The sequence below is a fragment of the Trachemys scripta genome, chromosome 6 (genome assembly GCF_013100865.1).
Source record: "Trachemys scripta elegans isolate TJP31775 chromosome 6, CAS_Tse_1.0, whole genome shotgun sequence".
Classification (NCBI taxonomy): Eukaryota; Metazoa; Chordata; order Testudines; family Emydidae; genus Trachemys; species Trachemys scripta.
In genome coordinates this window covers 110341941-110483177 of record NC_048303.1, presented here as the reverse complement: position 1 = coordinate 110483177, position 141237 = coordinate 110341941, and the positions used below count along the sequence as shown (strand labels likewise).

Sequence of the window (141237 nt, the reverse complement as noted above, 5' to 3'; positions counted from 1 at the left end):
CCAGTGTTTCTTTGAAAATCAATTTAGATTAGCTTTTCCATCAGTTTAAGAGATTACACAGATGACCAATAAAATAGACTAAAGTATATAGGAAGCCAAGGGATTGATTCTCCTCTTATGTCAGTTTTATACCACAATAATAACTGGATTAGCTCTATGGTAGCTACTCCTGAATTACACCAGAGCAAATGAGATGAGAATCAGACCCACTATGAACAAGTGACACATCATTCACCTTAACTTGCTTCATCGCTGGTTTCAAAATGAGACTGTCAGCAAAGGCAAAAAGAAGAACAGGAGTACTTGTGGCACCTTAGAGACTAACAAATTTATTAGAGCATAAGCTTTCGTGGACTACAGCCCACTTCTTCGGATGCATCCGAAGAAGTGGGCTGTAGTCCACGAAAGCTTATGCTCTAATAAATTTGTTAGTCTCTAAGGTGCCACAAGTACTCCTGTTCTTCTTTTTGCCTTTGCTGACAGTCTCATTTTGAAACCAGCGATGAAGCAAGTTAAGGTGAATGATGTGTCACTTGTTCATAGTGGGTCTGATTCTCATCTCATTTGCTCTGGTGTAATTCAGGAGTAGCTACCATAGAGCTAATCCAGTTATTATTGTGGTATAAAACTGACATAAGAGGAGAATCAATCCCTTGGCTTCCTATATACTTTAGTCTATTTTATTGGTCATCTGTGTAATCTCTTAAACTGATGGAAAAGCTAATCTAAATTGATTTTCAAAGAAACACTGGTATAAATTGAGATTCAGGTCCCACATTTCAGTTTTCTAAAAATAAAGGGTGGGAGTACAAAACCTAGAGAGAATACAAATGTTTTCACAATACGAAAAGAGAAAAGCCTAGGAAAACAGTTGTTTCAGATGCAAACACTGTTTTGCATTGTCAGAAAGGCAAACACAATAGCATTGTGCTGGCACATGAGAACCAGAGAGAGACACTTGCTGGAAACTGAAAGTGAAATTGACCCAGTGTAATTTCACCCTCCAGGCTGAATAAAATGCAAAAAGTAAACAAACAGCATAAATGGTGAAAAGGAAAACCCATGCTTGAAATTATTTCAGATTTAAAAATGTACGGTTTTGTCATTAACTAGAGCTGACTGGATAATGAAAAAACAGATTTGCAAATACGTTGGTGAATTATACAGCCCTTTGCGGTGAGCTGGCTCTTTTCTCTGTATTTGACCCTTATCTTGCAAATGTTAATGTATTTGCTGAGTTTGGGACAGATTTATCAGACTTAACTGGAGGATGGATATCATACATGTATATTTTAAAAGTTACATGTGTTTTAACTGCTTCATCACAGATCCTGCACTCCAGCCTGTCACTTTCGAGTGAGCTTCACTGTAATCACAATGAAATTCTTTTGTGTGTGGTTAGGGCACTGGCTTGGGAGACCCAAATTCAAGGCGCTGTTCTACTTGATTCAGAGCAGAGTTTTTCATCACTATGAATCAGAGGAGGAACTTGAGTATTCCACATCCCAGTCCGAGGCCCTAACCAGGAAGCTATAGTCAGTCTCTCTCTCTCTTTCTTTGGCCCAAAACTTTCCTGATGAAAGTTTCATGGCAACTAATACATCCCTGCAGAACATTTCAGCTTTGATGAATCAGTATTTTTTTTACCAAAATGTAATTTCAGTGACAGTGTTCTGACTAGCTCTACTCATGACACAATATGTCTATCTCATTCGGATTATCATGGGATTTCACTTCACTCTTATGAATTTGATGGGTTCAGGCCTGGCCCAAGGCCTCCATGCTCTAGCTATTCCCAGCTGCTGGAACTCCTCTTATTAGAATAGCCCTACTCTAACTTACACCAACCGCAGACACATAGCAGCACTGTATAGCTACCAAGGTGACACAGAGCGACCTTTGCAACCCCTTAGGTTGTGCATTACATCACATTTGCAAGGTTTTCTTTGCACACATATACCTAGAAAGTTAATAAAAAACCCAAACCCATAGATTTTACAGCCAGAAGAGACCATTATGATCATCTAGATTGACCTACTATATAAAATTACTGCTTTCCAGGTGGTCAGAGCATTTCACCCCATGACTTCTGCATCAAGCCCATAACTTCTGGATTAGCTTTGACAAAGAGTTTAAATTTTGCAGAAACTGCTGGAGCCACTAGAAAAATACCAGGACACTGTGCCACCACCTGCTGTAACTAATCCAAGTGCTGCAGACAGAAAGAATTGTTAGACACCATAACTCACCCACTCCCGGGGAGGAGGGACCAGAAACCCTGGCCCTGTTTCTCCTTTAGCAGATATTCCAGGTTAGAACTTTTTTCAAAATTTAGAGGTGCAACTAAAAAAATGTGATGAGAAAGAGCACTCATTTGTCTTTAATTTCATTATGCCTCATTCTGAAGAACCTCTGGTACAGTATGGTTTGTAATATAGTTTTGATGTTTTGATTATAGTTGTTTAGCTTTACACACACACATACACACACACACACTGAATCATAGTTATGCTGTAAAGATGCTTTTGCTGCAAGTCTTTGAAGGTCAACTTTCACCATATATGGATTGAAATAAAATAAGAAAAAATAACTCTAGTAGTTCTAGGAACCCACTGGGTTCTCCCATCCCTAAGTTTTAGGAACCCTCTGGATTGTCTCATGCTTGGTAGGAAGCAAAACTTCACCAATGTTGCTCATCCTAGTAGTCTGAAAATTCATAAGCTTCCCACCTGCAATAGTTGGCAAAATGTATTAGAACATGTTTTTAATTGCTGTTGACTTTTCCAGGCTCACGGCTGTTAAAATGAGGCGCAGACACTAACATTGCTGAAGCCCAATGTGAGAGACTATAAATTGGTTCCTAGTCTAGTTCAGAATCCTACTAACAGGCCAAGGACAAGTTATAATGTTTATTCCTAATAACATCCCTGCTTGGGCCTTTAAAGTGAATATGAGAGCACTGAAAACTGTTTCCATTCTGAATGAAACGGAGAGGGGCTCAAGCCATGAAGTTGGGAATTGAATCCAAACTTCCATAAATGTCGGGGAATGGGGGGGGGGGGGGCGGAATCCAGGGCTTTGGTTCAGCCCATCATGATGCTAAGGGCCACATGCAAAGTGTAGAACAGAACCTCCACAGAAGGTAAGAGTGTTCACATTCCTGGTTTTGTTTCAGGTTTATCACTAGCATTAAACCTGTCCCTTTTGTCAGTACAATGGAGATGTACTTTGGATTGTGTACTGTTGGAGAGAGGCCTTAATTATATTATATCTCACTTCAACAGCATCTTTGGGAATCAAGTCTTTTGGCTGTGGATGATGATGAAGTAAAGGAAATTACAGGGCATTTAATGTAACCAGGAGTCAAGCCCAGAGGGATGGTCCCCACCTTGGAACAAGGGTGGAGTACATTTTTGCCTACCCAGCAGCACGCCCTCAAAAGCCCAAAACTATCTGGGACAAGGTTAAGTCAGTTCACCGTCTGCCAATTGCATTGACTTTAATGTCTCCCCTGCTCAGGGAATGTCAATACTGCTTTCCTGAACTCCGCCTGTTATATCTAGAGGAAAGGGGGTTAGCATTGTCTTCCACCGCTCGCCCCAGGAAACATGATATCACACTTGAACAAAAGCGGGAAAGCTGACAGATCTATTGAGATGGGTGTGACTACAATACACACCTAACTGGTCAAGTCCTGTGGAAAGGGCTGTGACTGGCAGTTCTTCAATGCCGAACTCAAACGAGCACACTGTCTATGTTTATTGCTAAGCTGTGAAGCTTGCTTTTGTTTCTCACACATTCAAATGACTTCATGGATTTTACTTGCTTCCTGTAGCAATCAGGTATACACGACGAGCTGGCTTTAAGGAAGCGAGACCCAGGGGAGATTTGACTCTGAGAAAGGGGTGTAGTGTTGTCCCATTCAGTTCAAGTTAACAAAGCTCTCTTTTTTTATCTTCTGAATGTAACACTCAGCGCATAGCCTATCTGCCTCTAAAGTGAAAAGTCAGTACTGATCTGAGAGTTAACTAGGATGCATTGCTATACATCTACAACAAGTAAGCAACCCACACCACAAAAGAGGAATACACACTATACAACCTAATGCAGCAATAATTATATAACAATACACACACACTCACCACATTTTATGTAAACTTTTTGGCCTGCATATAGCCACAGACCTTTCCAGATACTAAAAAAACCCTCAAACCCCCAAACCTTTTTGTTGACCATTCATCGTACTTCTTAACATTTTTGTGACCCATAAAGATCAAGAGATTGTAGAACAAGTTATACTGCAGTGAAAAATTCTGTTTTCTTTTGTTACTACCGTCTGTCTCTTACTGTACAGTCTGCAGCTATGTAGCAGATTACATTTTATCTAGAGATGGCCTGGAGCCAGAAAAATTAGATCTGAAGCTACACTTTCAGGGATGAATAAAAATCTGGGGTGCTGGTTGGAGGCCCATCTCTAGGTTTATCAGGTTTATGCTTTGTATTTTACACTGAGGAGATTGCCTAGAAACAGGTCAGATGGAGACACTCGTGGTGTGAGCATATACGTCAATGCTGAGAGAGAACCACATGGAAAGAAGATAATACTCAGAACAATGAGTATTTGAGTAAAGCATCTCTGACCCTTAAGGCTCTTAATGCTATGAAATAAACTTTGCATGAATAAAATCATAAATATACATTTGCCAGTTATGGGAAATCCGTACCTTAGAATTAGTACTATTTAGACAAGCAAATGATGTCTGGTAATAATATTGCTGATTCAGACTTGTTTTTAAACAGTATTTGCAATGAACCAATCCGTTGTATTTAATGCATATTATTCAAGGTTCAATGTCCAATAATTAGTGTCTAGACTCAGCAGCTGAAAGAGACTAGCTAAAAATAAATACTAGATAGAACACATATCAGATTTTTATCGGTTAGCTTGTGTTTCACCTCTGTCTTTGTGAAGTGGACAGTAAGAGTCAACATTCACAACACATTTTACAAAAAAACATGTGGTGATCATTTCCGAACGACTGGCTCAGAGAAAAAGTGAACTGGCTCAGCAGAGAAATCCACACTGTAGCGTTTGTAAGTGTGAACAAACAGCAGCTAGATTAAAAATGATTTAGCTACAGATCTCAAATACATTCAGCAAGCCTCTGACAAAGAATCACCCAACGGGAGAGATCCTTGTTTATGCAAATAATCCCACTGAAGTCAATGTGAGAATTATGCTAGTAGGGATACCTCAGCGGAGTTTGGATTTTAGGATCAGATCCTTTTATCTGTACACTGCATGAGAAACAGTAAAGCCACGGCACCTCGACAATGCTAGCTCAGTAACTAACGCAAAGTCTTACCTGAAATCATCAGGCTGAATCCACAGAGAATTAAATGTGCTAAAGAGTCCATGCTTTCCAAAATACCTCCATCCAGTTTCCACAGCAGCTCATGGGGTTAGGATTATCCTTTCAATGGGGTAGACCTTGGTTACTCTTCCCTTGCATGGTACGAGGACTCTTGTTTACAAGTCAGAGGCAAGAAATTTCAGTGCTGGAGTGGGCTATAACAGTCTCATTGCTGTCTGAGTACAGGGAGTTTAAGTTCCTTTTTCCTGTTTCCTTTGTAGATTAGGATGGGAAAGGCAGGATCTTAAAGGCATTTTGTATCAACAGGACCATGAGGCACTGCAAACCCTGTTCATCTAGCAATACATCATAACACTTATCTGGGGCTGTTGGAGAGGCAGGGGATTGCTCTCAGAGAACCGGCAACAGGTCATGGTCAGCAATGTCAGGAACAATAGTGGCATCCTCCAATAGGCGGAATAGTGCAAATAACAAGCTCTCCATCTATGTACAGCATGTGGAAATTGTCATCCCATCCTCTGCTCAAACTACAGGTCTGCTAATTGCTCCAGTGGTCACTTTACGCTTCAGCACTTCAGTGAAGGGCTTTCAGGAGGCAATAATCTTTTCATTTATTTATTTAATCCACTCAGAAGGTGCTTACTGCAAGGCATCTACAATACAAACATTAAGGAGAACCCTAACAAAACAACATGGCAAATCTGATAAAGACCAAAGCCTAGAGCTCTCCAGCAAACCACTTCATGTATTTTACTGGAAATTATTATTTTTTCATTCCAAGACTGGAAACAGGCTCAGAAATTTGATGTCATAATAAATCACAACAAGATTTGTTTTGACTTCAGTGGAACCTAAATGCCACAGCACTCGAGGGGCCTGGGAGCAAAGTTAACAGCACAAAAATAAACAAGATAAAAACCTAGAAAGTAAAACCACATGAATAGAGGAAAATTAATCATACAAGTGGAGAGGTAGCACTCAGACAAATCAATAGAATTGCAAATAAAGGGCAATCCTATTTACAACCTCTTGACTAAAAATAAACCCAGACTATTGTATTAGAAGACACTGTAGTCTTGCTAAGATGCCAACACCCAGAATGACACTTCAAGGAGAACAGAGAAATCAGTTCTCAGTCTCCTCTGGAAAGTGAGTTACATGGCTGTCTGGCTATGGTGAAAGAATGACAGGAGACATTAAGTTTAATCAGGCCACAACTTTATTATTAGATAGATGTCTGGGACTAACCTGGCAGATAAAATGTGCAGTGCAGATGCAAAATTTATGTCCCTCCAGCAGATCCACTGCCGGGACCCTCCAATTCCAGACAATTTTTTTTGGGGGGGGAGAGGGGCTTCCACAGCTGCCCCCCCATTTATCCAGGTCCCTCTAGCAATTACCTGGCCGGGAACTTAATGACCACGCCCCCTGGTAGGAGGGGTTAAGGTGGACTATAATGATGGGGGGGAGGTTGGCTCCTTGCTGTACCAATCATAGGAGTCCCCAACTGTCCCCAGCTCGCTCAGTTACCAAGCACCTCTCCTTAATTCCTTTTCCAAGCCATTTTTTCGTTCTTTTGTGCCTTAATTTATGGAGTACCTGCACGGAACATCCGCCACAAGGAGGCACCAGCCATTAGCTTGGCTGCCTCCTCCCCACACCCAGCCGGGTTCTCAAACATCTCCCAATGCCCTCTTTTATATCAGCCAAAAATATGGCAGCATCTGAGTCTGACAGGTGCATGCCATCCTCCTGAAATAACTCCGGTGTCCCATAGAATATGCTAGGATGTGAAATTACTGTCCTCCCCAAGGGCAACAAGAATTTGGCAATTTCCCTGTTCACATACTTCCTGGTTTTGTCCACCCTAGCCGGGTTCATGGCTCCCCGCCAGACCCTGCCTGAAGCATATCCGACCACACAATGTTAATGCCCGGAAAAATTGCCAGGATCCCCATCAGATCCCTCCTAGTTCGAAGCATTAACTCCACCCCTTTAAGTGTTCCCAGATCATTTTCTTCCAGGTGTATCACCAATATATCTGGTGGCTGCTGACGGGCCCGCACAGCATACAACAGCGGTATCAGTTGATCCCGTAACATGCCCCTCCGTGCATGCCAACTGAGTAATGCTTTGCCACCGAATCCCATCTGGGAGCCCTCGGGCAACCTGGATGCATGCCTATGCACCCAAAACACAATAATGTGCCCACAGATCCACACCCTCGTGTGCGTAGCTGGCTGTCCCATATCTGAAATGAGAACACAACCAATTAATGTTGATTTTCCACCTGTGGTCTCACATACGTTCGGTATGCATTAGACTGCCAGCGCCCGATTGCCTGAATAGCCTCTGCTTCCATACCTATCTGCACTGCTGCCATAGCCGCTCCTATTCTGAATGAGTGGGAACCAAATTCATGGGCTGGCAGCCCCAACCTCGTTAGCACCCATCTCAACATGGTAATCAATTGATATGCCGTGAGGGGCCTCCAGTCTCCATGTACAAAAAGGGGGGCTTCTCCCTTCCACCATATTGCCATGTAGGCCCTCAACGCCCAAACGGGGCAGCCCCCAGGCTTGCCACCCTCCCATAGGGTAATGAATGCACCCTGGCCGACTTGATCAGTCTTTAACCTTTGCAAGTGTAATATCACTGCATGCTTGTGGCAGCTTATGAAATTCCAAAGCTTTTCCCGAAGAATCCCTGATGGACCAGGCACTAGCTCACTGATCCTGAAAGCACCAAAAAATGCTGTCAAGAATCCTGCCCTGAATAGGGACACCTCCTGTGCACTATGACACATGACACCAAGGATGTGAAGGAGGTCCCTAAGCGCGGAAACCCTGATGGGACGACGGGAATCCTCCCTGGGTCCAGAGCTACATGACCATCCCGCCAAAAAACTTCCAACTAAGAAACCTCCGCACGGATCTGGGTAGCCATTGAGCCTACTGACAAATGTAATGGCCGAAAGGTGATTGCAGATTGTGGAGGACGCCAGTTGATGGGTTGCCAATGACAGCATTTACTGCAGCACCTGTTCCTCTGTAATGGACCACATTGCCAACTGGCCTTCCTGCTCCTGAACTTGTATGAATTCGTGAAAACTTTTCTCATAGCTGTGCCACATGTGTGGTGCCACTGATCTCTGGACCACACTGACTACGCCAAGGTTCCCTACCATGAACAGAATTTGTCTGGGTTCGTGGATGGCGATCCCTGCCCCGTGCGTCTACTGTTGCTCCTGAAATTACCTGAGATCTGCATGACCTGTTCCGCGTTGTACAGCCTCTAGTGCTGTGGAAACAACCTCATACGCAATACATTTAATTAATCGTATCAGCTCCGTGCTAACCGGCCCCCGATCAGACGCCACTAGCTCAGTTGGGTGAGTGTGAGCTGCACCCAGAGCCCCCACTTCTCCAAGCCTGATAGGCTGTCTGTGACAATCCAATGCACTCGCACACTGTAGTCTTGCCAAGATGCCAACACCCAGAATGACACTTCAAGGAGAACAGAGAAATCAGTTCTCAGTCTCCTCTGGGAAGTTAGTTATGGGGCTGATTCTGCTTCCATCTGAAGACATTAGGAAAATTCCCATTGATTTCAATGGGAGAAGGATTGGGTCCCAGGATGTGCGCTGCAAAAGGTTCCCAGATGTTTAGCAATGTAGGCAGAATTTGCGCACGTCACAGGTTTAGCTTGCAGCGGGCTGGCTCAGCCGTTGTTCCCCTAGAATCATTTACGTTCCCCCATCAAAACAATAAATACAGACCTAGGTGCAACTCCCTGTGTGCAGCGACCCAGAACGAGGCTTGTGTGCCATGAAAGTCCATCTTTGAGGGTCCTTCAGTGCTGCATGGGCACAGAGGTACATTGCATCATTCCCTTTACTCACAAACCTGAAGCGCATCCCTTTTGTTCACACACAGACTCCAATTGTTTGTCAGACTTTGCGGAAGTACCAAGTAACCAGCAAACACTCCCCAATCTTTGAATTCCTGGTTTCAATATTCTCAGTATAAGGAAGTTATTTGTTTAATTATTTATTTTCTTTTGCTTTAGAATAATAAAAAGTGCACAGGCCAGGCTCTGAGCACCTGCCGATTATTTAACATTACAAAATGCAATAGAATCAGCTCACTTCCTTCACCGACCGGTAGTTCGTAATCTAATACTAACAGCCCCTTACACTGGCCTATACCTCAGTCCCCAAATCCCTTATACAGCTGATTATGTTTGGCTTATGCTGCATTAAAATTCATTCTGCTATCTCAGCATAAAGTTCCTTATTAAAGAGGAAAAAATCAAAGATGGGCTCGCACCAAAACCCAAACCCACCAAACTCTGTGAATGTTTGAAGTCCGAATCCAGATCCACTATTTACGAAAGGCCTTTCTGTTTATAATAAGCTGAACCAAAATCCCAACTCTAAACACCCTCGAACTCAGGTTTTTGAAGTCTGGCTGCAAGTCAAAATGTTGTGCATTGAACTCATCACTAGCAGGAACTCTGCCTAATTTATTGTCTCACTGTTTCCTTGTATTCCCCTGTCTGTCATCTGTTATCTGTTGGCTCATACTTACATTGTAAACTCTTTGGGGCATGGACCATGTTTTGTTCTTTGTATGTACAGCATCTAGCACGGCAGAGTCATGGTCCATAACTATGGCTACAAGGAGATATGGTAATATGGTAATGATATAAAAATAATAATATATGGAGATTTACCTATCTCATAGAGCTGGAAGGGACCCTGAAAAGTCATGGAGTCGAGCCCCCTGCCTTCACTAGCAGGACCAAGTACTGATTTTGCCCCAGATCCTGAAGTGGCCCCCTCAAGGATTGAACTCACAACCCTGGCTTTAGCAGGCCAATGCTCATCAATTTGCTCAGTGTTTTAACCCATTTAACCCAGGTCCTGACTCCTGACTCAAGTTACCATTGGTCTGTAGCTTATTTCAAGGTAAGATAACCAAATCTCATTCTTCAGGACATAAACTGATCACTGGAGAGATCAGGAGGGAATTCCATCCTCTCCCCATTTGTAAGGCACTTAGTAGATATAAAGTACTACATAAGGGCTAAGTAGGATGATCACGATTATAATACAGCATGCATAATTGGATAGGTCCATTATGAGGGTAATTCACTTTCCTCTGAAGCATTAGGTAATGCCCACTGATCATTCTGTCACTGAAATGTAACTATCTCTGGGGTGAAGCATGTCAATTACTTAACAGCATACAGCAACACTATGCGGTAGTTTAAAACAACAAGTGAAGGATATTGCATCCAACAGAAACTGCCAGGAAAGAATGTAACTAGCCAAGTTAGAATCTAACCAACATACTGGTGCTAACATTCTGAGCTGTAAATCTGGCATATTTCAGTTTAAGTTTTTTAAATACAAGAACAGTTATTCTTTGAAATAACTGCAGATATCAGTCCTGATTCAGCAGAGTACTTATGCACGTGCTTGAGTTCATGTTTAAGTCCATCCCTGTTCAGAGAAGCACGTAAACATCCTGTCTGTTGATGTGCTTAAGTTCCACTGAAATCAAAGTTAAGCAAGTGCTTAAGTGGTTTGCTGAATCAGGGCATTAACGACAATGCATTATACATGTCGCCCCATTGTTTATCGCCATGGATGCATCAAAATAACTTTTGCATGTTTTTTTATCCCCAAATTTCATTTTTTACTCACATTAGCTTTCAAAAATGTCTACATAGGTAAAAGTAGGTTACCTCATCCCTCATTTTTAACTGATGTAACAAAGATCTCAGTCTGAGTGGGATGACTATGTCCTTCCAGTTGAAAGCTGTTTTCACTAAGCAGTCTTCCACCTAAAACCTAAAAGAAATTGCTTTGGTGCTAGTCGGTACTTTCCCCCTTATACCAGCATAACATATAGGGTCAGATCCTGAGCTGGTGCAAGTCAAGGTAGTTCTGTTGGCTTCAAGATCTGGCTTATATGGCCTATGAATTGTTTCCCAGTCCAGATGGAGTAAAATCCTTCTCTCTCTTCTGTGGTGTGACAAGCTATCTTGCAGCAGAATCAGTGTGGCTTGTCTGTGCAGGGGCAGCAGGGTGTGTGTGGGGGTGAAGTTTCTATAGGATTCTCCGTCTGCTGATGTGCTGGGGGTGGACATTGTTTACTGACAAGATCGGAGATCTGCCACTATATGAATATGCTTGTTCTTACTGTGACGGTGTACTCCATAAGGCTTCATGGGAATATGCTTATGAATGTATATCTGACATAACTGGAATATGTTTTATGCTACATATGCCATGTAACATACCTCTGTAAAGGTTATGATCTATTGAATCTATTAATCTTATTTGTCTGCATGTATCATTTTTGTATTCGACGTTATGAATATTGGCTGGGCACTGGCTTGATTTGCACTTAAGGAACAATGGATCTTGGGAGGCTCCAATCAACATAAGACGTCTACATGAGGATGTTCAAGGTAGCAGGTAAGCCATGGCTGCTGCCTGTAAAAACTGAGTCATGCATGGACATGTGACTTGCCCATGTGGCTCCAAAACTCCATCTTGGAGTTGGACTTTGCATAGGAAAGAGGAGGGGGTCTCCACCCACAAGAGAAAGACTATCCAAGCCTGTGGGAGACCCCTCCATTTTGTCTTCAGCTGGCTCAGGAAATAGCCTCTCCACCCCCAAGGATACCTGAAAGAGACCGGAACAAAGGACAGTAACCACAGGGAGTGTGAGTGATTGCTGGACCCAGACTAGAAGGAGACTAGTCTGTAAAAGGAAGCTTACTGGAACTGGTGAGGTTTTATCTGTTTTCAGTTTTCTTAGACATAGACTGGCGTGTTCTATTTTATTTTACTTAGTAATTCACTTTGTTCTGTCTGCTGTTACTTGGAACCACTTAAATCCTACTTTCTGTATTTACTTATTACTTATTAATTTACTTATTTATTTATTAATTAACCGAGAGTATGTATTAATACCTGGCAAACTGCTGTGCATATCTCTCTATCAATGTTATAGAGAGCGAACAATTTATGAGTTTATCCTGAATAAGCTTTATACAGGGTAAAACAGATTTATTTGGGGTTTGGACCCCATTGGGAGTTGGGCATCTGAGTGTTAAAGACAGGACCACTTCTGTGAGCTGCTCTCAGCTAAGTCTGCAGCTTTGGGGCATGTGGTTCAGACCCGGGGTCTGTGTTGGAGCAGACTGGCGTGTCTGGCTCAACAAGACGGGGTGCTAGAGTCTCAAGCTGGCAGGGAAAGCAGGAGCAGAAGTCGTCTTGGCACATCAGTTGGCACTTCCCAAAGTGGTTTCTGTGCTCCAACCCGTCACACTTACCCATTGCAAAGGGCAGCTTAGGGGCCATTGGGCTGCGATAGTAGCCATTGCCCAGCTATGCTGCCAGGGCTGGAACACCAACGAAAAAAATTAGCTGGTGTTTAGTATCCACCAGCAGCCAAGCTCCCTCTCTCCCCCCAGCGTCCCTCGCTCACCGGCGACCCCGCTGATCAACTCACCAGGAGCGGCACCAGGGGTTTTGCCGTCCTAGGCGGCAGCGCTCCTCCTCAGAGCATTCGGTGCCGGGGAGTCCTTCTGCTCTGCATCTTCGGGGCGCTTCAGCGGCGGGTCCCGGAGCGAGTGAAGGACCCGCCGCCGAAGCGCCCCGAAGATGCGGAGTGGAAGGATCTCCGCCGCTGAATTGCTGCCGGGGATGGCAAAATGCCGGCCCCCCCAAATCCTGCTGCCCTATGCGACTGCCTCGGGTCGCCTAGTGGAAGTGCCAACCCTGCAACTCGCCCTCCCTCCCAGCACCTCCTGTGTGCTGCAATCAGCTGCTCTACTGCAAGGTGGGAGGGATAGCTCAGTGGTTTGAGCATTGGCCTACTAAACCCAGGGTTGTGAGTTCAATTCTTGAGGGGGGTCTGGGGCAAAATCAGTACTTGGTCCTGCTAGTGAAGGCAGGGGGCTGGACTTGATGACCTTTCAGGGTCCCTTCTAGCTCTATGAGATAGGTATAGCTCCATATATTATATTATTATGCAGGAGGTGCTGGGAGGAAGGGGGAAGGGAAGGGGCAGGAAGAGGTGGGGTTGGGATGGTGGCTTGGGTGGAGTGGGTGTGGGGCCTGGCATGGAGGGCAGGGTCGAGCACCCCCTGGGTAGAGAGGAAGTCTGCGCCTATGCTGGGGAGTAGGGAGAAGATTTTGCCTTACTCCTCAGCCTGAGGAGGGAACACCTTCTTTTAAAATGGGTTTACAACCAAATGCTTACTTGTTTTGAGACTTTACAAAGCTTTCTTCTGCCACAAATTGTCTGTCTGCTCCCAAACATTTCACAGGTAAAACTGCCACCTCAGTAAAAGAAGAATTCTGCTTCTCTAATTGATCCATGAATGGTGTCTATTGCCTTGAAATTAGAGCCCCATTCCTCAATGTACAGATGTGATATGTTTGTTAACAAGAGAACGAAAACCCAACGGTTAAGAACTGATGTAAAGAGCAACCAGAGGAAGTCATTTGCACTGCACCCATTTTATTGGCCCTCTGCAATCCAGGAACATATTCTTTAGTACCATCTACTGGCACTTTAGCTATTAAGTATTTACGTATTTACATGGAGCACTCGTGTAACACCAACCACATAAATAGTGCATTTGCCCTTGAAATGGTCGAATTATGTAAGACACACATAAGCCCCAAAATTGGCCCCTCTCTAATTTTGAGTCCTTTTGTTTTGGTTAGTGAACCTTAGAAAAGGGTGTCAAGTTAGGGACAATTTTTCACCTAGCTTTAACCAAGCTTCCAGTTTTGCATCCACAGTTAATTGAATCTAAGTAATTTAGACATCTATGGCAATCACCTGGTTCACAGCCAGAAGAACTCTGTACTGTATTTTGAACCTAGATAAACACAATCCTGCACAGTGCAGAAGGGAACAAAGACTATGGGAAAAACATATTGCCGAGCCCACATGTTCAAGAGTCAGGAATCAGGCCTGAAAAAATACGAGATGAATTTAAAAATCGTGAGATTTTTAAACTAATAAATGTAGGGTTCTTTCAATTTGCCTAATGATTTTCCAGCCTTTAGGGGTCACGTTTTTAATCTTTTCTCCACATAGCTGGGCAATGGCTGGAACAGCGACCCCTATACTGCCCTTTGCAATGGGTAAGGACAGGCATATTCATATAGTGGCAGATCTCTGATTTTGCCAGTAAAAAAATCTCCAGCCCCAGCACATCATCAGACAGAGAATCTTACAGAAGCTTCACCCTGCCCCTTGCACAGACAAGGGCTAGAAACTTATTTTAAACCCCCACACCTCTACCCCCACATACTAAGATTCACATTTACTCACAAGATTCCAAGAGTTGTGACTTTAAGAAAACATCACAAATATTGTAAGACTCATGATAAAATCCTGAAATTTGGCAACACTGAGAATGGTACATGACATTCCCCCAACTAGCAGCCTCCTCAGTCCCTGGCTAAGCTGCTTTGTATTGCAAACAGAGCAGAGAAGAGAGGTCCATCTATGCTGTTGGTTGAGCTCCAGGAGATTAGGACTTTTGGTTTCTCCAGGCCTTCTGTTACTTTTCTTGGACCATCCTTCTGCTCCTCCACCCCAGTAGTCCAGCAGATCAGGGGGAGAATGTGTCTGAATCACATTTTTGTATTATTTTTTCTCCTGCATATGTTTTTATGACAGAGGAATATCTAGGATTCAGAATCCTTCCCCACCTTCTAAAACCTGTGTATTTAACAAATGTCTGACTAACTTTTGTGCCCTTGTGTTTTTGGAGGGATGTTTTGAAGGACAGGAGTATGAGCTTTGAACTCAGATTCAAACCTGAAATTGCTGTTTTGATTTGGGGCATTTTTTTATTTGGTATTTTCTTTTACTTTTAAAAAAAGTTCCAGACATCACTTTCCTGTATAAACTCTAACATCTAGAGTCAGTGATATGTTCTAGTGATGCAGAGAAGCCATAAACCTATCTAGCGAGGAAGTTGAACTGACTTACAGATGCTGTGTGTCACTAGAGTGGCACAAAGCAGCAAGAATGTTTCAGTGAATCTGTTGTTGAGTGTGCAAACTGGTGGACTTGGAGGGAACAGAGCCAAACTGAATAGTGCACTGATCTATGCTATAGCTGTTGCACATGCTGATAGATTTCAGTTGGTCTCAGGTCCTGTTAAGATCAAGAGAGAATGAAATAAAGTAAAATAACTCTGTTACTCGTGCAAGATTATTTTATCTTCGATAGCACCGTCTCACCTTACATGATAAATAGGTATTTCTTCACTACAGTTGAGTGACTGGCACCCGAGTTAGTTTAGCCTGAGCGTGGACAACCAAACTGCAAAGACTTATCTGAACTGCCAAGTCCTCACTGTTGTTGCCGCACTTCTCCATGTGAGTCAATAGGACTTCTGGGGCTATGTCCCATGGCCCTTTGTGCTGCAGTAAGGTGAGCTGCTCTATGACTCTTTTCTATTGTATTTTGGTAGAACTTGTCTGTCCTTCTGGGCACATGGGAGAATTGTGGGAAGGCGCTGGAGGACTATCAGCACTAGAGTTATTTGACCTGTGTCCTGATTTCAAAGTGGGCAGGTTACCAGCCCGAATGAAAGCGGCACCTACATATTAACCTATAACCCCCATTCAGGCTAGCTAGCTTGGGTAGCAAGCACTACCAAACTTGGGTGAGCAGCTTTTGTGTGTGGACAGAAGGAGGGGATTGGGGTAAGAGAGCAAGTTAACTCTGTACTAACGACATACCATGTGTTAAACAGATCATTAGGTCTGGCTGATAAAAGGGATTGGGAGGGAGGGATCACATTTTACCCCACAATTCCTTTGAAATTTTTAATTTCAAAATATTGACAAAATTTCTAAACATGAAAATTGTAAACCGGGCTCTACTGGGGATTGCTATTGATTTACATGTAATTTGTGTCTAATTTATTAACCAGCAAGCACCATACATGTGTGTGTAAAGTGAGGCTGTAAAATTAGTTTAAAATCAGTGAACAACTTAATCTTTCATGACGTGTGTTAATACAACCCTCATATGAACAGGTGTTGACATAACACTACTCATTGAAGGCCTGATCTGGCACTGTGCTGAGTACCTTGTAGACCTGTCACTGCACCTGTTCTCTGGATAACACAGCACTTGTCTCCAGGACAGTCCTTTCATAAGTCCCAAATCCACATACAAACCTAAATGGGGAAAGAAAGAGAAAGGAAGCTATTTCAGAGAACGTACATCTCTGTATCTAGGGAGAAGTGCCTGCAGAAGGCTAGTATCGTCTTTAGACTGCATTGTATTAAGTCCATTCTGATTTGTTGATTTCTGAATCCAACTTTTTCTACCCATTGCAACATCCACCCTCCTACTGATAGCTTATCAGTGAGAAGCAGACATATTTCCAAGGAATCCACTCACAGCAGATTCTTATAAAGGGATTTCCAATTATGTGTGTGTGGCTTTGTTGCTGTTGTTGCTAGTTTGTTGTTTTAAAGTGGCCACCTTGATGTCCTCCCCACACGAACTACTAAGGGCTGGTCCACACTAACCCCCCAGTTTGAACTAAGATACGCAACTTCAGCTACGTGAATAACGTAGCTGAAGTCGAAGTATCTTAGTTCGAACCACAAGGTACTTACCGCGGGTCCACACGCGGCAGGCAGGTTCCCCCATCGACTCCGCATACTCCTCTTGCGGAGCAGGAGTACCGGTGTCGATGGTGAGCACTTCCGGGATCGATTTATCGCGTCTAGACACGACGCGATAAATCGATCCCAGAAGATCGACTGCTTACCGCCGAACCCGGAGGTAAGTATAGACGTACCCTAAGAGATTATTTTTCTTTCTCCATCTCCCTCATCTAGACCTCTCTCTTAAAATTAAGATCTAATTACTTGGACTTTTTATTCTTAGGCATCTTACCACAGAAGTTTATTAAAAGGGATTTTACCCTAGAAATTAACCATCTCATTGACCTTAAAACAAAGCATGCCAACATTAAAAAACATGAGTTGAGAAGCTATTAGATTATTTAATAATCACTGGCAGGTAGAATAGGGAGAAATGAGAAGGAATCCGTATTCTGACCGGAATGATTGTTACACGTGACTAGAACTAAACAAAAGACTCACACAAAGATAGCATCCTGTTGGGGCAGATGGGTAACAGTATGAGGCCTTTTATGTTTTTGCCACTTGTCCAAACCCAGACAGATTGGGTAAGTAGGGAGGAAAATATATTCCTGAACAATGTGCAACTTTTAGCATGCATTTTGATTCAGCCCTGTTTGCACCCTTTTTTGTTCACTGCTCTGCAAACATTTGTATAAGCAGTTTTTGTTTGCAGGAACGTTCAGAAAGGAACTCGTTTTGTGCAGATGTACTTGGTCTCCCAAGATGACATGTTTATGTTGGTAGTGCTCATCCGGCCAACATGTATTGTCTTCCTGAGCTTGGGGGAGCCAGGAGAGAAAGTAGCTGATTTAAAACAAAACCATGTGCTTACCATGAGCAGCAGCGAGGGGGAGCAGGCCAATAAGACCTTACTCCAGCAGCAGAAATATTGCTTCCCTGGAGACAATATTACAGCCCAAGACCAAGGGGCATGCAGCATTGGACAGATACTGAGGAATGAACGGGGCAAGACCTTCTGGACCCATCTCTATGCATGGTACAGGCACAGAATAGTTGTCAAAGGGAGGACCATCAGCTTCACTGCTAAGCAGCGTCAATCAGGAGGGGAACAGGCCAGAATCACAGCTCTAATACCACAGCAGTGGTGAAGTCTTCAAAGCCCATGTTGCCTTTAAGCAGCCAGTATTTTTACATCTGAGATACCCATACTTCTCCAGAATGTAATGGCCTGTCTTTTGGAAAAGCAGAAAAGGTTTAAAATGTCAGTTCCATTGCCTGGTTATCTGCTGCTTCCTAATGTGCTCTCACTGTGAAAGCCATGCATGAAGGTAGATTTGAATTTAGTACCAGACCTTTCCGGACAGGCCCAGTGAGAGCCCTGTCCTGCTGAAATTACATGTTGATGGTTTAAACGGGATTGTTTTGGTGTGCTGTTTGCTCACTGCTTCTGCATTTGATACTTTATCTAAAAATCTCACTTGGGAAAAATAAAAAGAATTGAGAAGTCGTGACCTAATGGTTAGTGCTCTGCCCCTGCATGCGGGAGCCAACAGGTTCAATTCTTTTCTTCTTCAGTCATCAGGGGTTAGTTATGGAAGCAATATGCCAAAAATAAGGAGGCCAGGGCCTTGAGGATAAAGTGTTAAAAGAAGGCATGAAGGGGCGGTCCTCAGGAGATGACAATTAATCAGAAGAGCTTCATGGAAAACAAAGTAAGAATATAGTGCTAGAGCCAGCGTTTGTTTTTGATAGAAGTCATGTGAAGGACAAAACAAAGGCCTGGGAACTTTCCCACCCTATTTAACAAAATAAGTGCCATGGTATAACAAGGATCCCCGGGCACAGAGTGAAAGGGAATGTCAGGGCGTATGTTTATTCCGTTTGTGGCTTCTTTCCATTGTTAATTAAAATGTGTTGTAGCCTGAGAGGAATTCAGCAGGCAATGTGACTGGCTAAGGAAGATCTGACCTGGGAGGATATTTGACTCCAACTTTATCTCAGCAAATAATGGACTCTCACTGGAATAGCTGAAACTCTGAGAGGAAGGAAGAGACATTAGTGGAAATTTCCCCTAGATAACAGATTTTGGTTTATAGAAATCCTGTTCCGTCATGTTGTCTAAATATTATATATAATAAATACAGAGAGTGGGAGGATTTACTGAGCTGAGTTTGGAAACCATGGTCCTTCCAAGAATCTTTTCATGTAACTTTCCTTCGTGCTAGATGACATGCTTAGTCACAGATTCAGAGACATTAAGAAATGGAAAAGACCTAATTAGATCATGCCATGCCCCTGGCATATTTCCTAATTCTCTGTCCAGGCTAGTTTTATAAGGTGCAAGTGACAGGGTCTTTATCTCTTCCTTTGTAAGACTATTTTGTGATAGTAGAATAACTACCAACCCCGCCTCTGCTGTTTTTGATAAAATATCAGCCGAGTCTGGCTGGGAGCCCTGTCTACATTTAGCTGTCTGCAGGCTACAGTACCTGCTTTTGGCTGGCCAGGAAACGGCATTACTAACTTGACCTCCCAGGTGGAGGAAAGGTAATAGGAAGTAGATAATTACACTGTAGGTAGGAAAGGAAGAAAATGACTAAGGGGAAGTAACAACAGCAATTTAGCTGTTATTTTAAGGGATCCTGGAATGCCTTTGGTCCCAACCATACAGAATAAATAATTTAACAGTAAAAATAGGATTCAAAAAGTACTGCCAGATCTAGCCACGTAGAATTCTCTATTTCTCACATTCTTCTGATCACATTGGAGCTGATTGTTGCTGTGACATGACACGGGGGCATGAAACCTGAGACAGAGAATCCTACAAGACAATATCTTCAAAAAAAGAAGAATTATGAATTACTTTTTTTAATTTCTTTATTGGTGAAAAACATAAAACTACACAAAGTCAGCATGGAGAAAAAAAAAACCTTTCCTTAGCTAAGTTTTTATTAGAATCTCCACTGTACATTTCTCCTTATATAATAACCTTACCAAATATCACATTTAATAATGAGATGCTCCAGTAATTATTATATTGTCCTTTAAAGAAATGAAAATACAATGAAAGAGCCTTAAAATGCATTAATCCTACACTTTGTTTCCCTCTGTGAACGTTTATATATAAAGAGCTTCTGATCAGAAGGGAGACGGGGCTGTATCCTCTGCTGGTATGAGAGAGCTATGCTGATTCACACCAGCTGAGGACCTGGTTTGATATCTTAATAAGGTTTAAGACAATTGTTTACCAACAACAAAGGGCCAGATGTTGAGTCCTGCCTGAGGCAAAGTTCCCATTCTCTTCTATGTGTGGTTTGCCTGAGTAAGGATTACAGTACTGATCCCCAACGGTTTTGGCTTGAGTAAGGATTGCAGGGTTGGGCCCCAAATAGTTAACTATGTAGAGCAAACTATATTTTCATATCCAGAGTGTGTATCCAGTGGGCTCACTTTAAATGTCTTCTCTGGCTTCAAAGCTTTCAGAGATAGTCGCTATATTTAAAATGAAGAAAACTGCTGAAACCGCGAATCTCTCAGGAACTTGAAGGCATTTTTTGAATGCACCTACTGTGCTGCTGTTGAGTTTTCAGCTCAGCAGTTCAGAGTCCTACAGTGCTTGTGGACATCTCCTATTGTTGGTCCACTGGAGCAGGAAGGAAGCGCCTGGGTTCAGTTCCTGGTGTTCTGTAAAGCCTCTATGAGAGTTTTGTTATACTCTGCAATCTGCTTACTCACATTCTTCATTACTGGCTGGTAGTCACTCTCCTGACTTTTTGTTGCTATGACTGATTAAAAGAGTTAAGGACAGTAACTGGCAAGAAAAATACTAACCTAATTAGAGATCATAAGGGAATTATACTACAAGAAATCTCCTTCTAGAAAAATTGTCAAGGCTTGCAGATAATGGAAAAGCACTAATTGTATCTAAAGAACTACACCACTTTAACAGGTTAGCCATTGTATTACACTAAGGGCTTGTCTATGAGGTGTGTTGGCCCACGCCAGAGGAGTATAAATTCTAGTGCCCACTAGTGTATTGAGCATTAAGGGTACATTACACAGTGAGCAGCAGCCTCTAGGCTCTAGTGTTCCAAACAGTACTTCATTAATGCGCACTAGGGAACTTTCAGTGTATGCCAGCGGGGTCCACACAACCCACTTAGGGTGCATCTACACGGTGAGCGGCAGCAAGTCTCAGAGGCCAGGCCAACAGACTTGGGCTCATGCTGTGGTGCTAAAAACAGCTGTGTAGATATTGCAGCTCAGGTTGAAGCTCAGACTCTGAAGCCCATCTCCCTCCATCCTGGACATCTACATAGCTTTTTGAGCACTGTTTAGACAAATCCGAAATGTGCTGGAAAAGTTACTGATGTATCTTTTGTTCTCTATATGTATTGCTTCTGCAGGTCCACGTTGGGAGACCGTACTCACTGCCACATGGCGAATGAATCCGTTTCAAAGGAGTTACCTGTTGGGGGAGGGTGTGCATGTCCCCGCGTTCCAGCATTCTAGAACCAAGGATATAAAAGCCCCTATCCTGACAACTGTTCCTTCTCTTTCTGCCAGGCCAAGCAGACGTGAAACTCAACCCCTCTTTGTTTTGGGATCTGTGCTTGGACACTTGGTATACTGTCTGACTTAGAAGTAGTTTCTAGCGTAAGGTTATAGTTAGAGATTTGGGTGTGTTTTTTTTAATTTTGTGTTTGGACTTTTCCTGATAGTTAGCTTCTTTCTTCCATGGCAGATGGTTAAAGATGTCAGGGTCTAAGATCTCTTGTCTTGACAAAATATCCCTGTGGAGGAAAGGATCCCAAACCCTATCATGTAATGCCAGGAGGCTCTTCTGGATCTTAGCCAAAGAAGTCCCAGGATCTGATCAGGGAATGACCAGTCATGTGGTGCTGGGAGGCTCTTCTGGGTCTAAGCCCACCAGCAGAAGTTCTCTCACCTGTCAGTACAGGAGGTCATAAGATCCTTTGCCCAGGAGCAGAGCAGACACTCCGCTATGAGTTTGGGGGTTTCTTGGTTATACCTGATTCTACTCCTAAGAATAACAGGAAGCACAGGGGCAAACAAAAATAGGACCCATTGCCACGTGGTAGGGTACTGAATCTCACAGTAGGCATCTGCAGCGGTAATAGATCTTATATATGAAAGAGAATCAGATTTTATTTTAAACTAATCCTTCATCGATTGTATTCAAGCACAGAAAGCAAGCACATGGTTCACTGAGGGATCATATTTTACTGCATGTCAGGTTTTAAAAAAATAATAGAGTTTAATGGTAGTCACAATTTTTCTCCGCACAATAATTTGAAACTGATAGCAAGGACTTTTAAAAAAATAAAACACGACAATCAGTTTGTGGAATTCATTGCCCCCAAGTATAATTGTGATCAAGGAGGAGGATTTAAATAAAAGGACTAGACACTTAGCTGACTAAAGAGAACTATTACAATAGATAGGATACATTTTTTTTTTAAATGGAATATAAACTTTCATGAAATGGGGCATAAGTCAACTACAAAGGACTGGTCTACTCTACAAAGTTAGGTTGACTTAAATTAACTATGTTGTTCAGGACTGTGAAAAATTTCATGCCTTGTGCAATGTAATTAAGCCAGCTTAAGTGTAGACACCATTAGGTCGACAGAAGAATTCTTTGTGGAGCTACTACCACCTCTCAGAGAGGTGAATTTACTACAGCAATGGAAAACCCCCTTCCATCGCTGTAGTATTAAGTGTCTACAGTACAGCGCTACAGCAGCGCAGCCTCAGTTGTAGCATTTCTAGTGTAGACATGTCCTAACTGACATGGGTTAGGGAGGAATTTCTCCCGTGGGCAGGTTATTACATAATTGTCCATTACAGGTTTTCTTGTACTTTCTTCTGAAACATCTAATGTTGTCCACCATCTGAGACAGGACAATGGACTAGACCACTGGTCTGATCGGGTATTGAAGTTTCTATGTACCTACAGTATTTTGAGCTGTAATGGTATAACAGTGATCTCACTGTGTCTCTAATTCTTCAGTGCTACTGTTTTTAGGTCATTTTGTAAGAAGGGAATTTACTTTAGTAACTTTTTAGTCCCTGGATAATAAAATTAATATACGATTATGCACTATTCATCTCTCTGCAATAACTAGGGACAGTAATGCAAGTTAAGGACAAAATGTCCGCTCTCATTTAGAATGGCTATGCTTTTGTTAGTTTAAAAACCCATTTAAAACTATTTTATGGCAGTCCTTTGCAATGAATGTTCTTTGAAAGTGTCATTACCACTAGCTTTTGGAAAGTTTTATCTCAATATGTGTGGGTCTAATTCTGCTGTCACATAAGCAACTCTCATTGCATTTCATGAGAAAAAACACCTGAAAGCAGTATTTGGCCCTTTGTGGGGTTTGTTTGCTGTATTTTACATACTGTAAAATGTCATGCATAGTTATGGAGCTATGTACATTTAAAAAAATCATTGCCTTTGCTGGAAAGCTAAGTATAAGAATCGGCTAGTGTAAGAATAAGAATAATCACTGAAGAAAACCAATGGGTGATAAACGCAAGAGCACAGGAGAAAGCATATGCAGTGTACAGCTGGTCTTTTAGTGATCAAAGAAAAATACTGGAAGCTTGGAATACTATAAGGAGTCATTTAATGCTGCAGGTTGCCTAATGAGTTTCAGGTTTCATTGTATATAAAGGTCTATCCATCAAACAAACATTTGCAAGACCCATTATCCCCCTCCTTCACCCTGCTGTAAAACTGTCCTGATTGACTTTGCTTTTGGGAGGAAAAGGCTCTCTCAGTCAATTACTATATTGTATTAATTGTCAGCATTTTTTTAAAAAAAGGATACATTCTTTCATCACAAAGTTATTTTGCTCGTGGTGCTGCCACTTCCTTTCCAAATTTGTAAGCTGAAAACATAAAAAGAAAATGTTAAGAACCGCCACAAATGAAAACAGACGCACAACCATTTATATGAAAAAAGCCCCCCAACTTGTCTTATTGATACCTCACATTCTATCAAAACTGTAAGACCATGGTTACAACACAAGAAAACTAGAAGATAAACAATTGGGAAGGATTTTTTAAATATCCCATAATATATATGTATGTAAATGTAGCCCTCACATAGCTACGCTCTGCTGTTTGCACAAAAATGAAAATACTGAATATAACCGGTATGGAACATGAAAAACTGGATGATTATTTGAGATTTCTGTCATCTCTGAACAATCATAACAGCATCACAGAAAAGATGAACATGGGAGGAAGATATAAATTCTTATCTTTTCATATCACTGAAAGATGATCTGTTTGCAAAATCACCACTGATAAAATATATCCTGACACTGTCTTGGACCCAACAGCAGTACAGAAAAAACTTCCTTATTTCCATAGCTGAATTTCCTGTCTGATGCCAGAAACTGTGATAAGAGCAGAGCTGTAGTGAGAAGATTGTAAGACTGTGGGTTATATGTTGGCACTTCTTCAATTCTTTCAGCATCAACAGGAAGCTAATGTGGATATTATATTATATTTCTCACAATACATTTTATAATATTAAATTGTTTTTCTGATGCTACTATTCAAGGTTTTTTATTTCAAGGTATGTAGACCCCTTTAAAGGTATTTTTAAAAATAAAGGTTGAAAATCATCATTCTAAAACCAAATGGTAAAGGAAAGCCACCAATATTGATACGTTGGAGGATGAAAATCAGTTCTTAAGTTGAATGATTGAGAATAGATGCTGTGTTACAGCTTTCCCTACCCTGTACCAAAATTATCTTTATAATGAAAAATCTGTCCATATACCCCCATCCTTTTTTTATCCCTAGTTCAAAGCAAACATGAATTCTGCTGTTTGTGTAAGTTATAACACAAGATATTTGTGATCAATTACATACTACATCCACTACGGGTGCTGCCAAATGCAATAAACATAGTAAAGGCAACTGAATTTGAAATATTGTATATAATATAATATAATTATAATAGAGATTGAAGAAAATTATCAGCACTTTTTTATATAGCTTCTTGTATGATGCACTCTACATAGTAAAATACTTTTAAGGCCACTGTTTTCAATCTTATCAAGGGTAAACTCTCAAATCATATAAAGCCTGTCTACATTTCCGTATGATTGATATATAAAAAGGATGTACGCTGTACATCAATAGCTATGCAGACTGGCAAAATGGCTAATCAGTCATCTTGGGATCTTACTTTCCTTCAAGCGAAGTTCTTTTTAGAATATGATAATTACGTTGAAGGAGAAATTCTTATTTATGGAAGAGAACATAAGCATTCTTATATACAGTGCTGAAACAGAAGAGTTGCAGCTAATCAAAGTGAGGGGATGCTGTACAGTTACTGATGGCTGCACATTTTTATCCCAGTTAAACAGCTGTCTGAACCCTGACTGGCTGTCAGTGGGCAAATTACATAATCAATATGGACAAGATCTGATAGCTTTGCTCAACAGCACCCAGGAGTAGTCCTATTAAAGTGGCTCAGTTTGAATACTGCCCAGTGCTCTGACTAGTTGGCAGACACTACTCAGAGTTTGTAGATTTGCATAATCACTGGTTCTTTCTACTTTATATATTCAACCATCTCTGTTCTGATTAGTTCATGTATTCAGAATTTAAATTGTTTCCCAACAATAAAGATGACATGTCAGCTTCTTACTCCCTGAAGCTGAAGTAGAAAAAAATCCAAAATTTACATGAAAGTGGAAAAAAAAAAAAAAACAACCAACAACCCCAAAACACAATAAGAATGTGGTTGGAAGAGAAATCAGTTCCCATCCTCTCTCTGTCTCTCTCTCTTTTTCTTAAAGCCAATCTGTTTTCCTCCTTCCTCCCATCTCTACAGTCAGTAAAGCGCTTGTTGCCAAAATGACAGTAATCTATTTGTATATAATAAGTATATTGGAAGACTCCAAGGTGGTGGAGAGTTTAAAAGCCTCTTCCCTTCTGATTCACTTTTGAAACACAATGTAAATAAAAATGTATATGAAAGTTAATGTGGAGGAAAGAAGCCTTGCTGGCCTGTAGGAAGGGGAATGAAAAGCAAAAAGAGAAAGAAAAGTGTTAGGGGAGGAGGGGAAGGAAGGGCTTATAAACTGCATTTAAAAGCAAAAAATTACCTTTTGCCAGTTTGGTTTCTGTAGTTTCTCCACTTTCATTTAAAAAACATTGTTTCATAAAAAAATTCTGAATGGTTATGCTGATGATTGTTTAAAAGGTCCTTCTGAACATAGTAATCACCTTATTCTATTCTCAACATCTGAGCTCATTCAGCCTAGGATACAACTATTAAATGGGAATGACCCTCTAGTGATAATGTTATGCCTTTGTTTATTAGGCTTTAAATCAACTAGATAGCTACAGATACAATATTGCACTGAAATACAGGTCAGAAGAATCACAGGACTTTAAATAAACTAACATTGTATGTCTCTATTCTTCAGATTCCTCTGAAAAGGCAGATCAAGCCAAATAATACAAGAACACACTCCAAAAAGAAAAAGATGGGAAAATTTAAGAAATTCAAACTATTTTAATGCACTACTTTTTTGTGTTTATAATCCTGGGTTCAAATTTGGTTTTAATTACAATATTTTTAATCCTAAAATCTTTACTTGGGCAAGACTATAATCTGAGTAAGAACCATAGGATTTGACCCAATATTTGTGCCAAATAAAAATTTCTCTTTGGAATGCAGGTGGAGGAGAATCTAGATCATTCTGCCGTTTCTGTGTTGGCTCTACAATGCTAACAGAAGAAAAAAGTAATAATAAACTATGAGTCTGACTACAGGTGAGGAGAACATCTATTGAGTAAAAAGGTGCTTTTTTTTTTTTTTAACATAATTATGTTTCTGATTATCAGCACATTTTAAATGTTGCCAACATACAACACATAGAAAACATATTCTCTGCCCCAAGAGCTTACATTCTAATTAGGCAGCCCACACAGTACAAATACATAAATGCAAAAGATGACCGGATGACGGTCTAGACTGTCCAAAGTACAGTTGTTTTATAGTATGAAGTACATGCTTCTTTCTCTGGTGGTTTATCAATGAAAGACTACACAGGAGTAGTTAGTCGTAAGAGGGATTTTACTAAAGAAAGGCATAAACTGGTGGAGTTTCAATTCAGGTCCAAACACAAGCTACGTACACATTACAAAATCAAAAATTCATCCTTCCTGGAGTCTATTTTTATTAATTAAAAGATACTACATAAAACTGAGCCTTTGCCCTCTCCCTAGGCTTGAATGCTCCTAGGATACTTGCTCTCAGAAACAGCATGTCCCATGATGTCTGATGGAGTTCATCCTTGGTACTGCTAAACAATTACAGTGTTTATCCTAGGATCCTAAAAACATTTCTTAAGTGTGATTTAGTGTTTTTGCCTTTGGAGTGCAATAAATTGTTCCAAAAGGTTGGTTATTTTCTATAAGTTAAATAGGAGACGATGCCCCTTATAAGAACTTTTATCGCCCCTCTCCAAATTGCTCAGTATTTTATAGGCTGGAGAAAACATATTGCCGTGGCCTCTTTGCACCTGCCAGTCAGCCCTGAGAAAAGCTAAGCCTGATCCCGAGCTCCTGCAGCAGCACCAGCACGGCTGGAGAGGAAAAATGAGGACTTTGAACAAAACTAAAATGAGTATTTAACAAGGGACTTGCAAATTTTTGACATAAGACTGGTCTCAACAACCTTGAAATCGTTGGCTTTCAATACACTGATCAGGGAGGGGGGGGTTTGTTAACATTCAGTTGAACAAACTAGAGGATTTGGGCATGGAATTCCGATACACAGCTTTGAAAACTTACTCCAGAGTCTATGCATTCCTCTAAAAAACCCTAACTGATTCATTCAAATATAGTTTCATGTATTTGAGAAACACAAGACCTGGAATGAAATCAAAGAAACACCTATTTTGAACTATACCTGGGAATGTGTCTCATTTTCCTCAAGTTGTGTCTTTAGTGTTTCATACTCTGCGTTCAGTTGTTCCATTATTTTCTTGAAGGCATCTCTATGTTTTATCAACCTTTCTTTCTCCTCATGGAGTTTCTAGAGGAAGAAAAGCAAAATGGATCAAACTGGCCTTTAGGTACTGCGCTTCCATTAAACTTGCCAATTCCTTTGAATCTAAGAATTTCTAATATACTTGTCACCATAGTGATCTCCTACTCTCCCACAGGAATTCATTCAAATTTACTATGGACTGGTGGTCCCAACTGTTCGATTGTTTTCAATTTAACTTTCCAGGAGCTACTTTCTTTTTAAACAAGAAGGAATACAGAAAGAATTCAGAACTTGTTCTACAAATATCACAAAAACTACACCAATATTTAGCATGAGAAGTTGCATTTAGTACCTGTGAACAAAATGTAGCCGTTAAAATGCACACTTGGTGATGTGAAATGAGGCACAAATGTCCACAGTCTCTTTCATGTCATGACAGCATGCAGTTATACTGAGCAGAGCACTGAAGCTCAGGAGACCTGGGCTCTATTCTTGATTCTGCCAATGGCCTGTTAAGTGAGTTTGGACTAGTCACTTCAACTCTCTGTGCCACAATTTCCCCATCTGTAAATTGGGGATAACGATACTAACCTCTTTGGTAAAGCAATTTGAGATCTATTGATGAAAAGAGCTACGTAAAAGCTAGGTGTTGTTATTGTTATTACTATGTCAAATATAATGGAGGTGAATTTGGTGTCATTTGCTTCAAGCCTTCAAACAAATTACTTCCCAACATTGTTTTGAAAACAAAGATATAAACCAGACTCTGTCTGAACATAGCATGACAAATATCAGTCTCAAATATTAATGGCTGAGCTCACAGGCAATGTTGTTGTTATTTGTATTGTATTGAGCCTCAGGCATGACGTAGGATCCCATTGTGCTAGGTGCTGTACAAACACGGAACAGAAAGGTGTTCTCTGCCCAAAGAACTTACAATGTAAGTATTATATGGAGATATACCTATCTCATAGAACTGGAAGGGGCCTTGAAAGGTCATCAAGTCCAGTCCCCTGCCTTCACAGCAGGACCAAGTACTGTTCCTATCTAGGTAGTGCTAACAGATACTGCTGTTATTACCTTTTTCTTCTCTTCTCCTGATGCTTTCAGAGCTGGCAAATTATTGTACATCTCCAAGTCCTTTGTCATCTGTTCAATTTTTTCTTTGAGAGAAGCCTGTTCATCGACCATCTTACCCTCCAACAATTCCATTTTCTGCAGGTCCATTCGCAGTCTTTGACTATCTGGAACACAGGGAACAAATGTTATAAGCAACAGTAACTTTTCTTCATGATAGTATTAGCCAATGCACAAAGATTTAACTCCCAATTTTCCACTACACAATGCACCAGCCAAATCCTGCTTGCCTTATTCACATTGACACCAATGGGACTATTCATGAGAATAACGTAAGCAGGATTTGGCCCAACGTACAGTGCCATTTGTCAAAAGATATTATACAATTATTACAGATACTGAAGACTAGAGAGTCTAAGTCTAAGGAAATGCAGTGGTGATCTGAGATACTACAGGGCGGTAATACCATTCTGCTATTGTTAATATTTACTTCCTTGTCCATTTCAGGTTTTACTGTACCAGCACATTAGTACAAAATGTTGGTTGCAAACTATACAGGTGCCTATCTGCTTATTTTTAAACTGTTTCCATTCAATTTTTTAAATCATATAAATATTTCTGTTTTCATTTTTAAAAGAGTCTTGTTTTTATACTACTAAATTTAGGGTCAAATTTGCCCTGGACACTGGCTTTATAAATGAGGAACCATTCCAAAGCCTTAGATTAATGAGAATTGGTATATGTCCCAACTGAAAAGATCATAATGCACTGGAATACTGTGTTCAATTCTGATCACCACACCTCAAAAACAATAAAACAGAATTAGAGGGGATTCAAATATGGATGATCAGAAGGATCAAAGCCATGGAAAAAGTCTTAAATGAAGAGAGATGTAAGGGACTGTTTACTTTAGAGAGGAGATGAATAAGAGAGGACATGACAATGGTATACAAAATAATGAATGGTGTAGAGAAGGTAGATTGGGAACTTGCCTAATCACATACTTAGCACTAAATGATATAAATGATGATAAAAAAAAACCTTTAAAATGTGAACTGCTTACAATAATTAGATGAAAATATCTGTAGAAGTAGTTTTGCATTTTCTCAAAATTGAAATGCATATGTCAGATTTTTGCTTTTAATTAAAAATAAAACAGATACAGGACCAACTAAAATTCATTTTTGGTGGATAAAAGTAATCAAAAAATCCTAAAAATGTTAGAAAAAGATTCCAGTAATGCAATATCAGTATGCTGATAATGCTGGAGTAGACAGCTAAGGAATATTCCTATCCAAGCACACTTTCTAGAGAAAAAGGAAGAAGCTGTTTGGAGAAGGTAAAATTTATGCTCATATATATATAAAATATATATAAAAGAAACTAAAAACTTCTCTAGGGGAAAAGACAGGAAGAGGATGCAGCCCAGTTCCTTCTGATATGCCATTAAGTTGCAGAGTTTAGCAGGCAGTGTGTACACAGTAGCAAAGTCTGAGACCAAACTGCTTTGACCCAGGAAAATGTTTCTGGGAAACTATGCCATCAGCACATTTGTTTACTCTCTGTAGTTTCCTTTTTTGTTTTTAAAAAAAGGACTCTGCTGATGGCCTTTTATATCTTTGAGGTGGCAAGAAAATCTGGAAATCCACGTTTTAATCCCAATGGAAGAATTTTGCAGATTAGTGTACTATAATTCAAGGTTTGGGAAGCACTCCAACTGGGAGGGAATTGTACAATCATTTTACTTTAAAAGAGCCCCTATTTTGTTTATTATGGAACCTTTAATGTCGTTCCCAGTTCCAGGAATTTTCTTTATAAATGGTTTAAATTATCTGATTAAATTGTAGACTCTAAACTTTTTCAAGAAAGAAACTTTGTTTTCATACAATGTCCCTACAACATCTAGCACTGTTAGGGGATTACTGTAATGTAAAATAAAAATAATAAATATGCTTAGTTAAAATGCTCATAAGAAAAATAGATTTCATATCTTGCCCTATAGTGCAAGGGTTAATTTTTCAAAATAGACAGCTATGTTGTGACTGCAAAATCTGTATTTGCAAATAAATTTGTTACAAAATATCCAGAGGCACATGGAAAACAGGCAATTAACATCATATTTTGTGCACAGCAATTACTTCTTTGCAGATACATATTTTGCAGTCACAACACAGAAGACTATTTTGAAAACTGGTAGCAAGTACAGGCTGTGGTAGTCACCAAACAAAATGATTTATGATTATTGCAGCTTCCTTTCAGTAAGCAAACAAGGAAAACTTTGCTCAATCAGTAATGATACTGGCAAAGGTTTAGATTATGACAATAACATCATAAACAGCACAAATAAAGAATTAAATAGAGATCTCTATCACTAAACCACAAGAAAAAAAAATCTCTGCTTTTAGAAAATATAGGCCTGATTCCCAAACTTTTACTCACATATCTAATGTGAATGCAGTCTTAACTTTATGCATATGAGTAGTCCCACTGATGTCAACAGGAATATTTTTGTGTTTTAAGCTAAGAATGTCCATGCCTGAGAATTTGATCTTGATGATTTACAAGGCAAGGTTGGGCCATCCACATTATAGGTGCCAGGAATCCTCTTTGGGATATGTCTACACAGCAGCTAGAGCAGGGATCGGCAGCCTTTGGCCTGCAGCCCGCCAGGGTAAGCCCCCTGGCGGGCTGGACTGGTTTGTTTACCTGCTGCATCCGCAGCTTCAGCCGATTCGCTGCTCCAGGCCAATGGGGGTGGAGGGAGCGGCAGCCAGAACATCCCTCGGCCTGCGCCACGTCCCGCCGTCCCCATTGGCTTGGGACGGTGAACCGTAGCCAGTGGGAGCCGCGATCGGCCGAACCTGCGGATGTGGCAGGTAAACAAACCAGCCTGGCCTGCCAGGGTGCTTACCCTGGCGGGCCGTGGGCCAGAGGTTGCCCATCCCTGAGCTAGAGCCTGAGCCCCGCGAGTCCATGGGGCTGCTTCATTGCTGTGTAGACTTTTGTGCTTGGGCGGCAGCCTGGGCTCTAGGACCCTTGCAGGGTATGAGGGTCCCAGAGCTCAGGTTCCAGCCCAAGCCTGAAGTCTACACAGCAATGAAACATTCCCATGAGCCCGAGTCAGCTAGCACAGGCCAGCCGCAGGTTTTTCTTTGCTCCATAGACATACCCTTAGAAAAGCACTAACAAAGTGTAAGTATAAGTAACATTATGGGGTCCATTTTCAAACTGATACATGGTTATTTCACTGCACGGCTCTCTACTACTTTCTATTAAATGTTATTTTAAAATTTATGAAGAGCCTAGAGTTTGAGTCAGTTGCTAATACATCAAAATAAATAAATAAAGCAAACGCCTACTAATGAAATGGGAAGTGCAATACACGATATTAAAATGCACTCTTAATATGTCCTAAACCAAGTAAGCAAGAAAATCAGTTATTGCTAATAGTCAGAGAAATAGTCTTCTTATGATGAATTATAAATCATTTGTGTTAGCACTAATAGGAGTTAGCCCAGGGAGCAAAGCCCTGATGGGCCATAGTTTGCCCACCCCTGCCCTAGCTACAGTGTTTTAACATACATAGTATGCAAGATCACCAACCCTGTACTCTGTCGTGTATTCTATGACTCTCATGTTATTTTATTTTTAAAAAGGAAGGAATTTGCAAATTCATACATTATATGCCTCACCTGTACTCAAATAATATAATAGGAGTTATATAAAGGCACCAAAAGAAGATACATCCCTCAGTATTTGCATTGCCTCACACCCTAGCTCAGGGGTGGGCAAACTTTTTGGCCCGAGGGCCATGAGAGGTTCGGGGTGTGGGCTCTGGCCTGGTGCCGCTTCCCTGGAGCAGCTCCAGGGTGGCAGCGGCGCGCACCAGGGCCAGGGCAGGCTCCCTGCCTGCCCTAGCCCCGCGCTGCTCTGACACCACGTCCCTGCAGCCTCTAGGGGATGGGGGGCGGAGGGCTCCATGCGCTGCAATCCCCTGCGGGTACCTCCTCTAAAGCTTCCATTGGCCGTGGTTCCCTGCTCCCAGCCAACGGGAGCTGCGGGGGGAGGTATCCGCAGGCGAGGGCAGCCCTCTATCCCTCCTCCCCCAGGGGCCGCAGGGACGTGGTGCTGGCCGCTTCCAGCAGCGGTGCGGGGCCCGTGGCGCCACAGGGGTGGCAATCCCATGGGCCAGATCCAAAGCCCTGATGGGCCATAGTTTGCCCACCCCTGCCCTAGCTACAGTGTTTTAACATACATGGTATGCAAGATCACCAACCCTGTACTCTGTCGTGTATTCTATGACTCTCATGTTATTTTATTTTTAAAAAGGAAGGAATTCGCAAATTCATACATTATATGCCTCACCTGTACTCAAATTTTTAGCGGTGCTCTGTGATTTTTGCATTTCATTTGATTTGAAAGTGAGGTCTTCCTGCATGATCTTCAGCTCTTGATTGGTAACAGAGGAGATTTGTTTCATACGATTGACATTCTGTTCATTTACAGAAATAAGAACAGTAAATTAGAACATTTGATATCTTTGCAGCTATGAGTGTTCACCGGAAAGCAAGAAAAAAGCTCTGCTAATAAATCACTTATGACTTAACTCCTTTACAACACTCTTGGACAAAATATTTTTAAATAGTTTGAGACCATTTAAATATAATGATTTTCTATTTCAGGTCTGCCAGCCTGAACTGTGTCCCTTTTATAACTGATGTAGTGATATACCATTGAGGATGAAGTAGGGATGTTTAAATGACATTGCCTTAGATATTTCACTTGTGGTAGAGTCATTGTACTATAAAGTAAAGCCCTACTTCATTTGTGATATTGCAGAAATTGTGGATCACGCAATATTAGGCTTCCCCCACAATTTTGATTTTAATTAGCTTACTTTAATTAGCAGTCCACAGTTTTACATACATTCTGAGTATGCAATTAGTACCACACTAACATTCAATGCCTGTAAAATGTAAAAGGCTAAAATGACTTAACTCGATTTCTACAGCAGTTGTGTTAGGACTTTTAGCCTTCTGAATTTTATATTGTACCGGTCACTTTTTTTTAAGGGAATGTAATATAGTTGCAGCAAAATGTCTGGTTATCAAAAAAATTAGCAGGCATAACATAATATTGTTCCAGCAAATTTTTCTTAAACAAATACCTTTACTCTGCTTTTCCAAATTACGGCTATTAATAAAGGTCAATTATTACTTTTCTGCTATTTTCCAGCCACAATTATTTGACGATCATCCCGTGATTCAAGTAGGGTCTTAACTATGTGGGGGGGGGGAAATGGTCAGGGCCTAAACTTTGGTTAAGCAGTCTGTATAGTATGGCCTGAACGCAGAAAAGGGGCGGGGGGAGGTAGAAAAAGAAAGGAAAAGAGAAATCATAAAAGCAGAACTAACTGTAGAAACTATAAAAGCAGAACTAACCATTTGTAATAACTTATGATTAATAGCTGCCAGGTGACAGAGCAAGAAACCGCAAAAGGCAAAGGTAAGGTAAAACAGAAAAGGCTTGCTTTGCTTTATTCCTTATATGGATGTAAACTTTTAAGGAAGCGTATGTAATTTTTGTGGTTTTATCCTATATAAGCTCTCGCATTTTATCTGTCGGGAGGGTTCGGCTGCCTTCGCTGACTCCCCCATGCATGCATGTTTGATTGATCAATAAAGGAGCCTCAGGCTGTCTGATCCAAAATCAACCGTGTGGTCAATTTTCCACAACAACTACAAGGAAAATTTAATTCCCCTGTGCCATGGGTCTTGCAGCACATCAACTCTTAAGCAACCTTCCTAGTAAAATAATTTGAAGTCATGGGGCATCATGTTGAAGAACAGTATCAAGGAGCTGGTAAAACACTATTTATTCAAAATAATACTTGGCTAAAAGATGCCTATGACAATCCTCCAGAAATAGTTCAAAGGAATCAAAATCAAAGAAATGGAAGAGTTGTTTTGCGGAGAACTGGAAAAAAATATAGTATGATATTGATAGTGGGAAAATTCTAGCTGGACACCAGGAGCATATATAATTTAGAAACTATACAGAAGGGAACTCCAGAAATACTTTTAATAGGTTAGGTAGAAGAAATTTCCTAAAAATAACATAAATTGGAATATGGAAAATAATCTAAGGGAGATGACTGAATCCTCCCTTTCATTTATGATGTTCAGACTTGGTCTGGATCAGGGGTGGGCAAACTACGGCCCGAGGGCTGCATCCGGCCCTGCAGATGTTTTAATCCGGCCTCCAAGCTCCCACCGGGGAGTGGGGTCTGGGGCTTGCCCCACTCCGACGCTACAGCCAGGGAATGGGGTCAGGGGCTTGCCCTGCTCCGCACGGCTCTCGGAAGCAGCGGCATGTCCCCCCTCCGGCTCCTACAGGTAGGGGCAGCCAGGGGGTTCTGCACGCTGCCCCCGCAGTTCCCATTGGCCAGGAACTGTGGGGGGCGGCGACTGTGGACAGGGCAGCGTGCAGAGCCATCTGGCCACGCCTCTGCAAAAGGAAATTTTTTTTTTCTCTTACTGAATTGGCCTCTCAGAGTTGGTAAGACAACTCCCACCTGTTCATGCTCTCTGTATGTGTATATATATATATATATCCTCAATATATGTTCCACTCTATATGCATCCGAAGAAGTGGGCTGTAGTCCACGAAAGCTTATGCGCTAATAAATTTGTTAGTCTCTAAGGTGCCACAAGTACTTCTGTTCTTTTTGCGGATACAGACTAACACAGCTGTTACTCTGAAACAGTAATGAAATACATTTTACTTTTTTACAATAACATGGTATCAGTTTATTGTTTGGAAGATAATTACACTAATTGGGCTGAATAGTATTTAATCACCATTGTTCTATTTAATCTCCTCAATGTCTTTTATGAGGCTCCCATTTATGACTGCCTAATTTATCAGAGACAGAGAAAGGCACTTACCCTACTAGAGTGCTCTAACAGTGCAACAATGTTGGCCTCTATCTGTGCCTTCCGTTCCAGTTCCTGGGTCTTCAACTCTTCAAAAGTCTCAAGAAAGTCTATGGATCAAAAAACAAGATAAGGGAGGCTGCTGTTTACTTTAACATTTTGTGTTCTCCATTATGACTGTACTTACTCTGAATTCAACAGCAAATATAAAAATACCTCACTGTAGTTTTACAAAATTGTATCTTATAACACCTAAGATTTAAATATACTTCAATTTAAATAAAATACTCTATCAAGTAATTTCATGCTTAATAAATGCTGGGGTCTGAGAAGCTTTGCAGTTTTATTTTTTTAATCTGTATTTTACTATTTACCATTTTGTTAAAATTTTAAAGATGGGAACAAGTGAGAAATAATCACATTTTTAAAATAAAATCAATTACAGCTTGCTTATTTAAGACATTTCTTTGCTGAGTTAAGTGGAAGAGATTTTCCCCCCAGTTTTCCAGTTCCATTTTTTTAGAATGATGCCATATCAATGCATGTTTTTGGCATTTTTGGTACTTATACAATTGTTCACTCAAGATGTATGCTTCTGGCTAACAGTCTATAAAATTGAAGAGGAACAACATAAGGATGACAACAGACGGGTGGAGACTGAGACAACACAAATAACTTTAGAGAGTCTCCATTTTACTATTTACCATCCGTCTCTATGCATCCGAAGAAGTGAGGTTTTTACTCACGAAAGCTTATGCCCAAATGGATCTGTTAGTCTTTAAGGTGCCACCAGACTCCTTGTTGTTTTCATCCATCTAAAACTATTTCTGCAAAGTAAACTCATTAGCTTTATAGTCAACATATTACAAGTCTAGCACTTAGACAATGCAGTGAAAGCTCACTAGAAAATCCTTAAGGAGAGGCAAAGAGAAAAGGCTTTTAATACTCTAAGTCTCCTCAATTGCCATTTAACTCCCCTACAGATATTTCAGAACACAGGAGCAAAATTCTTCCTTGCCCACTGCTTAGACCACGTTGTGCCCCTCCTCAAGCCCCGTCTGTGCCTCTCTTATGCCTTTCCCATCAAATTTAATTTAATAAAATTAAAGTCTACGGATCAAAAAACAAGATAAGGGAGGCTGCTGATTGAGATTGAGTCGGTCAGATAGACAAAGGAAGCTTGAGGCAGAAGAGAGGAACAAAGAGGCATGCTTTTGTAGTAGAGGGAATCTTTTTCCACTGTGATCCAGCCAGGATTTGGAGCTAAAGGACAGTGACTGCAGGGGTCAGCCTTCATGTTTTGAAGGAGAAGCCATAAATTGCAGGAGGGGAACCCTTGACACCCTAGAGGACTCTGAAAAAATCCCAAAGAATGCTCAAGAGAGGTGAGGAAACTGAGGCAGGGAATGATGTATAGCTGTTTGATTGATTTTTGTGCTGTCTAAAGTAAAGAGTAATTATTTTGGATCCCTTTGCAAAGCCTGTGTCCATTTGCTTGAACTATCATTGGTCCCTGAAAAGGTAAAACGTAGCCCAGAGTATCTGCAAGTTTGGAGCTCCAGGAAAGTGATAGCTGATAGTTTCATGGCCTAGGCAGCTGGACCGGGGGGCCTCAACCATCAGAAGGGGGTGTTAGAAAGGGAATCTGAAACCTGCAAGTGTGCGTAGAAACCCAGAGACAGTGCCTGGACTCTGCTTAGACTCAGGAAAGCTTATAATATGCATGTTACATATCAGAGAAAAGAAGACTGAAGTATTACTTGCTAGATTTGGAGCCACAAATTTGTTTCCAAAGAAGATGTGTAAATGTCATTCAGGATATCAGACAGGAATCTCTTCTGCCCCACAAAAGCCTCACAAATATTTTCTCTCCACAATTTTGGAAAGAGAGTTGAAACTTAAATATTGAGTTGGTTCAAAGCAGAGGGAATGGAAAAATGGGACTTATGAAATAAACTTACCTTTAGAAATAAACATTTTAAATGGGTTCCTAGAGGTCATTACAACACAAAGATGTATACAGTAAAGCTTTTCTGTACTAATTCTATAAAGGAACAAAATCCAGGGCATCAATGGATGTCCATATATGTATGATATAAATATTTTACAATATTTTGACTCAAGTTGTGGATTTAGAGAATTATTACCCAAAACCTAACAGTGATTCACAAGATGACCACTTTTTCAACCTAACAGACAGTGCTTTCTCCTAAAAGTTAAAAAATCTATTCTACTCTTCCTGTGTACCACGGACCCTCGCTCTTCTCATTCTAAACGCTCCCTAAACAATTTTTTCTTTTGGCAAAGTCTATATCAGGGGTCGGCAACCTTTCAGGAGTGGTGTGCCGAGTCTTCATTTATTCACTCTAATTTAAATTTTCGCGTGCCAGTAATACATTTTAACCTTTTTAGAAGGTCTCTTTCTATAAGTCTATAATATATAACGAACCTATTGTTGTATGTAAAGTAAATAAGGTTTATAAAATGTTTAAGAAGCTTCATTTTAAATTAAATTAAAATGCAGAGCCCCTGGACCGGTGGCCAGGACCCAGGCAGTGTGAGTGCCACTGAAAATCAGCTCGCGTGCCGCCTTCGGCACTCGTACCATAGGTTGCCTACCCCTGGTCTATATATACAATGATCTCACCAACAGTGCCTTCTTTCTTGCAAACTGGTTTTCTACATAGCACATGTCTAAATCTGCTGGTAAGCTCTTGGAAGTTCCTGGTTTGGCTTTGTAATGCTCTATAAACATTCTAATAATAGGATACCTTTTAAAATATATTTTTGCCCTAAATGTTTTGCACCCTCACTCCGCCTCTGCTGAGGCTTCTATGTCATGAGACCTCATTGGAAAGTCAGAAAGCTTTACTCATAGACTCATAGACTTTAAGGTCAGAAGGGACCATTATGATCATCTGGTCTGACCCCCTGCATGCTGCAGGCCATAAAACCGTCCCTACCCCTTCCCTGGACTCTGCTGTTGAAGTCCCCAATCCTGTTTTAGGTGACTTCAATCGGCAGAAACCCTCCTGCTAGAGATCCCTGCCCCATGCTGCGGAGGAAGGCAAAAAACCTCCAGAGGCTCAGCCAATCTGCCCTGGAGGAAAATTCCTTCCCGACCCCAAATATGGCGATCAGTAAGACCCCGAGCATATAGGCAAGAGTCTCCAGCCTGACCCCTGTCAGCCATTATACAATTTGCCTACCATTGCTTGGTTTTCCTTGACTACTATGTTTTACCATTAAACCATTCCCTCCATAAATTTATCTAACTTAATCTTAAAACCAGACAGGTCCGTCGCCCCCACCGTTTCCCTCGGAAGGCCGTTCCAATATTTCACCCCTCTGACGGTCAGAAACCTTCGTCTAATTTAGTAGTACTCATCTTAGAAAAATAAGTAAAAATGTACTAAAGTTGTAGTTTCTGATTCTCAGAGCAACTTCAAAGTTTTGCTCTTATTCAGAACACCAGTGGGCACTCCATGACATTTTTATTTAACTTTCATTTTAGCATATTTTTAAAAATTCTTTTTTATTCTAGCTTTTACCTCGTAAAAACGTGTTCCTGAAATCTTAAACGCGAGATGATGAGCCAGGAAAAGTGCTCCAATCATCTGTAAATGTGCAGTATCAGTTACCTTGTGCTGAGGCATCTCTGAATCAGGTAACAGGGTCTTAAGACAAGTGGTCAGCAGGTCAACAGTTTTGGGGTTCAAATAAATTGTGCTTTGACAATCCAAAAAGCCTTGTGCTTTGGCAGTCCAGGAGTCTAATCTGTATTAAACAACTTACTGTCCATGCTTTCCTCTCTCTTCTTCAGCTCCTTGTATTTCAGATTTTTCTCCCCTACAAGAGACGTAACATTGATTTAACTTCAAAACATCAACTGCTCCGAACTCTACATTGTGTTTTTTATAGGTCTTTTTTTATTAACTCAATCCTGTAGCAGGTATAGGTAGGCAAAACTTCAATTATCTAAAACGTGAATTTGGCATACTTAAGCACAAAAAGATTGAACTGTATGTTATTTACATGTCTCACTATAATCATTGTCAATCAACAGCAAATTATACACATTTCAAAAAAAGGGTATCAGTATAACGATACGTCATCAGTGTAATTTTCAGGGTTTTTTTTAAATATACTTAGTGGGATAGAGGTCACGTGCCTCAGAATTTGACTGTGCCCCAAATATTTTTTTTAAATTGTATTAGTTGGCAGATTTTTTTTAAATTAAGGGCAAGTACATTTTAGAATATTAGTCTGTTTCACTTTCTAGTGTTGGAAAATCACATTTGTGCAATTGGGCCATGTCGACTGGCAAACTAAGTCATTCTGCAATTCTTTTTAAGATTTGGGAAGTGATGCCAGTTTCTCTGGCTTTCAAGCAGTCAAGATTACTTTGTGATGTGCTTTCTGGATATTAATAAGGTAGCAATCTCAATTAAATAAGATAAAACAAAAAATCCCACATCATCTATATTGTCATGCATTACGATGGTCTTAAATAACGAACTCATGGTTCTGCTTCATCCCTAATTTGGATTTCAACTGCGTTAGTCACAGGGAAGAAAATGAATATCTAGTAGAAAGCATAATATATACATTTAGCTTTCTACAGTGTAGCAATTTACTGGTGGTGGTTGGGAAAGCTATGTTAGGAAAGGATTAAGCTGAGAATTTGAATGCATAAGTTAGGAAATGTATCCTTCCTGACAACTTTGTGTACATTAATTAAACTTTATTTTTTTAAAATATTTTTAACACGCTCTAGACTATATAAATGTTTATTCAGAGCGTCAAATTCATTGTGTACACCTCTTATTTAAACCATTTAGATCAGATTGTAACTTTCACTGTTAACCTGTGCCGGGGTGCAAGAAAGCATGCCTTGCATTCACTACTCATATAGCAAGTAGCCACACGGGGGGAAAAGCAGCTTTTACGGGGCTGACTTCTCTTGCTCAAGTAGGCTGAGTAAACAAGCAATTAGTGGGGAGCTTTGGCTCCACACTCAATGTGCCAGCCACAATAGCTGTGCTGGCAATAATTCAAATAAATAATAATAATAACAGCAGAGTTTAGGGCTGGTGCAGATTACTCACCCTGCTGGAGGAAGGGGAAATTGGAGATCAGATTGTGATTCTGAATCACAGCCTAGTTACTAGTCTGCTCTTAAAGTAGTTCAGCTATGCGCTTCCCTTCATTCAGGGCTTGTGGCAAGCCATAATTTAGTCCAACGTGAACAGGGTTTAGGTACCACAATTCACTTCAGCATGGGAACAAAATGAAAAAAAAAAAAAGTGTTTAAAATAATGCTAAGGTAAGACCGTTAGAATGTTTTTAACAGTGACAGTATCAGTACATATACCATGATGGCCTTAGCTCAAGCCACCTTTGTACCTAAATACTGGGTTACAAGAAGTCTTCAATTAAGGAGTCTCAGAACGGGGGCAGACTCTTACTATGTATGCTGCAAAATTTCAAGAAGATGGCGCAAGTTCATCATGTTGTGGCAGCCTTAACTTAATAAGTGCCTGGTTTGAAATTCAGTCTTATCACTAATTTCAACATATGTCGGAGCATTTAAAAAGCACAGAAGGAAAGGAAAAGCTGGATATAGATTTAACTGAGCAAGCACATTTCCCCCCAAGTCTTTTACATCTACATCCTCTCTGCTTTCCTTTTTATCTAGTGCATATAAACAATACGCATAACCAGTGGCCTCTGAGGACAGTGATTTTGCTTGAGTTTCCTTGCAGCTGTGGCCTTGTTTCTTGCTGACTCTCCCTTTCATGATACGGGGTAAATTAGCAACATGAAGTCCATTCCACTTGCAAGAAGACTGCATCACTCTACATGGTTAGCATGTTAAGGCTCACTGTAAGCAATCTAAAAGGGTTTAAAGAATTATAGCACTAGTTTTAAAATGTCCATAGTGTATAAATAAGTTTAGCTCAAAAGTTTGAATTATTTTACCAATAACATACTTTAAACTTCAGTTGCAGACTACATTCCAGAAATCTGATTTATTAGGAGCTTGTGACTGGTCCCTTAAATGTCATTGCCAACTTACAAGTCACATATTGTAAGTGGACTTTTTTTTTTTAAACCTATATTATTTTAGATGATTAAAAGTAAAAATTTTAAAAATCCTAATTACTTGCTTTTCTGCTTGGACAATAAAAATCAATGAAGTCAGTTTTACTTTTGTTTATAACAGTCACTTTTACTTTCATGTTTTTAGCCGTGAAATATTTGGATTTCAAATGCTGCAAAGGAATTTTTAGATGTATAAAATCAACTGTTTTCACTTGACATTTTCATTTTTTGAAATGTTGCTATTGAACTGAGGTGTTATAAAAAGCTTATTTATATAAAATTTAAATTTGGGGCCAAATATAAGTTAACATAGTCCCAGTTGCACTGATAGTTTGCGTACTGAGCGCCAATAACAGAAGTACATTGAAAAAATTACATCCTAACCATTAATAATATTAGTGGCTCTAATTTCTTCCTATTGTGTTTGAATCAGTTTGCCAAGTGCTCTAATTCACTACTGAGCAATTCTCCCATAAACTTGACCACCTCTGGACAGCACTGCTTTACTTTTCAAATCCATTGTAGGTTCCACTAAAAACCTCTAATCAGAGGCTTTTGCAAGAAGCACCTTGGCTCTCGACATTCACACAAGAAATGGGCAGAAGAAGTCAGCAGCAGTCCAGAGCACAATGAGAGAGAATGGCTATTTCAGCTACTGTTTCGGAAATTTCTTTTTATGCTATCCAGCTGCTGTTCCTGTTAACAATAATTAGAAAGTTGGCACTGATTCACCAAAGAATTTAAGCACATGTGTAAATTCATGTGTATTCAGCAAAGCACATATGCACGTGCTTAACTTCAAGTGCTATAAGCCTCTAGTCTACCTTGTAAAAGTGTGGGTGACAAAAGTTTCAAATGAGTACAACTTATGGACAAGGACCAGGTTAAGCACAGTTTGTGAGGACAAGTTATGTAATCATTACTTTCCCAGTCAAAAATACAGTAGTCATGCAGTGATGTTTTAAACAGATAAAAAGCTGATGAAGGAAAAATATGGTAAATAAATTTCATGGGGCAGATTCTCAGCTGGTGTAAACTGTTGTCTGTCCATGGAGCTATGACAATTTAGATCAGGTGGGCTCTGTCCCCACAGTGCACCAACAAGGTCAGTGCCCAATACATTCCTATGCAATATAGATTATAGGAAACATTATTGGCTATCAGATAAATATATAAGGTAGTCTCATTCAGCATGTAATACTTATCTTCTACTGACCATTCCAGGTATCAAGGTGTCAGCCGTTCTACTAAATGTACTTCATACACTTCTTTTAAACAAAGGCCTTTAGAAGACAAATGATGGCAGCAGAGCAAGTGCAATGGAGGACCAGCAACTAAAGGACTGGTTGCTATGCAGTTGTTGCTAAACTATAAACTAAGAAGCAATTCACTCCTTACCTTCTATACTCATCCAAGGATACAAAGATAACAGTGTTGGAAACCAAATGAAAAGAAAAATAAAAGCAAAATAGTAAAGCTCTTACTGCTATCTGGAAAAGGGAAATTAATAATAAATAAATGTTTTCAATAACAAGCTATTTCTCTGGGAAACAATGAAAATGCTACATTTCAGTAACAGGAAATGAAATGTCATACAAGAGATCGAAAAGAGAAACAACAAATATTATGCAATTGTTTAAGCTAAGCTCAATCACAGTATAATTATTGTCGTTTCGAAGAAAGTAGAGGTCAGATTGTGTGCTGAGCCTCCTCTCAAGAGGAAAAAATACTCAGGAGAGTTGAAAATATATTATATTTATTTACACACACATTTTAATTTAAAGGTCTCATAGGAAACAAAATAACTTCTGTTACAGAGACTCCTGCAGCAGCATCGTAATAATGCAGCTCCCAGTCAAAGTAAGAGCCACCAGAATTAGAACAAGGCTTTCCCTGGGCTGAGTTTCCAGGGTGAACAGAATTGGGCATCTGCCTAAACTAAGCTTCCCCAGCTGGACTAAGCTACACAAGCCTTGATTAGACTCCTAGGCTAAACTGAATCTCTCATAATTGGAACAGGCCTCTGCCCAAGCCAGGCTCTCAAGCCAATTTCAGTCCTACACTAAGTCTTCCAATGCCGGAGTACGACTCGTTCTAAATCAGGCTAGAAAGACCCTTTTTAAACTGGGGTGAGTTTAGTAACTCATTAAGCCCACTAGCACTAAGCTCCAGTCAATAAGCAATCACTCAAAGATGGACCACTGTTAGCTCAAAGTCAAACTGCCTCCAGTTGCTATGGAACAGGGAATGAGCTACTGTGTAGACTGTCAGGGACAGAAAATGTATGATCTGACATACTTGATCAAAGCATTGGTCAATCAAGTTGTTATTCTGCTATTTGGCCAGGGCTAAAACATCTGACGCTTCAAAGGAAGAATTCAGCTCCATTTTCATGTTTCACATTACACACTGTTCATTACAAGCAATAAACATTCCAAAATCCAAATTAACTGACAATATTTCGGAGATCAAAGACAACAAAAAAATACAGTATTTTGTTTTTCTGGTGATATACTACTTTTACAGTGGTGCCAGTAATAAAGGCTTGCTTTTTCTCAAGAAGCCATGCAGACATGATTGGGGCAACACAGAAGAAACAGACAGGTACACTAAGTGCTATTTTTATACAGTTATTTTACTGACCAGAACCACACTTCCGGCCTCAAGCCAATTTAAGGAACTCACCATTTTGAATATCTACAAACTGGAGTTTGTGCCCTTCCAGATCAGGCTACGCAAATGCAGATGCAAATCAGAGTTTTAGGGCACCCCAAATTGCAAACCACATGCAAACTTAAAGACAACTTTTGTAAATTTGGCTCTTTAGATTCTATTTTGAATTTGGTGCTATTACCTTGATGCTCCTCCAGATCCATGTCAAGTCGTCGAATGACATCATTAAAATGGTTGATTTTTTCTTTTATTTCTGTCAGCCTAATAATAAATAATACAATTTGTAGCTAAAACTGCGCTATTAAATGGTTAGCTTTTAAGAGGCACTATGAAGGATCAGAATACAAATAGTAAACAGACTGTATTGGTCATTGTCATTATAACAAGCATTTGTATGGCACCCCTCACCATGGTCTCTCAATGTACTAAACACATTGTTTCTGCCTCATTTTGGACTAAAAACCTTTTGTCTTTGTGAAACAAACAGAATCACTACAATTATTCAGTTCTTATTCAGTTTGTGTTACTATATGGGTCCCTCTGTTGGTTGTTACACAGCTTTACAGAGAGACAACAAATGGCATAACGCAGCAGGAAATAGTGATTTTTATTTAAATAAAATTCTCTGTATAACTATTAATTAAGAAATGTAAAACACTGCAGACTATAATCAAATGGATTAAGTAATTACATTACATTCAGAAATTCTTCTGTAAATCTTCAGCTATAATTCTTTATCAATTATAATTTTTTTTAGTTACCAAGAATTCTGTTTAAGCAACTTACTAGCCAATCAAATGTTGGTTACCCGGTTTAAAAAGAAATCCACAAAATGCCTGTGACTGTGAATATTTAAATAAAATTGTATACCATAGTTTCTAGGAGATTTAAAGAAAAAAAGCTTACTAACCTCTCTAACTGTTGTTCTTTGAGATGTGTTGCACATGTCCTTTCCTCTCTTGGTGTGTGTGTACCCCACGCCGAGTCTCCAGAAACTTGTTCCCTCAGTGGTACCTGCCGGAATGGCTTGAGCACCCTCTGCTGATGGGCCCAGCTGACCTTGAGCCCCTCAGTTCCTTCCTTCCAGAAACTCCAATGCAGAGTGGTAGAAGGGTGGGTCGTGGAAAGGACACGTGCAACACATCTTGAAGAACAATAGCTATGAAAAGTTAGTAACCATTTCTTCTTCAAGTGACTGCACATGTGCATTCTGCTCTTGGTGATTCCCACGCAGTTAAATAGGCAGACGGATCAGAGTTTATGTATGCACAGACAATACAAAGCGACCAAATCTGGCATCATCTTTTGAATACTGAGTGATGGTAGAGAAGGGGAGAAGAAAGTGTGTACCAATGACCAGATTGGTGCTATGCAAATGTCCAGGATAGGCATCTGCAACAGGAATGCTGTTGAGGATATTTGCAATCTTGTAGAGTGGGCAGTCAGCTTGTCTGGAGGAGAGATGCCTGCCAGATCATAACATGTGCAGATACAAGAAGTCATGCAAGATGAAATTCTCTGAGCGGAGATCGAAAGACCTTTCATTCTGTCCGCTATGGCCACGAACAGTTAGGTTGATTGCCAGAATGGTTTGGTCCTATGTAGAATGCCAGTGCTTGTCTAATGTCTAATGTGTGTAGCCATTGCTCATCCCTATTTGCATGTGGTTCGCAGTAAAATGCAGGCAAATAAATTGACTGATATGAAAATTTGAAACTACGTTAGACAAAAACCTTAGATGAAGGCGTAAGTACACCTTATCTTTAAAGAAGACTGTGTATGGTGGTTTGGATGTGAGGGTGCATAGTTTGGAGACCCCTCTGGCAGAAGTGATAGCAATTCGGAAGATCACCTTCCAGGAAAGGAGTAGTATAAGCAGCACATATAACCTCTAGGAAGAGGCTCAATGGCGGTCTCATGAATTTAGCCAAAACTAAGTTCACTTCCCAAGGGGAAATTGGCTCCCTTAGTTGAGAGTACAATCTTTCCAAGCCTTTAAGGAATCTAACTGTCATGTCATTAGAAAAAAAACAGAACAGTTATCTATGTGAGGGTGGAAAGCTGATACTGCTGCCAGGTGAACACAGGAAATCGCTAAGCCTTGCTGTTTCAGGTGCAGAAGATAGGCAAGTATTGGATGGATGGATGAATGAATCGGTGAAACTCTGGTTTGACAAGCCCAGATAGAGAAAAATCCATTTTGACAAACAAGTGGCTCTGGTGGAGAGCTTTCTGCTACCTGGCGAACTTGCTGCAAGCAAGCCTGCTCTTTGGGATTTAACCATGGAGCTTTCAAGGCTTCACAGGTTTGGGAGAAGCAGCCAACTGGGTGTAACGGGAGCGAGATTGGAGGTCCAGTAGAGTGGAGAACCAGGGTTGGTGGGGCCATGCTGGGGCTATTAATATAACCCAGGTGTGACTCTGCTTGCTCTTTAGTGGCACTCTGCATAGGAGTGGGACTGGGGGAAAAGCATAAGAAAGCTTTCCTATCCAGGATAGCAGGAAGATGTCTGTGATGGAACCTGGACTGTGGCTTTGTAGAGTGCAGAATTGGTGACATTTTCTGTTGTTTGCAAATAGGTCTATTTGGGGAGTCCCCTACTACTGGAAAATGCCTCTGGCTACGTCGAGTGAAGAGACCATTCATGGTGACTGGAGAAAGACTTGCTCAGGAGATCTTTTAGCTTATTCTACACCCCTGGAAGACAGGTGGCCTTGAAGTTGATTGGATGGGCTATGCAAAATATCCATAGGTGAACTGCTTCCTGACATAGGAGGGACAAATGAGCACCTCCCTATCTGTTCAGGTAAAACATTGCTGCAATGTTGTCCGGAAGGACAAGCAGGTTTCTTCCCCTGATATGAGGTAGGAAAGCCTGACAGGCAAGACGAATTGCCCTGATCTCGCTGACATTTATATGAAGAGCGAGCTCTATCAAGGACCAAAGACCCTGAGTTCAGAGCTCCAGGTGAGCTCCCCATCCTAGAGCCATCCTAGATCCTGAGACCAGAGTCATTGATAGTTGAGGGCGCAGGAAGCATCCACGCAAATGTTGATAGGAGTCAACCACCAATTCAACAAAATTAGAACCTGTGAAGGTACCATGAGCACAGTGTCCAAATGCAGATGGTTTGGCAAGTACACTGGGGCCAGCCATGTTTGAAGGGATTTGAAGTGCAGCCTGGCATGTTGTACTACATATGTGCATCAGGCCATGTGCTCTAGGAGTCTCATACAGTTTTGGACTGTTGTAATTGGATGAATCTTGAGTACTGCCACGAGAGATCAAATAGATTGGATTCTCGACTCTGGGAGGACAGCTCTGGCCTGGGTAGAGTCCAACAAAGCCCCCATAAACCCTATCCTCTGATTCGTCTGCATTGATCAGTAGTCCTAAGGCCTTGAAGGCTGACTGAATAAGATGAACGCTGGATATAACCAGCAGTACAAGTAGGCTGTTATGCTCCGGTATGCCATACTAGCAAGCTATTTATAGCTGGTACAGCGTACCGGAAAGACACAGAAGCAGGAGGGCTGGGGGTTCTGCTCCTTTCCTAGGGTGACCAGATAGCAAGTGTGAAAAATCGGGACAGGTGGTGGGGGGTAATAGGCCTCTATATAAGAAAAAGCCCCAAATATCGGGACTGTCCCTGTAAAATCGGGACATCTGGTCACCCTATCCTTTCCCCACTGGGAGAGGCAGCGGGGAAAGGAGCAGACTGCTGACAGCTCCACCGGCGGCTGTACCACCCCTAACCCTGCCCCCCAGCCCAGTCTCCAGCAGGGCTGTTGCTGTAGTACAAGGAAGGATGGAGACAGCTCCATGCCTGGAAGGGCAGGGGGCGGGGCTGGGAGTTCTGCTCCTTTCCCTGCTGGGAGACGCAGCAGCAGGGAAAGAAGCAGAATGCCGGCAGCTCCTCCGGTGGCTGTACCGCCGGCCCCCAGCCTTGCCCCTGCCAGCCCTGTCTCCGGCGCATCAGGAGGAGGATAGAGCTGCCCGCCCCCCCTGCCCCGGGAAACATGGGATAGATGTGGGGAGGGGACGCGGAGAGCGTGGGGACCCCAGGAGTGGTGAAGATTCACATGGAGGGTCACATGGAGGGTCACATGACCCCCTTAGCTAGTGGGGGCCCCCCCACACTGGTAAGACATGGATTTTACTTGCACCACTGGATATCACCTAAGCTTGGGACTGGCCCTTGATTAGCCAGTCATCCAGGTAAGGGTAGACCTGTACTCCTAATCTTCTGAGGAACGCTGCTACCACAGCCAGACACCCAAGTAGCTGCAGATAGAAGCACCATGAACTGGTAATATGAGTACTCCATTACGAGTCTGAGAAACTTTCTGTGCCCTTGGTATATCGACACATGAAAGTAGGCATCTCTTAAATCGAGGGTAGCATATCAGTCTCTTGGATCCAGAGAGGGAATTATAGATGCCAGGGTGACCATTCAAAACGTAACCTTCTTGAGATAGTTATTGAGCTGATGCAGGCCTAAAATAGGCCTGAGATTTCCCCTGGCTTTCAGGATTAGAAAATAATGGGAGTAGAAATCTTTCCTTCTTAAATTCTGTGGAACTTCCTTTATGGCTCCTACCTGAAGAAGAGATTGAACCTCCTGGACCAGAAGTTCTTTGTGAGAGGAGTCCCTGCAGAGGGATGGAGAGTGAAGGTGGGAAGGAAATACATTGGAAGATATATCCCACCTCTACAGTGCTCAGCACCCACAGGTCATAGTGCTATGAGACCAAGAGCTGATGAAATGGGCAATGCAGTTTGCAAACAAATGAAAAATTGTGTCTGGCATCCTGGGAACTGGTACGATGTCTTCGAGCTTCCCATCAAAATTCCTGCTTACAACTCCCTGGATGTCTAGCTGGGACTGGCATTGAAGCGGAGGTAGAAAGAGGAGGTGGTCTACACCTATAGCCTTTAGTCTTCAGTCTCTGCAGGTCCTGTTGGACAGCCGAAGCAGAATATTGGAGGGGCTGCTGAGGCATGAAGTGCTTCCTGAAAAGGGCTAGGGTGTACAACCTCAGGGACTTTAATGTTGCCCTCAAGTCTTTTTACCCACGGGCTTAGTGTGTCTGCTCCTAAAAGAGCAAGGATCCTTCAAAGGGAAGTTCCTGCACAATCTGTTAGACCTCCTGTGGGAGCCCAGAGGACTGCTATCAGGAGCTCCTATGCACGTTTGCGGCTGCCAGGGACCTCCTGACCTTGTTGGTGCCAGTATCGCTGACACTGCAAGAGTCGATGTTGTTGGTGCCAGCAGACATGGTGCCATCTTCTGTGGTACCAAAGCAGAGGAGCCTACAAGTCAGTGGTCCTGACTTCTTGTTCAGCCAATCGCTAAGACAGACAAGTGTGTCTACATTTGCAGGCGATAATGCTGCCCAGTGCCTATTAATCGTGATTATTTTTTTTAATCTCTTGACAGCCCTACTTTAAACAGTTTACCTACTGCATAAATATGGATTAGACAATATTTAACTTGTGTTGTAGGGCTTAATTGTATCAATAAATATTTGTATTCAAACAAGTTATGATATCAGTTTTAAATTATGGAAGCAAGCATATAAATTATTTTTTTAGTCTCATAGACATTTGATTTATACAGCACATATCAACACAGCAGCAAGCCAGTCAAATGTCTTAAACTTTGGGAAAACTTTTAAAAATAATTTTAAACAATTTTTAAACGGTCTCCAGGTTGAGATTGCTAGCTAAATTTAAACTCAGACTTTTTTTAAAAACAGCTGAGTTTCTAAAGTAAACACCAAGAGATCCTCAAATACAGTAGTTTTAGTGAGTATAAGCATAATACGTATAGAATGCTTTAGTAACTTAATTTAATTAAAATTTACTGTAGATTATTAATAACAACAGCTACAAGCAACACTTATCTATTACTTTTTAAATATTAACTAATTCTCACAGCAGGATAACAAACAGGATAAATGACTTGCTCAACTTCACAGAGGAAGTTTGTGTGAGAACAAAAAGTAACGCTTGGCTCCTAATCCTGTGATCAGACACTTCTCTTATAACGTGCGGACCCACTGGCAGGAGCGGGGCTTATAAGAGCAATATAACATAAGTACTCACTGTCTTTCCATACTTGCTATTTCCTGATTATCTTCTTTAACCTATAAAAAATGAACAACAAATGTTTCAATATGGGGAATAAATTCAAAGACAAAAAAGAGAGAGACAATCTAAAAGATGCACAAAACCAAATGATTAACTCAGTTATGAAGGCTCAGCCTGCCAAAGATCTGCTTGGAAATCATTTTCCTACAATGGTTGCTTTGCTGAATAAAAGATGCAATATTATCATTTAGTGGTGTCATCATTTCAGCTACCTCCCCGTGCTTCTCTTCTTTCCCAATTTTAAACTTTAATGCTCTGCAACACTTACTCACATGAATACTTCTTACGCATGCAAACAGTTTCATTTAAATTAATCAGACTACTTATGTTAGTAGGAATTACTCACACCAGAAAAGGCTGCAAGACCGGGTCCTTAATGAATAAGACAGCTCATCTTTCCCAAACTTTTTAGTCTTGAGTTAGAAAGATGTTAAAGAAAATGAATCCAATTTTTCCACCCGAGTGCTCTCTTTCCATCCTGAAAACCTGGTGTGAAAGTGACTGGAACAGGAGCTGCCTCTGACAGTTTTACATTAGCTGAGAGCTCCACCCCACCAGATAATTCTTAATCCAGGTTCCAGCCCCTTTGTGTTGCTCAAAGAGCAAAAAGGGCCAGAATCATGGCAGAGAATCCAGCCCAGTATTTTAACATTTTCATTCTTTAAAAAACACTGAATTAAAAAAGCCTTGTAAACAAAAGATGTAATAATCATTTTGTTTTCCTGCCTGTTTCAGTAATCTCTCTCTTTCTTCCTGTGGAGATCCCATACTCCTGTCCTCAGCGATCATTTGATCCCGATGTTCCTCGAGCCCATGAAGTTTTTCATACAGCTGCACTGCCTCTTGTTTTACCTGGGAATGTGCTATTTCCTGAATATAACAAACAAACAAACACACAAACACACACTTACTGGTTAGACGCATTTCTAGTAGGTAAGGAATTGTTGCAGTGCTTGTATTTTTATTTAGCAAAGTTCACATATTTAATAAAACAAGTTTATTTGGCAACTGTACAGTGAAGTCTGTACAAAGGACCACCCATATAATCTGGCTGTCTAGGATCTTGCCCTTAAGCACAGTTTCTGAGCATCTCAGTGCTATCTGGGTGCTTTATTAGGCTATGTCTTGCTATGAGGGTCTACCCAAACGGAGCTCCGAATTTACCAAGTACATTTCTGCTCCTTCTTTGCTGGAAGATAATCTCTGTTAAGGAACTTTTATGGGGGAAGGGGCAGAAAGGCCTTGCATGGCCAAGACATTTTCACTATGATATCAAGGCACATGCACACATCAAAAGATCTAATATTTGAAGGGGTTGTCAAAATATCTATGCCACTGACCTGTGAAAGTAAGAGAAGAGGAAATTACTTCACTGTAACTGTTGTTTTCTGAGGATATACACTACATCTTATCCACACTTTTGGGCGCATGTTCCTCTGTGATACCATTGCAGGCAATCTTCAACTTCAGTGGATTAAACCTATTGGTTTGTATGTGTGTAGCACAACCCCTGCTATGGAATTTAGGCCAGTTCTTTCAAAGTGGGAGATGAAGTCACTCACGTACATATTAAAGAAGACTGAGTCGTACGGAGAAATTGCAAACCTCTCAACTGTCCGGGGAGAAGAGTTTGTGAGTGATCTGATGTATATATTCAGAGAAAAATTAAAAGTAATTCTCTGATTTCTAATGTCACAAAAGAATACATCTGACACTGTTAAGGGTAACTGAAAAATAGAGTTTAGAAAGGAAACTTCACCATAGCTATATGAGTTTGCTATCCTGAATGCTAGAGTGGTAAAATATGTTCTATTTTCTTTCTGAGGAGCAAATCCAAGGCAGTGGAAAACATGGAGGAAAGCCACAGGCCTACTACACACTTAAGTGACAGCACAGTATATATTCACCAGGGGCAAAATTTAGCTCAGGCTAGGGAGTACAAGCAAGTCCCTGCATGCTACTTAAGCACTATGTTGCTTCTGCAAGGATGGGAGTGGGAGAAATTACCATGCAAGATGACCTTCAGTGGAGCACCGATACTAGATCAAAATAAGTGACTGTGGAGGGGACCACTGATTTGGGCTCATACACATATGTACAATAACAAGGAGCCCCTATGTTGGGGTTTGGAAGGACTGCATCTGGTGTTCCAGCACATAGGCTAGAAAAGTGGCCACAGAAGGACAGTGTTACAGCCCTGATCTTGCTTGTTGATGGAATTCTATTCTCCCGGACATTTGCTTAGATCCACACAAAAAAACAATTACTCTATTAGCATAAAAAAAGAATGATTTTCTTAATACTTCCAAAAGTGCTAGTTTACATCTATGATGTAATCACTGAGCTATAGTTCACATGTATGATATACTAGCTGTGAAATACAGTTATCTGATTACCTGACACCTAGCAAAAATAAGTTATAAATTGTAATTGGTGGGGTTTTGGCCCTATCTGATAAAAATAAAATTATACAAATTTATGGGCTGAGTCCACACCACTAAAATAGAGGCGAGCTTTGCCCTTATCTTCAGTGGGTGCAGGATTAAGCCGTTAAAGAGTTACAGACAAAAATATACTGTGATTACTTTATTGACGTAAGAATTTTTTTTTTTGCATTTACTAACATAAATAGATCAGTTATTTATCTTCATACATACAGCTCCTAGAGTGTCTTCCTTTATATTTAGTCCATCCAACTCCTGCTGTTGAGCATCTAATTCCTAAAGAAAACAAGCATGAATAGTTTAGGTAACAATTACCACTGGAGGAGGATTTAATTCCCTATTCTACACATTTTATACTTGCAAATGCTGTAGAACATTTAGTTGATTTGTTAGGTATATATGCGAATAGGTTAAGACCCCTTCCTCTAAACAGCTCCAGGCAGAGCTTCACTGACTTCGCAGTACTGGAGTCTTTGTGAATAAGATTCATATCATGGTTACTTGTATTTTGGCTATAATTATGAACCATTGTCCTCTTTCATCAATTTTTTTTTGAAAGGAAAGTGTCTGTTGAAAAAATAGTATATATATTAAAAATATCCTCATCTCTTTTGTTAAACTTTAGATAACTGAAACTGAAAGAATTTTAAAAATCTAAGTTTAATTTTTGCAGTCATTTTCATTTATGTGAATGTCAGGCAGTTACTGTAGTGGATAAGGAATTAGAAATCTTGGGTTTTGCTCCCAGCTCTATCACTGACTTGCAATGTGACCTTGGATAGGTCATTTAGGTCTGGATCCTGCCTAGTTTATAATAGTTCTTAATTTTACTCATGTGTTTAAAGTTAAGCATCTAACTGTTTGCAGGATCAGGGCCTTAACCTCTACACCTTTATTTCCCCCATCTGTAAAATGAGAATAATGATGGAGGAGAAAGAGGATGATTTATCCTTTGTACACCACATTGATATCTACAGGTGGAAAGTCCTAAGTATTATTTTGTTTCTAGTCAATTTCATTTTCTGATTTTCATGGATTAGCACAAAGTTGAAATGTTGGTGATAATGCTACCTGAAAGTTTCCTTTTAAATTAATCAGATCTTAAATTCTTCAGTATTCCAAACTATACAGTAGAAATCATGGAGCTAATTTCACATACATCTTAGACAAACAATATGACAAAACCCACCTGCAACAGTTTTTCATTTGTAGCCTTCATCTCCATGTATTTAGCTTGATTTTCCTGAGACATATTTTTTATTATGTCATCAGCTACTTGTTTTTCACGCTCAATATCTTCTTCCACTGCTTGAATTAACTTTTCTTTGCTGTAATAACAGAGAAAAGTAAGAGTATTTTTGTAACTTTTACTAGGTACTACTTATACTTTTTATTTATTTATTTAAGAGATGCTCATTCCATGCTTTGTACCCTTTGAAACAATCTAATTTCACACACAAAATATACAACTAACTTCTTTCCCCAGAATAAAATAAATATATTCCAGCTGATAAAATAAGTGCACCATTACCATAGATTTTTTGCTTGAAATATATATGATACACATTGTATAACACTGGACTTGATTCTTCTGTCCTTACACAAGTTTAACTCACTGAAATCAATGTGAATTTTGAACACAAAACAACTTTAGGGTCAAACCTATCATAAAGTAATTTTTTGAATGTTGACATACCAGGCAATGTTCCCCCTAAATAAAGAGGGATTATGTGACAGATTTAAGATACTACTAGAGATAGTTGCTTCAATTACATCACCATTATATACAAATTAGCAAACTAAAAAGATGAGGCTTGCAAACCATGAATTTTCATTTAAAAATGTGCACATCTGTAAAGATCTGAAGGTTTTACTTATCTGGTGACTAGATTCCACTTACAAAATAAACCTCTTCTCTTAGAAGTATCTTTAATTGACCACAACTCATCCTTTGTGTAAACTCCTGCAATATTTTAACTTGATTTCTACTATGTGATCAGAAATTATGAGGCCTAAACATATCATTACCAGACTTCCTTATTGGCTGTACATCCAAATAAATCTAAGTGACTATAAGAAATTGCGCAACCTAGTCAATCTTTTACTAAGGAAGTTCTAGTCTTTTATTTTTTTATTTTTAGCTACCTGCCCGTTCACGGAGTACAAAGGTTGAAAACAAAGTAAAGTGCTGTTGCAACACATCACTTCTTTTTAATGCCCAGGAAACACACAACTATACATATGCTCTCTCAGAAAAAATAGAAAGGTAAGATACTTTATAGAATTTTTTTACGAAACCAACTTAATATCTTAAGTGTGTGGGAAAATACTTTGTTTATATAATTTGGCTGTCAAATTGGAAATAGATCATACATTAAAGACGCTTTGGGTTCCTCGATCAATATGAACCTTCACAAGCCAAGCTACTGCGTTATGCTTTGTTAGAAGATTAGAAAACAACCGTAGTCTTTTGGAAAGGAAAGATTTTCTGATTTTACAAACTACATTTCTTCCCAATTTATTCTTGAAAACTGCATATTTTATTGTTTTTAACTAATATAGGAAGTGTAAAAGAACACATCCCTGTGAAATGAAAAATCCTAAAAAGCCATTTATGAAACATTTTCAAAGAAAGCACCTATGGGCTCAGATCATAGGAGAATGTCAAGATATTAATGATGTGCTGCCAGCCTGAGTTTTTTGCAAAATGACTAATTTTAAAAAAATCTATTTTCCAATAGATCATCCTTCAAATAGTATATGTTGAATTTTTTATAATCCTTTATCTTTCTGCTCTTACGTTGATGCTTATATGGGTTTTTTCATTGCAAAAGAAACTGACTGACAATAAAAGGAAAATTTTTTAGACAAAATGGATTTATTGAGTTTACAGTGTCCCTTTAATTCAGATGTACTGAACAACGTTGATAATTTTCACCATTTAGCAACTTGTAAAGATTTGTTTCTCCTTTTCAAATTGCAATAATTTTCTGAGTCAGGATTGCTTTAATAGCCTGCCCTCCCTAGGTGTGCAGAGAAACCCACAAATCTCAGGTATGCTGCAGTGATGGGCGACAGGGGATGGATCACCTGATGATTACTTGTTCTGTTCAGACCCTCTGAAGCACCTGGCATTGACCACTGTCGGAAGACAGGATACTGGGCTAGATGGACCTTGCGTATGACCTAGTATGCCGTTCTTATATTCTTATGATAACTGAAAGTTTCTGTACAGCAGTGGTTCTCAACCAGGAAGTCCAAGGCCTCCTGCAGGGTTGTGAGCAGGTTTTAGGGGATCCACCAAGTATGACCAACATTAGACTCGTTAGGGCAGAAAGCCAAAACCCTGCTGCACAAGATGTAGCCCAGGGCCCCGAGCCCTGCCACCTGGGGCTGAAGCTGAAGCCTAAGCAACTTAGCTTTGCGGGGGCTCCCTGTTGTGTGCGGCCCCAGGCAACTGCCCTGCTTGCTACCCCCTAACGCCGGCCCTGGCTTTTATATGCAGAAAAACAGTTGTGGCATAGTTGGGACATGGAGTTTTTCTAGCATGTTGGGGCAGCCTCAGAAAGAAAATGGTTGAGAACCCTTTCTATAGAGCCTGTGGAGTGAATCTAGCAGATGTACATTTCCAACAACAGTGGAGATACACAACAGGCTAGAGCAATCCCCATCTTCCTAAGGGGGCAGACAAGCAACTAGCTAGGTTGGGTCAGCAGCCCACACCTGTAAAAGAGATCATAAGTACTATTTGAGAAAAGAGCTATAAGCCAATGTGCCCAGCAAACAAGTTTGCCAATGGCTAGGCCTGCTATCATGGTACGAGATTGGCAAAGGCTTCCTTTAACTAGCTTTGAGAAGAATTGAGACCTAGCTTTTAAGAAATAATTTTGATGCTGGAAAGTCTCTTTATTCATCCTAATATTTCGTTTGCTTTTTTGATCGCAGCTGCACATTGACCAGACGTCTTCACTGAGCCATCCACAGTTGAGTCTAGGTCCTTTTTCAGGGTTTATACAGTTAACATGGAAGAACCCTGTAAGGTGTCTGAGTTTTTAACTTTTTCTCCTCCACCGTGCATTACCTTACACTTACCAACATTAAAATTCAAGTGCAATTGTGTTGCCCATTCACCTAGCTTGGTTAAGTCTCTCTGAAGGTAGTCATACAGTCATCTTTGGTCTTGATTAACCTAAATAACTTTATGTCATCTGCAGACTTTGCTACCTTGCCTCTCACTCCCCTTTTCCAGCCCATTTATAAATATATTAAACAGAGGATCTGCTGTGAATCTTTAACCATGATGGATACTGGCCATTTAATCCTGCTCTTTGTTTTCTGTCTCCTAGCTAGCTTTTGACCCACGATTACTTAGGGTTTTTTATCAGCCTCTTGTGTGGGACCATGTCAAAGACCTTTTGAAAGTCTAAATAAATTATCTCATATCATTCTCCTTTATCCATAACTTTACTAACAAGTTTGAAGACTGTGAATAGTTAGTGAGACACATTTTCCTTTTGCAGAAACCATGCTGGTTACACCCCATTATATCATGATCTTCCAGATGTTTTATTATTCTATTTTTAATTATTGTTTTAATCAGTTTGCCAGGTAGAGATGTAAGGTTTACTGGTCTGCAATTAACCTGATCACTCCTAGTGCCTATTTAGAATACAGTCCCTAAATTTGCACTGCATATGTCTGAAGGAGCCTAGATTCAACTTCCTTAAGGGGCGATAAAGTAAATTTTTCCAAACTCTGGTTTTCCTGCCAAATCCTATTTCTCCATCTCTGGTGATTTTGCCTCACAGGATTTTTGCTTTTCTTGAAAATCCAAAGATGCTGCATGCATGTATCCTTTAATACAGCTTACATGGTTTGCATTCACTTTTACTTTATTACTTGATGGGTTTATCTTGCCAATAAACCCTGATTCAAAGGAGCAGATGGACCAGGTATCATTTGCACAATTTCTGAGGTAGGTTAATCTTAAAATGAATAGCCTCTGTAAGGAAAGCACTCATGATTTCCAATAGATAGGGTGTATCCCTGTTCAAAGACCCCAGCACAGCATTTTGAGCGCCATGGTTACCTAGCTCCAAAGCATAGATGAATAGGTCGGTGCATAGGGGGCTATCCTATGACACGAATAATAGACAGCTTATGAGTTCCATTGACTGTGCTCGTCACCACATATACTGATCGATTGCACAAAAGCTGCCTGGTTGGTTTCATATTTGGCTCAGTTCAATAAAGGCTGCAGTTATTTTGGCTAAAACACATCTCTCTCTCCAATTAGTGTCTTATTTAGGCTCTTGGCAATATTTACGTAAGACAAAAACACAGTAAGTTATGATGAATCATTTGTTTCAACTATAAATCAACACTTCTGTTTACATTACTAAAACCATCTTCACCAGGAGCATGCCTTTAAACTACTAATACAGCAACTTACATTTTGGCCCTAACATGCAAAAATATTTTCTCTTCTAGATTTTGAACATGAAAATCCCTTGGCTAATGATCTGGATTGGAGCACTATTTTCCAATCCAGTCAAGACTGACTGTAATATTACTTCTCTTTCTGTAAGTTTTATAACCATATAAACTAATCTGTTTAATTTTTGCTCATTTTTGTAGACGTTCCATCGAAATTACAGGAGAATTTGTAGATCAAAGACATTATGTATTTTAACAATAGTCCCATCTACAACCACCTCAATACCTTATGGTGTGTATATATGCAAAGCCTACATAAAGCTATAGCTGGAGGGAGGGAGGGAGAGATATATATATTCAACAACCTGATGGTGCAAGCATGTAGAAATGGAACAAACAACATGGCTTTCTTTTAATTGCACAATAAACGAATGCAAATCATTATGACAAGGCTGCACTTGGTAATTTATTGAATTGCAAACATGTTTGATATGTTTATGTTTTCAGATCTTGATCCAAAACCCACTGATGTCAACGGTCTTTTCCCTGACTTCATTCAGTTTTGGAGCAAGCTCAAAAAACTGCAAGCTGCTGGGCACCCTCAGCCAAGAGTGCTGACGGAGTTCAGCCCCACAGCTTTTGAAAACAATACTAGTAATAAGAGAATGGAATTTAATTTTTCACCTCACTCTTTCCAAAGAGAATTTTAATTGAATCGCATCCTCCTTCTTGTACTTATATTTTGGGTGTCATGATGGACAGTCAGGTGATTAAACTGCTGTTATATTGATTACTCTGCTTACATTAAGGAAGTGACTCACTGCCTACATGTCTAGAACTAACTTTGCTATTTATCTTTTGCACTAACCTGTGGGAGAGGAAATTACACATACACACACACACGAGAAATCCACCATCTTGTAAAAATAAAACAGGTCTCAGTGTACTCATTGGTAGGCAGAATAAAATCAGTACAGTAGGCTCTCCGATCTGAGATGACTGCAGGTAGGTTAGTTTCAACCCAGAAAATCAAATTAGTGTCTTGGTTGCAATAAAGATTTACTCTTTAGTGAACTCAATCCTTCTCCAAAAGGTCTACCTGAAAATCTTATTAAAATAAATATCTTTACAGAGGGAACAAAAAATAAAGAGAAAACAAAAAATGAGTTCATTCTCAAACTCTTGCCCCCTTCCTGTCATTCAGTCACTACACCTTTCTTCAGGGATCTTCTGGTTATGTAGGAAGGCAGTTCTTTTTATACTCAGCCCCCTTCCCATCAGGCCTGGCCAAAACTTCACATTACATTCCTAATTGCTCTTGGTCATTAATTCCCAGCTTTACCCCCTCACCACAGAGGGGAGTTTCACCTCTCTGTCTTGGAATTCCACACTCCAAAACTGCTTCACTAAGGGCTTGTCTAGACTTACAGGGGGATTGATGCGTGGTGATCAATGCATCGTCGGTCGATTTAGCGGGTCTAGTGAAGATCCGCTAAATCGACCGCAGATCGCTCTCCTGTCGACTCCTGTACTCCATCGGATCGAGAAGAGTAAGGGGAGCCGACGGGATAGCATCTCCCATCGACATCACGTAGTGTGGACCCCACGGTAAGTAGATCTAAGCTACATCGACTTGAGTTATGCTATTCACGTAACTCAAGTTGCATAGCTTAGATGGACTTTTCCCTGTAGTGTAGACGAGGCTTGAGATGATTTCCACCACCTCAGTATATCCCACAAGTATATTTTTAAGAAAATCAGGAATAGGATAGTACAGGCCCAGGACGGCTTTCCTTTTGGACCTCAAAGAGTTGGTACACTTGGTTACAAGGGTTTTTTGCACTGCAGGTGCTTGTCACTGTTTCTCTCTCCTTCACCATCAACCCTCCCTACTAGAAAATAATTTGTAATTTTCTATGTTTATATTGTTTTTCTCTCTCCCTTCAACAGGTCACTTGTGAGGAATCTGCAAAGAATTACTCTTCTATCCCTACCTCCCTAAGTAAAAATGTTACTAAACTGTATCTTAGCAATAACAACATTACTTTAAACGATACCGACAAAAAGGTTCTGCAGCTATTTATTAACTTGACTGAACTCTATCTGAATGAAAATGCCATTACTGTGCTACATAATAATACCTTCTGCAATCTGTCAAAACTCACAGTTCTAGATATTAGTAGTAATTATATCAGTACAATTGAACAGGCTGCATTTAAAGGCCTAAATCAACTATCCATATTGTATCTAAATCATAACAAAATATCCCAGTTGGATTCTGACACAACTGCATCGCTAAAAAACCTGATGATTTTGAGTCTACAGGACAATTTGTTGAAGAACTTTGATGTAAAAGCATCATTTAAATGGATTACCTTAAATGGAAATCCATGGAATTGTTCCTGTGGCCTGCTCAGTTTACAGAAATGGTTGAATACCTCAAATGTGACAATGGGTAAGTTTGACAACAGCAGCATTCAGGACATTACAATATTTACAAACGTAATCCCTCTGCAGTGTTTGTTTCTCTCCAATCAACCAGCATTATCTTGGTCTTACCTGGTTGCGCCTCATCCAGCTTGCCCTCATGTATAAAATATGATTTAATACTGTTAATTAATAATGAACCTCACTTATATATCACAATATCTCACTTACACTGCAGCACAGACCCTATAAATATAATCTTTCATTACCTTTTTATTATTCATACTTTCAGAACATGAAAATGATACTCTGTGTGCATATCCAGAGGTCTGGAACAAATCGTCTATCAAGACAGCACCTATCCAAAAATCTGATTGTGACTCAAGAAGAGGTTCTATAGCAATCACTACACCTTCCACATCTGCCATCAGTCCTAAAATCATTTCCATTTTAACATCCTCTCTCAATTCTTCAAACAACAATATTAGGAGCAATGCATCATATCCAGGTGATGTATTGATGTTTTATTTTAATACTTCATAATAGCACTGTCCAATACTAGTGCTATGGGACATTTCTCCAAATAAGTTATGGATATGGGGATTGCTGTGCTCCTAGGCACAGAAATATTGAGTTCACATTATGTGGAATTTATGTTATGTTTAACTTTATCAGGAGCTCAAAATTGACCTGAATTAGAACTCCATTATGGAATATTGTAAAATAATATCTATAAACTAATGATGTGAGAAGCAGATTTGAGGTTCAAATAACGATCCAAGTGTTTGTATTTTAAATGAACTACAATCAAGCCACCCAGTTAAACCGCCCACAATCTTCTATGCCTGAAATAGGCTCCTTCCTATTTTTAGTTTTCTTCTTGGTTTACTTACCCATATCCTTATCCCTAACCTCTGGTGTATTCAGTGGGAGGGCACCATGACTGTTCCCACACTACCCCTATTGGAAACACGAAGGAGCACTTACACCACTTTCTCCACCACTGGTGTCCCATTTTGAACCACCTCCACCCCCCAACTTGATACCCTTTCTCTCCCTTTTGACCCACAATTTATTCTCTATTTCATCCTCCAGCCAAATGATTCTGGTCCCCTGCCTTTTCCCACTCAGAGTAGCAACTCCACTTCCTGCTCCTGAGACTCTCTCTCCTCTGCACAAAGAGACCAATAGGACCGATGAGTGACTGAAGTGGGAGAAAGGGATGGCAATCTCTGGATTGTTTTATACCTAGGAGGCCAGCACAGCCACAAAATCCCTTAGGATGCAGCAGCTGCCATAATTCCCTGGACACTAGCCAGCACTGTGAACACACAGGGTAGATTTCCAAATAAAGATTCTTGGCAGCTATGATCTGTTGGGATTTTCATAATAAAGGAAATATATCTGGAGAGGTGCAAAATGAAAGAAAATTAAAAAGTGACTATCTGGATGTAGATGTTCTAGAGGGCAATCATGTCAGCTTGAAGCTTGAAAATGAAAATGAAAGTCAATTATACGTTCTATTGTCCTATTCCAGGGATGAATCTAAAGTTCACTTAAAAGCTGAATAATGATTCGAGGAATGTGCCCAGAACATTTCAACAGACCTTCAGCCATGAAAAGAAGTTACTTATTTAAACTTGGCCACACAGCACATTCTGAGTATCTAGAGGGTGAAAATATGGACTTAGGTACCCGCACGTAAAAAATTTGTTCTCCGTGCAGAGATATTGGTTGCCCAAACATTAGTATTCTATTAATGTTGTACAAAGAGTCTCAAGAATTCTTCTCTCTATCACTTTGTTTCCATTAATCCCTTATTGGGCCATGAAGCAATTAATATCAGGTTTTTTGGGTATTATGCAAGGAGCTGGTTATTTTGGTTTAAGATATTTAATTTAATGTGATTTTACTTTCTTTTGTATTCCTTAAGGTTCTCCACCTCTTGGCAAAAGTTGGGTCTTTCTGCTTGGTGTTCTGGTGTTTGTCCTAAGCTCTTCACTACTGATTTTTATTGCCATAAAATTCCCACTGTGGTACCTCTACTTGATCAGCTACAATCACCGTCGTCTGAAAGAATATGAACCAGAAATGTTTGATAAGGAGTTCACAACTGATCTGAGCACTTCTCCATCAATATCAAATACCAATGAGCAAGATTCCATTGTAGTATTTGAACAAACTCATACATTTGTACTTGACGAGGATGGATTTATTGAGGACAAATATATAGACGACCCTGGATTAACTGAAGAGGTCTAAATTCTTATATAATGGATGATAATTTGGCTTTTCAATAGCTGATTATATAGGATCAATCCATTCAAAATCTTGTATATAAATATTTCTAGTATATATCACAGATAGAACTCAAAGCCCTCAATCTCTCTCTTTTGGACAAATGTGTGGCACATGTTGTATTAACTGTAGAAGTAAGAAATCTGGTGATGTGCATGTATTACCACAGTAACAAATATTTCAAAAAACATAAGCATATACTCCATATGTCTGACACTAAAATCTCACTGTTTGATTATAATGGGGGGAAATAACACCTACTTCTTATATAGTATTTTCATCAGTAGATCTCAAAACACTTTACAAAGGTAGCATCGTTACCTCTGTTTTACAGCCAGGAACTGAGGAACAGAGTGGGGAAGTGACATGCCAATGTCACCCAGGAGGCCACTGGCAGAAGTGGGAATTGAACCTAGGTCTCCTGAGTCTCAATTCAACGCTCTATCCGCTAGGCAAAACTAAAAACATTGATTAGAGCACTTGGGATTTTCCAGCTAAGCCAAACTCAGTTTTCTTTATTCATAAACAAAAAGTATTTGTTTGAGTAAGCAAAATAAAAATGCTGTCTCACCTCCACCACTTAAATGCATCCAAGGACAAACTATCATTATTATATACCAGCCACCTTTTTATCTTCTGCCACTGTTGCCTGATGTCTTTTTTGTTAACATGTTATGAATATTTGAAAACTGCCAATGCAGTACATATTTTTAATAACTTAAAGAAAACACTGAGACAGGTAATTTTTAAATTGCAGGTAGATGAATCTCTTCAAGATTTTCAAATATGTTGTTGAGATATAGGAAAACATTTTATTTAAGGAATAATTTATGGTAAATGAGAAAATAGACATTTGTTTTTAATATTAGAAGAAAAATGTATTTTGCATTATTTCACAAAAGTGTTTATAAAATACAGTGGATAGCAAAATGCTCCACATTTTTCATCATTTTTGATTAAACTTTTAAAGTCACAAGATCTTTACATTGTATAAAAAACAAGATTTGAAACATTAATGGCCCAAATCTATCCTCAAATAGACCCACTGGAATAAACGCCAATATTTAAAAAGGGCTCTAGAGGTGATCCCGGCAATTACAGACTGGTAAGTCTAACGTCTGTACCGGGCAAATTAGTCGAAACAATAGTTAAGAATAAAATTGTCAGACACATAGAAAAACAAACTGTTGAGCAATAGTCAACATGGTTTCTGTAAAGGGAAATCGTGTCTTACTAATCTATTAGAATTTTTTGAAGGGGTCAACAAACATGTGGACAAGGGGGATCCAGTGGACATAGTGTATTTAGATTTCCAGAAAGCCTTTGACAAGGTCCCTCACCAAAGGCTCTTATGTAAATTAAGCTGCCATGGGATAAAAGGGAAGGTCCTTTCATGGATTGAGAACTGGTTAAAAGACAGGGAACAAAGGGTAGGAATAAATGGTAAATTCTCAGAATGGAGAGGGGTAACTAGTGATGTTCCCCAAAGGTCAGTCCTCGGACCGATCCTATTCAACTTATTCATAAATGATCTGGAGAAAGGGGTAAACAGTGAGGTGGCAAAGTTTGCAGATGATACTAAACTGCTAAAGATAGTTAAGTCCAAAGCAGACTGTGAAGATCAAAAAGATCTCACAAAACTAAGTGATTGGGCAACAAAATGGCACATGAAATTTAATGTGGATAAATGTAAAGTAATGCACATTGGAAAAAATAACCCCAACTATACATACAATATGATGGGGGCTAATTTAGCTACAAGTCAGGAAAAAGATCTTGGAGTCATAGTGGATAGTTCTCTGAAAATGTCCACGCAGTGTGCAGAGGCGGTCAAAAAAGCAAACAGGATGTTAGGAATCATTAAAAAGGCGATAGAGAATAAGACTGAGAATATATTATTGCCCTTATATAAATCGATGGTACGCCCTCATCTCGAATACGGCGTACAGATGTGGTCTCCTCATCTCAAAAAAGATATACTGGCACTAGAAAAGGTTCAGAAAAGGGCAACTAAAATGATTAAGGGTTTGGAATGGGTCCCATATGAGGAGAGATTAAAGAGGCTAGGACTCTTCAGCTTGGAAAAGAGGAGACTAAGGGGGGATATGATAGAGGTATATAAAAATCATGAGTGATGTGGAGAAAGTGGATAAGAAAAAGTTATTTACTTATTCCCATAATACAAGAACTAGGGGTCATCAAATGAAATTAATAGGCAGCAGGTTTAAAACAAATAAAAGGAAGTTCTTCTTCACGCAGCGCAGTCAACTTGTGGAACTCCTTACCTGAGAAGGGTGTGAAGGCTAGGACTATAACATAGTTTAAAAGAGAACTGGATAAATTCATGGTGGTTAAGTCCATTAATGGCTATTAGCCAGGACGGGTAAGGAATGGTGTCCCTAGCCTCCGTCTGACAGAGGATGGAGATGTATGGCAGGAGAGAGATCACTTGATCATTGCCTGTTAGGTTCACTCCCTCTGGGGCACCTGGCATTGGCCACAGTCGGTAGACATGATACTGGTCTAGATGGACCTTTGGTCTGACCCGGTACGGCCTTTCTTATGTTCTTATGTGTTTCATCTAATTAAAAATCAACTTCTTTATTAAAATGCATTGAAACAATATTTAAAATGTACTTTAAGACTATGCTATACTTTAAAAAGTTGACTGAATGACTGAAGTTTTATTTCTTACAAACTTTATTCAGTAACGCTTGTAGAGCATACATTCAACTCTCAGGCAATATTTTTCTGAGTTAAAAATCCCCTGATCAATCACATCACTTCTTCAGTCTTACCCCTTTTAATAAGCTACTTTATGCTAAAATTCAGTTTTCTGATATTTGTGGTACTTACGCTTGTCTCTCTGTAAAAATTATATCAATACTCTGAGCTTCCCGGTCATTTTGAGTTTTTAGCTGTTAAAAAAAGAAATCAATAATCAGTAACAGTTTTTTGCATGAAAAGATACTTGCCACTAATGAAAATATAAACACTATCCATTCATCCAAGGTTATACACACATTTGAATGAACGAGAGGAATGGAAGACCAGAATGGAGACGGGAAGGAATAGCAGTGGCTTCCTACCCAAAGACCTATCTGATGCTGCAGAGATGGATTCTGTAACTGTAATTCCCATTGGAAGCCTGCATTTGAATGGGAGCTGTAATCACAGAAACTGCCTATCAGTGTTTTTATTAATAATCAGGTTGGATCACTTGGGGTAAAAATAGCTTCACTGGCTTCTCAGGCTGCTGGAAGCCTCTTTTCAAAGAAAAGTTCCTTCTGACTATGAACACAGTGAGCACTGGTGCAGTCTTGGTGCCTAGAGGCACCCTCCAGCAAACTTATGAAATTAAGAAAGAACTTCAAGGGAAAACACAGCTGATATGTATTTGCTTTGAACACACCATAGGCCCATTAATGCACTATTGCTTTGGAGTCACTTGAAGGGCAGAGCGTGGAGGAGAGTGAAGAAAAACTCAAGAGCCTGGGGAATTTTACAAGGAAGACTGGTGAATGTGGTCAGCCTCTCAGCTGATTAGTTTTCTGCGCCTTCCACCCAAATAATGTGTGATATATATAAATATTGGTACATTGGGTTGGGAGACATACCACTCTTATCTTAAATAAAGAAATATCATGGGCTTTGAGGATGATTTTAAGAGTAACTGTGTCACTGACCAACACAGATACCCCAGCATTTGGGTCAAAATAGCTGGATGAAAAGGTTTAGTCAGTCTTTCAATAACTGTAGCTCTACAGATGTTGATTTAGGATGTCAACCATAGTATTTTAACACAATTAATCTGGGATGCCAGGATACTACATTTAACATCCCATGCAGTGTTTTCAGGGTATATTCAAGATCTAAATTTTAGACACGGACTTCCTTGGGAAGCAAGAAAAAGAACTGGATTCACTGAAAACATATAAGAAGTATCTCAATGAGTTTTTTATAACAGAAACTTTTCATCTATTTAATTTTTTTAAAACTATCAATCCTGTTTCTGGAAAACAATTATAAAGTGTTTGTTAAACTTTGAGACAAAAGAGAGTTTTGTGCTGTCACAATCCTATAACTAAGGCCTCAGTCCTCCAAACACGTACACGTGTGCTTAACACAACACACACAGGCAGCTCCACTGAAGTGATGTGGGTCTCAACCCTGCAAACTCTTACATATTTGCCTAGTATTACTCACCTGAATAATCCCATTACAGTCATTAGACTGTTTAGGGAAACAAAACCATGCATATGCATAAACATTTGAAGTACTGAAGTTGTAATGTATATATATATATTTATCGTAAATGCTATATTAACATGGCAAATCCTCAAACTCTTACCATATTATAATCGCTCATCACTTCTTCCATATCTGTATTGGTGTTAAGTTTATCCACTAACTGAAACAAGAAAGAAGCTCAAACAGTTAATGCTCTGTTCTTTTTAATCACATTTAAGAAACATACAAGAAGTTAGAAAACTCTTAAATCACTCTTTGAAAATGTTACAAAAGAGATGACTGATATGGTATTGCAAACAAAAATCTGAAATTAGAAATTTTAATATACTACATGTAAGCTTCATATTTCATAATTCTTACAAGTTCTGTATAACTGTACACAATAACATTAATATTACAGAAGCAGTATTGATTTCTCACATCCAAAGCAAAGTTGATAACTTATAATATCAGTACATTTTCTTTTTTTTTAAATACTCTCCTTGGTTTCCCTCTCCTTCTTACAAGCCTCAAAATATTTTTTCTCTCTACTGATTTTGTCCTTTCCTATGGACATAGAGAAAGAAAGGCTAATTTTCAACTCTACTTCAAATTTGAAACAAAATGTATCTGTCCAATTAGCTTAGATCTCTTAAAAACGTAACTATGGCTATGAACACACTTCAAAATAGTGCCTGTTAGTTAGACAACTACTACTGCACAACCAATAGAAAACACTGATTCTATGCAACCATAGGTTATTCTTTGGGATTTTTTAAAACAGTAAACTGGAGCCTTAAACAGTATAAAATTCCTCAAAACACATCCTCTTTGCCCACACAGATCAGCTTTAAAGGACTGCAGTCTTAGAACATAGAAGGCATTCTACATCACATTGGAATGATTTTAAAGTAACTAACATTTCAGGTCTAGGTAACTTGACAGAATCCTTTTAAAGTCACAATATTGTGATGTACATGTACAATAAAGTTGTAGACTATCGCTAAAAATGTCTAGATATATAAAGGTTTCAGAGTAGCAGCCGTGTTAGTCTATATCCGCAAAAAGAACAGGAGTACTTGAGGCACCTAAGAGACTAACAAATTTATTTGAGCATAAGATGCATCCAATGAAGTAGGCTGTAGCCAATGAACGCTTATGCTCAAATAAATTTGTTAGTACTCCTGTTTTTTTGTGTAGATATATAAAGATACTGAAAGAGATAACACTGTAACATTTAGTAGTGGAGGTATCAGTGTAGAGGTGATCAGATGTAAGGAACCAGACCGTTGACATGTAAAATTCGACAGGTTTAACATTTTGTTTTTAAATAACGGCTGGAGGAAAGCTGACAGATGCAGAGGAACATAGTTTGGGTAGAGACATCCCTTAGGGATGAATTTATTAAAGGGGGAACTCCCCATCCAAGTAAAGAGGATAGAAAAGAAGTTGGTAAAGTACAGGTAGAAGCTAGTCAGGAACAGTAAAGCATAAGAGACCCCATTTAAATATAACACATAAAAGCAAGCAACTGAATATTGACAAAAATGTACAAGTGCTTATATACAAATGTGAGAAGTCTAAATACTAAGATGGGTGAACTAGAGTGCCTGGCATTAAATGAGGCTATTAATATAATAGGCATCACAAGAACTTGGTGGAATGAAGAAAATCTATGGGACCCTAAAAATCAGGGTACAAAATGTATAGGAATGACAAAACAGGTAGTGGGGGAACTAGCCCATATTCACTGGGTACATGTCCTCTCAGGAAGGGATGCAGAGAGAAAATTTCTAGACACCATAAATTACTGCTTCTTGGAGCAACTTGTCCTGGATCCCACAAGGGGAGAGGCAATTCGTGATTTAGTCTTAAGCAGTGTACAGGATCTGGTGCAACAGGGGAATATAGCTGAACTGCTTGGTAATATGACCATAATGTAATGAAATTTAACATCCTTGTTGGGCAAAAAAGACAAAGAAACGCACTACAGTAGCATGTAACTTAATAAAAGGGAACTAAACAAAAATGAGGGAAATTAAAAGGAACAGTCACAAGAGTGAAATGCCTGCAAACTGCAGAGACTATTTAAAAACACCATAATAAAGGCTTGAACTAAATATATACTCCAAATAAAAAAAACTGTCAGAGGACCAAAAAAATGCCACCATGGTTAAACAGCAGAATAAAAGGGGAATTTAGAGGCAAAAAGGCATCATTTAAAAATTGGAAGTCGAATCCTAGTGAGGAAAATAGAAAGGAGCATAAATTCTGGCAAGTCAAGTGTAAAAGTATAAGCCAGGCCAAGAAAGAATTTGAAGAGACACTAGCTAAAGACAAAAAAACCCCAGCAATTAAAAAAACAAAACAAAACATCAGAAGCAGGAAGCTTCAATCAACCAGTGGGGCCACTGGACAACTGAAGTGCTGAAGGAGCTCTCAAGGAAAACACAGCCATTGACGAGACGGTAAATGAATTCTTTGCATCAGTCTTCACTGCAGAGGATGTGAGGGAGAGTCCCACAACTGAGCTATTCCTTTCAAGTGACAAATATGAGGAACTGTCCCAGACTGAGGTGTCAACAGAGAAAGTGTTGGAACAAACTGATAAATTAAACAGTAATAAGTCACCAGACTCAGATGGAATTCATCCAAGAATTCCTAAGGAACTCAAATATATAACTGTAGAACTACTAACTGTGGTATGTAACCTATCACTTAAATCAGTCTCTGAATCAGATGACTGGAGAATAGCTAACGTAATGCCAATTTTTTAAAAAGGCTCCAGAGGTGATCCTGACAATTACAGGCCAGTAAACCTAACTGCAGCACCAGGCAAATTGGTTGAAACTACATGAAAGTTCAGAATTCTCAGACGAAAAAGAAGCATGATATGTTGGGGAAGAACCAACATGGCTTTTGGAAAGGGAAATCATGTCTCACAAATCTAATAGAACTCTTAAGGGTGTCAACAAGAATGTGGACAAGGGTGTAATAGGACTTTCCGAAAGTCTTTAACGAGGTTCCTCACCAAAGGCTCTTAAGCAAAATAAGCAAGCATAGGATAAGAAAGGTCTACTTGTGGATCAGTAACTAATTAAAAGTCAGGAAACAACGGGTCAAATAAATGGTTAGTTATCACAATGGAAAGAGGTAAACAGCGGGGTCCCCTAATGATCTGTATCAGGACCAGTGCTGTTCAACATATTCATAAATAATCTGGAGAAGGGGGTGAACAATGAGATGGCATAATATACAGACGATACAAAATTACTCAAGATAGTAAAATCCAAATCAGACTGTGAAGATTTACAAAGGGATCTTACAAAACTGAATGACTGGGCAACAAAATGGCAGATCAAATTCAATGTTGATAAATGCAAAGTAATGGACATTGGAAAACATAATCCCAACTATACATACAAAATTAGGGGATCTAAAGTAGCTGTTACCGCTCAGGAAAGAGATCTTGGGTCATCATGAACAGTTCTCTGAAAAAATGTGCTTAATGTGAAGCAGCAGTCAAAAAAAGCTAACAGAATGTTAGGAACCATTAGGAAAGGGATAGATAATAAAACAGAAAATATCATAATGACATTATATAAATCCATGGTACTCCTGCACATTAAATATTGTGTGTAGTTCTGGTCACTCCATCTCATAAAAAAAGATATTAAAATTTGAAAAGGACACAGAAGTTCAACAAAAATGATGAGAGGTATAGAACAGCTTCCATATGAGGAGAAATTAAAAAGACTGGGACTATTAAACTTAGAAAAGAGATGACTAAGGGGGAGATATGAGAGAGATCTATAAAATCATGAATAGTGTGGAGAAAGTGAATAGGGAAGTGTTATTTACCCCTTCACATTACACAAGAACTAGGGGTCACCCGATACAATTAATAGGCAGCAGGTTTAAAACCAACAAAAGGAAGTATTTCTTCAAACAACACAGTCGACCTGTGAAACTTGTTGCCAGGAGATATTGTGAAGACTTCTGGGTTCAAAAAGAATAGATAATGGAGGATAGGTCCATCAATGGCTATTAGCCAAGATAGTGATGGAAAGAACCCCATGTTCCAGGTGTCCATAAATCTCCAAATGCCAGAAGCTGGGACTAGATGACAGGGAACGGATCACTCAAAATTGCCCTGTTCTGCTAATTCCTTCTGAAGCATCTGGCACTGGCCACTGTCTGAAGACAGGATACTGGGCTAGATGGATAATTGGTCTGATTCAGTATGGCTGTACTTATGATGATATATTAACAACTCCCAAATTATCATTGAGGTCATTGATCAAGTAATCAGAAACTTCCTTGAAAAGAGAAGGGAAATGATTTTTTCCAATGACATACTGTAATAACCATCAAATCCTGATATTATAAGAGGAAGTTGCGTCTAACCATAAAAACACTAAAATGTAGGTGTGGGCGTAAATATCCTTATGAGAAACTAGGCAAGCATTTGTTTCCTTTTTAATAAGTGAATTAAAGCAGTAAATCTTTCTAATGGAGAAATGTCATACAAAAAAAAATACTGAAGGTTAAAACCAGTATGTTCACCATGCAAAAGCAATGGGGGGGGGGAAATCCAGTGTGAAACAGCATACCATATTGTAGTCCGCTAGTTGACCTTGAAATTCTTTGATTTCACCAGCTAAAGTCTCTGCCCTAGATAAAGAACAAAAATTCAAGTTTATGAGATTAAGTGTTTTATACAACAAAACCAAATCAGAACAAGTATCCATTTTTATAGTTCTGTAGGTTGCACAGTATAGATATTCAAGTCTGATATAACAAAAGACAAGGTCCTGACAAGGCATTTGGCTATGCTAATGTTGCATTAACTGCAAAATGACTCACCTCTTTTCATATGACAGATAGACAGAATTCTCCTGGTTATACATTTCTATTTCTTTCTGAAGCTTATTTATTTCTGTTGTGAGTTCACTTATTTTGCTTCTATAGAAAAGAAATACAAAAAGTTACTTGTATGTTTAAAATGTACAACTAAAATACTGTAGGATAAAACTAATACTATACTAGGATCAGCTAAAGAAATAAAAAAGGGGGTTCTATCTTCGATAAACTCTTAAACCGTTATAAAGCACAAGGATAGCATAAAAAGTTCATTTTATTTAAATTAAGAGTATTTTCTCCCCTTTGGTGTAACTGTAAAATAGAATTGTTCAGTTGTTCCAGTAGAACAATCCCACATAGGGTGACCAGACAGCAAATGTGAAAAATTGGGACGGGGGTAGGGGGTAATAAGAGCCTATATAAGAAAAATACCCAAAAATTGGGACTGTCCCTATAAAATTGGGACATCTGGTCACCCTATCCCACAACAGTTTCACAACATGGGTACTCTCTCTATGTAAGAGGATATGATTTAGGAGTGCCCATCCAACACAGAAATTTGACTGAACATGACAAAGTGTTTTATAAGATACTTAGGGCAATAATGAAAAATTATGTTAATTTAACAAATTTATTCTTGGAATTAAGGGTGAAAAGTACCCCAATATAGAGGATCTACAAAGGCCCTCCTCATCCCGGAAAGCCTTATAACGGGGAGAATTTCATCATAAGTGAACAGCCAGCCTAATCCATTTATGCTGCTGTATTTTATTCCTTGATATGGGTAGAGGGAGGGAGAAGACATCAACTATGCTACAGCTTGAAAGTGTTGTCACTAACATACCTAAGCAGTCCAAGATAATAGGATTTATCCATAATCTGTCTCTGCGGACCTAACAAAGGAGAACAAGAAACATTTTATTAGAAAAGAATGAGTTTTAATGAGACACAAATTAAGTTCACAAAGGACGAATTGAAGTTATACTCCAAACAGAGAACCAGCCCCTTCAGAATGTCCTCATACAGCCTTTATTCAATCAATACTAGATGAAATCAGAGATGCATGTTAGGCTTTGGTGAGGATTTAGATTACTTAAGCAACTGAAAATTTCTGAGATGAACCTTGCATGAGGATGACTTCATCCTAAAAAAATATGGAGGATTTAAGGAAAACTTGCTATAACTTGCCCTAATATGTGTGTTCTCTACAAAAAAACAAGCACATATTAAAAATAAAGACATACAAGTTAAAAAGCATCATAGGAACACTTAATTCAGGGATAGAGTTTCAACCCCACTTTGATTTCTTACACTCTCCACCTCAGCTAAGCTTAGAATTTCACATTCAGCTCCAATGCTGTTCTGGTCTCCTCTATCCTTTAGATTTGGTTCCTCTATGCTGCTCCGGCCTCCCAAGCTCTGACTGACTTTTCTTGTAGTTTGTACCGGCCCAGCCATGCCATCAGGCTGAATGAGTCCTTTAAAAACACAGGTTCTCCCTGCCCTGAGCTGTATCTCTTTTCACTCTTTGTATAAAGCTGAAATCACCTTGAGGTGCATCACATGCTCTCTCCCAGTTCTACAGGCTAAACATCACAGCACATAAAGAAACAGATTCTCCGCACAGCATAAAGAGGTGACATATGAATCAGCGGGCTCTCTCTGGGTAATCGTTTACTGTAAGTCTAGCTGCTATTTACCTGCCCTTTCTTTTTCACCTGCTCAGTGGTGATTCTAGGATAGATTCTCTTCTACAATATGGCCCCTTGTGCCATTCCAACAGCAAATGGACTGTAAAGACAGCTGATCCAGCCAATGGGGCTTTCACCAACTCTAAGCCACCTACAACATAGGGGATATTTTGGTAACATAGTCAGAGCACTGCTGTGCCCCAGAAATCTGTGACGTTGTGCAGTTTATATGGTTTTATAAAAACTTGATAATTCAATATAATGTAACTGAGATAGTTTTAGAGAAAATACGGTAATAAGTGAATGTAACGTAACTGGGATATGCTTCATGCAAAAGGTCTCTTGTAAGGTATCATTACAAAGCTTATAATCTACTGAGTATGATCGTCTGATTTGTATAAATGTACCACTCTTGTATCTAAAACTAGAAATATAAAATGTAACTCTGAGGGCCTATTGTAATTGTGTAAAGTGTGGACCATTAATGATGGTTTGGAATCTTGATGACTCCCATTGTCTGCAGATGGCTGTATTTACCTGTGAGTCTTCCTGTATATGTGTGTGCTGGCAAGTGAGTAATGAAGTCTTGCGGTGACATGTGATCATGTCACCTGAACTGGAATCCATCTTTAACCTAGTGCTTTTCCAGTGAGGGGGGGTGGAAACCCAGAGGGACAAAGGGTTCCCGCCTTATGCAAAAGATATATAAAGGGGTGGAAGAGAACAAAGGGGAGAGAGGAGCCATCATGAAGAATCCCCTAGCTACCACCTGAGCTGCAACAAGAGCTGTACCAGGGGAAAGAATTGTGCCCAGGCCTGGAAGGTGTCCAGTCTGAGAAAAACTTACTGAAGCATCTCTGAGGGTGAGATTATCTGTATTCAGTTTGATTAGGCATAGATTTGCGCATTTTATTTTATTTTGCTTGGTGACTTACTTTGTTCTGTCTGTTACTACTTTGAACCACTTAAATCCTACTGTCTGTATTTAATAAAATCACTTTTTATTTAGTAATTTACTCAGAGTATGTATTAATACCTGGGGGAGCAAACAACTGTGCATATCTCTCTATCAGTGTTATAGAGGGCGAACAATTTATGAGTTTGCCCTGCATAAGCTTTATGCAGGGTAAAACGGATTTATCTGGGTTTAGACCCCATTGGGAGTTGGGCATCTGAGTGCTAAAGACAAGCACACTACTGTGAGCTGTTTTCAGGTAAACTTGCAGCTTTGGGACAAGTGATTCAGACCCCGGGTCTGTGTTGGAGCCAGACGGGAGTATCTGGCTCAGCAAGACAGGGTGCTGGAGTCCTGAGCTGGCAGGGAAAACAGAAGCAGGGGTAGTCTTTGCACATCTGGTGGCAGCTCCCAAGGGGGTTTCTGTGATCTAACCCGTCACAAAATCATTGGTTGATGTGCCAACCTCCTTGAAGCAATAGCCACACAACATAGTATAAAGGACCTCTAAACAATGCTGGGGTCTGGGCTGGTATAGAACCAGCCTTAGGTATGATGAGTTGCAAATAGTTCCTATTCATCCCCATCTTGTCCCTCAACTGGTCCCAATGCTTAGTGGGCATAGCTAAATCGGAGTCTGTGAGAGGACAGTCGTGATAGGAATTTTGGGACCTAAACTGAACACTCTGGAATTAAAAGCAACAGTTCTAGTTGTAACCCACTACCTCGAAGGAGGACATCTAAAATCCCCTCACCCTGGAGCTGTATTTCTTATATCAAACCATAGTCCAATTGTGGGTGAGATCAATGTGATTACAACTGTATACACATTTGTTGTAAGTAAAGTATTTAAATATTGTTCTGCAGTTCTGGAAGGAGACTCAATCTATGCCTTCTTCTTTAATATTAATTTTTTCAAATGTTGCCCTAGAGATGTGAATACTGTAAGCAGTGTTCAGGCATAGAGAAGTCTGCTATCTCTGAGATTTCTAAAAGCAAAGCAAAGCAAAGTAGAAGGATGGACTCATTAATCTGCTTCTTCCCTCCCTAATCCCTATTAGCTGTAAGTCCTTACATCACAATTTGTTCAGCGGAGATGAAAAAAATCTCCCTATTACTCTTCCTTGAAAAAGATTTCAGATACCTCACTAACTTCCACACTTTCTGTGATCCATGTCCTCGAGTCAAAATGTGACTTATTTGAGGCTAGTGGTGATTTAGTGCATTCTAAAATCAGAAAAGAGGGTAAATAATGTAGAACAGTCTACAAAATAACTGGAGAATAAAATTAACATTAAGATCAGGGTGAAAGTATAAAGTCTCTTACTGGAGTTCTTTTTTATACATAACAATCTGGAAACTATAGAGAATAATATGAAATCCTGAAATTTTAGAATGTTAAAACTAACAGAAAACATTGAAGATGCCAAATCATTTAATGAATTTGCGTTAGTCTTACACAAATATTGACTCACTTCTGTATGTTTTGAAATGCTTTAGAATTCCCATTTAAATTGTTACCCTGTGTCCCTTATTATGACGCTTCACAAATTTGGGGAACTCTTATTGTTATGATTCATAAAGAGTCATAAGAATAACCTGAAGGTATAAAAGAGATCTTAAAGATTGTTTTAAAGATACGTATTTTCTCTGACCTTGTAAAATCTACTTATACACAGATAAGAAACTTTTGACTTTGCAATCAGAATTTTTTCTTTGGAGTTAAAGGTGTTAGGATCTTTATCAACTAAATCTTTCTCCGGTTGTAAATAAGGAAATATAATCAAACTCAAGATACAATATATTTTCTAAGTCCTCAGTCCAGGGCCATAATTACTATATGCCATTTATCCTGTACCCTGAGGGCCAAAATTTGTTCTCAATTACAGCAATGTAAATTTAGAGTATGACCACTTAATGAATCACTCTGAATTTTCACTGTGGTAACTGAAAAAAGAATTTCTCCTAAAAAGAGAGATGGAATCACATGATGACCCATTCATTCACTATGTAACCCTGCCTCATTCAATACACAAAATACACGTTTGCATAATTAAAGCATATCATAAAGCACTAGCACAAGAAGCAGACTTTTGAGTACTTCACTTTGCAACCTTAATTTTCTTTCTAAAAACTTACAGATATTCCACATGGAAACTATGCTAAGAGAAAAACTGATAAAACATAGACATTCAATAACATGGAACTATTTTCTAGACATTTGTAAGACCCTCTGTCTTGCACAAGAGGTGTACGCAGGAGGCTGGTTCATTTGCCCCCTTGCCTCATTCAATACGCACATTAGTACATCACATAGATAAGGCAAAGCTCCAAATTCCACATGAACATCAAACTTTCTATGGAAGGAGACAAGGCTAAGATTCCATACACACCCACCCTGACAGAAAATTATATTCAACTAATTCACTTATGTTTGAATGATATGAACAGAATATAGTAAAGCCGTTATTCTAATATGTGCAAGCCATATTTTTAAATCCCTATACATTCTGCCAAATCTGCCCAAGGACCTCTAAAAGGCACATGTCTGACCTAGTGACTATCTCAGTGCCAAATGTCAAGTTTCTGTCCCAAACTAGAGGCACTAGAGCCATAAAAGATCCTCTGCCGTCCAGTTTCCCCTAATTGTATTGATTCATTAATAGTGTTAAAAACACTTTCCTGTATTAAGATGAGAATTCTTCATATATTAAAATACCTTTCACTCCAGTTTTCATTCCACTTAACCCTTGTTGTGTCACTGGACGGTCTGCGACTTTAATTTGAGATGACAACACCCCTCCAGTACCTAGGAGACCACCACGAGTACCAGGCCTTGATGTACCAGGGGGCATCTAGACAAAGGCAACAGAATAATAAACCAGTTGTTATATTTATGTAGTTGTTAAGAGGAATATTTAAAAGCTTGTCTGGATTGTTCTAAAAATTAGAAACTAACATATGTATTTTACTTAGTACATTAGATCTTTAGCAGTATTTTTCTTGCAGATGATAATTTATACCAAACATTTTAGAAGTAAATCTAAATACTATACTATCAAATCAAAACCTCTAGTACAGACATCTCTTTATATTTGTTTTTGAGACTCAAGGCTATTTTATTTGCATGCTTGATGTTCTTTTTCTCCCTCAGGTTTGACCTCTGCCCAAATGGTAGTGTAAACTGAATTCCCACTGTTCTGTTAATCATGTTGTGTGGTTATCTTTTAGCAGTTAGTTCCAATAACACCTCTCCCTGCTCTCCTTCGTCCTCCCACCCCTGTATTAGATTTTAAAAATCCATTCAGTGAAACTATTATTTTAATTGTCAGGTAAAGTAACTCCTCACTTAACATTGTAGTTATGTTCCTGAAAAATGTGACTTTAAGCGAAATGATGTTAAGCTAATTCAATTTCCCCATAAGAATTAATGTAAATGAGGGGGTTAGGTTCCAGGGAAATTTTTTTCACCAGACAAAAGACTATACACACACACACACAGTATAAGTTTTAAACAAACAATTTAATACTGGTACACAGTGATGATGATTGTGAAGCTTGATTGAGGTGGAGGAGTCAGAGGGTGGGATATTTCCCTTACTGCTAAATGATGAACTAGCAATTGGCTGAGCCCTCAAGGGTTAACCCTCTCACTCTGCAAGGCAGCAGGAATGGAGGGAGAGATGCACATTTCCCTTAAGTACACTGCCTTGTTAATCAGATCAGCTTGCTGAGACTGCAGCCCTGGCGTGTCCCCCCTGTTCTATGGAAGATGGGGTAAGCGGGGTGCAGAAGCAGAGGGGAGGGGGACACCCTGACATTATCCCCCTCTTCCTTCCCTCCCCCCCGACACAGCAAGCAGGAGTCTCGGGGAGCAGCTCCAAGGCAGAGGGCAGGAGCAGCACATGGGAGTGGGGGGAGGGACACAGTTGAACTGCAGGCAGCTGCTGCACAGGGAACTAAGGGGAGCGGGGAGCTGATAGGGGGCTGCCGGTCCATCCTGGTTCCAAGCCCCCACCAGCTACCTGCAAGGGGCAAGCAGTAGACAAAGCAGGCAGCTGTCAAACGATATTAGACAGGAGCATTACACAACTTTAAACGAGCATGTTCCCTAATTGATCAGCAACGTAACAATGAAACAATATTAACTGGGATGACTTTAAGTGAGGAGTTACTGTATAGCAAGATTGATTTTCCTGTCCAAAATCTCCATAAAGCTCAGGTTTCTACTTATGTGTGGAGAAAAACATACAAGTCTCATGCTCAGGCCTCACATATAATGCTTCTCTTTACTGAAATTGCCTACTCTTTATTAAAATCTCCTACTTCAACAGAGGTGTAGGCTAAAACTAGCCTGCTGGCTACCGAAAAGTGCATAAATTAAGGAAGAACAATTTGTTGCTCTTCCAAACAAATGTCTCTAGTTTGGTTGGAGAGGACAAACTGTTAGGGAAGAGCCAAGTCTTTCTAACCTTGGATTGTACTGTGAAAGCGAAAGTCCAACCCTGTTTATTCTAGTCCCAAAGTGCAGCAGCAGATGCCTTAGGACTTCTGCAAAATGCATTTTGCTCCTTTGAGGATACCAGGTGTGGGATGCACTAAGCTTGTAGACCCAGTAATCTTTTAAGTACTGTGGATTTGACCTTTACTTGGCCTTTGCATGCCATACCAGAATAAAAGGACCAGAGGCAATCTGAAGACCCAGTGTAAATTACTTCCATGACATGAACAAAATCATAGGGGAAGGCAACTGAGAAAGGGTGACTTGACACCTCTCTAACAAACCAGATCTTTTTGCTTTTTCTACTTGTGACTCTAAAAGATATATTTCATCCAATATATGGCAATAACAGTTTCCAACCCACCTCCTTTTAACATAAAATAGACAAATCTTCTAGGAATAAAGAAAGAAATATGAAATACCAAAAAAAAAATACAAACTGCTATTTTCAATTACAATTACTGCTGGCACCCAATTCTTCAGGAGAGAAAAATCAAGATAAAATCTAAACATTCAAAACAAACATATTAAATCACTTTAACACACCCCTGTTCCCATTCTGGCTGCTGATGGAGTCCGTAACAAGGATGAAGAAGGCCTGGCTGTGAGCCCAACTCCTCCTCTTGAAGCAGGACGAGCTGTAGGTGGCTTGTGATTGCTTGCCATTTTCTATTTATTTTAAACTTCTCTCTGGAAAGAAACATATGATGCTCATGTCCTTTAATTAGAACTGATCCTTTATTAGTACTGATCCTTTACATTACTAAGGGAGCCTGTTGTGTGTTGGACAGTTGAGGGGTGTGAGGAACGTGTAAGGTGGTACTAGAGTATATAGGGAGTATAAATAATGGGTGATGCTGGGGGGAGTACTGGGTATATAGGGAGTACTGTGGGAATACTAGAATTACTTGAGTGGATGGGGAGTATAAGGTGCAGTACAGGGAATGTGGGGGGAATACAGGGAGCAGAAGGAAGTATAAGCGGTGGCACTAGGTTGTGCGGCTATTAGGAGGATGGATAGGTAGCCTGGGTAGCACAGGGAGGATGGGGATATTGGGTGCTAGTGTTGTGGGGGGATTTACAGGTGGCACTGCGGTATGTGGGGGAATACAGGGTAGCACTGGGGGCTGTGGGGCTATGGGATGGGCTATAGCAGGGATTAGCAACCTTTGGCATGGGGCCTGCCAGGGTTTCTTTACCTGCCGTGTCTGCAAGTTCGGCCGATTGCAGCTCCCACTTGCCACAGTTCGCAGACGCAGGCCATTGGGGGCTGCAGGAAGCAGCACGGGCCGAGGGATGTGCAGGCCACCGCCTCCTGCCACCTACGTTGGCCTGAAGTGGCGAACTGCGGCGTGATCATCCAAACCTGCGGATGCAGCAGGTAAACAAACCAGCCCAGCCCGCCAGGGTGCTCCCCCTGGTGGGCTGCGTGCCAAAGGTTGCCGATCCCTGGGTTATGGGAACAGACCCGCACTGGGGGCGTCGCACTGGGCACTAGAGGCTGCGCAGGTGGGGGATGCGGGCACTAGGGGGCGGCGCAGGGGGGGGGGCGGGCACTAGGGGGCGGCGCAGGGGGGGGTGGGGGCACGGGGGGGGGGGGGGGGGGGGGGGTGGCTCCCTCCCGGGAGGGTCAGAGGAAGAGTCGGATCCGGCCCCCGCTTCTCCCCAGAGCGGTTGAGCGCCAGGCAGGAGCGCGGGGTCTCGCCCTACCGAGAGGCGGGCCCCCAACGCGGGCAGCGGTTGGAATCCCGGCCCCGCGGTCTCACCCGAGCCGGCCGCTCTCCGGGGCCAGTTGGAGACGATTTACTTCCTAGCCGACCCGTCCCCACGCGACGCCAGTATCACAGCAACCGACCAACCCCGCCCCACCGGCCCCAGCAGCCAATCATCGACCGCGCTCCTTCCGCTCTCGCGAGATTCTGAACTCCCGCCCCCTGCAACAGCCAGGAGGGAGAACGAGTGCCCCGCCCGCTGAGAACGCACAGTTTACCCCACTAAAGGGAGAGGGGGAAAGGCCCACAGGAACCTCAGCACGGATAGGTGCTGGGAAAGGACATTGCAATTTGCAAGTCCCAACCTGGGAAGCTTTCCGCGCTGGCTGTATAAGGGCCTACCAATCCCAGCATGCTATGCGCCAGCTCTAACTTCCGTGGTGTACTGAGACTACAGCTCCCAGCACACATCGCGCCATCTCCGACCTGGTCTTTCCTCTCTATCTGGCGCTCCGCATGCTGGGATATGCAGTCTCCACTCCTTCACTGTTCCCCATGGCTCTGGGGGCGGAGGCCCGGCACTTGTTGATGACGGTTTCCGGCGGAGGGGAGGGCTGTTGTTGCTGTGTCAGGGTCTCTCTTTACGGTACCTCCGCTGCCCGCCGGCGTTCCCGGGCTGAGGCGAGGTTTCCAGCTGCAGGGAGGGCCGCGGCCATGGCGAGCGCGGGCGGCACTTACCGGCTCCGCTGCTCCGTGGTGGGGCACGAGCTGGACGTGCGGGGCTTGAGTCAGGGCCTGTTCCCGCCGGGAGGCTTCGTGTCTGTGTCCCGCGACCGAACCGCCCGGCTGTGGGCCTCCGACGGGTGAGTGCTGGGGGGGGACCGGGCTCTTCGGGGGCATGTGGGGTGACCGGGCCCCACACTGTTATGCTCCGCGCTCCGCTTTCCCCTAGAAGCAGAAGCAGCAGCCGCTTGGGCTCCCTGTGGCCTGCGCCCCCAGTCCTGTGCTGCGCCCACAGCAGGCCTGCGGGACCCAGCCTCCCCCTGTAATAGGGGCACTTGTGCCTCCGCCAGCCCCGGGACTTGCTCTGATATTTCCTCCTCGGCTCTAAGAGCCACGCTCTTCCCTGGCGCCTCGCTTCGGGAGTTGGGGGGACGTGTCTCGCACCTGAATTTGGCCATAAGCGTTCAGACTCTGAGTGCAAAGGAGCAGAATCTCTCTGTTCTGACTGTGGCTCTGCTACTTCTATGTCTGTGTCTGTTTAAAAGTAGATTGCAGCCTTAATGGCTTGCACTGTGCTTTTTCTAACCACCTTGTGACTCTCTCAATTGAATAACGACACTGTGGCGTGAGAAGACTTGGGGTTGCTCTTTATCAGGGCTTTTTGTGCGGGTCTGTTCCAGTTGGAGAGCGGGCTGCTCTGTGAGTGATCATAAAGTGTAGTCCTTGTGCCTACTTTCTGGGGAATTCAGGGAATGATGCTCTTATAGGTCATTTTATCTCAATAGCTCAGAGTGCTTTACAGATGCTACATTTTTCCATCGCTCCCATAAATGTGTGAATCCTGTTTATAGAGGGGATTACTGAAGCAATAAGAGATAAATGTGATACTGTAAACTTAGTTTTTAAAGGTAAAGTCATTTAAGTTTTTGACAGGTCAAAGAGTGTTCTAAAATTTTTAAATTATTTTCACAGATCTTTTAAAAGGGTATTTGTGTTTTGTTTAATGTTTACAATGGTCTCTTCAGCAAGTTAGAAACTGAATATACAGATATTGTATGCACTGACACTACTTGTACACAAAGTACAGTCCAATGCGCAAAACAAACTGAAAAATAAAGATAAACCTTTTTGTTGACTGCTTTCACTTATAAAAATCTTAGGTGTTACAAACAACTGTACAGTTTTGTTTCTAAGTAGACTTGCCAGGGTCACACTGTGAGTCATTGAATTGAAACTAAGAGAGCAAGTCAAGAATTGAAACTGAGAGCTGATTCCCAGTCTTTTGTTATAATCAGTAGATGTACTGCTATGTAGTATTGTAGTATATACTTGGGGCAGCAGCAAAACATATTTCCTGCTATGTGTATAGTTTAAAATTATGAACCATATCCTTGATTTAGTGAGTATGCACTTTTTCTAACAGAGAGTGGAAAGAGAAGCGACAAGTTTGTCTGAATATTTTGCCAGGAGGCTGTCATATAAAACTGTGATTTGGGTGAGGGAAAGGATAGAGAGCCTGTATCACTGGAGGGATAGACTCTTAACATTTCCTAACAACTTTATCACAAAGGAGGGATTTGTCCTGTCTTCCAAATGAATGTAACAGCTCTTTCTAGTTCTCCACCACTATGTTAGTGATCACAATGTGGGTAATAGCAATATGTCCACTTTAGGAAATTATAGGGATACAGCGGAAAGGGATCAATGCGTAAGCTGTCATATACAAATGTTTGGCTGCACCTAGGGTTGCTGCAGCCCTTTGTTCTACTTTTTGCTGGAGGAGAGGTTTTAGCTGACTATTGTGACTTCCACTATTGTGCGTATTGTGACTTCCACCTACATGTAGCATTTGAGAAGCTGAATGAAGGGTGGGGGAAGATCATGATTTTTACAAGAAAGCCTTTGGAGTGTGGGGTTAAATAACATTTTCACTGATTCCTGTGCATCTGAGACATTCAAGGAAGTAGAGAGACAGCTGCATGCAATACCTGGAAAGTTGAGTTTAAAGTTGTTTCAGGTTCAGTACCTGCCAACATTTGTAGTTTGCCAGATTTTTATATTTTTAATTACTGTTTTTCTCAACTAGACTGACTGTTCAGAGGAAGCCTTGAAACTGTGTACAGAGAGTGGTCAAGTATTGTGTAAACAAACCTAAAATAGAAATATTATTGTCCTCTAATCTCTAATTTATTTTAATATTAGGTGTGTTTTATAGGTTAAAAAAGAAAAACAAAAAACCTTTAGATACAAGTGTGAATTTTTAGTTGACATTCCTTTTAAAATATGAATATTTCAAGTAAATGTTTTTGTCCAATTATGATGTAGCTGTGAAAAACCCCAAATCAGAATGTGGGGAAAAAAAACAGTATTACAGCAGGCACTTTGTAGGTTGAGATGCTTACAGTTGTCACCCTGTAATTGTTCAAAACTTCAAAAATCTGTTCTTTAGCTCTTCAGGTTATAGAATCATAGACTTTAAGGCCAGAAGGGACCATTATGATTGTCTAGTCTGACCTCCTGCACAGCACATGCCACAGAATCTCACCCACCCACTCCTGTATTAAACCCTAACCTATGTCTGAGCTATTGAAGTCCTCAAATCGTGGTTTAAAGACTTCAAGGTGAAGAGAATCCTCCAGCAAGTGACCCGTTCCCCATGCTGCAGAGGAAGGCAAAAAAACACCAGGTCCTCTGCCAATCTGTCCTGACGCCAAATATGGCGATCAGCTAAACTCTGACCATGCGGGCAAGACTCACCAGCCAGACATCCAGGAAAGAATTCTCTGTAGTAACTCAGATCCCACCCCATCTAACATCTCATCACAGGCCATTGGGCATATTTACTGCTAATAGTCAAAGATCAATTAATTGCCAAAATCAGGCTATCCCATCATACCATCCCCTCCATAAACTTATCAAGCTTAGTCTTGAAGCCAGATATGTCTTTTGCCCCCACTGCTCCCCTTGGAAGGCTGTTTCCTAACTTCACTCCTCTGGTGGTTAGAAACCTTTGTCTAATTTCTGATAAAGTCTGAACTTCCTGATGGCCAGCTTATATCCATTTGTTCTTGTGTCCACTTTGGTACTGAACTTAAATAATTCCTCTCTCTCCCTGGTATTCATTCCTCTGATATATTTGTAGAGAGCAATCGTATCTCCCCTCAGCCTTCTATTGGTTAGGCTAAACAAGCCAAGCTCTTTGAGTCTCCTTTCATAAGACAGGTTTTCCATTCCTCGGATTATCCTAGTAGCCTTTCTCTGTACCTGTTCCAGTTTGAATTCATCCTTCCTAAACATGGGAGACCAGAACTGCACATAGTATTCCAGATGAGGTCTCACCAGTGCCTTGTATAACGGTACTAACACCTCCTTATCTCTACTGGAAATACCTCGCCTGATGCATCCCAAGACCACATTAGCTTTTTTCACGGCCATATAACGTTGGCGGCTCATAGTCATCCTATGATCAACCAATGCTCCGAGGTCCTTCTCCTCCTCCTCCTCCATTAATTGCAACTGATGCGTCCCCAACTTATAACAAACATTCTTGTTATTAATCCCTAAATGCATGACCTTGCACTTTTCACTATTAAATTTCATCCTATTACTATTACTCCAGTTTACAAGGTCATACAGATCTTCTCTGTATTGGCAATATCTTCCAGCTTTGTGTCATTCACAAACTTTATTAGTACTTCCCACTTTTTGTGCCAAGGTCAGTAATAAAAAGATTAAATAAGATTGGTCCCAAAACTGATCCCAGAGGAACTCCACTAGTAACCTCCCTCCAGCCTGATAGTTCACCTTTTAGTACGACCCGTTGTAGTCTCCCTTTAACCAGTTCCTTATCCATCTTTCAATTTTCATATTGATCCCCATATTTTCCAATTTAGCTAATAATTCCCCATGTGGAACCATATCAAATGCCTTACTGACATCGAGGTAAATTAGATCCACTGCGTTTCCTTTGTCTAAAAAACCTGTTACCTTCTTTGAGAAGGTGATCAGGTTGGTTTGGCACGATCTACCTTTTGTAAAACCATGTTGTATTTTGTTCCAATTACCACTGACCTCAATGTCCTTAACTACTTTCTCCTTCAAATTTTTTTCTAAGACCTTGCATACAACAGATGTCAAACTAACAGGCCTGTAGTTAGCCGGATCACTTTTTTTCCCTTTCTTAAAAATAGGAACTATGTTAGCAATTCTCCAATCATACGGTACAACGCCCAAGTTTACAGATTCATTAAAAATTCTTGCAGTCCTCAAGCCCTCACCTTTGCTCATACACACTGTTTATAAAGGTATATACCTAATCATGCTTAAACATGAGTATAAAAGTGCATACTTAGGCCTTGATCCAGCAAAAGACTTCGTGCAGGCAGTCCCCCATTGAAGCCACTTGTACTTCACATTGGGGAGGGGGGAAGGAACAAGAAAGGGGGGGCGGTTTGTTGCCCATGCACAGGCAAATACAGGATTGGGGCCTTAGTCTGCAGTAGTAACAGACAGCCTTTCACCACCTGGCACAAGTCTTCTAATGACACAAACATAAATAATTTGCTGATTGGTGTCTTATTAGTTATAGAGAATGATCTTTTTTCTTAAAAAAATAAGACTTGAAAATTCAAAACCGAGAACTATTAATGCAACATAAAAGTTGTATGATGCATTACAGAAACCTTGTAATCACAAGTCAAGATATCTTAGATACTAGATTAAAATATTATATTGTATTATTTGATAGATTATATTATTACATCAAAGATTTGCTGTTCTTAGGCTTGTTTCAGGAAGCCTATATTATTGTTAAACATAACCAGATGGGTTATGGGAACAATTTCAAGCCACACTCTGACTATAATAAGGGAAACTGATGTAAAAAAAAATAAGGGGATATTACAAAGTGAATATTTAAAAAGCTAATTGCATGTGTAGGAAGGGAAATGCAAATTATTGGAAAGTAGTAAAATTCCCATTTGCAGCATGGGCCTTAAGTATTAAATAGAATGGTAGAAAAAATCTGCTGATTTTGGAGGGAACTTGTAAACATTTGTCAGTCTTAAGTGGCAATCAGTAAGATTTTAAGAAATATGATTATCAAGATAACTTTATTTCTGAATTTATTAATCTCAATTTCTGTAGCTATTTAAATCATTTAGTATTTTATCTTCTGCTTGTGCAAATGCTTCTCAGTACTTTTTAAAAATATAAATGGGATTCAGTAAAATACTTGACATTCAAAAATCTTTATCAAGAAAAATCCTTCTATCCTACGTGTAATATTATAGAAGTAGTGGCTTTACTTCTTGACTCCTTTAGGTTATTTGTAAATAAATGGCCAGGCTTAAATATAGATATATAGTAAGCAATATTTAATACATATATATAAAATCAGTCCAAGTTCTGAATATAAATTGCATTCTGTAGCTTAAATTAATGTATGTTTTCTTCTATGATTCTGTAAATGTAAATTTATTAATCTGTATATCTGTTTAGCCCTAACAGGGGGTTTACTGAAATGCATTGCATGAGTGGCCACTCCAATTTTGTATCTTGTGTATGCATCATACCTTCAAATGACATCTATCCTCGTGGGCTAATTGCAACAGGTGGAAATGACCATAATATTTGCATCTTCACACTGGACAACACAGCTCCACTCTATGTCCTTAAGAGTCACAAAAACACTGGTAAGTATAGGTCTTGTTTTGTAATTCCCCTTGCAAAAACTGGAACTAATTCAAATTGTCTTTAACTTGGTTAAAATAAAATATGGCTCATAAAATGTGGCTTTTCTAAGACTTAGAATTCTTTAGTATTTTTCCATGATGAATTACTTCCAAATATGGCTATCAGCCGGTTTTGTATAATCCAGATTCTCTGTAAACTAGTCACAGGCCTTGTCTACACTACGAGAGTAGTTCGATTTTACTTAAATCGAATATTTGGAATCGATATTGCAAAGTCGAACGTGTGTGTCCACACTAAGGACAGTAATTCGACTTTGTGAGTCCACACTAACGGGGAAAGCGTCGACATTGGAAGCGGTGCACTGTGGGCAGCTATCCCACAGTTCCCGCAGTCCCCGCTGCCCATTGGAATTCTGGGTCGAGCCACCAATGCCTTCTGGGTAAAAAAATGTGTCGAGGGTGCTTTTGGGTAACTGTCGTCATCCATCCATCACTCACTCCCGCCCTCCCTCCCTCCCTGAAAGCGCCGGCGGGAAATCATTTCGCGCACTTTTCAAGTCATTGACAGCGCGGACGCCACAGCACTGTGAGCATGGAGCCCGCTGCAACCATCGCTGCAGTTGTGGCCGCTCTCAACGCCTCGCAGCTTATCATACAGGTTGCCCTGAGGCAGATGCAGAAAAGTCAGGCGAGGAGGCTACGTCAACGCGGTGATGGCCTGAAGTGTGAGAGTAGCACAGACCTCTCAGAAAGCAGGGGACCCAGCGCCGAGGACATCACGGTGGCAATGGGTCATGTTGATGCCGTGGAACGGCGATTCTGGGCACGGGAAACAAGCACTGAGTGGTGGGACCGCATAGTGCTGCAGGTCTGGGATGAATCACAGTGGCTGCGAAACTTCCGCATGCGGAAGGGAACTTTCCTTGAACTTTGTGAGTTGCTGTCCCCTGCCCTGAAGCGCAATGACACCCGGATGCGACCAGCCCTGACTGTCCATAAGCGAGTGGCCATAGCCCTCTGGAAGCTTGCAACGCCTGACAGCTACCGGTCAGTCGCGAGCCAGTTTGGGGTGGGCAAATCTACCGTGGGGGTTGTTGTGATGCAAGTAGCCAAGGCAATCGTTGATGTACTGCTGCCAAAGGTAGTGACCCTGGGAAACGTGGAGGCGATCATAGATGGCTTCGCAGCGATGGGATTCCCAAACTGCGGTGGGGCCATAGATGGAACTCACATCCCTATCCTGGCACCGGACCACCAGGCCAGCCAGTACATTAACAGAAAGGGCTACTTTTCCATGGTGCTGCAAGCACTGGTGGACCACAGGGGACGTTTTACCAACATCTACGTGGGATGGCCGGGCAAGGTTCATGACGCTCGTGTTTTCAGGAACTCTGGTCTGTTTAGACGGCTGCAGCAAGGTATTTACTTCCCGGACCACAAAATAACTGTTGGGGATGTGCAGATGCCTATAGTCATCCTCGGGGACCCAGCCTACCCGCTAATGCCCTGGCTCATGAAGCCCTATACAGGTGCCCTGGACACTGAAAAAGAACTCTTCAACTACCGGCTGAGCAAGTGCAGAATGGTGGTGGAGTGTGCTTTTGGACGTCTCAAGGGGAGATGGAGAAGCTTGATGACTCGCTGTGATCTCAGCGAAACCAATATCCCCATTGTTATAGCAGCTTGCTGTGTGCTCCACAATCTCTGTGAGAGCAAGGGGGAGACCTTTATGGCGGGGTGGGAGGTTGAGGAAATTAGCCTGGCTGCTGATTACTCACAGCCAGACAGCCGGGCGATTAGAAGAGACCAGCGGGAAGCGCTGTGCATCCGGGAGGCTTTGAAAGCAAAGTTCCTGAGTGAGCAGGGTAACCTGTGACTTTCTAATTTTGTGTACAGAGAAGCCTTCACCCCACTTCCAACACACGTTTCAAAATAAAAATAGTTCTACTTTGTTAAAGCACACCGTTTTCTGTAATACTGTTTTCGCGGGAATTTTTTAAAACTGGGACGCAGACTGTGGTGCGGAGCGGGTGTAGTGTAGTCGCGCGAATGCAGCTTCTAAACTGAAGGACTGACAGGCTCCGGTGCGGTGGGATGGTTCTTTCAACGGAGCCTGTCACCCCTCCTGATAGGGACTGTGTGTATGGGGGTACTATGTGACTTTGTGGCGGGGGGGGACGCTTACAGATCCCCTGCTGTGTGGCTCTGTGATCCTGCCTAAGGACCGCCGCTTCAGATCTCTAACTGCCCTCCCGTGCCACAAAGTCACAGAGCAACCCACCTCCCACCACATAACATGAAAAGAACCTCCCAGACTAACCAGGGTAAGTAGTCACTGCATCACTGCACTATGTATGTGCCCTGCTGCTGTGCCTGCCCCCGACTATGTACCCTGCCAAAGGTGACTGTCCTGTCCAATTACCAACCCCCTTTCCCCCCCTCCTCCAAAAGAACATGATGGAAACAGTAGTTAACAGAAACATATTTTTTATTAACAACTACACAGGGGACTGGGAAGTGAAACTTGGACGGGGGCTTGTGTCAGGCGGGAAGGAAAGAACTTGTCAAACTTTGGGGACTGAGAGCCTTCTGCTGCTCGAGCTCTCTGCAGGGGTGCAGTGAGAGTTAGCAGGGACTCTGCCGCCTCTCCTTCTGTGCACTTTGGGTGAAGGGAGTATGGGACTTGGTGGCGGGGGAGGGCGGTTAGAGATGGACTGCAGCGGGGCTCTGTCCTCCTGCCTCCGTTCCTGCAGAACATCCACAAGGCGCCGGAGCGTGTCCGTTTGCTCCCTCAGTAGTCCAAGCAGGGTTTGAGTCGCCTGCTGGTCTTCCTGACGCCACCTCTCCTCCCGATCCATGTTGGCTTGGTGCATTTGGGACAAGTTCTCCCGCCACTGGGTCTGCTGTGCTGCCTGTGCTCTGGAGCAGGCTATAAGCTCGGAGAACATGTCCTCCCGTGTCCTCTTCTTCTTATGCCTAATCCTCCCTAGCCTCTGGGAGTGTGATGACAGGCTAGGTTGTGAGACAGTCGCAGATGGGGCTGTGGGAATGGGAAAAAGGGAGTGAATTCCTCAGAAACATAAATGTAGTTGTGAACAAAGAACATAGTCTTTCTCTGTGAACAGGACCATGCACAGCACCTATCACATGCGCACTCAGCACAAGGTCGAATTCTCGGCCTTCGCATTCACTGTCTGTGGTTTTGCAGAGCACTTTTGAGAACCCTGTCAGGACAACGGAATTTCTGTTGCAGGCAGACATGGTAAGCCGTAGATTCGTGGCAGCTTAAAACTTTAATATTAGCAATGGCCTCATTTCACATTGAAATCAATGTCGGTCCCTGCTGCCAGCAATCCGGCAAGCAGGAAGTTTGCTCCTGTCCCACACCCTCGCGGCTGTCCCCGGGAACGATCCCTTTCGGCTGACCCTTTCCCGCCTCCACCGCGTGGCTGCAAACCAGCCAACACTAATAACATTCCCCTACCTCATTCAAAGCAGGTCTTCATGAGCGACATCACCCTCATGAGGATCTCTGAGAGCGACAGACAGAGAATGCTCCGGGAAAGCCTCCAAAGACCAGGGCCGTATGCCGCCATGCTGTGCCAAGCAATGATTCCGGAGTACTTGCTAGTCTCGTGGCGCGGCAACGTGTCCTACTACGGAGGACCCAATAAGGCCGCTCTCCCCAAGAACCTAATGCAGCGGATTTCAAATTACCTGCAGGAGAGCTTCCTTGAGATGTCCCAGGAGGATTTCTGCTCCATCCCCGGACATATAGACCGCATCTTACTGTAGCTGCAGTAGCAGGGACTACACAGTAGAGCGGCTTGGGCAGGACAATCATGCAAAACCGGACATTGCTAGATTTTTTTGAAATACTTGCACTGCCCATGACTGAACCGTTAAGTTATTCAAAGTAATCATGAGAAACCCATTTTTTACATTGTTAATAATCATGTTCTGTTACAAATAAATGTTTAGATGTTTACAACACTTACTGGATGATCCTTCACCAGATTCTGTGTCCGGGGTAACGGCTGGGGAGGGTTGGTAGGGGATCTCTGTAAGGGTGATGAAGAGATCCTGGCTGTCGGGGAAATCAGCGTTGTGAGCGCTGTCGACTGCCTCGTCCTCCTCATCTCCTTCCTCATCTTCCCCGTCCGCTAACATGTCCGAGGATCCGGCCGTGGACACTATCCCATCCTCAGAGTCCACAGTCAGTGGTGGGGTAGTGGTGGCGGCCGCACCGAGGATGGAATGCAGTGCCTCATAGAAACGGGATGTCTGGGGATGGGATCCGGAGCGTCCGTTTGCCTCTTTGGTCTTCTGGTAGCCTTGTCTCAGCTCCTTGATTTTCACGCGGCACTGCGTTACATCCCGGCTGTATCCTCTCTCTGACATGTCTTTAGAGATCTTCTCATAGATCTTTGCATTCCGTTTCTTGGAGCGCAGCTCAGAAAGCACGGACTCATCGCCCCACACAGCGATGAGATCCAATACTTCCCGATCAGTCCATGCTGGGGCCCTCTTTCTATTCACAGACTGCACGGCCATCACTGCTGGAGAGCTCTGCATCGTTGCCAGTGCTGCTGTGATCGCCACGATGTCCAGACAGGAAATGAGATTCAAACTGGCCAGACAGGAAAAGGAATTCAAATTCAAATTTTCCCGGGGCTTTTCCTGTGTGGCTGGTCAGAGCATCCGAGCTCGTACTGCTGTCCAGAGCGTCAACAGAGTGGTGCACTGTGGGATAGCTCCCGGAGCTATTAACGTCGATTTCCATCCACACCTAGCCTAATTCGACATGGCCATGTCGAATTTAGCGCTACTCCCCTCGTCGGGGAGGAGTACAGAAGTCGAATTAAAGAGACCTCTATGTCGAACTAAATACCTTCGCGGTGTGGACGGGTGCAGGGTTAATTCGATGTAACGGCGCTAACTTCGACATAAACGCCTAGTGTAGACCAGGCCACAGTAACTCTCATGTTTTCAACAGAGCAAGGCATAGCTATCATAATGTACAATTATTTATGTGGATTAATAATATTTGTGTTGTGGTATCACCTAGGAGCCTCAATGCTGAAGTAGGGCCCCACTTGGTACTTTACGAGCTGTTAAAAAACCATGAGCCCTGCTCCAAACTTGACTGTCCTAGGGACAAAGAAAGTTGGCCCTTGGATTGTGGAATACTTTTGAGACTCCCAGAGCACGAGCCAAATGGGGTTGCGTCTACATTGCAAAGCATTAGGGCTTGATTTCTGGGTCCAAGCCCTGGCTTAGAGCAATTTGTGTGTAGATGGAAGGGGGTTGGTCTTGAGCCTATGTTCAAACCCTGGACTTACATTGCAGTGTAGATATATCCTCATGTCCGTGGCTGACCTGTGTCAGCTGATTTGGGCTTGAAGGGTTCGGGCTGCAGGGCTATAAAATTTCAGTGTAGATGCTTGGGGACCCACCCCTCGCAGTGCCAGCCAGGCATGTTTTGCTGCAGTGTAGACATACACCGAGAGACACCTTGTTATCCTCCCTGACTCCAGTGTGAAAGAGACTTGTTTGTGCTTAATTGGGAGTCAGCTCCCTGATACCTCCAGTCTGTTAGCTACCCAATCAATCTCTGGGCTATACAAACCCTTATGTTGCCTTGGAGGTTAACAGTAGGTATACCCCACACCAGATGTAGGCAAACTACAGCCCTGCGGGCCACATCCAGCCCGCGGGACCGTCCTGCCTGGCCCCTTCTCTGCTGTCCCCCCTCCCCCGCAGCCACACAGGCCACACTTTTGCTTGCCGCTCCCGCTGGGCAGCGTGGGGAGCGCAGCTGGCTCTGGACGGGTGTCACAGCTGTGAGCTCCTGCTGCTGGTAAGGGGGGTGGGGGGGGCGGGTTGGGTAAGGGAGCAGGGGCTCCTGGGGGGCAGTCAGGGAGGAGGGGGCAGATGGCTGGGGCGGAGGTTCTGGGGGGGCGGACAGGGGATGGGGAACAGGGAGAGTTGGGAGTGGGAGTCCCGGGGGGCCTGTGAATAGGGGTTGGAAGGGCAGTCAGGGGACAGGGAGCAGGGGCGGTTGGATAAGGGGGTGGGATTCCAGGGGGCAGTTAGGGGTGGGGGGTCCCGGGAGGAGGTGGTCAGGGGACGTGGAGCAGGGGGGGTTGTATGGGTTGGGGGTTCTGAGGGGGGCGGGAAGTGGGAGGAGGGGGATGGGGGCGGGGGCCAGGCTGTTTGGGGAGGCACAGCCTTCCTTACCCGGCCCTCCATACAGTTGGGCAACCCCGATGTGGCCCTCGGGCCAAAAAGTTTGCTCACCCCTGCCCGAGACTTTGAAGCTTTCCCCTGTTGTGTTCAGCCCCTTATCCACTGATGGTAATACCCTTGGGGACAGCATACCTGGTACAGTAGACACATCAGCTTGAATGATTCGACTTGGGATCAGTTCCTTGTACAATACCATGGCACTGAGATCTACTTATAATGAAAACAATCATAAATTTATCATAAAAAACCAAGATTTAAGACATACAGTAGAAACTGAGTTACAAACTGACCAGTTAATAACACACCTCATGGAACCGGAAGTACACAATCAGGCAGCAGCAAAGACCTTCCCGCCCCCCCGCCCCCAATACAGTACTGTTTTAAATGTAAACTACTAAAAAAAAAGGGGGGGATAGGGGGGAAGCACCATTTTTCTTCTGAATAGTAAAGTTTTAAAGCTGTATTAAGTCAATCTTCAGTTGTAAACTTTTGAAAGAACAACCATAATTATGAACAACCTCCATTCTTGAGGTATTCGTAATGCTGCAGTTCTACTTTAGTGAGTAAGGATAATGAAACCAGAAGGGTTACGTATAAAATCAAATCAATACATGCTAAACTTAGAGATTAACCTCCTGTCTAGAGCCTTTTTGTCTCTCTCCTCCCTCCCCCCCCCCCCCCATGTCCTTTTGCAGCGTCTCCTACCAAGTTTGGTTGGGGTCCCGTTTTCATGAATGTAAATGTGTTGTTCGTTTTCTTCCTGCTGTGGTTCAGTCGGTAGTGTATTGCCTCCCTGTTGACTTCATATGTAAATTGGGTTTCCATTGTATTGGCTTACTATGCTTAACTTATGTGTGAACCGAGACAGGTGAATATACAACCTTTGTCTGGCAGAAACCTGTTTGTGAGTCCTGTCTAGATTCAGACTTTAGGAACGTATTTTCATTATACATATATTTCACAATGACATTAATGATGAACGTGATGCTTGCTTTCATTTAAGCTCTTACATTACATCATTTATGGATAAATACCCCGAAAGCTGTGTGCTAGGTGTAGTGAGTTAGTCAGGCCTGCTAGGAGTTGCTGCTACAGAACGGTGTACCATTTGCCAGCTGGCTCCAATGGACCTCTGGACCACAGAGATGTCCTCTGAAGAATTTAGTTCTTGTTAGTACTGTGACGGAAGATATGCTAAATTCCCTTTCCAAAGTAGAAGAGGAAAGGACCAAAAGCTTGCCCTGGAAATAAGTTTAAAAAAAATTAAATTCCATGAATATATGCCACTAACATAAGAAAAATCTCCTTCCATATGTTACTGGAATAAGAAAGGGGCAGAGGATAGGAATGTGTCAATGCTGATTTGAATGTTTGTTCCAGTTTGCAGCCTTTCATCTGGGAAATTTGGCACATTGCTTAGTGGCTCATGGGATACCACAGCTAAAGTCTGGTTGAATGACAAATGCATGATGACATTACAGGTATAGTAGTTCTTCATGAGTATATCCAATAATGAATAATTGAACAGCTTTGTAAATTCAGTTGTTCTCTAGCTATTCTAACACTGTTCTTGTTTACAGGGTCACACAGCTGCAGTATGGGCAGTGAAGATACTGCCTGAGCAGGGGTTAATGTTGACTGGTTCAGCTGACAAAACTATTAAACTATGGAAAGCAGGCAGATGCGAGAGAACATTCACTGGTAAGTATTTGGGTAAAATTGAGAGTATTTTCTAATCTGACATCTTTGTAAATCAACCACCTGTTTGTGAAAATTTAATGGATTCAAGTAACTTAATATTTAGACCAAGCTTTTCAAAAGTGGCTAGTGATTTTTGGGTACCCAACTTGAGACACGTTAAAGAGGCCTGATTTTCAGAAAGTGCTAAGCAAAGGAATTTTTTTAAAGCTGGGTCTTTATGAAACATCAGTTTCTAGGATAAAGAAATGAGATTGCAAAATAAGATGTTAATATGTTAAGCTGCTGCTGCTGAAAGCAATATTTGGTTGTTCATAACACCTTTTCCTTTCCTTTATAAAGGACACGAAGATTGTGTGAGAGGTTTAGCGATTTTAAGTGACACAGAATTTCTTTCCTGTGCTAATGATGCAAGTATTCGAAGGTGGCAGATCTCGGGCGAGTGTCTTCAAATTTATTATGGACATACAAATTATATATACAGCATATCTGTCTTCCCTCATTGTAAAGGTAAGACTTCACTTCCAAAGTAAAATAGCAAAATAGCTTTTCAAAATGAATGGCAGTTCTGGTACCATTATATAATCTGATTTCTTTCATCGGCATTCTATTTTCTGTATTTTTCTGTTTGGACAATGAACATGTCACTGCAGGAGAAATGTTCTTGAACATCTGGATTCAAAACTGCTTAGAAAATAGATATGAGCCAAAAGGTCCTAGGAATTGGGTGAAATCCTGCCCCGCTGAAGTCAATGGCAGAACTCCCATTGACTTCAACAGGGCCAGGATTTCAGCCCGGATTGCCATCTGCCTCTCAGTACCATAGCATAGTGCAAAAATGATACTTATACATAGCAATAGTCGTAGAGACAATACTTAATATTCCTATAGCAACTTCTGCAGAAGGATCTCAGAGCACGCTGAAAATGTTAATTATGTAATCTTCACTACATATCTGAGAGTTAGATGTGACAACAGAGGCTCAGGACTGTGATTTGCCCAAGGTTACAGAAGAAGTTGATTCTCAGGTTTGTGTGTTAATCATAAGACCTTTATATGATTTATTGCACACTTGCTGAAAACTAAAGCTCCAAAAGCACTGTAACAGAGCACAGGACCTCGGGCGGTGCATGCACATGTCTCAGTGCACTTGTTACAGTTCTTGTACCCTTTAAAACTGGCAGCTGTAGTAGTAGGTCACATATTTTTCCTAGTTTGTGCGCTCAACAGTAAATAGCATATGAGGTTTGCTGCCTCTTAGACAGAGGGGCACATGGGAGAGGCCCAGGGTTCGGGAAGGACCTAGGAGGTGACTTTCTTGCCCTGTAAGGCCTTCAAAGGGGACACCTGCAGGAGCCAGCTGGCAAAAAGCCTCCACTAGGGAGGGTTGTGAAGACTGAAGTCCTTGCAGACCCCGGGGAAGACAATGCCTTGATGATGGTGATACTGTTTTGGTTTTTTTAAGCTTTGTTGTTAAATCCCTGAGAAGGGAACTGGAACTGTGCTGTTTGGAGTATAATTTCACCTTCCCAGCTAGTGGATCAGCCCACCAGTTTACACAGTTGAGCACTTTTTTCAGAAAGAAGGATGAGTAATGACTATTTTACCCTTTCTTTCCCTGTAGACCTCTTAAAGGAGAAACAAGAAGCATTTAATTGTAAAGTATTTACCTGCAAGAAGCTACTTTGTACCTTTTTCTCTTTGTTTTTATATTAAACTTCTATATGTTCTCTCTTTTCAGATTTTGTAACCACTGGAGAGGACAGATCACTTAGAATCTGGAAACAAGGGGAATGTGTTCAGATAATCAGACTTCCAGCTCAGTCTGTTTGGAGCTGCTGCGTGTTAGACAATGGTGACATCGTGGTTGGTGCAAGGTATCCAGACCTCACTCTGTATAAATATGTAGTGAGCTAAATTTGCAAAATACTTTGTCAAACTGATTATATGCATCATTTTGTGTGGGAGAAGTGCCTTGCTCCAGGATAAAATTTCTTATTTTGGAGGAGGTTTTATATTTTCTTAGTTTCAGTAGAACATTTTTACTATTCTGAGGACGTCAGAAGAAATAGTGCCTTGGAAATGTGGCTGGTTTTTAAAGTTCAGTACCATGGATAGGCTAGTAGTTATTCTGTACCAAAGTCATTTGATAGGCGTATTCTGCTTCAAGGCACCTCTACTCTGTCTGCTTATTTTTTTGTGATAAAATGACAACATGAGAACCGAATCTCTTATATAGCAGATACTGGTTTTTAGCCTATTAAAGTTAAATTCATATTAGAAATAACTTTATTCCATACTAGGAACATAACCACTTTGACATATCAGATGATGGAGATTACATTTTTAAATGTGTTGTATTTCTCTGCATTCAGTGATGGGATTATCAGAGTATTTACAGAGTCTTTGGAGCGCACAGCAAGTGCTGAGGAGATTCAAGCTTTTGAAAATGAACTTTCCCAGGCAACTATTGACCCCAAAACTAGTGATTTGGGAGACATTGATGCTGATGATCTTCCTGGAAGAGAACATCTGAAAGAACCTGGTAAATTCTTCAGTTTCTATTGCATTAAAAAACAAACAAACAATAATAAACCTTGGTTTTGTAGCATCAGGAGCTTCATCTCTTCTGGGGATGGAGCAGGCTTTGTTGATCACTTAAATTGTTTTCTTTAACAATAAAAATTTCATTCTTCTGTGTTCACTGGTGTTATGGAGGCTCTGATATGCCTCTAATAAAAGATTTTGTTTCTGAGGGATTTAACTGATAGAAGAATATCACTTCATAGAAATAGAACAGGTTACATTTATGACACGCCTTTAATGGCTTTATTATGCAACAGTGCAGCAGTTTTTGTTTAGCAATGTGACTCAGTAAGGGACAACTTGATATGGCATTGTTTTCCTAAAAAAGAAAAAATAGTTACAAAACAAACTTAACACTTTCAAACTATGAATGTTGAAATAGAACTGATGTTGTCTTAATTGCATCAAAATTTAGTCTTAAATTTACTTACTTCAAAATGAAGCTCCCTATAAGAAAAGAATGAAGCCAAGTGAAATGAAAGGAAGCAATGATGATTTGGATAGCTCTTAAGCAGAAAGATGTATGCACAGGCGCGCGCACAAAACACACACACTCTCCACCCCCACCCCAGTCAGGAGGTAAAAACCTGAGCCAAATTTGAAGGTTTTTTTTAACTTGGAAACATTCTTATTTCTCATTGGAAGCTGCTTCACTGATTTAGTTCTCTCTAACTATGCAATTTCTTTTTTCTTTTTTATTTATTTATTTTTATTTCAAGGAACAAGAGAGGGGCAGACACGACTAATTAGAGATAATGGGAAAGTTGAAGCCTATCAGTGGAGTGTTAGCGAAGGGAGGTGGATCAAGATTGGTGAAGTGGTTGGCTCATCTGGAGCCACACAGCAAACATCTGGAAGGGTTTTATTTGAAGGAAAGGTATGTAAAGTTTTTTCTTAGATCATCGTATTGATGTTCTAGTAACTCTTCATACAAAAAACCCCACATTACTCCAGTCGTTTGGAATAAACTTTTAAATAAGTTATGTACTTGTCATTACTTCATTATAGATCCTAGGTCTAACAAACATCTCTTATTTAGAAGCAGAAATGTTAGGTACTATACTTGTCTACAGTGTATACTTCAATATTTCTGAAATACATTTGCTGGAGTCAACTAGCTGATGTGGAAAACTGTATAAACTCTAAACAGTGTTTAATTTACTATTTGGGATTGAGTTCTTACGCGTTTATTGCTTATTGCTAATGCCTCATTATATTTTGATTATCCTGTGGCCTGCTTTTCAGTACCTGCAATTTCTGTTGACTTCAATGGGAGTTGTAGTTGTATGTCTGAAAAGGTCACTAGTTTGTCATGCTACATATGTATACATACATTCAAGACTGCATTTTATAGTGTGTCTGATCTATTCTAACCTCTGCAGCCTCTGTAGATGGCCAGACTTGTTCATGAGAATTGATGTGATATATCTGCTTAATTATTTTTAGTGTTAGTTTGTCTCTAAAAGCCACACACATGGAAGTGTGATTTCAGTTTTCCTATTCTTTGCCCCTTTAAAAAGAAACATCTCTGCACTCTAAGGGAAACCATCACTTGCATTCATGGTAAAACTTGCTAATCTAGCCCACACTTGTTTTTTAACTGTGTCCAGTATTTTCTAAAATAAAATATTTAGACAACAGTCAGCATAGGAGAGTACTATATTTTACAGTTTAATGAAATCTGATAAGGATATTCATGTTCTCAAAACCAGAAATCTTAGTCGGGCATCATTTGCCTGTACTATTCTTACAGTCCATATTTGATGTATCTGTAGATAAATATGTGATGACACCTCTTTGACTTATTTCCATTTTTATTTCCACTTAAAGGAATATGATTATGTTTTCACGATTGATGTGAATGAAAATGGGCCTTCCTACAAATTGCCATATAACATCAGTGATGATCCCTGGCTGACTGCGTACAATTTCCTGCAGAAGAATGATCTAAATGCCATGTTTCTGGATCAGGTGGTTAAGTTTATTATAGACAACACCAAAGGGCAAACGCTGGGGAATACAGACACTGGATTTTCAGATCCTTTTACAGGTAAAGGAAAAAATTGAATTATCACTGGTGCACTCTTTAAGATCTCAAATGTTAATATCTTTCTGAATTAAAACTGCAAACTATAAGGTGCGTGTTCTTTTCTGTCTGCAGCGTACAACATATTTTTATATAGTTGGCTTGTTCACAAATTTGGGACATCAGTTTAGCAGAATGCTGGGAAAGCATTCTGTATATTACCATGCAAATATGAGCCCACTAAGCTTCCAAATTCCATTTCCAATACTTGTCTAGCAAGACACTGACTTACTGTGGGGCTTTGCCTGATCTAGCTTCTGATTGACTTAAATTGACTTCCACTATGTTTTGTTTAATTGTTACTAATTTAACTGCTGTGTTGGGTTTGCATTTTTTGTTAAACTGAACCTTCAACAAAAAATTAGTCACTTACTCTTCAATTTTCTTTTTATAATTGGTAATAAGAACAAAGCTTTTCAAAGCAGCATAACTTTTTTTTTTTTTAAACCTTAAATTAAGAAGCTCTCCAGAATCTTAGTACAATTTTGTTGTTGTTGTTGCTTAATGCTTTTAAAAAAAAAAAAAAAGTCTGAATAGAAATACTTTAAGACTTTTTAATATTTCAGTTACAAGTTCTGTTGAGATTGAAACATTACCCTGCAATGTGTTACTTCAGCATTTTGCTAGTTTATGAAAATCAAATGCAACTGATTATGAACTGTTGAAATTACTAATAAGAACATACACATGCAATTAATTCCTTGGGGAAGAATGGAGAGGAACCCCACTTGATAGATAGTGTTTCTGCTTACTTAGACCTGAAGAAAAGCTCTTTGTAAGCACTAAAGCTTGTCTCTCACCAAAAGAAGTTAGTCTAATAAAAGACATTACCTCACCCAGTTTGTCTTTTGAAAGTCTAGAACGTGCTCAAATGGTAATGAACAAGGTGCAAGAACCTAAATAGGATAGACTAGTATGTGCATTTTCCAATCCCATTGAAGAACAAAAAGTAAACTACATACATGGTGGAAAGTGAACTTTATTGATAACGTGGTAGTAGCAAGGAAATTTTCTTAAATTTTATTTTAAAAATAAAATACATTTTTAATATTGTCCTTTTTTTTTTTTTAAATACGTGGAGCTGACTTCTTGAGGGTAGTCAAGCTCAGTGAACAGACATAATTTTGTATGCAAGACTTTTAATAGTATCTTCCTTTTGGAGATACCAGATTTGCAATGTAAGTCTCAATCTAAATGGAATGATTTTAACCCAAGAGTGCCTTAATTTTGCAACATAGATGGTTGATTTGGCAACTTGCTAGGAGGCTGACAGTCACAACAAATGTGTAGGAATGTGTACCTTTTTTAAATGGGGAAAAAAAAAAGTGCTCAGTTGGCTTGGCTAGATGACTAGAAAGTGTGGGTATATGTATGGTATGTGTGTATGTATAACTTTCTTAAGAAACAAAACAAAAAAAGGCCTGCAAAACATTTTTATCACCCCAGGCACAAACTGCATTCAGCCTCATTTTGAGCCACTTTGCTATCTGAGGAGTGACCAGTGCAGAGACTAATGGGTTTCAGTAGAAATTATCATCAACATAAGAAAATAAACTGGCTTTCCTTTTCTTACTACTTCACAGGCAGTGGTCGCTATGTTCCGGGCTCTTCATCTGGGTCCAATGCTGTACCTGCACCAGATCCATTTACAGGTATTACATAACTTGATTTTTGTTCTGATGCCTCTGGCAGGCATCAAAAGGTGGGTTTTTGGGCCTGAACATGATAATCAGTGGCCAACAAAGAGCACTAAGTTTCCACCCATCCCATCATTTTGGGGGCCACAATCTTGATCAGATTGACTCCTCTTGACTCAGATTGACCAGACTGACTCCTCTGCTGTGATAATCCACTGTGAGGAGAAGTGATATGAGGCTCCCTCTTCTACCTCACACAGTTCAGTTTGTCCTCTACAGTGTACCACCACTCCAGCTGCAGAGGAAACAAGGTGCTTAACCCTCATATTTGCTAAACTTTTGTTAAGTCACTTGGCCAACTAGGGGTTGGTTTTTTTCTGTAGAATTTTACACGTTAGTATCTTCTTACTACTCTGGTTTTATCTGAGTGAAAACTGTCTTAATGTAATAGTATAGAACACTTTCAAATTAGCAGGATCGTGACCACAACTGTTGGTGTGGGGATAAGACAATCACTTGCCACTCAAGAAAGATCAGTTTGGCTTGTATTTTTTAATTTCTAGTTTTGTGCTAGAAGAAACAGGGCATAGCTAACATACCACTGTGTAGCACAATCCTCAAACTGTGTGAAATGCTGAGGATAACTTTTATTTCATTAAAAATAACATTTTTACTTTAAGGGGTATACGGATATTGTGACTGTGTGATATAATTTCATCAATAGCAGAAAAACCTAATTATCTTTTTACTTTCCTTGCTGTGGTATACATTAATGTAATCCCTCAATTGCCATCTTTTAGGTGCTGGTCGCTATGTCCCTGGTTCGGCATCTAATGTGGTAGCTCCTTTAAGTGGAGTAGTTGATCCATTTACTGGTAAGGGCTTCATCTTGCAAATAAATAAGCATTACTAATCTTTCACTTCAGTTTCTCTTTTAACACTATAAGATTCTGCTTGAGATGAGATTTTTATATTAAATTCAATTGTTTTCAAAGCTGTAGTAAAAGGAAGCCTGTTCATCCTCTGAAATGATTGGAAGAAATTTTTCATCTTTTGTATATCTCTATTCTGTGCTCCAGTGGGAATCGTACAGTGAAACATCAAAGTATGTGGTGTTTAATCTGCCCTTAAAGGAATATAAGGGTGACTCTATTAGTATGTTAAATAGGTTTCTGCTCATACAGATGGTGTCAGTAGTACCAGCCAGAGAAATTGGTATATTCAGTTTTAAATAGCTAAGTGAATTCTACTAAATGAGTTTATTCTTTTCAGATGTTATTCTAAAAAATAGATCACAGGTAATAGGTCAAATCTGATAATTCATTGCTAAGATAGGGGAAATTGCTTTTCCAAAGAAATCTCTCAAACGTCAATTCCAAATAATGTAGGTGTAGCCCATGCAGACCACCTAAATCATTTGCCTCTTTATTGTGAAAATGACACCGTGAAGTTAAAGGGTTTTTTTGTGGATTAAAATTTGGACTGTCCATACTTGTGTGTCAAATATGATATCTACTCTCCAATTCTAAGTATTATTTTGGGGGAGATATATGGCTAGTGTTACATAGGAAGTCAGACTAGATGTTCACAATTGTCCCTTCTGATCTTGGAATATTTGAATCAATGAAAAGATTGTGAACTGAAAGATATTTGTTTGGATTACAATGAAATCCTAGTTATGCACTTGCTATCGTGTAGGAAAGCATTTGGAAAAAATCCAATTATGAATTAATTCTGTTTATAATTATGGCCTTTTGGTTTTGTAACTATTGTAAGTACTAATGGCATAACTAGTGACAAATTTCAGGAGCAACACATATAGAAAAGCCATCGAGTTTAACTTTCTGAAAGGAAATTACTACTTGTTATCAAACGCTATTCTGTTGAATTTCTAATATCTTTACCTTGTGTAGGAAGAGGTGCTTATCAAGCAATTGATGCTAAAGCTGAAAATATTTATTTTCCAAAGAAGGAAGCTGTCACTTTTGACCAGGCCAACCCCACACAAATATTGGGTGAGTTTTTTATTCCAATATCTAATTTTGGTTAAACTAATTCTCCATTCTTTCTCAACCCCTCCAAGAAGCTACATTATTTTTACCACATCTCGAACCTTCTAGTCCTGCACAACTGATATCTTTCAGTCACAGCTCCAGCCAGACCTACAATATGGATGGGTATTTGAAAATCCAGACCATGGGGGATTGGGAGTCCAGACTAAATTTCACAAGGGACTAATTTTTCTTTTATATAAAATATCTACTTGGTTCTCCCTGTAATACAAGTCTTGCATGTCTATTCTTTCTCTTTTTGGGGATTTTGCTCACTGAATTTGTGATTCTGAGTGATAGAAGTCTTGCTCCCCCTGTTGCGATAAAACTCCACAGTGCTCCCAGCCCTTGCTGGCTTCAGGAGGACATCCTTTGATTTGGAATGTATAGCCAGGGCTTGAAAAATGTACCCAATATCCTGGGTAGTCATGTCCTCCATGCTGTTTTACACAGTCATGTCCCCTGCCCTTTCCTAGACCAAGTCCAAAAGGGACATTATACTCATCTAGCCTGACATCCTGCAAAACACATGAAGTAAAACAGTTGTGTGCACCAGGATTCTCAACCTTTTTCTTTCTGAGGCCCCCCCAACATGCTATAAAAACTCCACGGCCCACCTGTGCCACAACAGCTGGTTTTCTGCATATAAAAGCCAGGGCCGGCGTTAGGGAGTAGCAAGCAGGGCAGTTGAATGGGGCCCAATGCCACAGGGGCGCCCGCAAAGCTAAGTTGCTCAGGCTTTGGCTTCAGCCCCAGGTGGCAGGGCTTCTGCTTTCTGCCTGGAGCCCCAGCGAGTCTAACACTGGCCCTGCTTGAGAGAACCCCCTGAAACATGTACATGGCCCCGCAGTGGGCCTCGGGCCTCTGGTTGAGAACTACTGATGTACAGTATTTAACTGTAATTTACAGTGAACAAACTTTCCATTGAATTCATGTAAATGTACCTTGCTTTTGTTAGACTTTTCCTTTTCTGCCTTGACTCCTCTCTCTCTTTGCTGTAGTAGATCGTAGTGCTTGTTTTCACTGTCACTTTACTTTTCTTACTCTCCCTTTACCCTCCCCCCTTATCATTTGCTATTTAGTTCCGTTTCCTCCCCTATGTTTTCTGTGTCTCATCTGTCCCCAAAATCTCTTACCCTTCTTTTTTTGTCTGTATTTTCTGTACCTAGGGAGTTCTATAAAACTATACTAGATATGATAGTAATTCAAAATGAGATAGGTGCTATACACATTTACGGGATGACATAGTGCTACCCCAAAGAGCTTATGAACGTAAAATCTCTCCTTCCCACCCACATTTATTCATCATTTCACTATCACCCTCTCCCCATCTTCCCACCTTATGGGGCTTGAAAATGTACCAAATATCTAATAGTCAGAGGACTGAACTAAAAGGAAGGGTCCTAACATGCCCACAACCTTACCCCAGCTGCTTGGAAAATGAAGAGTGCTGGGATTACTACCAGGATGCTGTCCTTTGACCACCTCCTGGGGTTCCATATTTTATACTCAGTACTAGAAAATATCTGATCAGTGTGAACTCCAAACCCAGACTGTTAGAGGGTAGAGAGCAGTGGCGCTGGAACATTTTTAGTAGTGAGGGTGCTGAAAGCCAGCCCCCTTAACCCTGTCTGCCCCCCCCGTCCCACCCCGAGGCTGGGAGCAGGGCTGTCTCTCTGGGAGCGGGGGACCCGGATGGGATAAGGGGGCTGAGGTGTGGGGCCAGAAGCGGAGCCCTGGGCAGGGGCTGGCAGTTGGGACCCCATGTGCAGGGCCAAGAGCAGAGTCCTGACTGGGTGTGGGGCCCCGGGCATGGAGGCCTGGGAGCAGGGTTGGGGCTGGCAGCCAGGACCCGAGCCTCAGGTGAGATGAGGGGTTGGGGAACGGAGTGCAGGCAGAGGGCCAGGAGCAGGGCATAGGCATGGGAAACAACCCCAGTTTTATGCATGGAACCAGTGGCTGGGGAGTGGGGTGCGGGGCCAGCTGCCCTGCATAAAACCTGGGGGTGCTGCAGTACCCCCCCACACCACTACTTCACGCACCTATGGTAGAGAGAGAACATTCTTCTTTTAACTCTATAAGCTGCTGGTTGCTTGAGTATAGTGGTGGTCTCTGCTGATCCCGTGACTTCATTTGTGGGGAGTTCTCTCTAGTAAATAGCTCTAGTCCTACCTCTGCTATTACTCCTAGATTTTCCCTATATGATGGAGAATGACATTGACTAATTTTTACTGGTTTAATTGCTGCCCATAGGGTTTCCACTAATAGCTGTGAGAATGGAAATTTGCAACCACAAGGGCTAGAATTTTTTTTAATGAAAGCTTAGATTCTGCAAATATTGATGTCACTCACCCAGGAAAGTTTTTCCTACTGGCCCTGTGTGAGTGAATTGTTCAAATGATAAAGATTATGGAACTCGGGGGCTAGAGTCCCCAACTACAAATTTAATGTAGGGTTTTTTTTCAAGATAGAACGTCAACCCGTCCTTCCAGGACTTCCCATTGATTATCTGCTACAAATTTGACAAGAAAGGGTAGCAGTAATTGAAGTACTCCTGCTTGTACTTTTCTATAGACCTTTGGTAGGCGTATGTGCATCAGTGGATCAACTTTGTGACAAACTTTAAAATTTTGGAATATATTATATATAATAAATATTTTGTCCTTAAATTAGCATAGTTTAAACTAATTTTAGTTTCAAAGGATTTTTGAATCATAAGGTGATTACATGTTCCATGGCACTTAACAAGCAAGTATGCATATTAAGATGATTTAAATAATTTCCGAGCATGTCTTGACTCAGTTAAACTTTGAATTACCCAGCCTTCCCATACCTTAGCTACCCTGATAATCAAAAGGTAAGAGGGCGAGGGGAGAACAGCTATAAACACTCAAAACTAATTTGTGGTGATATGATCCTTTACCACCTTCAGCTGACATGTTTCAGTATCATATAGATGTGAATTCAAAATCTTTTCTCCCCTCCCCTATTTTAAAACACTTTATTTACTTTTGAAAATTTGCAACAGTGTTACTTACTTCTGTAACCAGCTCTTTCTTGAACATTCTTGAGTCTGTAATGCCAAGTCTCTTAATGAGAAATGCAGCAAAATGATAAAATATGAAATAATATTATTGATGTATTTTTATAACTTAAGCTTAGGAAGTCCAGGCTTCTCTGGGTCAAGAGTTTTCCAGAGATACTGTGGATCATGGAATGTTGTGGCTAGAGCAGGGAATCAAGGATCCAGATTTTGGGATTGTACCTCAGCTTTGCTGCTGACTTGCTGGGTGATCTTGGAAATGACTATCATGAAAAATAGCCACTTGTGAAAAACTGAATCTGAAAGGTTGTGAAGTCAAGCAAAATAACAATTTCTGTGCAAAAATCTACAGAACAAAAGTTGTGAAAATAGAGGGGGCTCGATGTTTCTAAAATGCTTTGAGATTCTCTGGAAAGTGCTTTGTAAGTATTTTTCAGGTGGTGAAAATCTACTGGCACAGACTAACCTTTTGGGGCTTTTTGGTTGCACAGGTAAACTAAAAGAACTTAATGGAAGCGCACCTGAAGAACAAAAGCTAACTGAAGATGATTTGATACTCCTAGAAAAGTTACTCTTTGTAACATGTAATACCTCTTTAGAAACACCAACAGCACAACAACTTCAAACTTTGTGGAAAGCAATTAACTGGCCAGAAGGTATGAAATAAACACATTATATGGATGGGCAGGAGATAATTGGGAAGCTCTTCTTCATCTATCCCTTCCTTTGAGTTGTTCCTCCACAGTGTATCTGTTCCCTCCAAATATTCATCCATAGTTATTTGAAGAAGAGAAGTAATTAACTTTGCATTATGGTGCCTTAGATTTTTCATGATTGCTTCACTTAAAAGCATGTCGTTCTGCATTGTTTAAACCCAGATGTTCAAAAGTTACTCTGTAAACCTCCAAAACTGCACCGAATGCATCTTCTCAGGAGCTCATTGGACTAAGCCGAAACTGGCCAACTGGAAGTGATTAAGTGTACCAGTATTTGAGTTTTGAAGTATTGCAGTTGTATTCTGCCTACAGCTGGGAAATCATAGAAGATTAGGGTTGGAAGAGACCTCAGGAGGTCATCTAGTCCAGCCCCCTGCTCAAAGCAGGACCAATCCCCAACTAAATCATCCCAGCCAGGGCTTTTTCAAGCTGGGCCTTAAAAACCTCTAAGGATGGAGATTCCACCAACTCCCTAGGTAAACCATTCCAGTGCTCCACCACCCACCTAGTGAAATAGTTTTTCCTAATATCCAACCTAGACCTCCCCCACTGCAACTTGAGACTATTGCTCCTTGTTCTGTCATCTGCCACCACTGAGAACAGCTAAGCTCCATCCTCTTTGGAACCCCCCTTCAGGTAGTTGAAGGCTGCTATCTAATCCCCCCTCGCTCTTCTCTTCTGCAGACTAAATAAGCCCAGTTCCCTCAGCCTCTCCTCATAAGTCATGTGTCCCAGCCCCCTAATCATTTTCGTTGTCCTCCGCTGGACTCTCTTCAATTTGTCCACAACCTTTCTTTAATGGGGGGCCCAAAACTGGGCGCAGTACTCCAGATGTGGCCTCACCAGTGCCAAATAGAGGGGAATAATCACTTCCCTTGATCTGCTGGCAATGCTCCTACTAATGCACCACTACTAATGCAGTCGGTCCCCAGCCTGTAGCGGTGCATGGGGCTCTTCCGTCCTAAGTGCAGGACAGTTATTTCATCATAGAAGGCAATCAGGTTGGTCAGGCATGACTTGCCCTTGGTGAATCTATGTTGACTCTTTCTGATCACCTTCCTCTCTTCAAGTGCTTGAAAATGGATTCCTTGAGGGCCTGCTTCATTATTTTTTCTGGGGACTGAGGTGAGGCTGTCCGGTCTGTAGTTCCCCAGATTCTCCTTCTTCCCTTTTTAAAAGATGGGCACTATATTTGCCTTTTTCCAATCATCCGGGACCTCCCCTGATCGCCACGAGTTTTCAAAGATAAAGGCCAATGGCTCTGCAATCACATCAGCCAACTCCCTCAGCACCCTCGGATGCATTGCATCCGGCCCCATGGACTAGCTTTTCGAAATAGTCCTTAACCTGTTCTTTCACCACTGAGGGCAGCTCACCTCCTCCCCATACTGTGCTTCCCAGTGCAGCAGTCTGGGAGCTGATCTTGTCTGTGAAGACCGAGGCAGAAAAATTGAGTACTTCAGCTTTTTTCACATCATCTGTCGCTAGGTTGCCTCCCCCATTCAGTAAAGGTCCCACACTTTCCCTGACCACCTTCTTGTTGCTAACCTACCTGTAGAAACCCTTCTTGTTACCCTTCACATCCCTTGCTAGCTGCAACTTCTATTGTGCTTTGGTCTTCCTGATTACACACCTACATGCTCAAGCAATATTTTAATACTCCCCCTTAATCATCTGTCCCAAGTTTCCACTTCTTATAAGCTTCCTTTTTGTGTTTAAGCTCACCAAAGATTTTTCTGTTAAGCCAAGCTGGTCACCCGCCATATTTGCTATTCTTTCTGCACATCGGGATGGTTTGTTCCTGTGCCCTTAATAAGGCTTCTTTAAAATACAGCCAGCTCTCCTGGACTCCTTTCCCCCTCATATTAGCCTCCCAGGGAATCCTGCCCATCAGTTCCCTGAGGGAGTCCAAGTCTGCTTTTCTGAAGTCCAGCGTCCATATTCTGCTGCTCTCCTTTCTTCAGGATTATGAAGTCGACCATCTCATGGTCACTGCTGCCCAGGTTGCCACCCACTTCTACTTCCCCTACCAATTCTTCCCTGTTTGTGAGCAGCAGGTCAAGAGTAGCACGGCCCCTAGTTGGTGCCTCCAGCACTTGCCCCAGGAAGTTGTCCCCAACACTCTCCAAAAACTTCCTGGATTGTCTGTGCACTGCTGTATTGCTTTCCCAGCAGATGTCAGGGTGATTGAAGTCCCCCATGAGAACCAGGTCCTGTGATCTGGAAACTTCTGTTAGTTGTCCGAAGAAAGCCTTGTCTACCTCCACCTCCTTGTCTGGTGGTCTATAACAGACCCCCACCATGACATCACTCTTGTTGCTCTCGCCTCTAAACTTAACCCAAAGACTCTCAACAGATTTTTCTCCAGATTCATACTGGAGCTCTGAGCAACCATACTGCTCTTTTACATACAGTGCAACTCCTCCAGCTTTTCTCCCTCGCCTGTCTTTCCTGAACAGTTTATACCCATCCATGACAGTACTCTAGTCATGTGAGTTACCCCACCAAGTCTCTATTATTCCAATCGCATCATATTTCCTTGACTGTGCCAGAACTTCCAATTCTTCCTGCTTGTTTCCCAGGCTTCTTGCATTCATGTACAGGCACCTAAGATAACTAGCTGATTGCCCTACATTCTCAGTGTGAAACAGGGGGCCTCCCCTGATGCACCCTCCTCCTTGTGTTTCCTCCCAGTATCCCACTTTCCCACTTACCTCAGGGCTTAGGTCTCCATCCCTTGGCAAACCTAATTTAAAGCCCTCCTCACTAGATTAGTAAGTCCACCTGCGAAAATGCTCTTCCCTCTCTTTGTTAGGTGGATCCCATCTCTTCCTAGCAATCCTTCTTCCTGGAACAACATCCCATGGTCAAAGAATCCACAGCCCTCTCTCCGACACCACCTGCCTAACCATGCATTTACTAACACAATACAATGGTCCCTACCTGGGCCTTTTCCTTCAACAGGGAGGATGAACAAGAACACAACTTGTGCTTCAAACTCCTTTATCCTTCTTCCCAGAGCTACATAGTCTGCAGTGACCTGCTCAAGGTCATTCTTGGCAGTATCATTGGCACCCGTGTGGAGAAGTGGGAAGGGGTAGCGGTCCAAGGACTTGATCAATCTTGGCAGACACTCCATCACATCCTGAATTCTAGCTCCGGGCAAGCAGCACACTTCAAGTTTCCCGGTCTGGATGGAAGATGGATAACTCCATCCCCCTTAGGATGGAGTCCCCGACCGCCAACACCACCTCTTGGGAATGGTGGTCGTGGAACCCCCCATCCCTAGGACAATGCAACCCATGCTTTCCGGTCGATGGGGTCTCCTTCTGATCCCTTCCCTCAGATGACTCTTCCAAACCATTCTTTGCCATAGTACCTGTGCGGAGAGCCTGAAAACGGTTTCTTTCTTCTATCTGCATTGGGGGTACATGGGTTCTCCTCTTTCTTCTTCTGGAGGTCACATGCTGCCAATTTTCTTCCCTGTTCTGCACTGCCCTCTCAGATTCCTCAGCATGCTGTCCCTGCAGTACCAAACACTGACTTCTATACAGAAAAATCTTCATTTTCTCTGATGCAACGCAGGGTTGATACTTGGGTCTCTAGACATTTAACCTTCTCTTCCAATATGGAGACCAGCTTGTACTTGTACAGACAAAGTCGTTTTTATCCTCTGGGAGAAAGACAAACATGGCACATCCTCTGCAGGTCACAACAGCTGATGGCTCACTATCCATATTGTCTTCCTTCTAAGAGCCTCTTCACATGTTGTATTTACTGCTCACAGAAGCCTGAAAGGCAAAAACTCTGTGGGAAATCTCCCCAGACAAACTGCCTCGGTTTGCTTCTCCTCTATTCACAGCTCATTCGGTTCCCAATTGGCTGCTTTTCTATAAGGCTGCTGCCTCGAAGCAATTGCCCCGGCTCAAAGCCTTCCCTCCAATCAACCACTCAAGGCCCACCTGCAACAAATCACTCCCAATTCACAGTTTTCAAACAAATCACCACATGGTCAAACAGTGCCTGCAACTAGCACCAGTCAAACAAATGGTCACAGCAGACAGACACTCGGATATTCACCGCACCAGCTCACAACACAACCCCTCTAATGCAGCACTCACCGTAGTGGACGTGGCGTCAGGTTGAGATTTATAGCCTGTGTAAATCAGTTGGGTGCACTGTGTGCTGAACTCAGGAAACTGAATTTAAAATTAACCTTATGTCAAGCTAATGCTAACGTGACGTTTTAAGTAGAAAACTAACTTTTTTGAACAATTAAATCACATTTAAGAGATTTAATATGAATTTTTTTATGTTAGGTAAATTATTCATAACAGTTGTGAAACATAGTAGTTAACTATACTATAGTCTACAGAGATGTGGGAGATCAGTGCTGACACCTACATGTTTCTAGTGCTTTTACGGGTGTACAGTCTCTTCATTTCAAAGAGCCTGGAGCCTGTAAAAACAGCTGCATGTGAGGCGGAGGATCAGGTGCAGCTGATGGTAAAAAAAAAAAAAAAAAAAGCCCTGCTGCTAAAAAGGAAAAGAGGGACAGGAGCTGTCAGCCACCAGAGAGGGAAGAATGTCCAGGGGAAGATGGAACTGGGCAGCATATCCAGGAAATTAACTGCCTGGACTTCTTAGCACCTTAGATATCTTGTACAGGGGTGTGTGGGTGCAGGAAAGTGTCTGGGGAAGAGGAGGAGATTTGGGGGCAAGAAAGCATGTATAGGAGAGAAAAAGGAACAGAATAGATGGTTTGGGGAAATTAAAATGGAGATCAGTAGTTCACAGTGCAATTAAAGGGACTGTGCTAACTTAAAAATCAGATTTCTGCCTGAAACCTTTCACCAACTGTTACAAATAACACCCAAAATTATCCTAACAGCCTACAAGGGGGGGCGGAAATCTCCTTTTAAAGTTGTATATTTGCCTGCTATTTGCATATAGCCTGTTTTGGTAGTGTCCGTTTCCCTTGTTCAATGATTGCTTTTTTTGTTTAAGTGGTTCTATAGCCACAAATATTTGTATGTGAGCTAGGAGGCAGGTGTAGTACCTGAAACTATTCATATTTTAAGCTTACTTTAGAAATACAGACTAGGTTTCAAGTTCATGGCATCCTTTCCATTTTTTTCAAATTGGATAAAAAACATATCATAGTGTGGGCAGCTGAAAATACACTAAATATTTTCCTTTTCCATGTAAACAGTTGCTGTAGTGGTCACAAAGACATTATGAGATCTGGAATGGGAGGTTGCCCATGATATGCTTGCTATTTAGATGTGGGCTACATTGAAAAAAGTTAACACCTATGAAACAGCTGTGTTGCATGTGAAGTATCTGTCTTCTCAATGTTGTCAGACTGAATTCTTTGGACATGATAGTTTACAAGTGTCTTGGAAGCACTATGACTGTATCTGAAGTTAATACCCATGGCAGCAAAGTTTCTCTGGTAGACATCTGAAACTTTTTGTACAATTGAGGCTCTGTACACAATTTTGGTTTTGATATGAATTTCTGAATATTTGAGTACTTGTTGTTTAGGCACTTGGGGTCTATCTGAATCTTAATTGTTCGCTGTATGTTCCTTTTTATAGTACTCATTTCAAAAGCAGGAGTACAGATCTGCGCATATAAGGAAAGCTCTCCAGTTCTTACAAACAATGCAATATCTGTGTAATGCATTAAAATATTTTTCTTGTCTCTTAGATATTGTCTTTCCAGCATTAGACATTCTTCGATTGTCTATCAGGCATCCCAGCGTGAATGAGAATTTCTGCAGTGAAAAGGATAGCATACGATTCAGCAGCCATCTCCTAAAATTTCTGAGTCGTAACAGAAAGCAGGCAAACCAGTTACTGGCACTTAGAACTCTTTGCAATTGTTTTGTCAGCCAGGGAGGCCAGAGGCTCATGATGTCACAGAGGGACACAATAATGTCCCATGCAATAGAACTGAAATTGGGCGGCAATAAGAACATTCACATCGCACTGGCCACATTGACATTGAACTATGCTGTTTGGTTACATAAAGTTAATAACATTGAGGGAAAAGCTCAGTGTTTGTCAGTAATCAGCACAGTCATAGAAGTTGTTCAAGACCTTGAAGCCATTTTTAGACTGCTTGTGGCTCTTGGGACGCTAATCAGTGACGATACAAATGCTGTGCAATTAGCCAAGTCTCTAGGAGTTGACTCTCAAATTAAAAAATATGCCTCTGTATCAGAACCAGCTAAAGTAAGTGAATGCTGTAGGTTTGTCCTTAATCTGCTGTAACTTTTTTTTAGCACTTGGGCAACTAGGAATATGTAGCGAAATATTTTTTTTTTTTTCATATTTTACATGACTGAATATAACTGAAAAAATACTGTGGGAGAATTACAAATTTGATGAAGATCTAACTTGTCATGAGTGGAACAACCTAATAAAAACTTTTGCACTGATTGTAAATTATGTTTTACTGTCTGGGATACATGAAACGCTGGTATGAACTATACTGTCTTGAGTGATGAGCTCATTAAATCTGTCAAGCTAAACAGGGTCAAACCAGGTCAGTACTTGGAAGGAAAACGTAGGAAGGAAAAAAAAACAAGGAAACGTTGTTGATTTAGTATGTCAGTCTCTTTAGAATCCGCACTGAAAATAGTACTTCAGCATGATGTCGGGAAGCATTGTGCCTGTTGTTGGTGCTGTTTGCCAACAGACAGAAAACTAAGATTCTGATCAAATGTGACTGTTAAAGATTCGATGGTACTCGTCAGAGTTGAGGTCTGAACTTGACCAGAATCCTGCTTTCTGCCTACTTAAATTTCCCTTGTAGTTTTCTTCATTTCCTTCAACTGTTGAATGTGGTGTTGCTGTACATGGTTAAAAGCTGCAGCACGTTAACCCCGGAGAGGTGAGGAGGAAGCTCTTTTGGAGCAGGAAATGTCTTTAAATGCCATTTGAGCTTACTCACTGAGAGTGATTTGGTGAGACAAGAGACCACCTTCATGTTATGTTTGTGTAACAGTTTGAATCCCTGATGCTACGAAGGCTTACATGTGCTTAATTCTGTGCTCAGGAATAGCTCCACTGACTACGTGTGCATTAAGTTCAGCCGTGTCTTTTTCTAGGATCAGGGTCTAAGTTTGTGAAGCTCTGTGGAATCCTTCAGAATGAAAGACGCTATATTCATTATACGAGGGCAATATAAAATAGCAAATGATATACCCAGACTTTAAGGTGGAGTGATGCAATTAAAAATAAAAACGGCTGGGGAACTGGGCTCTGCTTCTTGTCCTGCCTGCATAGTTCTCTGTTCCAAGGACTGGGAAGCACTACTCATAAGGTCTGCAAAGCAGGCTCCTTGGCCACTTCAAATGCTGTTTCCTTGTCCTGGTACTGAGCCGAAGATGTTGGGTCCTCAACATTCTGCTGAATTTTTCAGATTCCTAAATGAGTTTAGGGCCTTGGCTACACTTGAGAGTTACAATGCAATAAAGCCTACCCCAGCGCCGTAACTCACTCCCTGTCCACACTGGCAAGGCACGTACAGCGCTGTATCTCCGTGGCTACAGCGCTGCAGGTACTCCACCTCTCTGAGAGGATTAACAGCTGCTGCGGAGTGGCTGAGATGCTGGTGCTCCAGTGTAAACGGGGAGTAACCTTATTACGCAGTGATTGACCTCCGGAAACTCCCCATAATCCTTTTAACTGAATCTTCCTCTCCTTCCTCTCTTTGTTTTGTTGTGAACTCCAGACGCTCCAGGAGCTGCTTATCAAAAAAACAAACACAGCTACTGTTTGCTGTGAATGAGTAGAGGCAGGCGGGGGGCTCCCTTTGGAATGCCCACAGCTAATGTTGCTTAAAGGGGAGGGGGTCGTCTGTTTCGGCAGGCGGCTGCTTATGTGTTCTTTGAGGAAAAGAACAAACAGCTGCTGTTTGCTTTCAGTGAGAGAGGGGTGGAGGAGGGAGGGGGGTTGGAACTTGCAAGGCAGGGTGCTGACACAGTGTGGGCACTCCAAAAATCCACTCTCTCTCTCCCCCCACGCTCCCTGTCACACTCCACCCCCCCTTTTGAAAAGCACATTGCAGCCACTTGAACGCTGGGATAGCTGCCCATAATGCACCGGTCCCAATGCTGCTGCAAATGTGGCCACGACAGTGCGCTGTCAGCTCTCAGTGTGGACAGACTGCAGCGCTTTCCCTACTCAGCTGTACGAAGACAGGTTTACCTCACAGCGCTGTACAGCTGCAAGTGTATCCATACCCTAGGAGCCTGGCTCAAAATCTTTTACTGAAAATCTTTGCCCTAGGCTCTTGCCTTTGTGTTTTATCTGTCCTGGGTCAAAATCAGTGTGAGGCTGTCACCGTGGGAGGGGTTTTCTAGGCATCAGAACACGGTTATGGACAACAGATTAGCCTTTCACTGTTTCATTGTGGAAAAGAAATTGTCTTGAGAAATTGCCCTCAAGGCACACTGGGAGCAAGAACAGCTTTCTTAGGCCATGGCTACACTTGCAGATGTAGAGCGCTTTGGGTTAAACCAGCCTTCGGAGAGTGCACCAGGGAAAGCGCTCCAGTCTATCCACATTGACAGCTGCAAGCGCACTGGCGTGGCCACATTCGCAGCACTTGAAGCAGCATTTGAAGCGGTGCATTATGGGCAGCTATCCCACAGAACACCTCTTCCCATTCTGGCGCTGTGGCTTGTGGGAAGAGGACGTGGGGTGTGGGGCATTCTGGATCCTGTCCCAACACCCCGTGATGCATCGCTTCGCATCCCAGCAATTCCTATGTTTCCGTCCACATTTGGTGCCATCTTTCAATGGTTTCTGTGTAGAGCGCGCTTTGTCTTCCCTTTCGGTCTGCGGGAATGGAGCCCGAACTGCTGCGAAACATGCTGACAAGTCTCGCCAGCCCATCTCGTTTGGCAGTCGAGTTACTGCTTAAGAGCCAAAGTGACAGTGAGGAGTCCGATATCGAGTCGTGTAACGCATACGACACGAAATTGCTTGTCTTATTCACGGACATGCTCTCCACCGTGGAACGCCGCTTTTGGGCTCGGGAAACAAGCAATGAGTGGTGGGATCACATCGTCCTGCAAGTCTGGGATGACGAGCAGTGGCGGCAGAACTTTCGGATGAGAAAAGCCACTTTCATGGGCCTGTGTGCTGAGCTCGCCCCCACCCTGCGGTGCAAGGACACGAGATTGAGAGTTGCCCTGCCAATGGAGAAGCGGGTGGCTATTGCAATCTGGAAGCTGGCAACTCCAGACAGCTACCGATCGGTCGCTAACCAGTTTGGAGTGGGAAAGTCGACGGTTGGAATTGTGTTGATGCAAGTTTGCAGGGCCATTAATTGCATCCTGCTCAGAAGAACCGTGACTCCGGGTAATGTGCATGACATTGTGGCTGGCTTTGAACAAATGGTTTTCCCTAACTGCTGAGGGGCGATAGATGGGACGCATATTCCTATTCTGGCACCAGCCCACCTAGCCTCTGAATACGTTAATCGGAAGGGGTATTTCTCCATGGTTCTCCAGGCGCTTGTGGATCAGTGTGGTCGTTTCATTGACATTAACGCAGGCTAGCCTGGAAGGGTGCATGCTGTACACATCTTTCGGAACACTGGCCTGTTTAAGAAGCTGCAAGCCGGGACTTTTTTCCCAGATCAGAGGATTACTGTAGGAGAAGTCGAAATGTCCATTGTGATCCTTGGAGACCGGGCTTACCCTTTAATGCTGTGGCTCATGAAACCCTACACAGGGAGCCTGGACAGCAGCCAGGAACAGTTCAACTACAGGCTGAGCCGGTGCCGAATGACTGTGGAGTGTGCTTTTGGCCGTTTGAAGGGCCGCTGGCGCTCTCTTTATGGGAAGCTGGACTTGGCCGAAGACAGCATCCCCGTGGTTATATCCGCGTGCTGTACCCTCCATAATATTTGTGAAGTGAAGGGTGAAAGCTTCACTCAGGCATGGGCCTCGGAGGTTCAACACCTGGAGGCTGAATTTGCACAGCCAGAGAGCAGGGCTATTAGAAGGGCCCAGTGTGGGACTGCTACTCTCGAATCCTGCCTGGAGTGCTGTGCATTAAGTGCTGCACTTCAGGATGGCTATAAGGTACATTGAGGGGGGTTGAGTGCAGTGGATAAGGGTTGTAGTTTTTGTGGTGGGTGGTGAACTACGGGTGTAGGAGGCAGCTGGGGGCGGTAAGAACCCGGATGTTGGGGAAAGTGGGTTGGAGGGGACATGGGGGCACAAGGGGAAGAGTTTTGGGACAAGGGCTGCGGGGGGGTGAGCGCGCTAGTGTTCCGCCTGCATGGCGACGAGCGCCTGGATAGAGTCCGCCTGGTGCTTCATTATGCTAATCAGCTGTTCCGTGCTTTGCCGTCAGTGCGTCACGTTTTCCTGGCAGATCCTCATTTCGCTCTCCCTCCACTTCTGTGCCTTTCGATTCTCGTTTACAGACTGCTGCATGACTTCATGCAGCACGTCGTCTTTGCTTTTACGCAGCCTCTTCCGGAGTCTTCTCAGCCTGTCGGCCAGTGATAAGAATGACGGCTGAGATCTCAAGGTTGCACCTAGACAGGCAAAATGCAACACTTAACAAGGCAGCATTGTACACACCAGACAGAGCAATGATTTCCCCCGCACTTAAGGAGGGCAATCACAAAAATCATACTTTGCCTGTCCCAAAGCGAGCGCACATAACCCACGGGAGTCTCAGAAATGGTGAGTAAGCACAGGGTCCATGGGGACTGATTGTTTCATGGCTGTACTATCCTCTGGATTCTGTGCCTTGGGGAGAGCCAACAGCTGCAGGGGGCACCTACACTGAACACTGTCCTAACATTCTCCACAGGAGTTTGTCCTGGACGATATTTCGCTGCTGAAGGGTGATCAGGGAAGCAAGAGAGGGTCTTCTCCTACAATGCGGCTTCTGCCCTGGCCCATACGCAGCTTGCCTGTGTGCAGCAATGGTCCTCCACGTCCCTCACAGCACAGTGGTGTGGACACATTAGCCTGACTGGGACAAGAACCACGCTGGCTCTCCCAATAAACCTGCGCAGGTGCATTGCCCACGTTCTGGCTGAGACTTTTGAAGAGATCACCGACGCCGATTACCACGATGTGATAGACCACATCAATGCGCTATTCCGCATCTAGGCATGCATGCAGTCCTTACCCTCCTCGCCCAAAGAGCCTGTACCTAAAAACTTCCTTCCCGAAAAGAAAGCCGCTTACCAGGAACCTCCTCTGTTGTTTGTCCTTCCCGAAGCACCGGATGCTGCAACTGGCTGCCTTCCTCCTGGCTGCATGCATCTAGGGATTCCGGGGTGTCTCCCCCTGCCTCAGCACCATCACTCGCGCTTTCCTTCTCCTCCCCTTGCTGTGCTGGGCTCGGAAGTGTCCATGGTGGTTGTTGCAGTGGAGGTGGTATCGCCCCCAAGGATCGCGTCCAGCTCTTTGTAGAATTTGCAGGTCGTGGGGGCAGCACCGGAGCGGCCGTTTGACTCGCAGGCTTTGCAGTAGGCATTCCGCAGCTCCTTCGCTTTAACCTGACACGGCACCGCATCCCAGGCATGGCCCTTGATATGTGCCCGAAGATATCGTAATTCCTACGGCTGGAGCGCAGCTGGGACTGCACAGCTTTCTCCCCCCAAACACTGATGAGGTCCAGCACCTTGCCATTGGTCCATACTGGGGATTGCCTGGCGCGTGGAGGCATGGTCACCTGGAAAGATGTGCTGAGAGCACTCCATGCCTGGCTGAGCAAACAGGAAGGGGATTTTCAAAATTCCCAGAGAATTTAAAGGGCGGGTCTGATGCTTGGTCACCTGAGGACAGGGCAGCAGAGTTCAAAAGTGATGATGAGAATGGCTAGAACAGGTATTGTGGGACACTTCCGGAGGCCAATCAGCGCATTAGGTGTCCACACTGGCGCTGCGGCGCTCCAGCGAGAGCGCAACAAACGTTATTCCTCTCGGGGAGGTGGAGTACCGCTCCGCAGGAGCGCTCCAGCTGCGCAGTCAGAGCACTGTACGTGCCTTGCCAGTATGGAGGGGGAGTGAGGTAGAGTGCTCTTGGCGGCTTTATCGTGCTATAATGCGCAAGTGTAGCCAAGGCCTTAAACTGGGGTTTTTAAAGAGCTTCAGGGGTTAAGTGCCCAGATACCATTGAATTTCCATAGGATTTGGTTGCCTCCTACCACCCCTTTTTGAAAATCCTAGCCTTAAACTTTAAGCTCTTCAGGACAGACTCTCTTCCTGTGTTTGAGCACAACATTTGCAGATTTGGGTAGATGGAGAGGGATAAGGATTATAGAAACAGGCCTGGTGTCTGTTTTAGGTATTTTATATGGTCCCCATCAGAGCATTTTCTGATTGCCACACAATCTTTAATGTAGTTATCCTCACACCACCACTCAGTATTAGGGCACTGTTGTTATCCCTATCTTACAGATGGGAAACTTGGGTACAGAGAAGATACATGACTTGTCCAAGCTCTCAGGAAGTCTGTGGTAGAGCATGAAAGTGAACATGGGTCTCCTAAATCCTAGGCAGTGCCCTAACCACTGGACCCTCTTCCTATCCAGCAGCTGTGCTACCAGGTGGTTTGGGTCAAGCAGCACTGAGTTACTAGCTGACTTGATGTGAGACCTTAAGAAAGTCACTTATGCCCAGATCCTCAGGTATGTAGGTGCCTAGCGCCCATTGATTTCAGTAGGAGCTGGGTGCCTAAATACCTCTGCCGATCTGGGCCCTAACCCCTCTCTCACGTTCTCTATATGTAAAATAGGGATAATGGTATCCTCTGAGATCTTAAAATGAAAAGGAGTTATGTAGAGCTAAGTATTATGAGACAACAAGGAGTCCTTGTGGCACCTTAGAGCCTAACATTTATTTGGGCATAACCCACTATAACTCACTTCATCAGGTGCATGGAGTGGAAAATACAGTAGGCAGATATAAATATACAGCACATGAAAAGATGGGCATTGCCTTACCAAGTGGGGGGGTCAGTGCTAACAAGGCCAATTCAGTCAAGGTGGATGTGGCCTATTCCCAACACTTGACAAGAAGGTGTTGGAAAAGTCTGTTGGGAATGGGCCACAACCACCCTCATTGAATTGGCCTCGTTAGCATCACAAAAAGTAATTTCCCCTCTGTTGATATTCTCCCCTTCTTGTCAACTGTTGGGAATGGGCTACATCCACCCTGATTGAATTGGCCTAGTTAGTACTGACCCCCCCCCCACGTGGTAAGGCAACTCCCATCTTTTCATGGTGCTGTATATTTATACCTGCCTACTGTATTTTCTTTCACTCCATGCATCTGATGAAGTAGGTTATAGCCCACGAAAGCTTATGCCCAAATAAATGTTAGTTTCTAAGGTGCCCTAAAGAGTCCTCGTTGTTTTTGCTGATACAGACTAACACAGCTAACCCTCTGAAACCTGTTATGAGACCGCTGACTCTCATCCATGCCAATTTCAACCAGTTGCTGGATAAACCAGTCAGGCATGCTGTTTAGGTTGAAAGAGAGGGAAATCTAAACTTAGAGAGAAACCTTGATGGGAACTTTGCAGTGTTATTCTATAGAATCCCTTTTCATAATAGAATAATTGTAGAGGTGCTATCTCTTCTATAAACCATAATTCTTTGATAAGGTAATCTGTAAGGATCTCTGCTGTAAACATTTGGAGCAGGCTACTGCATGTTAGCTCCAACTGCATTGAGCCTCACTAAATGTCACCAGGCCTCTCTCTCTTTGTTAGTCTCATCTCATCCACTCAGTCAATACAGCTTCATCCTATATATTGCTGCATACTATGAGTAAGGATAAGATTTAGTCACAGATTCCGTGACTTTATCCGACCTCCATGATTTCTTTGGCTTCAGCTGTCAGCGGCTGATGCCAGGGCTGGAGGCAGGACTTTGTGCCGCTGCTCAGCCGGGACAATGTGCTCCCCTGCCCCGCAGCTGGGCCTGGAGCTGTGGCTGTGGGCCCGTGTGCCGTGGCCATGAGCTCTGCCCTGAAGCGGGGCCTGGAGCAGGGGCTACGTGCCCCTGTGTCGTGGCCGGGACCATGCGCTCTGCCCTGCAGCTGGGGCTGCGTGCCCCTGCCTCGTGGCTGCCCTTGGTGAATCTATGTTGACTGTTTCTGATCACCTTCCTCTCTTCCATATGCTTCAAAATGGATTCCTTGAGGACCTGCTCCATGATTTTTCTGGGGACTGAGGTGAGGCTGACCGGTCTGTGGTTCCCTGGGGCTGTGCACTCCCCTTGCAGCTTCCCAGGGCCATACACCTCCTTTGCCTGTGCTCAGGACTGTGCGCCTGTGGCTGGGATTGGAGCCGGCACTGGGTGCTCCTGCTCTGCAGCTGCGCATCCCTCCCCTGCTGTGGCCGGTGGAGCCAGGGCTGTGCGCCCCTGCACCATGGCTTGGCCTGTCAGTTCCTCCCCCACCCCCCCATGGGACTCCAGCTGTCATTTCCCCCCCCCCAATCTAGCCCTGGTCCCTGGGTATTTTTAGTAAAGTCATAGACTGCTCACGAACGCCTGTGACTTTTACTAAAAATAACTGTGACAAAATCTTAACTATGGCTTCTCTCTCTAAAATAAAAAAACCTAACAACCATACTAACCTAAAATCTAAATAAAGTCAATGGTAGTTTCCCATTAATTCTACAAGGACTTGGTTACTTATTAAACATTACAAAAAGAAAACACTCAGAAACAAGAGGATATGCAGAACTGCTAGAAATCAAAGTTCTACATTTCCAGGGCCACAAGAATAATGAAGGGTATGGAACAGCTTCTCTAAGAGGAGAAAGACAGACTGGGACTATTCAGCTGGGAAAAGATGACTGACGGCAGATATGATAGAGTCTATAAAATGATGAATGATGTCGATAAAGTGAATAGCAGAGTGTTATTTACCCCTTCATATAACACAAGAATCAGGAGTTACCTAATGAAATTAATAGGCAGCAGCTTTAAAGCAAACAAAAGGAAGTACATCTTCACACAGTACAGTCCACCTGTGAAACTTGTTGCCAGGGGATTTAAAAAAGAACTAGATAAATTCATGGAGGAAGTCCATCAGTGGTTATTGGTAGGGCCCTACCAAATTCATGGCCATGAAAAACATGTCATGGACCATGAAATCTAGTCTCCCCCAGTGAAAACTGGTCTTTTGTGTCCTTTTACCTTATACTATACAGATTTAACTGGGGGAGACCAGCATTTCTCAAATTGGGGGTCCTGACCCAAAAGGGAGTTGTGAGGGGGGGGGTCACAAAGTTATGTTAAGGTGGTCACGGTATTGCCACCCTTACTTCTGTGCTGCCTTTAGTGCTGGGCAGTCAGAGAGCAGCGGCTGTTAGCCAGGTGCCCAGCTCTGAAGGCAGCATCCTGCCAGCAGCAGTGCAGAAGGGTGGCAATACCATACCAGGCCATACCTCTGCGCCGCTGCTGGCGGTGGCTCTGCATTCAGAGCTGGGCTCCTGGCCAGCAGCTGCCGCTCTCTAGCTGCCCAGCTCTGAAGGCAGCGCTGCTGCCAGCAGAAGTAAGGGTAGCAGTACCGCAACACCCCACCCCCTGCACACACACTCAGCAACCTTGTAAACCCCCTCCCAACTCCTGTTTGGATCAGAACTCCTATTACAACACTGTGAAATTTCTGATTTAAATAACTAAAATCATGAAATTTATTATTTTTAAAATCCTAAAATTGTTAAATTGACCAAAATTGACCATGAATTTGGTAGGGGCCTAGTTATTAGCCGTGATAGTCAGGGATGCAAGCAAACAACCGGGTGTCCCTAAGCCTCTGACTGCCAGATGTTGGGATTGGATGATGGGATGGATCTCTGGACAGATGCCCTGTTCTGTTCATTCCCTTTGATACATCTGGCATTGGCCACTGTCGAAAAACAGGATACTGTACTAGATGGACCATTGGTCTGACCCCGCATGGCTATTATGCAGAATTTAGAATCTGTGCATTTTTGATATTTGCATTTTATCAAATTTATACTTTCATAGGGGGAGAGGGAGTGTTTCTAACTTTTCTGGTTGCAAAGATAAGGTTGAAAATGTGTACCAGTGCAATGTTATCTGGACCTAGGGTGACCAGATGTCCCGATTTTATAGGGACAGTCCCGATTTTTCACACTTGCTGTCTGGTCACCCTATCTGGACCTAGACATTGAAATAATAGCACAGTGTGTGAACTGCTGCATTCATTTTGAGTGTTAATTCTAAAGCCTAATTGTTGGACTTACTAATATTAGAAATTAATATAGACCACCAGACACTATTTTAACCATAGATTCCTTTATTAAACCCAAGGCCAAATGGTATTTTATACAATCGCTCAATTATACAATTGCCTAACAGCCTAAAAATCACAGTCACTACACCTAACACAATATTCATAAGCATGTGATCAAGATACTTACAAATAGGCCAGACCTAGGGAAAACAGTCTCATTCTGGGTGCTCATGGTAAGGTAGGGTCTGACAAAGACCCCTCTGCTTCTGAATTTTGTATACTCTTTAACAAACAAATGATATCACTGCCAATTCCTGACTTCAGCTAAAAACCAATTTGAGACAGGTCATCTTTAGTTCCACTTTTAAAGTAGATATGATTTACAACCTCCTTTCTTTCCAGGCCTTTCCTCCCCTCCTTCTTGCTGATCAACAATTTTTCCATTATACCTTGGTTCACATAGACTTTACTTTTAAGACAACACTGGTATTCTATTTTCTTATAAAAACATCCAGGCATTTTTTTTTTTTGAAGGATGCTCCACAGAAAGAAATTTTAAATATGCAAATAGTACATTCAATTATCAGATATCCGATTGTTGTTCATCTGTGAAGTTTCCCTCCCTCTCCTAACATTACCCATGCAGGCTCCCTCAACATACTGCTTTGTCAGGCAAGTCAGAACCTTATCAGGCACCCTAGATGATTATTCTGAAATTGTTCCAGTTTCCATATAATTGATTAAGGAACATTCTCCCATCCATCCATCTCTGCCCTTTGCAGTGGTTCCCTCGACTTTATGGCAACTCCGGTCTCTGGAGCACAATAAAGAAGCACCAAACAGTACAGTTGCAGAATTTGACTTCATCTGCTATTTGTCAGACTACAAAATCAACTGCATCTTCCCTAAAAGAAGGTGGAAAGATGCTCACTGAGGCAGCTGGTCCTAACTTCCTGCTGGGAAACAAGCCGGTCTAGCAGTTGGACAGCCAGGCGGAGATGTGAGCATACACCCTACAGCTCTGACTGATACCCGACTCCCAGAGTGCTTCCCCACGCCATCCCTGCTGCTGCCAACCACTCCCCTAGCTTCCCTCCACGCTCCCCCAGCCGCCTGCAGCCCCCGATCACACACTGCCCGTCTGCCCTGGGCCAGGCAGTGGGCGGCTCGCGGGACGCCTGCAGCAGGCCTGGGGGAAATGCTGGGCAGCCTTGACCAGGGCTCCTCGCTGCAGGCGGATCCGCCGCGCCTCCCAGCACCGGAAGTACTTGCAGCGGAAATCCTCACCACCACGAAGCGCCGGAAGTCCACTTGCCCCGGCTCTGACGTCACCACGGCGCCGCCGGGAGCCCGTTGTCGTGGTGATGGAATCAACCCGCGACGGTTGCGGGTGGCTGTTCTGTCGGTGACTCGGGGGATGTGACCGTTGGTGGGGGACGGAACGCGGCTCCAACCGCCGCGAGGCCGGGCCGATGCCGGGCCGCAAATCCTCCAAGGAAAAGAAGCGGCGCCGCTCTCGTTCCAGCGGCCTAGACGGGGGCTCGGGCGCGGGGGGCACCGAGGGGAAGCGGCGAAGTACCGAGTCCAGCTACAGCCTCTTGGAGGTAACGGGGGCTGGGGCCTGGCCGGGCGCGCGGAAGCGGCGGTGCTCCCGCGGGGGAGGCAGGGGCTGTGGCGCTGAGCGCTGGGGTGGCTTTGAGCCGGGAGGGCCGGGGCTGCCTGGCGGGGAGGGGCGCGGTACCGGCTAGGCGGCGGCTCGGTCTGGTTCCTGGAGCCCGAGGCCAGAAGAACCCGGTGAGATCGACTAGTCTGACCCCCTGCGTGGCCCGGGCGGTGGGGCTGCCCCGCCCAACTCCTGCGTGGGCTAGAGCAGAGCGCCCACCCGGCTGGACATGGCCAAGGGAGGCGCCCCCGTCCTCCAACCCACCCAGCGTGAAAGCGTCTCCCCCACGGGCCTCTGCTAAAGCCCGACCCACTGGCATTGCCCCCACTCCCCGTGGGGTGGCCCTACCTTGCCAGCTCCTCCGAAGCAGCTACATCAGTCCGTTCCCTTTAGTGCACCGGCAGTCAGTGTCCTGTTAAAGCCACCGTGAAGTGCTGGATTCAGAAAGAACATGACTCCTTCGAGTCAGGAAAAGTAACTCCTGCCTCAAGCTCAGAAGCGTTTTACACACAACACCAAAATAGAAAGCAACAGAGACAAATGCAGAGTAGAGAAAAGGCAAACCGATAGAAACCTGCTGAAGGAATAAAGTGCAGAAACTGTGTGGTGCTAGTCTGAGTATTGATGAGCTGCATAACTTTTCCCATGGGAAATTAGATGGGGGACAAGTTTTAGAGGTGACCAAAATTTGTATATTAGTATCTACAGAATTGCATTATAGGAAAACAGTTTCACACTTACTAGCTAATTTTTAATGTTTGATGGTAGGGAGGGCTACATGAAAAGATATTTCTGGGGAATCTCTATAGTCTTTCCTGTACCACATCGCCCTGCCCAATACATGTTCTTGTCATAACATTTACCCCATTTGGTTCTCAAGATCCTGGGCACAAACTGTTGTTTCAGCAAGACATTTGTCATTAGCAGTAGCTTTACAAAGGCTAATTGTGATTAACTGCGTCAGACATACCAGAGGAACATGTTTTTTGTGCTGCCAAACATCTCTCCCCTTGTTTTCCATTAATTTGAGGGAATACAGCAGCCCAGTTATAGCCAAGTGGGCAAAGTTTTATTTTGTTTTTTCCAAATATATTATTCAGATTATGTGGTGAAGTAGCTCTTTGCTTTATGGTCTTTCAGACTGCTAGGATGAGCCAAAATAGCCAGATTTTTGAGAGGGATATTAATGTTTGGCCTACACATTTGAAGAGCATTCATGTAACTTTCTCCATCTTACAATGTAAAGCACTTAAAGGTTCATAACATTCCAGAAATACAAGATGTTCATTTGTAATATCCTTTTAAACATCTTATAGTAAGAACCGTATTGTTGAGACAGACACCGTTGTAAAAGCTTTCCTCCTTTCTTAACTTATTAAAGAGACAATTTCCATTAATTTTATTTTTCCAAGCGTTTTAATATCTTTTAATTTTAGGAAATAAAATGTACTGTGCCATCTGCAGAAAAAGAGGAGTTAGCTGAAGAGCACAGCGACATAGAAGACGGTGGACTAGACCTCAGTGTGTCTCTAAAACCAGTTAGTTTCTACATTGCAGACAAAAAGGAAATGCTTCACCAGTGCTTCTGTGTCATAGGGGAGAAGAAACTGCAGAAAATGCTGCCTGATGTTTTGAAGGTATTGAAATATACTTAACTCTTCAGTATATGCAGGGCTGAACAGCTCTGTTTGCCTCAGGTCAGTCCAGTGGATTTCCAACATGTGTATTACAGCAGCCTACATAACTTTTGTGCAACAGTTATATGAAATTTTAAATTTAATAATTTTCCACTAGGGTACAGTCCTCTGTTTTTATCTTTTTCACTCTTATTCAGAGTCTTCACAAAGATGAGACATGAAACCATGGTGAAACTTGTCATTTAAAGATCCTATGGCAGTATTTTTAAGAAGGCATTGTTAACCCCAATTAGTCAAATGCACTAATTTTATTCTGTTCTGCTAAATTCCTCCTAGAATTCCAATTCGATGTGGTATTCACTTCATGTCTTAAACTGTTGCATAGTATTTCTATGCATTGTTAAGACATTGCTGTACTTTTAATTTTTTAAGTAATGATACCATGCTCATCACTGTGGTATATAGAAATGACAGCATTTCATAGTTGGGTTGAAGAGCTGCTTTGAGTATAGACTTCTTAATATTGAGCTGACTGATAATGAGATTTGATTTTTATATTTCTAAAACTATTTAAATGTTTTCCTCCTTCTCTGTAATATGATATTAAACTTTTCTATGGTATGGAAGGAAAACAAACAGTAATAGAGCATAATTTTGTCATACCATAGCTGCTACAGTAAGACCTGACTCTAATTTATTATTAGAACATTCTGTAGAATGAGTGCCTGGTTTATGTCATCTGCTTGAGCTCCAGTCCTCCAGGTCACAAGTGAAAATGAATTTGGAATGTTCACCCTGGAGGAATGTTATTCCTGTTTAAACTAAAGAAAATAAAAACATACAATTTGATAAGACTAGCAGCCTCTGCTAAAGAAAACCCTAGAATTGAAATGTCTGTTGTTATCTAGGGTTAGATTAGCCAAGTGATTGATAGTAGGTTTCCTTTAAAAAACAATATTATTATTCTGGGAGTGTGCATCTTCTAATGTGACCTAAAAAGGTTAAAGGAACAGCTTTCCAGTCTGAGGCATTGAGCAAGATTAAGGTAATGAGTTTAAAACAAAAGGATAGATAGACACAAAAAAACATACCTCATGTCATCCTTGCAGGGCTGTTTGTTGCCACAGGGATCGAAGTACAGTAACAAAACTGTGTCTAAGCCTGTGCTGCGCCTGAAGTTCTAATAATCTGTGATTGAAAATAACAAAGATTATTCTAAAGGGACTTTTATCCTTACCAGGAAATATGGTAGCTAGCATTCAGAAACACAAAAGAGCTAGAAATTCCATACACTTCAGTAATATGGGCTAAATGCTTCATTTAACTACCCATGAAGAGTGTTAAGTACATTTTACCTATATCCTCTTCTTTTAAAATCACTTTTCAGATCCTTGTCATCCTATCTTGCTTACATAACTTGATGCCCCTGGGTAGGTCACTGGCAACAGGAATTGAACCCAGGACCGCTGAACATAAGACTTTACTGCCTGAGCTAGAAGGTGCAGCTCTGTTGGCTCTAATTTAAACTTCTTTGTGGTTCAGCTACTAGTTAGGGACAGAGCTTGTGGAGTAAGCATGGTTTATGCTCATGGCTCATATTACCAGCTTCTCCTACATAATGACTCACTAGCTTGCACATTGTTCAGATGTCACAACCACCATAGAATCTAAAGGAGAATTAGGTAACAGACACTTAATATTGTGTAGTTTTTCAGAAATTGTATCTTTGTATTTGTCAGTTTTAATTTTTTTATTGTTGTTAAATACTTAACTTTACACACACACACACACACACACACACGTGTCTTATTGCTCCTTTGTAGTTATCTGATGGCTGTGATATCTCAGGAAGGTGCATCACAGCAAAAAAGGAGCTGCTGTCTGAGCTGGATGTTGTATGAACTGTACGAGAGGAACTGAAACATTTGAGTGATGTACATAATATCCCTGCTAGTTTGGTTAATGAGAACATGCAGCAGGTAGAGCTGAAATGGCTGGAACGTTCATGTTGTATTTGCAGTTCATCTTCCAAAGGTGGTTGTCCGGATCAAAGAGGATAGAGAAGATCATCAGGTCTCAGCAAGAATTCAAAAGCCCTTTGAGGTGTGATGAAGAGAGAGAGTGGTTTTTTTTTCAAATTTGATTCATCTGCATCTCTTAATGATTTCAGATTCTTTCACTCTAAAGACAACAGTTGTTTAATTTTTGATAGAAGTGGAGGGTTGATTGTGATTTGCATATATGCTTCTCCTCAGATATGTGGATTATGAATGTGGATTTTTTTGTTTTAATTTATTGCCTCAATCTTCTTAGAATTGTTCCATGGAGGAAATCAAAAGACTTTGCCTGGATCAGTTAGAACTTCTATCTGAGAAAAAACTCCTGAAGATTCTTGAAGGTAAGAACTAGCTCTTTATTTTCTCTTATGGTAAATTCTGCGGATTTTGATCTTTAATTGTACAACAGTGCCCAGTTAAAGGAATCTATCTTAAAGATGGGCCTTTTCTGCATCAAATCACTGCATCCTCAGAAATTTCTTAAAATAAATAACTTGAAAGGAATAAACTTCTAGTACTGTAAAAAGTTAAAATTATCTGGCTAACTATATTTTTCTACATAAACCAAAATATATGTAATAAGACAATAGCTCTTAACCACATTTTTCTATCAACAGGTATTAACTTATCTAATGTCATCTGCTGTGATATACCTAGGGTTGCTCAAAAACTTTGTCTAAACTATTTTTGATGGAAAATAAGGTTTTTGACAAAACAAACTTTTTCATGCAAAGTGTCTTTCTATGGAAAACTGCTTTTTGTCAAAAAACTCCCAAACTTTTTTTTTGTGTTGATTTGACATTAAACTGCCATCTCCTGAGCCCCTGCGATTTTCCTGTATGGACAGTTTAAAGTTGAAATGATCCAACACAAAATATTTAATTTTGATTTTTCTCAATAGAAATTTTTCAATTTTTCACCCTAAAGTTTTCAGTTATCAGACTTTCAACAAAAAGTATAATTTTTCCATGGAAATTTTTTAAAGAAAAACAGATTTTTATTTTCATCTAAATTTTCTGCAGGAAAACATCCCTTTTTCTGACCAGCTCTAGATTGTTGTTCTATTAAAGCAAAATTCATGGTTGTTGTATAGAGTTATAGGGTTAGAATGAGAATCTTCTCTCAGCCCATAGAAAAGGGCAGTACGGTGCTGCCCCAGGAACAGACCAGGAAGGGAGTTTGGCTATTAATAGCCACACTTCTTTCCTTGGATCCCCACGTGCTACGGAGGGAAATAATTTGCTGCTGTTATGTATGAGTAGCAGATTACATCCTCTGCTGTACCAGCTCAGCTGTGCTGGCTGATGCATTGGGGTAGAGTCATAGTTCTACCTAATCTCCCACCCAATGCATCAAGGTGTGTAGCAATCCCATGTAGGCTGTTCTGTCCCCTGCTGTGACACGCTTATGTAGCCTGTGCTGGGAAGTAATGTGGTGTCATATTTTCTTGTACAAGCACTTGGGGCAAGCCACAGTTTAGTGTGTTGTAATTGAGTTTCATGTGGGTGTGCTGCATGACAGGCCCCGGGGTTGACGTGTAGCTGCTCTGTGGCTGCATTCAAACCCATGAGCTGGAATAGTGTCTGCAGCCTCTTTTGCAGTCCCTACTTGGGGACTTTCAGCTACTAGATCCATGTATTCACATGGTATCCAGTGGTACCTTCTCTGGTCTGTCTGCCAAATTCCCTTCAATATTGGCTTGTTTATTGCTAACTTTTCTGTGCCAATGTTGAGCTCCCCTTTGGTTGCAGGAGATGCAGAGGTCCTCTGAGTGGGTGGTCCACCTATAACCCCTCTTGTGTAGCTCACTGTGGGGCTTACGTGATGCAGATTCTCTGCCTTTCATTGCCCTTTTCCCTTAATACAGTAACAAAGCTGGAATTGCCCTAACCAACTGGATTTTCTTATACATTAATGGATAATCAAAGGATAGTTCAAACTAGTCTCAGCTTGTGGGCAGCAGCAATTTCAGAAATTGCTTTTTTCTTTTGGGTAAATGTAATTTTAGAACATCTTCAACTGGAAAAACTACACTGTTGACTTTGGGTAAAATTAAGTTTTGAAAATAACTCCAAGCAGGTAGGAAGCAACACTTGGCTATAATCTCATATGCCGAAATTTTATACATCAAGGTGAGACTGGAGCTGACTCTGATACTGATGAAGATGCAGACCGTGGTGGAAATAAGACCGGAGTTGAATCAATCAGTCAGTGAGTATATTTAAAAAAACAAACAAACAAACTTGAAAGAGGTTTTGCTTTCCTCTACCTCGGTTCACAGTAGCACCAAAGGCCCCAATACCCCCTCAGATCCTTACTCAAATGGTTAATCCAGTTGAAGCCAATATGAGTGGTATTGTTAGGGTCCAACTCTACAAACCTGTGCTAACACTTTATCTGCATTGAAGACAAAGTTGTATCGTAACTCTCTCTTAGACAGACCCTCACAATTGTTAGCCCCATCACTTTCCATTAAATAATTTCCATAAATGAGTCCTACCAAAACCAAACCATTGCGTTGCTCATTTAATAAAAAGAAAGTTTAGCCTTAGTGTGACACTAAAACAGTATATACCTTACTGGATGATGATGATCATGTGCAAAAATTCTACGTAATTGCAAATTAACTAAGACATTAACTACAGAGAACTTGCAAGGGAATTGCACGAGCACTTAGGCCCTGATTCTGCAATCTTATCCACACAGATGGACCCTTGAACCCATGCACAGCCCTACTTTGGCACTGTCCAGTCATCAAAGTCCACCTGCACTGATCTAATTGTAGAATCAGAGCTAAAGAGAATAGATTAGAATAGAAATACCTTTCATCCTTTTTGCAGAAGTTGTATGAAGCTCCTTATCAGACTACTTGATATTCGTTGTAAGAGCTTAGTGGGTTTTTTTGTGTGCATTGTGCTGCTTTGCATATTTAAGATGCCATTATAAAGAATTCTGATTTAGGGGAATATTTTCATCTATGCATGTGTTGTAGTTAACATTTATACCCATTAATACTTGTGTGTGCAAAAGTAAAACCAGGAAAATATCACTTTCATCCTATATGAATCTTGAAGCCCTTTACAAACTGTGAGCCTGATCCTGAGGTGCTGGTCACCCTTTGTGATGTGCTGAATGCCTCCTACTTTTATGGGAGTCAGTGAGCTAAGTACTTTGTAGCATCAGGTCCTAGATATGTCAAGCTGTCTCTTCGTCCCTTCATCCACCACTGGAAATCTAGCTAACAGCCGGTGAAATGTTCATTGGGGTGAGGAGGGGATCCTGTTGGCCAAGGATACTGAGGGGTTATCCTATGCTTCTAAAAAGTGCATAAGATTTTAATGGCTGTGGGGAGATGAGGGGGTACCCCTGTTTTTAAGGTTTGAGCTAATAGTGAAGTGTACAGAACTCCGTCTATGTCAGAAAGATAAGGGCTGAATCAGTTCTGTCAAGATTGAGGATTGTAATTCTATAGCTTATAGTTGTTTCAAAACTAGTGTTTGAAGCAGGTAGTCATGACTTCCAGGCAAAATAAATTGAATAAAAATGGTATTTATGTGCAAATAAAATAGTTAGTGACTTTAGGGGGGAAAAAACTAAGAGGAAAATTGTGGTGTCACTTAGTGAATAAAACAGTAAAAATAAAAATATGAAGGGGAAAAAAAGGGTTTATCATTTTTAACTATTATATATCTGAACAGATTGCAAAATCCATTTGCTCGTAGAGCAGAGGCTTTCTCAGGGGAATACTATTAATCTCCGCAGAATCTAAACTTCAAATTTAAAAGAAAGGAATTCTTCAGCCCTTATGGTTGTGAAGATAACCTTCCAGACTGGAGCCAAATATAAATCAGATCATCACAGTGCAGTCTTCCAAAGGCTGAAGACATTGGCCAATTTTTATTCTGTTGTAGTTTGTCAAAACAATGAGAGAGAACACAAGAATATTCGAGCAGAGTCTTGTCAGTTTTCACTGCAGCTATGCAGAACCCTGTGGGGAGCAGTGAAACTGACAAGAATCTTGCTAGTTTCAACTCTGCAGCTGACAGACAAAGCTATGAGTAGCAACAGCAACACTGTAATAAGTTCCTGAGGAAGAAGGTCAAAAACAGAAGCTGGGCATGCAGTGTCAAGTAGCAGATACCTCTGGCTTCTAGGGATGTAAATACCATTTAAAATGTTTAAATGGTTAACTGATTAAGCTGTGGGGGCTGATCCCGCTGGCCAGCGGGGGCTGATCCCGCTGGCCAGCGGGGCCCAGGGCTGGGTGGTGGGGCCTGCTGCAGTGGGGCAACTGGGCTGGCAGGCCTGGGCGAGGTTAACAGTTCAGGCAGGTTAACTGGTCAGACTAATGCTTACATCCCTACTGGCTTCTGTGAAGGTAGAAGGCCAAAGGAGGTGTAGAATACTGGAGACACTCACACCTCTTGCAGCAGCCAGTATACCTGAGAATGGGTGGGGGAGAAAGAGGAACAGACAAAGGTTCCTTTTCTCCCTTCTAGTAGTCAAAGAGAATTCTGGGGGAGTTGGAAAACTATCAGAACTGCCTACAAGCCACAGGTTCCTGCAAAGGATGAAGTCCCTGAACAAGGTGCAGGCAGGGGATGTGGTCACAATATCTTGCACCTAAGTAGGCTTAATCTTTGGGCCAGTTTGTGTGAAGTAATTTTTCCAAGCCGTTTATAAATGAATATAAATTGAAGTTAAAAGACAGTAAGAGCTTTTAGAAAACAGTCTTTCAGTCGGAACTGCACCATATCAGGGAGTAGACCGCTTGAATATGGCACTCTTCAGGAAATAACAGAAAAGCTGATGTTAAAGTACATTTAACATTTTTCCAGGGATTATAAACAATGTTAAGTTGTGTAAGATCAAAACCAGTTCAGTACAGCTTTTGGGTTGAAGTGACTTGCTTCATGTAAACTGTTACCTTTTCTATATTCCTCAATTATATTAATGAGACTACATTAAACTTTTTTTTAAAAAAATCCCATTTGTCTTCTCTGTTTTCATAAACATGTAGATGTGAAGAACATGTCCCAGTGTGTAATCAAAGATTTATCATAGTTTGAATTACCATTGATCAATTAGATTGCATCTTCAGTCTTGCTGACTTTTTTTTTAAATAATCACATCTATTCAAAGTCAACATTTTTGTAAACTTTTAAAATTTCTGTGGATAGATGGGTTTTACTGAAGGTATAATTTTTGTCAGTTGTCAAAGGATATCAGAATACACACAGTGATTAGATCTGATAAAATAAAAAGAAAGCTGTGTGCTCTGGCCTGGCAGTTAAGAGCAGAGGAACTGGAGCCAAGAGAATCCAGGTTCTAATTTCTACGTAACCATTAATTGAACTCACTGTGTTCTTTCAGCAAGCCTCATGGAGCCTCAAGCCCAGCACCTGACAAATTAGATGTAAATCAGAAATGGGCTAAAAACATCGTTTCTTGGCCTTTGGAGGAATAGCTTGAGACACCTACTCTGGGTACACTCAGAGAAGGCAATTCAGGAAGAACATTGTTTGGAAGGCCTCCAGGCTTCTATAAGATGTTGTGAGAACACCACCTGGCTCCTCTGCAGCCCACAGATGCCAAGGAAAAAAGTATTCTTGCAATCCCCCAGAACCTATTACAAGACTAAACTGGGGAATTGGTACCTGCTGAAGGAAAATAGGAAAGCAAAGTGCGGGACTGACAAGTAGCTGAAGAACTCACTTCCCAACCTCAGTACAGGGAAGAAACAGCTAGCCAGCTTCGTAGACAAATACTAGTTGACTGGCTCCCTCAATTAACTAGACCTCATTTAGCAAAAACCTTGGAATGTCCCAAATCCTTTGGCTTAATGGTGTTGTATTGTAAAACAGCAGCAAAGAAGCAAACAGTGTTGTAAATAGTATATTAAAGATCTGACATTTGCATGTTAAGAAACTGCACACAGCTCTGAAGCTACGGAACAGATCTATTAGGGCAGTGTTTCTCAAAAGTGGCCACCAGCAGATTTTTTTGCTGCCACGACAGCCTCCAAAGCATGGGCAGAGATTGGGGGAACAAAGCAGCAAGACCCTCCCTGCAGCGCCCAGTTATTGCTGCTGAATACTTTTTTCCTTGGCATCTGTGGGCTGCAGAGGAGCCAGGTGGTTTTCTCACAACATTTTGTAGAAGCCTGGAGGCCTTCCAAACAATGTTCTTCCTGAATTGCCTTCTCTGAGTGTACCCAGAGTAGGTGTCTCAAACTATTCCTTGATGGATCACTATGTATGTTGGTAGATGGGGGGCCAATATACTGGATACCGCTAACTAATAATCATGTATATTCTCTGTGTAATGCAGTCAAGTTATCTTTGCTGTGAGAATGGTAATTGTGTGGTTTTTTTCATTGCTGTGTGGAAATATTCAGTGTAATATGTTTGCTTTTAATCGGTAACTGCTTATAGGCTTTTGGTCACCTTACTCTCATGGATGCAGTTTTCCTTTGGTTTTGTTTAGGAAGCTTAACAGTTTGAAGATTTATTTTTGTTTTAACATATTTTGCTTCCAGATATAGGACTGCACCCAGACATATTATCCTCAGCTGGTCTTTATTCCCATAGGATAGGATGTTGAACTATACCATTTGGGACACAGGTACTGCTAGTCACATCAGATATGAGCAGCACTATTAGCACCTGTTATCTGTTCACTGATATTCTATTCAGGTTCTTATACTGCACCCATCATCATGACATCAGAGCTCCTTGCTGTAGTGTGTTAAGCATTGTGTCCAAGATTTTCACATGTGGTTCTTTCTTTCATGTGGATTTATATTCTTTTTTTTTTTTTATGGATGTGCTGTCTTATGTTGATGTTTTAGGGATCACCCAGACCAGTAAGAGGTTGTCACCTGGTCTGTAATCTTCAGGTGCCTTAACACTGTGCTGCTATGGCTCAGATCTCTGACACGAGGAACCTACCCACAAGCACAAGGTCTCAACTTCCCCTAGCCTACTTACTCCTTGCAGGGTGACATCAACAGGCCTTCCTGTCCTGAGTCTCCCCAAATCCATCCTCACTGAGTTCTTAACTACCGGACACTTGGACTGTTCCCCCTGGTTTGTCACCCCCAAAGGTGTGAAACCAGCCCCCAGATACCAGCTTACTTTGGCCCTCCACACAGTTTGCAAACAGAGACTTACTTGGGGTAAAAATAAACAAAAGGCTTATTTAATAGAAAAAACACAGATTCAAAGATGAAATAGGAAGGGAAAGCAAACATGTACCAGTTATGCAGAAAACAAACACAGGCTCAACCTTAGTCTTTACACTTCTATATTAGATAAAATCCCTTTTCTGATACAAGTTACTTATTGTCCTTGAACAGCTTCCTAGCATACCTCGTAATTGTAGGGGGGAATCCAGCATTTCACAGACAGCTTCCCGCTTAATATTCCCCACTCCCTCCTGCTGATGAGGTGCACTGCTATATTTTGTACAAGTTGGAGTTTCCCGTAAACCAATAGCTTCGTCCTTGTCCGGGTAGATTCCATTGCTGTAGGCCAGTGGGCAGGTCACTGAAGTGAGGTGATAGTCTGTCAGTATGGGATGTAGTTTTCTAGCCAGCCTTCAGTGGTAGAAGATGTTGGAGTGTGACAGCATAGAGTTGCAGAGAAGTCCAAGAGCACTTGTAAACTCAGGACTTACTTGACCAATTATGGGTATGTGTTTTCACTGCACTGTGACATAATCTTGAATTGTTTTCTTCTGTCAGTCAGCATAACCTCCATCTTGCTTTGGTTTAGGATCAACCAGCTGTTCATCCTTGAGCTGATCTCTGCCAATACTGACCTAACTTGATAGCAATGGTGGTGATGTGTTGCTAAATTGTATAGTTAGATGACTGCCCACACTTTGGTTCCTTATGAACTTTATTCAAGAGGCCAGATAAACCAATGTCAGTCTGGTTTATTGCTGTAAGCCAATAATATAGTACAGGAAAAGGGTTCTATATGATACCAGTGTCTGGGAAGCCGTCTCGTGCTGCGATGTTATATTCGTATTACGAGAAGATGTGATCCCAAAATTACACCTTTATTTACATGTCACTGAAATCCAATCCATCACTTTGTCCCAGTTCCTTAACTTGTTGTTCTGTTTTTAAACTTATCTTGGTTTTGGATACTAGCATTCCAGGTACTGGTCTGTGAAGTTACTTCTCTGTTTTGTACTAAGACATAGAGTGAATGTATCTTGATTTTGACAGGTTTCCTATCTGCTTATGTCAAATGCTTACTTCAGCAAATGCAAGGAGTTTTGGGAACTTAGAATATTGAACAGAGTTATAGTATCAGTCAGTTTAGGCTATATCATTGTTACAGTATTTGGTTTAATGTTATTGGTGCTTAATGCATACTTATCTGTATGTGTATGATACGGATAATACATAAATTGATATGCTGGCTAGCCTGCATATGTATACATATTAGTCAACAGTTTTCTTATATTGTGAAGGATGGATAGATCTGTATGTCATCTGCATGTTGTTGGCATTTGAGCCAATGATGTCTTGCCAACAGGATGGATTTGATTTAAATCACTAGTCAGTAAGGGATTTCTACATAAAAGTGCATTCTTGTTGTGTGTTATAACCTTAATACATATTCTTCACAACTCAGAGATAGATGTAGGTTTCATTTTTATAAGGTACACACTATACATTTTTAAGTGATTTATTTTGTTTTACAGCTGTATCAGAAAATGAATGATTGCTTGTTTATTTCATTTACCAAAGGTAATTGAAGCAGATATTAAGTCATTGGGAGGGAAACTATCTCCAATTCAACAGGTTAATCATTAATATTTGAAATAGTGAAACTCAGGGCTTGTCTACACTGGCAATTTATAGCGCTGTTACTTTCTCACTCAGAGATGTGAAGAAAATCCCTCTGAGCGCTGCAAGTTTCAGCTCTGTAAAGCGCCAGCATAGACAGTGCACCAGCACTGGGTGCTACGCCCCTCTTGGAGGTGGATTTTTTTTTTAATTTAATTTTTTTTTTTAAGAGCGCTGGGAGAGCTCTCCCCTAGTGCTCTGCCACGTCCATACAAGCCACATTAAAGCGCTGCCGTGTAGACTAGCCCTAACTCTTGTAAATTTACCTTCCTGTCCTTGCAGAGGAAGGAGATGAGCAGCCTAAAAGAATTAGGCCAGGGTTTTCAACCTCTTTTCATTGCAGCCCCCTAAAAAATATTCAAATAAAGGTGTGGACGAATTTGGAAATTTTAGACAGTCTGCAGACCCTCAGGGATCCTTGGACCACAAGTTAAAAACCACTGAATTAGGTACGCTTCACTTTGCAGCTGCTGTCAACAGCAAGCAGCAAAAGAGGGAAGGTGTTATTGTTTTGGTAGAGAGGGTCCTTCCAACCTCTATTTTTTAAAAAAATGTATAAAATGCAATAGAACACCACCAAAACAAGGGAGAATGGCAAGGAGACCCAAGGGAAAAATGGAAGTGGAGGAGCTAATTTACCAAAATTGGAAGGATGAGAGGAGGGAATCGGCTGAAAAAGGAGGGCAGGAGAGAGCTGTGGCTGACTTCGAAGATTAGCACTGACTCCCTCATAGAGCATGACTCCCTGATTCTGACTGTTTTCGTTCCCAACAGCCAGGAGGCACAGGGAACTGCAAACTTTAGCAGCCACTTGTTAGCCAAGGTTGATATGGAAAATGAGGATATGAGGCCTGCAGCCGTCAAGGCATTGCCTTAGTGTTAAATCCAGCATATCTCCTGCTCCCCACACTTGGGGGATATATTGAAGTTTGTCCTGCTTTTGTATCTGCTTTTGGCTGCTGGGTGTCTGCTGTTTTACACCGGTGTAAATTAAGAGTGACTGACTTTGGCCCACTGTCCTTATGCATTTGAATTCTTTTTATTAATATTAAGAAAATAAAGTAAATATAGACTGCTCTGCCACTGCTTGGCCACAAGATGGTGCATGACACCTACTTATTAAAATCCAGCTGGTGAAGTTTCATCAGCAATCCAGTCAAACCCAACCTAGTATGATAAAATAAAATGTGCTGTAAAAGATTGCCTTTGGGACCCTTTTTTTTGACAGCAGGTGGTCTTTACAGCAGGGATGCTTTTTTTTTTCCTTTCCTTTCCTTTTCTTTCTTTCTTTTTTTTTTTTTTTTTCTTTTCTTACTAAAACAGTTGATATGGTCTAAATATCAGGGACACATTCTGCAGCAGGTTTTGCTACATAATTTCCAATGACAGAAAAGTCTTTATTTTTTGTTAGGTAAAAAGAAATGTAGCTATTTCTATTACTTGTACTTAAAGCAAACTGCATAGTTAGAAAGAAGGGGTTGCTGTGAGGTTGCAGCCAAAGGGGTGATTCTGATTCTTGAATGATATTTTGGCTTTAAGACTCAGGGCAGCAGAAGCTTTATTACTGCAGAGGTGACACTGCTTGGCATCTTTCCCCCTGGAAACTATTTGATTGTGTCAGAGCTGACCCTGCTGCTTGCCAAGGAGCAACGTCGCCATCAGCAATGGAAACAGCCAGTCAGTCACTCTCCTTGGCAATAGGGAAGAGTGCAAGTTTTTGGGTTGTGTTAACCCTCCCCCTCCTCGCCCCCGAGGCTGGGGCAGGAAGGAAGGAAAGTCTAAGAACCTGCTTAACATGTTTAAAAGATCACATTAAAGCAAAATTAATTTTCTCTTAGAATTTCTGGTTTTGGATATAGCATCTAAGAGCTAATACAGCCTGAAATGTCTGACCTTCCAGAGACAAAGCAAAAATCATTTATGTGGGGAAACATTTGGGTGGTTCCTAGGACGAGGGAAGCTCACATAACCAAGCTCTCTGTTCAGCATAGCTCTTTCCCCACTTGGGCTCTCTTCCTTCTTATCTCTACCCCCTCTGCCATCCTTCTGCTGGAAATGGAGAGCCAAACAGAATTGAAACCTTGGGATTTGGAATAACATCTCACCCAGCTTCAGCAGGTAGGAAACATACTAGAGAGAGGAAGGAAGCGCATGATCCTCACCCAGTGTCTTGCAAAAGATACAGTGACTGTGTGCTATCAAGACAAATATTCAGTTTTTTGCACAACTATTGCATCTGTGTGTGCAAATGCCCAGTCACCTTCCTAAGCATTTGTTTGCATTGTTGTGATCACTATATGCATGTCTTTGTGTGCAAACTTGTGGGAGAAATGGAGGGCCAATCAGAATTGATTACAATGTCTACTACTAGTGGGGGAAGTAGCCATCAAAATAGATGTACCCTTTTTTGCATCTGTGTAGCAAATTGGGGCTGGTTAGAAATCCTGTACAAAATGAAGAGATTCCCTCCCAGTTTTATTAGCCTGACATTCTAAACAGAAACACATCTGTGATTATTTAATAGAAAAACAGATCTGCAGCCACCTTGTTAAGAAAAAACTTGTATAAGGCCATAGTTGAAAAGTAACTAAGTCTTGAGTATTGAAACTGTGAAATTAGAATATGGTAAGATCTATGGTAATACTATCTCTTTTTTTATGGTCCCAT

The 141237-nt window shown here is 41.6% G+C and overlaps 5 protein-coding genes across 9 annotated transcripts in view; 3 read left to right on the top strand and 2 right to left on the bottom strand.

Moving 5' to 3' along the window:
* Positions 1-5662, bottom strand: part of TEK (TEK receptor tyrosine kinase) — a 61105-nt gene extending 55443 nt beyond the window's left edge. Inside the window, exon 1 of one of the 2 annotated variants that reach the window (XM_034773924.1) lies at positions 5367-5662. In XM_034773924.1, the coding sequence (XP_034629815.1) occupies positions 5367-5418 (52 nt within the window). In that variant the 5' untranslated portion in view covers positions 5419-5662. The remainder of the gene's footprint in view (positions 1-5366) is intronic. The other variant, XM_034773923.1, reaches the window with a different exon arrangement.
* A 14258-nt stretch (positions 5663-19920) lies between these two features.
* Positions 19921-81744, bottom strand: IFT74 (intraflagellar transport 74). Of its 4 annotated transcripts, none has more exons than XM_034774019.1 (21): positions 81660-81744; positions 80440-80583; positions 78112-78247; positions 73591-73639; positions 72750-72848; positions 72497-72557; positions 68005-68064; positions 66510-66571; positions 54682-54820; positions 53706-53768; positions 51775-51918; positions 51004-51044; positions 45075-45154; positions 43619-43621; positions 39911-39964; positions 36128-36225; positions 33546-33672; positions 29184-29347; positions 28023-28148; positions 23910-23970; positions 19921-20837 (listed from the first exon to the last, which is right to left on the bottom strand). In XM_034774019.1, the coding sequence occupies exons 2-21, from the start codon at positions 80557-80559 to the stop codon at positions 20722-20724; spliced, it is 1803 nt and encodes a 600-aa protein (XP_034629910.1). In that variant the 5' UTR covers positions 80560-80583; positions 81660-81744; the 3' UTR covers positions 19921-20721. The 4 variants fall into 4 exon arrangements, with proteins under 4 accessions (XP_034629910.1, XP_034629911.1, XP_034629912.1 ...); XM_034774020.1 differs by having other exon boundaries at positions 81604-81720; XM_034774021.1 differs by lacking the exon at positions 81660-81744 and adding an exon at positions 81093-81113.
* On the top strand, positions 55655-64779 carry LRRC19 (leucine rich repeat containing 19). The gene is made up of 5 exons (XM_034774023.1): positions 55655-55758; positions 58983-59075; positions 60879-61383; positions 61648-61863; positions 63289-64779. Exons 2-5 carry the CDS (start codon positions 58992-58994, stop codon positions 63615-63617), a joined length of 1134 nt encoding a protein of 377 aa, XP_034629914.1. The 5' UTR covers positions 55655-55758; positions 58983-58991; the 3' UTR covers positions 63618-64779.
* Positions 81745-82121: 377 nt separating the features above from the next.
* PLAA (phospholipase A2 activating protein) lies at positions 82122-114533 on the top strand. Its single transcript, XM_034774246.1, has 14 exons — positions 82122-82468; positions 87828-88021; positions 95651-95751; positions 95851-95971; positions 96311-96478; positions 97710-97845; positions 98344-98513; positions 99274-99431; positions 100385-100604; positions 102224-102292; positions 103078-103152; positions 104191-104292; positions 107863-108027; positions 113800-114533. The coding sequence occupies exons 1-14, from the start codon at positions 82122-82124 to the stop codon at positions 114363-114365; spliced, it is 2592 nt and encodes an 863-aa protein (XP_034630137.1). The 3' UTR covers positions 114366-114533.
* An 11139-nt stretch (positions 114534-125672) lies between these two features.
* The window catches only part of CAAP1 (caspase activity and apoptosis inhibitor 1), a 24580-nt gene continuing 9015 nt past the window's right edge, over positions 125673-141237 (top strand). The window contains exons 1-4 of the mRNA XM_034774002.1: positions 125673-125954; positions 127450-127650; positions 129964-130048; positions 131840-131918. Of these exons, the coding sequence (XP_034629893.1) occupies positions 125823-125954; positions 127450-127650; positions 129964-130048; positions 131840-131918 (497 nt within the window). The 5' untranslated portion in view covers positions 125673-125822. The remainder of the gene's footprint in view (positions 125955-127449; positions 127651-129963; positions 130049-131839; positions 131919-141237) is intronic.

Excerpts from the sequence above, each read along its gene's own strand:
- LRRC19 (XM_034774023.1), top strand. The coding sequence starts at position 58,992 with ATGAAAATCCCTTGGCTAATGATCTGGATTGGAGCACTATTTTCCAAT. Across the intron at positions 59,076-60,878 it reads GTAATATTACTTCTCTTTCT|GTCACTTGTGAGGAATCTGC; the intron begins GTAAGTTTTATA and ends TCCCTTCAACAG. Across the intron at positions 61,864-63,288 it reads GAGCAATGCATCATATCCAG|GTTCTCCACCTCTTGGCAAA; the intron begins GTGATGTATTGA and ends GTATTCCTTAAG.
- IFT74 (XM_034774019.1), bottom strand. The coding sequence starts at position 80,559 with ATGGCAAGCAATCACAAGCCACCTACAGCTCGTCCTGCTTCAAGAGGA. Across the intron at positions 53,769-54,681 it reads CAAATGAAAAACTGTTGCAG|GAATTAGATGCTCAACAGCA; the intron begins GTGGGTTTTGTC and ends TGTTTTCTTTAG. Across the intron at positions 28,149-29,183 it reads CAGGAGAAGAGAAGAAAAAG|AAACTCCATGAGGAGAAAGA; the intron begins GTAATAACAGCA and ends TTCTTCCTCTAG.
- PLAA (XM_034774246.1), top strand. The coding sequence starts at position 82,122 with ATGCTGGGATATGCAGTCTCCACTCCTTCACTGTTCCCCATGGCTCTG. Across the intron at positions 97,846-98,343 it reads GACATCGTGGTTGGTGCAAG|TGATGGGATTATCAGAGTAT; the intron begins GTATCCAGACCT and ends CTCTGCATTCAG. Across the intron at positions 102,293-103,077 it reads TGCACCAGATCCATTTACAG|GTGCTGGTCGCTATGTCCCT; the intron begins GTATTACATAAC and ends GCCATCTTTTAG.